General features: G+C 35.7%; 4 protein-coding genes across 5 annotated transcripts; all 4 read right to left on the reverse strand.

Moving 5' to 3' along the window:
- Window positions 1-4,223: 4,223 nt before the first annotated feature.
- Window positions 4,224-5,721, reverse strand: LOC306866407 (ras association domain-containing protein 10-like). The gene has a single exon (XM_079411607.1). It carries the CDS (start codon window positions 5,662-5,664, stop codon window positions 4,342-4,344), a length of 1,323 nt encoding a protein of 440 aa, XP_079267733.1. The 5' UTR covers window positions 5,665-5,721; the 3' UTR covers window positions 4,224-4,341.
- A 2,060-nt stretch (window positions 5,722-7,781) lies between these two features.
- Window positions 7,782-47,924, reverse strand: LOC306866863 (transcriptional enhancer factor TEF-1-like). Its single transcript, XM_079412262.1, has 13 exons — window positions 47,775-47,924; window positions 47,387-47,488; window positions 33,878-34,132; window positions 18,075-18,139; window positions 17,594-17,656; window positions 15,611-15,745; window positions 15,475-15,515; window positions 15,307-15,362; window positions 14,797-14,921; window positions 13,326-13,499; window positions 10,270-10,410; window positions 9,360-9,512; window positions 7,782-9,234 (listed from the first exon to the last, which is right to left on the reverse strand). The coding sequence occupies exons 3-13, from the start codon at window positions 34,077-34,079 to the stop codon at window positions 9,121-9,123; spliced, it is 1,269 nt and encodes a 422-aa protein (XP_079268388.1). The 5' UTR covers window positions 34,080-34,132; window positions 47,387-47,488; window positions 47,775-47,924; the 3' UTR covers window positions 7,782-9,120.
- A 4,172-nt stretch (window positions 47,925-52,096) lies between these two features.
- Window positions 52,097-65,004, reverse strand: parvaa (parvin, alpha a). Its single transcript, XM_079412443.1, has 13 exons — window positions 64,751-65,004; window positions 62,054-62,143; window positions 61,884-61,954; window positions 61,715-61,817; window positions 61,437-61,577; window positions 60,832-60,947; window positions 59,719-59,777; window positions 58,763-58,782; window positions 58,133-58,194; window positions 57,988-58,056; window positions 55,236-55,337; window positions 54,787-54,859; window positions 52,097-53,115 (listed from the first exon to the last, which is right to left on the reverse strand). Exons 1-13 carry the CDS (start codon window positions 64,884-64,886, stop codon window positions 53,039-53,041), a joined length of 1,119 nt encoding a protein of 372 aa, XP_079268569.1. The 5' UTR covers window positions 64,887-65,004; the 3' UTR covers window positions 52,097-53,038.
- A 530-nt stretch (window positions 65,005-65,534) lies between these two features.
- On the reverse strand, window positions 65,535-120,657 carry LOC306866980 (F-actin-monooxygenase mical2b-like). 2 transcript variants are annotated; one of them, XM_079412444.1, is made up of 36 exons: window positions 120,465-120,657; window positions 112,417-112,762; window positions 106,926-107,133; window positions 105,805-105,921; window positions 104,744-104,845; window positions 103,623-103,778; window positions 103,218-103,318; window positions 102,106-102,363; window positions 101,523-101,638; window positions 101,309-101,435; window positions 101,136-101,226; window positions 99,123-99,270; window positions 98,312-98,511; window positions 97,128-97,234; window positions 96,978-97,043; window positions 96,758-96,889; window positions 92,937-93,044; window positions 91,439-91,750; window positions 91,215-91,319; window positions 89,795-89,917; window positions 89,542-89,634; window positions 89,245-89,349; window positions 88,174-88,360; window positions 87,999-88,063; window positions 86,900-86,978; window positions 83,157-83,274; window positions 82,109-82,185; window positions 81,443-81,511; window positions 79,989-80,098; window positions 78,958-79,774; window positions 77,679-77,749; window positions 77,455-77,544; window positions 77,071-77,164; window positions 69,626-69,725; window positions 69,479-69,552; window positions 65,535-66,323 (listed from the first exon to the last, which is right to left on the reverse strand). In XM_079412444.1, the coding sequence occupies exons 2-36, from the start codon at window positions 112,678-112,680 to the stop codon at window positions 66,139-66,141; spliced, it is 5,175 nt and encodes a 1,724-aa protein (XP_079268570.1). In that variant the 5' UTR covers window positions 112,681-112,762; window positions 120,465-120,657; the 3' UTR covers window positions 65,535-66,138. The 2 variants fall into 2 exon arrangements, with proteins under 2 accessions (XP_079268570.1, XP_079268571.1); XM_079412445.1 differs by lacking the exon at window positions 112,417-112,762 and having other exon boundaries at window positions 65,550-66,323; window positions 120,465-120,641.
- Window positions 120,658-121,538: the final 881 nt, after the last annotated feature.

The following is a 121,538-nucleotide window of genomic DNA, read 5'->3' on the forward strand; positions in this document are numbered from 1 at the left end:
GCCAAAACTTGTTTCCTCATCGACTGGCTTTGTCTTTGGCTGTCACTGGGGTCGAGGCAACGGGCCAGATGAGTTTACCTTTTGTAAATGAGTAATCCTTATTACAATCTCACATTCCTTTACTGTAAATCACTGCGGTTAAATGCAGAGAAATAAACACATTATTGTGAACAACCTCTTTATAGTACAAATCCCTCCCCCACCATCTCTTCCCACATTCAAAACTCAATTAAAACAAACATCAGTTTATCCCTTATTTTTTCTGATTTTATTTCTATTTCTATTATATTATTTTCTTCTAGTAATAGTAATTTTTATTATTGTTTACAAAAGTGTTCCAAGCATAATCTGAGCAAAAATCCTGTCAGTCCTGATACAATGCTAAGTAATGTAAAAAAAAAAGTCACATGGCAGAACAGGTGGAAATAAATTCATCTCTGTGAGTAAGATAGCCAGATTCTCTGCTAGCTTTAATATTTTCACCATGCCGTCTGTGTTCTCTGTCTTTGGAATTGAAGTAGACTTCGCTACCGGCTGATCTTAATCTTCTCTTGAGGCATTGCCTGAGGAAACTATTATTTATAATCTTCTTGTGCAAGTCACATGAGGGCATTTAATGTCTCAGAGAGATTTCAGCACTCAATCTGCATCTGCACGTGCATTTGTGTCATAGCAAATGCAGAGCTTTTCACTCTGTGTATTTTGAAACATCCATCCTTCCAAATGTTCATTCTGACTATGAAATATATATTTTTGATAATATAGTTCAGTGCTTGTGTGCTCTCTCAAAACCTTTCTATATTGCATATATATATATATATATATATATAGCTTCTTGGCTCATTTCCCTAACATGCTCAGTCATGACACCTTTCGTTCCTTTTCCATACAAACATGTTTATATCTGTATTTTTATTTTGCTGAGATTGTCCCAGGCAGGTGTCTGTGCATCTGGGTGCTGTAATTTGCTCAACAGCTCTGTACTAATTGAACAGTGCTTCATTCCCAGCTGCTGAATATATAACAAGTTGATCAGCTGACATTTTGACTGAACGTACTGAAACCTGTTAGTGCTGCTTCACTACTGACTGAATATCATGGAAAAGCAGGAATTCACCTTAGCAGATGTGGGAAGGGCAGGAAAACACCTCTAGTGTTTAATAGTTTTGCTGAATGACGTCATCAAAGACATGTTGCTCACAGTTAATATATAACATTTAATATATATAGACTACTGTTGAAAAGTTTGGGGTTGGGGTTTATTTTGTTTTTGAAAGAAGTCTCGTATGTTTAGCAAGGAAGCATTTATTTGATAAAAACTGTATTTTAGGTGAATATTACTAAATGTTTTCTATTTTAATATATTTTAAAATGTAATTTGTTTCTGCGATGTAAATTCTCATCAGTCGTTACTCCAGTTTTCAATGTCATTTGATCGTTCAGAAATCATTTTAATAGGATACTTATTTGCTGCCCATGAAACGTATTATTATCAATGTTGAAAACAGCAGAACTGATTATTTTTTGTGGAAAGCATATTTATTTATATTTTCAGGATTCTTCCAGAACTTTATGTAAAAGTTTGTGTTTGCGTCCTTGGTGTTTAAAAGTCTCTCTCTATCTCTATCTCTATCTCTATCTCTCTATATCTCTATATCTCTATATATATCTATATCAGAAATGGGTGTCTGAAAAAAAGTTACAGACAAAATAAGGAAGTGTTTTGTTTTGGTTGTTTGTAATGGTTGCCAAATTATCACTCCTTAGTAATGACATTAGTAACTCATTCCACGCATTAACTTTGATGCTAAGTCCAAAATTGGCACACCTTTTTGCCTTTGAGGTATTTTTTTCATGTGTCAATCATTCACGCATCACTTCCTGTAATGAATGACAGCGGTTATTGAATTTTCTTGTATTACTATCTCGTTGTGAGATGTAATTTAAAGTGCTTAAAGGACTTTTTGAATGACACGTCTTTGATCCTGCATGGGGATCTCAATAACGCTCGTGTAATGAGCCTGCGTCGGCTCTGAACTCATAAACACACTGGGTTATCTTCACAAACCACCGCTTTTATTTTACACAGATAAACATGACAATAAATAATGGCAAACATCAGATCTACATTTGTACAATACAGCAGTTCTTGCGATTCTAGGAATAATCCTGAAGGTTTTGTTGAATGTCATTCTCAGCGTGTCGCCTGATTCAACACGATCGCTGTTTGTCCCACATTGGCACGCTTCCCTGCTCGTCCAGCTGTTCTTGAATCTCTTCCAAACCCGTCAGAGCGGTTGTGTATTTGAAATGGTTCAATCCAATCCGGATTAATGGTGCTTTTTCATCTGTCCCCCTCCTCCTCCTCTTCTTCGACTTTAATCACAGAACTCACTGCTGCCAGACCCAGAATTGTCCCCTTTTATAGGACTTCTGATGGATTTGCTTCATTTTAAATGCCTAATTATTTATCAACAAATAAACTGCTCTATTTTAGAGCATAAATCATAGAGCATAAACAGAGGACTTCTATTCAACTTTAATTTGATGCTTATATGATTTAAAGTTTGTAGAGGTCGAACATAAAACACTTTGTTTTTATTTATTTATTTATTTATTTTTTAGACAATTGCCTCTTTTATCTGGGAGCTGACATATTAGGGCTTTTCCAAATGGCATAATTCATCTCTTAATACTCAATTGAGAATGAAGTGGGAGGGCGGTTCTTTCCCTTTTCTTCCTCCTTTTAAACATCACATTTAAGGCTTAACTCTTAAATCCTCTTCATACAGCACAGAATCCCTGAACTCGGTGACTGCTGCATTGCATTGGATGATGCCTTGCCCAAACTTAAGAAACTCTGTGTTGGTTATGATGCTGGGGTCACACTGGAAAAAAAATGTACAGTTTCTGACATGTTTTAAGTGAGTATAGGCCTATGACTGTTTTATAATGCATACTACACTTCATTTTGAAGTTTGATTCTGAAGTTAATTCTAATTCATATAAACTTATAATTAATAAATTACCCACAAATTTAGATGAAATGCTACAACAGCATTCAAAAAAATTCCACTTGATAAATTTGCTATTAGTTGCAATAGAGAAATGTGATGTACTGTTTAACGTTTAAGTCAATGACAAAATGATAATTTGATCCTAAAAGGTCCCTTTTAACTAAAACAAATGAATGTGTATAAAGAAAAAAGCAGAAATGACTTAACAGCAAATTCCAGTATGTCTAGAAGACTGTACATTTGGTTTAATTGGAGCTGTCTCGTTGAAATCGCTTCAGTCTTTCTCTTTACTGAGAGCAAATAGGGATTCACGCATCAGCTCCTCGGAAGTATATAAACAGCGGCACGTCGCACGCACCTTTTGATTCCCACAACTTCATTTCCCACAGCTCAGGATGTTTTCTGGTTGTGCAAATTGATTCCTCGAGTAAAAGCTGTTAGCGAATCATTCTAATTAGTCAGCTGGTGAACATGGAAGAGATTAGCACATAGTTGCTCAATGCAGATATTTGATCTGCCTAAATATTGTACAATAAATAAGTCTCGAGACTCCATTAAATCAAGATTAGAGTTTTGTGGTTTTTAGTCTGTGTGCTTTGATTCTAGGAATTCTATATGCTAAACATTAAAAAAAAAAGTTTTTGAATAATTTTCTTCTGGTAAAACTGACCAAAAATACTGATGACTCATCCTGCACTACAGTTTTTTTGGTCCAATCAGATGCTCTATAGAGTCAGAATGCCACATCCCCAACACCACCTGCAACTAACTAGCAAATCACGGTTCATGTTTGTGCCTTAACTACAGCTGCACTGGGACATGGATGGGGCATATTGAAAGGCTCATGTTTTTATTTTTAAAAAAGCCAATAGACTTCAGATGCATCAGCTACGAATGATGTTTTATTTGCATATTTCTAGAGAACAACTGATTAGATAAAAATCAGTGTAGTGCACGATGAGTCATCAGTATTTTTTTCCCCAGAAGAGAAACAATGTAAATTTTGAATATATAAGATTTGGGAAGCAATAAAACCCACAAAACTCTAATGCTAGAGTTTACACATAAGGCTACAGAAAACACATACTGTTGGTATTGCAACGTTAGTCAGCACACAGTGGACATCTCAGTCTATGCATTGGTTAGTTAGTTATAATTTGGTAAACTGCACCTTACAAGCTATTCTCCATGTGTATAAGTGAGGCAATTAGAGAGTGAGGCGATCATAACACTACACTGGTATAATTTACATGCGTTCCTCTCTTATAAAGAGAGAAAATGTTCCCTGAGTTCGCGCCGTATTGAATGATTCTAAGTCGTCTTGTCACACAAGTGACTCGCAAACAGGTGCGTTATCCGAGTCCTGGCTGTGCATTGAACTCAATCCGGTGTCCGAATCATCATCATTGGTGCATGTTTTGGACAGTCCCCTCGCCTGCTCTACCCAAACATTGTCTACTGAAGGCAGTTGTTCGGTTTCTCCCTCATCTTTGCTGTCTTCCGCCTGTTTCTCTTCCAACCCGTCTAATCTGTGAACCTTCTCGAGTAATTCCCTCAACTCCTTTTCCTTGGCGTCCAAAAGCCCCTGACTCATATCCAAGTCGCTCTTCACCGTTTCCAGATCGGTGTTTAAGCGCAGTCCGATATATAAACTCGTATCCAGTTGTGTTTTGATCCTCTCCTCCTCTAATTGGAGTTCATTGTCTGTCAGGAGGTCCGGCACCACTGGCACCGGCTCCTCAGGGACCGAAGTCACCTTGAGAGCCGTTTCTTCTCCACTGCTCTCCGCGTCTTTGTTGGAAAGCTCCTCCTGTCGCCGTCTCATCCACCTGTGGTTGAGTTCTTCTTGTATTTCACCTGCAAGTATCTCCATCAGAGCCTCCCTCTCGGCCAATTCCTCCTGAAGTTGAATGACTTGGTCGCAGCGTGACGCGTATTCCTCAAACTGCGCAAAGGACTCGTCCGGATGCGCGCTGGAATCGCTCTCCAAACCTTGGTCGAGCAAATAAGTGTCTTGCACGTAGTTTACGCCGTGTATTTTCATTCTGTCAAAGTGAACTTTCGATTCATACCTCTCGATTTCACCATCCAGCTCTTTTATTCGCTGTATCTGCTGTCGGATAGTATGATCCTGCGAAATAATGAGATGGACGAGCGTTTCCATTTTCTCCGCAGATGATTTGTCTTTTGAAACCTCCTCTTTCTTCCGATTAATTTTGTCCAACTTTCTAAAAGCCTTCCGCACCATCCTCCGCTGTTTTTCCTGTGAAATCTGCATGGTGGCTCTGGTAGTGCAAGGGCTCTCTTTGCTGAGCACAACCCGCGCCTCGGCGCTCCTTGGTCCGCTGTTGGGCAGCGACGCGTCGCTCCTGACCAGGACGAAGCGCACGTTCTCCTGCTCTTCGCCCCAGGCGCTCCACAGCCGCAGGATTTTGGTTTTATTTGGCAGAATCCGCTCAAAACCCCTCCATTTCTCCACGATACAGTACGACTGTGGAGGACCGGTGAGCATCGCGCCTTTCTGGAAGTTCTGGTCCTCCAGCAGCACTTTCACGACATCCGCGCAGGTGGTGCGTCTGGACAGTCCGGACACCAGCTTCTCCTCCCGGCATACCCACACCGAGATTTTGCTCTCCTCTTGTTCCATGATAATTCACATCGAGGTACACGAAACCGGTTTCAGTTTGCACTCTCACATTGATAAAATGTTACACGCGGTAAAACTTTATGAGCTAGACAGACGAGTCGTCGCCGCGCGCTGAGAGTTGTGTTTGTCTCTGAACTATAGCAGCAGCGTGTTTCTGAGCTCAGGCACCGCCCACCGAGTCCCAACATCACATGACATTAAACTCCAACTTCATTATATAGATAACAATGCACTCAGATGATCATAAACACATGCTGCGTATATATGGACTAGTTGTCACTTTTCACTCCATTTTTATGCCGTTGTTTTTGAAAGCAGTTCTGTGTAAGCAAAAATGCATCTGAACATTTCCAACACTACTGCGCAGGGAAAAATAGATTTTATTAGTTTACCTGTATGCATTAAGCAGCATCAGAGAATGAAAAAGGCTAATTATATCATAAAAATGTAAAATTAAAACAAATAATTAAAAATGTAAATAAAACTTACTAAAAAGGTTGAAATGTTTTATTAGTTTATCTGCATGTCATTAACAGAATGAAAAGCTAATAATTATATCACAAAAAAATATAACATTTAAAAAATATATTTAAAAATCAAAATAAAACACTTGCTAAAAAATGGCATATTATATTATTTTACCTGCATGTCATTTAACCAACATAAGAGAATGGAAAGCAAATAATTATATCATATAAATTTAAACGTTAAATCAATCAATAAATAAATAAAACACTTACTAAAAAAGTTGACTTACTAAAAAAAGACATTTTCTTAGTTGACCTTAGTTTAACCAATTAGAGAACTGTGAACACTGAGTGTTGTTCAATTATTTAAATATTGACTCAAAATATCATATCAAGTAAATATTCAGGTCAAAGAGGTTTGGCTAAGCAAAACGTTAGGGAATCCCTTGTTATTAAACTGCATAAATGTGTAAGCTTTAAAACAAAATAACTTGCCTAACATGACACAAAATACCCTTGTCCACATGAAACATTATATAACCTATAATCTTTGTTAATATTATTGGTGTTACTAGTTCTTTAAATTGCTAGTACGTCCACTGATGACATAATGTACATTTGATAAAATATGAGATTTAGACCATACTGTAGGCCTAAGCCTGTAAAGTACTTCAGTGGAAGGAGGTTTATTATTGTTAGTCTGAAAAGGTCAGTGACTGTAATGTAAATCACTACACTGGTTTTGACCAGCTGTGCGTAACCGGATGTTCAGATTTCCCATCGGTCAGTGCGTATTTAGGCTGTAATATCCCCAGATGAGAGAGGGCAAAAGACAACTTTCCTGGTGAAATAAGCCGTCAGGAATATACTGAGAGTTCTGTTGTGCTAACGTAGACCTGTCGACATATGCCCACTGCTCCGGGTGTGTGTTCACGGTGTGTGTGTGTGTGTGTGTGTTCACTGCTGTGTGTGTACTTTGAATGGGTTAAATGTAGAACACAAATTCCGAGTATGGGTCACCATACTTGGCCACTTCACTTCACATGTCTACTGAAAATAATAATTATGTTATAATAATTATAATAATAATGATCTCTAAATTCAGTTGTAGCATTTAAATCCATTGATTATTTATTTATTTTTTTTATTTTTTTACTTTTGTAATTCAATTAGACAAAATAATATAGAATATATTATTGGCCATTAATGAGCTATCAACCATATAATTGAATTTATTCTTTAGCTGGTCCAGCGATCAATGTTCAGTGGCAAATAGTAATATACAACAATAACAATATTAATGCTATACTAATAATAATATTTGATTTTTCATAATCATATTTTAATTATTTTTATTACATTTATAATAATAATAAATAATCATTTTAAAATTTGTATATGATATATAATCACGTTAATTGAATTTGTATTCAATTATATTTTGTGAAAATGAATAGTGATTGCGGAAGCGTGTCATTATTTACTATGTACTGCCACCTAGTGGTTGTAAGAAACATTACATAAAAAAATAAAAAGCCACATGTCATTCGTACTGCTAAAATATTTGTTTCTCAAAAACAAGGTGTGTGTAAACAAGTATGCTGCTAATTACTGCAGGAGAGAAAATAGAAACGCTAAGCAAACCAGTTTGCAGTACAAACACAAAGTTTATTTTTTTCATTTTCATCCCCTCGAGGAAAATATACACAACTGAAAACAATTATTTGACAAGTCCACCTAGTTAAAAAAAAGCTACCAAGCTCTCCAGGCAAAAGTGTTCTCTTACTGAAAACAAATACATCAGTGTCCTCTTTTAATGCTCTTTTTACTAACAAATACTCTGCAAAACGTGTAAAACATGGCAGACAAAAAAACAATCCTGTGTGGTAAATAAGACTGAGATCGACAGTTTGATTCAGATCCAGGAGTCATTTTACCCAGAGTAATGTCTGCTTGTCTCTAGTAGGCTAACACTTTTCTATCAATTTTAATTTTTTCTCCCCGCTTTTAAAATGTCAAAGGCATTATGGTGATTGAATCCAAATCTGACTCACTTTGTTTTTTTGGTGTCAACAATTTTCTGAGCTGGAAAAACACGCAAAGGCACTTTCAACACCTGTAGCTTTCACTTGGCATGAACACAGAGGTGATAGAATGTGTTTATTTGGTGTATGAGAGAGAGATAGACTGGATAGACAAAAAAATGTGGGACAAAATACATACTTCATGTGAGATATTGCCCACTTTTACTCCCAAATAAACCACGTCTGCGATGATAAACACTAAGGCACGATATGCTTTGGTGATTTTGCTATGTAAATTCCCTTTCTTGTGTTTGATATGAGAAAAAATAACGCGTTAGTTTCTTAGTGTTTAGTATAAGTAGGTCACACTGTGTGCAGTGTAAGGCAGGTAGCTCCACATAAATAATACAGTACCTTTTTATGTTCTTTTATTACAGTTAAATCCACTAATGGTCAAAAAATACCAGGGGCAAAGTCTTTGAAATATAGTTCAGTGTGAGAATAAAAGGTTGAACAACAGAAAAAAAAAAAAAAAGCTTTCATGTTCTATGACAATACGATTTTATATAAGCAACGTTCTTTCAAAAAACACATTAATGTTGGTTTAAAACATCAACCAAGTTAAACAGACATCTGAACAAAGTAACCGTACCGCTTCACCCACACGACAGGTTAATGAAAAATAAACACCACAAGAGATACACAAATTATAATGTTATTATTCATTCCAGACCTCACCCAAAATGTGACAAAAGCCTTCTGGGTGGGACTGGCAGAGGCACAGCCACTTAAAACGAGTTTGTGATTCATTCAAAGGCTTTTCTTAGTCCTTTAGGTTAGGGTTTGCCGCCCTTGGCAGTCATCAGCTGTGTAGCCTAAAAGCCTCAGTGAATATAAAGTCTCCACTGTTCTCTGTGGGTCACTGACTGTCTGCTTGTAGTGTTACTCGTGTGAGGCGAGGAGCTTTAGTCTTTGACCAGTCTGTAGATGTGATGCTGAGCGCCGTGCTCGCTGTTGGAGACCTCAAACACACAGGCTATGCACAGTAGGGTCTCTTGAGTTTCCCTGTTTGTCACCACCTGTGGGAACAGTGCAGGAATTGAAGCTTTTAGCAAACCACAACACAAGAGCACATGTGATGCCGAATACACAGTCATATTTGCACATGTGCATTTACAAATGACATGGGAATTGTAGGACCTACCAATAGGATGGTAAAGTTTTCTAGTACGCTGTTCATCATGTATTTCTCAGGCAGGTGCTTGAGCTTATGGATAAAGTTGATCATGTATTCACACATGGGAGACCGGTTGATCTTGTATACAAAGCGGCCGTTCTCAAACCGTGCATACTCCGTCTACCAGAAGAGAAAAAAAGGTTTTAATTAAAAATGTTATTTTAAATAATACCGTTTTCATTTTATAATTACATGCATATCTAAAATTAAATACAAAATTTCATATATGAATAAATTACATACTATAATACAGACACACACTATATTTAAATTATAATAGTATAAATACTTAAGTAATGATATTTTAATATTAAATAAAGTAATATAAAATTACTCATTAAAATATAATGTACTAATATTAATTTTATCATATTAAATTATATGAAATACTATTATAAACAATATATTAAGTTAATTTTAAAATTGCATATGCAAATCAAGTTACATAATTGTATATACAAATAAATACATATTAACAATTAAAAAATACAAATATATGATTTTCAATATTACAGTATTACAGATAAAACTAGAAAAATTAAGTTTAAAATATTTGTAATGTTATTAAATAACATTTAAAAAAAATATTAAATTGTATGTGTATATGATTTTAAATAATACAGTATTTACAATAAATTACATATAAAATTAAAGTATATTTTAAATGTTACATTATGATGATATTACAATATCACAAATAAAATATTAAATGAGCTTTACAGAAAAAGTAAATGCAATAAAATAAATAAACAAACCATATTTCTTGTAAATGGAGTTTACATTCAATATAACAATATTTTGATGTGTATGAACATCTTTTTCTACAAAAGCTTTATTTTACTTATTCATCATTTATTATTTATTTATCACTCCTCACCTCAACTTTTTCAACCACTTGTTTCCCGAAGGAGCAGACCTTTGTGGAGCAGGTAATGGTCATGTTCTCTGAGCTCTCGTACTGGCTCGTTACGCCGTAAAATGTCCCAGAATCCTCCAGGATGTTACAGTTGAGGTCGGCCTGCGGACACACCAGATAAAAGCTCAGTGACAATGAATGAACAGAAGGAGAGAAAACACTGACAAAAGCAAATGTGTTGAATTCCACCCCAGGGTTTGCATACAGTTGGATAAATAAAGGAGTAATTTGTCAGACACTTATAAATAATTGTCAGCAGTATGTCAACCGTAAACTCTTTGGGCATTTGAAGCTGTGAATAAAGCCGCCTGTCATATTCATCAAAGCCACAGACACCTGGAATCACTGGCTTTTTTTTCTTCTACAGCTGCATTTAATGAAACTTAAAGTTTATTTTAAAACAATAAGTACATAATCAGACACTGTTGAAAACCTATTTTGCGCAGTCTCAGGGATTTTAAGGCTATAAAATATGATTATTGCATAGAGATAAAAAAAAACGATAAAAACACTGTATCCTGTGTCCTAGAACACCCATTAATAAAAGATAAACAAGGCCACCATCCAAAACTAGTATCTGCTGCAAGAGTGTAATGAGTGTTAACCTCCAGAGAGTGGTGTTTGAATGTACAGGATGTGGTAATCTGCTCGGCTCACGCACTTGCACCTGTCGCTCAGAGCAGCAGGTGTTCAAATAAAGGCTCCCTATCAAATCCAGCATCAGCTGTATTAAAGTTTCACATTCAGACCGCTCTGGATTAAACACGCCACTGCTGGCTTTAATCAGACCAGTTCAGCTGTCGCAGGTGACTAGTGCTGTTTTTCAACAGCCGATGCTCAAATGCTGATATACGGCTGATTCTTAAACTTTGGGCGCTTTTATGTCATAGGAGATTATTTTTCAAATGTATTTTATGTATAGATTGTACTAGGGATGTAACGGTATGAAAATTTCTAATCACGATTATAGTGACCAAAATTATCACGGTTATCAGTATTATCACGGTATTGTTAAAATGTGCTGGAGATGTTCAAAAAGTACCGAAACATAAATCCCTTCACCAAGTTTCATAATTAAAAATCAACAAACAGCAAATAAAATGACTTTTTGTTTGCTTAATCACTAAAACAATAACATTACCAATGAGGTCTGGATTTTAAATGACAATTTGACTGACAACAGTTTAATAGCATGTTCAAATAAATAATGTAAATGTTCAAATAAAGCTTTGAAAAAGTTTAACATAAAGGTAGACCACACATTTCAGCCTTTAAAGAAAAGGGTTAAATTAAAATGATAATTAATAAGTGATTATATGCATTTTATCGGCTCCATAAATAATTCTATATAGCATATCTGAATTGTTTAAATGCACATAAGTTTGTTTTTCATCAACCGGTTAAAATTTACAGCAGGTCATGCAAATTTGGTCAATTTTTTGGCCAGACAGAAACTGCACACAGGCTGAATGTAAATAAGTGTCTGTAAATCCACTCTCTGGCAGCAGGTGGCGCTTTATACGGAAAAGCTGAATTACAGCTGATTCCTGTGAACTCCGCGAACACTTCCTTTAGGTATTACATGGAGCGAAGATGAAAACAAAATGCCATCGAATTGTTTCTGAAGACAGTCAGATCCTTCAGAGGTACATTCATATGATTAATTCATTGATATATTAATTTGTATAATTCCCTTAGCACTCTTTTAAAACCTCCCAGCTTTTCCGCCCTATTTTCACTCAGAACGAAACTACTGTGCTGCTGTGCGCTCGTGAGACTGTTACTGAAAACTCTGCTTTATGCCGGACAGTATTTATTTATCGCGAGTTGTTTAAATCACGGTAATCGAATACGGTTTTAATGATAATTAAAATATGAAACGGTAATACTAACCGCGGGGAATTTTATCATGATTTATCGTCAAACCGGTAATCGTTACATCCCTAGATTGTACCCAGGTTAGATTTTCAGTCTTAGACTATAAAAATCCGTAAAAAAAAAAGATTTATTTAAAGATAAATATTAAAATGCTTAATACATATAAAAATGTAAAGTTTATGATTAACGCTTGTATTTAATAAAAAAAAATATATTCAAAATTGCCCATACTTTACTATAAACAACTATTTATTATTAGTTATGGATATTTAGTTTTATATTTCACAACATTTAAAAAATTGTAATAGTTAATATTATTATATGAATAATTAATAGTAATAGTATCAATATGACATATTAACATTATTATATATTTTTAAATAAACCCAAAATTGCTCACACTTCAAAAACATTATAAATTTTATACTGGCTATGATATCTTTTAATTTAAACCTTTTTTTATGTTTACTAAAGGTTTTATTAACAATTAAAATTGTATTACAATTTACATAAAAAAGCCAAATGTGAAGAAATGTAAGAAATTAATCATGAATTATTACAAGAATTACCTTTATTCCAGACATATAAAAGCCATTATAAAAATTAATTGTTTAAATTAAAGTTCATATTAGAATTAAAATTAAATATTAACATTTTATGTATTTAATTTTTTTGGTTTGCGATTTGTAATGTGTGAATTATTTTTTATTTAGATTTTTTAAGCCAAAGCCAAATGTGCCCGTACTCAAAAAAATATTAATAGAGGTGCCTCTTTTTTACATTTACATATTTTATTGAAAATTCTGTATTTTAATATAAAAAGTATTTATATTAAATATTAATTATTATATTAGAGCCCAAAAGTTAAAACAAACTTTTACAAAACTGATAAATTAATGATCAATAATTATATTTCATGATTTACTCATTTTAAAGCATATCACATATAAATACATTCAGAATATATCTCACCACAATGCAGTAACGCCAATGCAGTGTGAATTACAGAAACCATGAAAAAACTGGGGAGAAGTGCAGGGAAAAGAAGGAAATGTGATTGGAAAATGATCCAAACAAATGTTATTGTTTGCATGAGGTCAATGTGCTAACAGCTACGCTCAAACTCAAATAAGACTCACCCAGAACTTAACCAGGAAGAAGGCGTTCTGAGGTCCTTTTCCAAACAGCTCCTTCAGCCCGCCCTTCTTCTCAGGAAATTTGTCGTAGATTTGACGTATGTCCACTGTCTCCAGGAGTGCGTCGTTGTACGAATGATTTGTCTGGCTGATGTGCACAAACAGATGCTTGTTGTACTGCAAAAAGAGACATAATTACATCAATGCAACATTACTAGTACAGGCTATAGAAAATTTACTAACTCTTATTTTGAGCAAGAATTACTACGTGAGATGTTGCCTGGGCAACAAGCTTTTTCTATATAGTTTATAGTTTTCAACAAGTTCAAATGCCATTCTCAAATGTTGCTTGTGTGAGTAATGAAGCATTTCAGATTGCATTTGTGAGGCATTTCAGGTACATTCTGAACCTCTTCCCCAAAGCTGAATGTTTGTGTGACTGGACGACTGTATTGAGAACACAGCTCCTTCTTCGTATAGCTACAAATGCAAGATTAATAGCCGCTGTCATGCTAGACCAGAGGGACAAGCATTTCATAGAGATGCTGCCAACATGATCCATTACACAGGTCTGCTTTAACACGGACGCAAGGCATTCTGGTAACCTGCAGGTCACAACAACTTCTTCCCGGGTCTGCTGTTTTGTCTTCATTGCCATGACTGGAGTCAGATCAGTGCTTAAAGACACTTAATTTGAAGACACTAAAGGGAGCGAGTCCCACTTCTGGATGAGTACTGGATTGTATGTTCTGAAGCAGCATGTTCTGAAGCTACACTTCTGGGTTCTTGTAGTTTACCAGAAAAGGTCTGTTTTAGCTTAGCACTTCATTTGGTTTTGAACTCCAAATGAGTTTGGTGGAGATTTGAGGTTGTGTAGATTTGCATTATTATCAGTGGATCAGGAAAAAGGCAGGATGTGACCTCGGTCATCATGACCATCTCTAATAAGAGCCCACTGCCCTGCAGCTGGTGTCAGTAGATTTGCATTTCTCTAAAGCATCACATGAGGTCCATGATCCAAGACTAAATGCTAAATCATCAGCAATCTCTCACCAACAATATGCAAATAAAATCATGCAATACTACTAACATTGATCCTTTCATTTAGATTCAAAGTAGTTTATAATCAACATAAGCTGTTAATAAGTCTGATTAGGTACAATTGTGTTTATGCAATAAATTAAATTAATAAATAAAAATTCATATTTTTGTATTATTTACTATATTATTATTTCTTACGTATTATGTGCTGTCAAACGATTAATCGATTAATCGTTTATATATATATATATATACACACACACACATACACACACATATATTTTATATAAATACAACATTGCAGAGCTGCCGTAAGGTGCTTGTCGTGTGTAAAAATGTAGGTCTTCAGCAGTGAAGCTGTGGCACTGCGGCTGCTAAAGCAAGTCAAGGCTGCTCTTCTCTGCAGTGGTTGTGGGTACGTGTGCTGACTCACTGAATCTGGGTCCCGCTGATGCTCCAGGAAGGAGGAGAACTCCACCAGACGCAGTTTAGAGGTACCGATGGAGCGGCCGTGCCACGCCGGCACTGCGGCTGCCAGGGGTGTGGGGGACTCATAAGCTACACACAAACACAGCATTTCAAAACATAAGTAATGTATTGAAGCAATACGACAAGAGCCATTAAGAATAATTTAAATAGAATAAATATACTGAATATAATATATACTATATAATAATATATAAATAATATATTAAGTATCAAGTAATTTTCTTCTTATATTCACTTTACTGTATTATGTTATTTTTCTTATATTATATTATATATATGTGTATGTGCACAACGAAAAAGTAGCTGCTTTTAGGAACAGCTTTGAGTGGCTTATCCAAGCAAATATAAGAACCAGAATTATCCTTTTAAAAATATGCAAAATCTAAGTAGGTTTATGCAAAATTACACCTTCATAAAAGTATCAAAGGCATATGTTAACTATGAATATACACACCTGCGATGGCTGTTGCCGTCTGGATGGGGTAATTCTGCTGTGTGAACGGCTTCACACTGAGGAACAAGAAGTGATTATTACAAGGTGTCATTTTTAATTCACAAGTTGTTTGTATACAGGTTTTAATCTGTCGTGTATATTCAAGTTAGTTAAGTTATATACACTTACTCTTGAGAGGAACCAGGCTGCCCTGTTGACACTTGCCAAATCTACAAAAGGAGTAAAATATATTACAGTGTTATAGTAAAACAATACCAACGCATGGGAGACTAATGGTTTTAAAGCAGTCTGGGGCATCTCTTACCCCTGTCGCCCCAGGTAAGGTGGGTCGAGGGAGTCCCATGAGCCCCAGCCGGCTGTGGATGGCCGTGGCCGAGACGATCTGCGCTGAAGACATGGCTGCCATCCTGTTGATCGCATCATTCTTCACGGTCTGATCCTTCAACGACACACACCACAGAGAAGATTTAGCTCCTGCTCTGTTACTGCTATAAAACCTCATTTATTTTATTAGATGAAATTAAATCTAACCCTGGCTCAAGGGTAAAGGGTCTAATCATTTCTTTAAAATTAATGTGTCTTAAGACCTGACGCTGTGAAAAAGCAGGCAAGGCCGATTTTAAACTGCTCTACCATTCAAGCTAAATGGGAAAATAGTTTTGCCATTGACCTTTGAATCCGAAAATTTAAAGTGTTAAAAATGAATAAACTAAAGAACTTCTGGGTCACCTTAATTTTGACTTTTTATACAAAACTTAAATAGTTTTATGTAAGCGCTGATTACCACATATAGCATACGTGAGGAACTCAAAGCTGTAAAGAAGGAAATTAAATTCAGCTTTATGAGTCACAGATACTACAACATGTGAATTACTTTCAATCTACGAATACTACAGACCAGCAATATCCCTCAAATGTTGCCATAACTAGGTTTGTGAGTTTCTAGAATGCACAGCATGTAAATTATGTTGTTAGTTTTGACTTTATACTTTTTGTTGTGTGGTGATTAATAGGCTCTCTCATTTACTGTTCATGCTTATTGACAAACTTATATGAATAAACAGGCCTTGTGTGAAGAATGTGAGCTCTGTTCTTGTAAGAAATGCTGTATAAATGCAAAGCAGTCAGCTGCGGCGCATGAAAGCAGCAGTCAGTCATACTGTCTGATAAATGTGTTTCACTGTTGTCAAGCAGGCTGACAAGTACTGGAGCACATATGCTTAAAGAAGAGCCTTTTGTATCATCATAGACGCTGCCAAATGAAATGAGTAACCAATCCTATTCACCCTCTTTCTCCCTTGGAAAAAGCACCAAAATAATACGAAAAAAGAGAGAAAAACTAAACAGAGGTTTTGTCAGTGGACTGTCATTTGCTGTTTAACCACCAGATGCCACAGCTGCTCAAAAGCACTATCCTTTGACATCCAGGTCAGCCAATGACAACATCAGCATCTACACACCACAATACATTATGTTGTATATGACCATTTGGAATTATTATTTTAATACAATATTAAAGTGTTGCTTTATAAAATAAATTAACACTTTTATTCAGCAAAGGTGCTTTAATTATTATTTTTTTTAAGTGACAGTGAAGACATTTATAACGATTTTCATTTCAAATTAATGTTGTTCTTCCGATCTGTCTAGAACAGAAGATCCCTGATTAAAATAAATAATGGTTTTCACAAAATATTGATGTATGGTTTGTTAGGATCGCACAATATTTGTCTGAGATACAACTATTTGAAAATCTGGAATCTGAGGGTGCACAAAAATCAAAATATTGAGAAAATCACCTTTAAAGTTGTCCGAATGAAGTTCTTAGCAATGCATATTACAAATCAAAAATAATCAGTAACCTGAACTTATATGTAGACAAAAACAAAATTGCAACTAGACAGGTACTCGCATACTGAATAATGTCTAAAGGTGGCACGTCTGCTTTGACTTTCACACTGCATTTTAAATTGTGTGACTGTCCTTGAACAACTTTACTCAAGTCAACCCGTGTATCACACATTAAATATTTCGGTGTGCATGCGATGCCTTTCCAAAACAAACACACTTTTGTGCAAAACAGGAAGGAAACGGACAAACACGCAGAAGAAAAGAAGTTAGCCAGTTGACTGCATACTAAGCAGGCCAGTCACAAGCAGCAAATCTAGGTTACAGACAACCAAACAGCAGGTCACTCGTACACACACACACAGATCAGTACGGATATGGCCTGAGAAACTACACACAAACACACACAGACTGTGTCAAATGCAAGATTGGCATGTACCTTTAGCTTGGAGTGAAATTCTCTGGATTTCCTCCGGGCAAGAACCTGGATATGACTGGAGACCTGGTCACACACACACACACACACACAAAAGGAGCATTTTGTAACCATGGAGATGAAAGGCCCCCTGCCATTAGCCAGAAAAACATGCACTTTAATTACAAACAGAACATCCAACACAACCTTTCACATTACTTGTTCAGCAACAAGAAAGATATTTAATTAGTTAAAAATTCAGTTTTTAAGTCAAAATTGGTAAAATTGTAAAGCTTTGCACTGAATTGAGAGCACAAAGCAACAGGTGTCCACTCAGTGAAGAGCGCTTTGGTAACTAGGGAAGGCAGTAAGGCAGCCAGACAACGTTTGGATGAAGCCATAAACAAAGTCTGGCTCGTCACAATGTGAGTTTATTGGAAATAGCCTCTATAAGCAGCATTATTTATTTCATGTCACGCTTAGAACTTGAGGCAACTCTGCTAACCTGCTTTCTCGTCCGTGTCTTTCCCGTTCTGAGTTTGATGTATCTGGCGATTAATTCATTACGACCTGTAAAAGAAAATACAGAAATACTTGTTAATAGACAGTAACATTATACAACCTTTATTTACATTGTTTAAACAAATTATTTTAGTGACTTTACATTGATTCATTGTTTTGCTTTAGTTTGCTGCAAAACTTCAGTATTACACCAGTAGTGGCGACTATAAATGTATATTAAATACATACATGAAGAATAATATATACAATATATACATGTAGAAAAATACATACATGAAATATTAGCTTTATTATACAACACAAACTAGATCTGTCAATCGATTCAAGGTTTTAATTATCCAAATTTATATAATAAACACAATTAAATGGTTTGTACCAAATGATAAAGGATGAAGATAATTCAAATACAATGTTACAATATTGTGGCAGACGTGTAAATCACCGAATAGACTAAAAGTGGCTCTGAAGTCAATATATCCTTTGCTATATTTTCATATCATTTAACATTAGCCTCACTGTCCCACAACTTAATTCACTTGTAATTCATATTAAATTAAATAAAATATTTAATTAAAATTATGTTTGTTAAATTTCATTAGCTCATTTTAAAAATGATAAATTGCACAAATAAAATGCAATTTAAATGATATGGCAGAGGCAAAGATTATCAGTGCATAACTTTTTTGTCTATTCCTCATATATTGAAAAAAAAACATATTTAATCATAGTAAATTAACACTGATATGACCAGATCATCAGTGTAACACTAGCCAGTCACTGTCCTACAACTCACAGAAAACTAATCTAATCTAAATTAAATTATTTTTTAGTTAAATGTAATTAGTATAATTACATTTTTTTGATTAAAAATTAATTGGATTATATTAACATTAAAATGCAATTTAAATGAGAGGGCAAAGGTAAAGTTTTCAGTGCATAAATGTATTGTCTATTCCTCATTAATCCTATGATACAGAATTTAAGATGGAAAGATGGCGCTATGAAAATATAGTGTGGATATGAACTACTGGGCTTATAGTGCTTTTAGAAGCTTGACAGTCTCTAGTCACAATGTATTTTCATTATATGGAAAACAGCAGTGTGAATCTTCCTCAAAACATCTTTTGTGTTTCATGGAAAAAAGACATGTTGGAACGTCATGAAGGTGAGTAGATGATTTCATTTTGAACTAGTCCTTTAAGGACAATATCTGACCGTCAGCCAACAAACAGCATCAGGGTATTTTCTCCAGCTAGCCTTTGCCCAACGTGCCTGCAGTGTAATCTCTTCTAACCCAGACCTGGGCCTCCCTATTCTTCCAAACACAAACACACGCGTACACACACTCACTCATTCACTCACCCACTCACACTCACACATATACACACACACACACAAACATGCTCTGTACACTCACAATGCGGGCATTCATGCACACTCCGCTCTCAGATCAAAGACACTCCAAACGGCCAGCTGTAAGCATGCTTACTGCTGCATAATTCATTCTTTTCAGTCACTTGAAAACATGCTCAGCTGGACTTGGCAAACCTGCAAAACAACCTCCAGAGAGAAAGGGGACTTACAGGGACAGAGAAAGAGAGAGTGAGAGAGCCTGTCGACGAGTGCTGAGTTTTGAGAGTCTCCCCTGTGGAGTTTGGTAGACAAACCAAAGCATAAACTGATCAAAGAGCTAACTCTCAACAAGAGATCAAATAAACAACACCATCACCACAGAAATCCTGAATCACAGCTGATTATTACTCAACACCCCCTGGTGATAGTATGAGATAATATAAAATAATAATGAAAGAAAGAAAAAAAAATATATTATATATATATATATATATATATATATATATATTTGTGTATACTGTGTATATTCATTATGTATATATAACTACAAATACATGCATGTATATATTTAAGAATTGTTTTTATTTTTATTATTTAATTATAATATATTTATATATAATATAAAATAAGAATATAAATGTATATACACATTTAAATATTTTAAATATATATACTGTATGTGTGTGTATTTATATATACATAATAAATATACACAGTACACTTATTTTCGATGCGATTAATCACGAATAATCGTCTGCAGTATATATATATATAATATATATATATATATATATATATATATATATTATTATTATTTGTACACAATTTTTACATTATATAATACATATAATTTATTAATACATTAATATTACACTAATTATATATATTTAAAGTATATTTAGCATTTTTTATTATACATGGTAATGTTTTATTATGTGCTATATTAATTATATGTAACTATAAACTAATTTATAAATTATAATTAATTTATAAATTATAACATACAAGTGTATGTATATATATATATATATATATATTTTATTATATATATTACATATTTTACTATTAAAATCATGCTTATATATAATATATATATATATATATATATATATATATATATATATATATATATATATATATATATATATATATATATATATATATATATATATATATATATATATATATATATATATATATGTAGTACTCTCTTAACAATGAATGAGAGAGACAGAGACAAGTGGTTGCCCAAGCGGTCCTCTTTTGTTGTCAGAGGATGCGCTGCAGTTGTCACGGTAACTCTACTCTCTCAACCGGAATTCGGAAAATGCAGCTGGACTGTCCAGTGCAAACTCATTAGAACACATTAAAGTATATACAAAATATATACAAACAATTTAATATTTTTATGACAAACTCTACGCAGCAGGGTGGTCACACACACACGCACGCACATACATACATATATATAAAACATATATAATTAACATTATGAATTATTATGGACTATATATAATTAAATAATGAATAATATAATATATATATATATATATATATATATATATATATATATATATATATGGCTGACAATCCACCAATAACAGGTCATCTGAATCGAATCTTCTGATGACTCAGCAATGTTGTTCTCAGAAATTTGTTCAGGTTTGTTGATGACTCACTCAACAACAGCGAATCATTAAAAATGAGAGATGACAAAAATTTTAAAAGCAAACACAAGTTTGAGAAACATTTAGAGTAGAGTCTCTGACCAAGAACAGTAGGCTACAAAATGTGGTTTACCAGATGCACTGGAATTAGCAGTAAAAAAAACACAAAAAAAAACAGCGAGGGGGTCGATGGCATTCCTTTATAGTGGCGTTACTAAAGAGTTGATGCTATGCTGGTGGAGGGCAGGCCACAAAAGCCACCGAGGATGTGGTGGGTTAAAGGTCATCAAATTACAATTTCAGCTTGATCAGCATAAAGTAAAGCAGCTCTGAGGAACACCCACTGGTTGCAATTAAAAGCGAGCTGATAAATGGACCTCACACTGACGCAGGGTTAACCTCAGCGTGTCTTCAGAGGGGAAAGATGCTGCCAAATATGGGGTTCGTCAATCATTGTGCGCTGACAGCTTTCTCTGTCGTCAGTCTCTTCCAGCAAACTAAATGAAAGCATATGATTTATGCTGTGATATCCAAACCTGGATTTTTCAATGTCTAAAATGATTTCTGTCAGCATTTACTCACTCTCATGTCATTGCAAACCTGTCTTACATTTTGCTATGCTTCTTACACAAATCTATCATATGGCTTCAGAAAACATGGAATACAGTGCATGTTTTATACAGTGAGATTAGTGTAGATGCTTCATGTTTTTGTGCCCTTTTTGAAGCTTTAAAACATTGATGGCAGTCTACAAAATATTTATTTTGTGTCCTGTAGGAAAAGAAAAGTTGGTTTGAAATGACACAAGGGTGAGTAAGTGATGACAGAAGTTTCATTTTTGGGTGAACTGTCCCTTTAAGGCATGATAATACAGTAAAATTGATTTAACTCATGGCCAACCCTATTTGTTCTTTGTTTTGATTTCAGATAACACTAACTCCAGTCTGCATTCTCTGTGCTGAGTCTGTCTGAGACACGTGGCTCACTCACTCAAATTCATCATCTTGTCAAATAAAACCTCTCTCAGAAAAGTGATGAAATCAGATTTAACCATTTGTCTCTGAAAAGATTTGAGCATTTGAAAATGACCCACAAATATCGGGGTGTTGGTCTCAGGGCAGGACAGAAACCCCGAATCTCTGGGACAATGTCTCTGCTGCTCTGCCAGGCCTGATGGATGACTCCGAGGTCTCGGGCTGCTATTAGAATCACAATGGCCTAAACTAACAGTACAAAGACTTTCTGCAGGAGGTCCATGACTAAGGAATGACGAGTCCAAACTGAGACTGCAATACTCATATAGCTGATTTCCATGGGCATCATAGAGATCGATAATTTATCAGTAGGTTTAAATGATATTTTAAGCAACAGAACACAACAATAAGAACAGAACAGAATAGAATGATGATAGATATAATTTTCAATAATATTAAAATCACAAAAACAGGCTTGAAACAGGCAAATTTAAAAGCATCTCTAATTTATATTGTTATATAAGAATTATATATTTCTGTATTTTTGTCAGTGTTTATTTTTTACTTGTATTTATTTTTGTGACAGTAAATAACAATAAAAATATATTTATTGTTATTATTATTATTATTATTATAGAAAGTTTATGTAGTTATGTAGTGACATTAAATAACAACAACAAAAACAACAATGATTGTAATAATAATAAAAATATAGTTAATTGTTATTAACATCTAAAAAACTAAATTTAATTTAATATTAATAAAATTAATTATTATATAAATTATTATATTGTAAAATTTAATTAATAATTATATTTTACAAACATAAAATGTGTTATAATAACTATTTAATATTTATTGATTATGACAAAACATCAACAACAACAATAATTGTAATAAAAAATACTGTTAATTCTTATTATTATTATATACAAAAACAAAAATTAATAATAATAATAAAAAAATAAACAAAATTAAATAAAAATATTATAAAAAAATATTTTATAATAACTATTTAATAATTATGGTATAATTTATATTTATTAAATTACGATTAGATTTTTATGTGTAACTGAAAACAGACATATGTGACAGATCAGTTAACAACTATGCATCATAATATTTTATCACCTTAGCCATCTAAATTCAGAGAACTTCTTTCAACCGCACTTTACTCAACTGCTAAAGACTCCACCTTTCTGAACAACTTTTATCTAAATACACAGCTACACACACAGAGGTCTGATTTTGACAAATCAAAGTATTCTGACTTCACTGTCCAGTCGCTAACAGACTCATCATCTACCTGCTCATTTAGTGCACGTGCATGGACAGTGAAGAACGGTATAATGCCATATGGTTATAAGAAAAGGTCAGCCTCCAAAAGCAGATGGTGGTCTGTACAATCCCCTCTCTGGGAGTCAGTCAGCTTAGACTGATACGATCTGCAGGCTCAATGCAGGTGTTTCCCTGAGAGCAGGACCGAGGGGTGCGGCCAGATAAAGCCATTCACACACACACACAAACACACACAAGCCTGCTACCATCTGATTAGAGTTAGCCAGCTGTCCTCTGTGACGGGTAGAGCCCGTAACACGATGACACCCCTCTGTCCGCAAACCATTTTCAGAGGGAGGGTCTGAGAGGAAAATCAAGGCCAGATGGCAAGAGACCGTGACGGACAGTCTTTTCTTTTCCAGTGGACACCCCCCACACCCCTCATCCCGCCAAAACCGCTACGATTATTTATTGAAATCAGTTCTGAGAGGAAAGTCACGGACATGATCAGATGGACCAAAATTATACTTGATAAACTTGAAAACAATTAGGTAAAAATCAAATATTTTCTGTAAGCCTGGTCACCACAGGTCAAACTTTATTCCTAAAGCACATTTAAAAAACAACAGAAGTTGAACCAACAGCTATAAAATTTAAGAAAAAAGTTTAACCTTTAAAAAATAATTATATATATATATATATATATATATATATATATATATATATATATATATATATATATATATATATATATATATATATATATATATATATATATATATATATATATATATATATATATATATATATATATATAAAATAATAATAGTTATTATTATTACTATAATAACGGTCACAAAATTCTGCATGAACATTCTTTAGAATCAAATTTGAAGTGAAAATGAAATAAAAAAAAATAATTAAATGTTTCTGGTCTTTTTGTGTGCAGTTTATCAAGAAAATGCTTGGCTTGGCTTTTATAAAAATAAAAATAAAATTAAATAAAATAATGGCAGGGGAAACACTGAAAATGGATTCTGAATGTGTTTCACTGTCAAACAGAAGAAAGCACTGGAACTAGGACAGGGCTTGATGTTAAAAGCTGTGAAAGTGCGTATACGTATTAAAGTCTGATACTGAAACAGTAGAATGCTGAAAGCTCCTTTTCCTGCGATAGAAAAGAAACTGGAAACAGAGTGGAAAGCCTCAGTTTGGAGCCGTTTTCTTTAATGGGAGCAATTAAGCATACTTCCTGTGTGTGCGTAGGGAGAGAGAAAGAGAGAGAGTGAGTGTGTGTGTGTGTGTGTGTGTGTGGACATGCAAGTGAGTGCAAGTGTGCTTGTCTGACTGTGTCCTAACATGGTGCGCTGGCTGGAAACATCACACCAGCCTGCTGGAAATCACACATGGAAAATCCAAACAACCCCAAATGACCTCTCGCTCACTGCCTCTCAAACTCTATCTCGCTTTCTCCCTCATTTAGTTTTGCTTGATAAAGTTACCGTGTGCAAACTTCATGAAAGGTGAGCTAAAAATGGAGTTTGTATATCTGCCAAGGTAAACTTGACAACCAAATGACTTTTAGATTGAAGAGAGAAACTTGTATAACAAAGGCACACTAACTGAGCTAATGTGTCTATTTTTAATGAGCCCTTTTACATTTGTAGCAACAGCACAACATGTTTTGGAGTTGAAGACTTGTTCACAAGCAACTTTTTCCACCATCGCTGTATATACAGTTTTACAGTAACTGCTACTAAAAAAAAAAAAAAAAAAAAAAAAAAAAACCTAGAGAAACATGGTTAATCAAAACTGAAATCGTGATGTGGCTTTATTGTCATATCGTCGATATTCAGACTGTCAAATCGCAAAAGCTGCAATATAATTAAATACATTTATTATTATTAATAATAATGTTATTATTATTTATTACTAATTATTATTATTATATAAATAATATATAACATTTATTATTATTAATAAACAAATGTTTCAGAGTGAAGCGTAGCACTGTGTTCATTTACACACAAGATGCTCATGATAATATCACAGTAAATGCTGCTAAAATAAAATTATTATTATTAATAGTAGTTAATAGTAGTAGTAGTATTTTATTACTAATACCATTATTATTATTATTATAAATAAACTAAAATAAAATATGCATCTATAAAACAACTTTCCTCTTTGGATGACATCACAGAGGCTGTTCAAGTTTTAAAATAATAATAATAATAATAATAATAATAATAATAATAAATACTACTAATAAAAAAAAATTATAATAATAAACTATCTAGTCAAAAGACATCACCCCTGAATCCCACTCATTACTAAAATAGAATAAAAAATTTATTAAATATGCCGCTCTAAAAAAAAACATTCCTCTTTGGATGACATCACAGAGACTGTTCAAGTTTCAAAATAATAATAATAATAGTAATAATAATAATAATAATCTTTTTAAAATTGTATTTTAAAATCATTTAAATAAAATTCTAGTCAAAAGACATCACCCCCAAATCTTACTCATTTTATCATCCATCAAATAAAACTCATACATACTATTGCTTATATAATAATAATGTTACATTTATATAGCGCTTTTCTGGGTACTCAAAACATTTTACATGAAAGAGGGGGAATCTCCTCAACCACCACCAATGTGCAGCATCCACCTGGATGATGTGACTGCAGCCATAGTGTGCCAGAACGCCCAACACGCACCAGCTTACTGGTGGAGGGGAGACAAAGTGATGAAGCCAATCAGTGTATGGGGATGATTAGGAGGCCATGATGGTCAGAGGCCAATGGGAAAATTTGGCCAGGATGCCGGGGTTACACCCCTACTCTTTTCGAAGGACATCCTGGGATGTTAATGACCAGAGAGAGTCAGGACCTCAGTCTCATCCGAAGGACTTAGAAAAGCAATAGCATACTTCTCCTCAGCAAGCTGCACGATCTTAACTGACAACAAATAAAGGCTGGAATACACTACACGACTTTTAAAATCTGAATTTATTTTTAAAACATTAGGCATCATACACCAAATAGTGACAAAGGAAAACTGGGCATCATACACTAATATGGGATTAATAAAGTTGTTAACTGGGATTAATAAAGTTGTTAACTTAACTTAACTTAACTATACACTACGCGACTGAAGATCATACACTACCAGACTTTAAAGTTGTTCCGATCACAACGAACTCACGCAGAAACGTGCGCCCTCTAGCTAGGAGACCCATGACAAATGAAAACATATGTGTTCTAAAATCGGCTGAAAATATCAAACATGTTTGATATCCTCCGACCGGATAGAATCAAAGTCTGAAGCTAAAAAATCGGAGTCTGTGACCATCATACACTACGCGATTTTCTGTGTAATCTGTCAGCTGTAATCTGCAGACTGGCTCTGACTTTCAACTTTCAACTAGCGACAACTTTTTCAGACTGTAAAATCGGGGCAAAAATCGTGTAGTGTATTCCAGGCTTAAGTCAAAATATTTCAAAAGACCTCAAAAATCATTCATGCTTAACATACAAAAACACGACCAGTTAAAAAGAAAAAAGATTTTCAGTGCAGAAAAGAATAAAATACACTAATGAGGAACAAAACATTTTTTTTTTTTTTTTTTTACAGCTCCCACCGAGCAACAATAATGTGTATTATGCGGCTCAAGGACTCTCTGTAACATGATATCAGTGTCTGTTTCAATCACTCATCCCTCTCAAACAGTTAAGAGGTGTGAGGATGAAGCATGCTGTGTCCTGTCTCCTAACTGGCTCTCGGTGAGGTAACATCCAGGCCTCTCACACCTATCAAAGCCAAATGAGAACATTAAAGCGCTTCAGACAAGACTCATTTCTTGTGTCCATACGGTCTTCCGGGAGTCCATAGCTCCTTGCACTAAGCCCTTTTTTCAAATTCACACGCTGTCCCTTGAGAAACAAGATTAAACTCTGTACCTCTGGGAAAGAAAATGGGCAAAATTGCTCCTCGGCCCCATTTTATGCAACACAAAAGAAGCAAAGCGCAGGTTTAAAGGGGGAATATACATAGTTCTTTCGTACACCTTGAAAAATGGTCTAGGGACCTCCTCTGGAGCACAATACAGCCCTAAACACAAAAGCAATGTCCTGTGTGATTCTGCAAACACTTTCTTTCAGATAACACCTGTTTCCCACCTGAATCCCTCCTTTTCCATCAAACCACATCTCACACTGACAAGCTTCCTGCTCTTTTATCATTATGTAAGAAAGTCTTCTGTGTGACTCTAAACATACCCATAGGTGGAGGTGTGGCGCTTTGTCATTCAGAACTGGAATTTTGTACGGGTTTAAAACATAAACAGATGTTTAAGCAGTGAGTAAGCACTTATGGGTGTATTACAGCTATCATTTTCTCACTTATCTCACTTATTTTAAAACTATTTTAATAATGAAATTATTTAATCTATTTAATCACAAGAGATTAAATAGCAGGACAATAACATTTTCTGATGACGAAAGTGTATTGTTGAATCCAAAATCATCATAATTTTTTTGAGCTGTGGTGCCGACGTGGGCAATATGAGTTTGAATCTGGCTCGCAAGATGTATTGTTCCTCAACTTTTCTCCTTAACTTTACGATTTGCAAAATGGCCAGAACGACTAGTTTTAGTTGACCTATCTATTTTACGCAAATCCTAAATAATTAGGTTTGTTTTTAGGTAGTTTTATTCACAACAGTTGGACATTTTATTAGGGGGTGTTTACATTAAACATGCTATTTGTTCCATAACTAAATAATAATCATTAAAAAACTAAACAAACATAAACAGTACCATTATATAATTGATTATAAATAATAATATTAATATAATGATCATACAATATATAATTGATCAATTAATGGTAAGTAAATAAATAAATAAATATATTATTTATTTATTTTTATTCTAAAACTACTGGACTTTACTAACCCCAATATATTCATTAAAATTGGTAGTTTGTATAAATAAAAAGAGAGGCAAAAAGGCTAAAAATATAATCAGATTTTTAATTGATTTAAATTAACATGTACACTCACCTGAAGGATTATTAGGAACACCATACTAATACTGTGTTTGACCCCCTTTCGCCTTCAGAACTGCCTTAATTCTACGTGGCATTGATTCAACAAGGTGCTGAAAGCATTCTTTAGAAATGTTGGCCCATATTGATAGGATAGCATCTTGCAGTTGATGGAGATTTGTGGGATGCACATCCAGGGCACGAAGCTCCCGTTCCACCACATCCCAAAGATGCTCTATTGGGTTGAGATCTGGTGACTGTGGGGGCCATTTTAGTACAGTGAACTCATTGTCATGTTCAAGAAACCAGTTTGAAATGATTCGAGCTTTGTGACATGGTGCATTATCCTGCTGGAAGTAGCCATCAGAGGATGGGTACATGGTGGTCATAAAGTGAAGTGAAGTGACATTCAGCCAAGTATGGTGACCCATACTCGGAATTCGTGCTCTGCATTTAACCCGTCCAACGTGCACACACACAGCAGTGAACACACACCCGGAGCAGTGGGCAGCCATTTATGCTGCGGCGCCCGGGGAGCAGTTGGGGGTTCGGTGCCTTGCTCAAGGGCACCTCAGTCGTGGTATCGAGGGTGGAGAGAGCGCTGTACATTCACTCCCCCCACCTACAATCCCTGCCGGCCCGAGACTCGAACCCACAACCTTTGGATCACGAGTCCAACTCTCTAACCATTAAGCCACGACTTCCCCATAAAGGGATGGACATGGTAAGAAACAATGCTCAGGTAGGCCGTGGCATTTAAACGATGCCCAATTGGCACTAAGGGGCCTAAAGTGTGCCAAGAAAACATCCCCCACACCATTACACCACCACCACCAGCCTGCACAGTGGTAACAAGGCATGATGGATCCATGTTCTCATTCTGTTTACGCCAAATTCTGACTCTACCATCTGAATGTCTCAACAGAAATCGAGACTCATCAGACCAGGCAACATTTTTCCAGTCTTCAACAGTCCAATTTTGGTGAGCTCGTGCAAATTGTAGCCTCTTTTTCCTATTTGTAGTGGAGATGAGTGGTACCCGGTGGGGTCTTCTGCTGTTGTAGCCCATCCGCCTCAAGGTTGTGCGTGTTGTGGCTTCACAAATGCTTTGCTGCATACCTCGGTTGTAACGAGTGGTTATTTCAGTCAAAGTTGCTCTTCTATCAGCTTGAATCAGTCGGCCCATTCTCCTCTGACCTCTAGCATCAACAAGGCATTTTCGCCCACAGGACTGCCGCATACTGGATGTTTTTCCCTTTTCACACCATTCTTTGTAAACCCTAGAAATGGTTGTGCGTGAAAATCCCAGTAACTGAGCAGATTGTGAAATACTCAGACCGGCCCGTCTGGCACCAACAACCATGCCACGCTCAAAATTGCTTAAATCACCTTTCTTTCCCATTCTGACATTCAGTTTGGAGTTCAGGAGATTGTCTTGACCAGGACCACACCCCTAAATGCATTGAAGCAACTGCCATGTGATTGGTTGATTAGATAATTGCATTAATGAGAAATTGAACAGGTGTTCCTAATAATCCTTTAGGTGAGTGTATGTCCATTGCTTGTCTTTCATCTTTGAAAATAAACAAAAAATACCTAATAGAGTGGGGGCTTGTTTTGCGATTTTGGATAGCCTTTTCATGTTGATGGCAGAGACTCGACGGCATACTAGTTAGCCAGAACAGAATGACGATAACTCCTATAACCACGAGTTTCCCCTGCGGAACGTGAAATAGCCCAAACTGGCACTAGAGTCTCAGAGCGGGTCTGTTATCCCATTGTTAAAAACACAGCTTAAAATCACAGTATTTCCAGTCCTCCGAGGCACACATTATGTTCACAAAGCCCATCACTGCCTGAGCACACCAGTCTATTCATAATTTTACACTCACAATTTGCCATTATGAAATGCAGAAAGACATGGTGCTGTAAGGTAAAATTAGGAACAAATCAGGCTCTATTCGCATGACTAGAGCTGCACACAAAATGTCCTTTAAATTAAATTAAATAAAAGGTATTTTGCACTTTAACACACCCAGCAAGCACAAATACGGCACTGAAATGCCCCTCAAAGAGTGCAGCAACTGAATAGCATTCATTTTAGGTTTTGTATTTATTTACAAACATATGCTAAACATCTTAAAGCAGATTTACATAGATTTCAAATTATTAATTAAAAAAAACATGCTAAATGTGCTTGTTTGAACATCTGACAGTAAATACTTAAAAAATGAAATTTTCAGAATGAAAATAGGTCCACACATAACAAATCAATGGCAATACACAGTGTGGCTACTTATAAAATAATAAAATAAAATATTAAACTTATTTTAATATCTTATTTAAACTGCGGTTAAATAAGAATAAGAAAGCAATAGGACAAAAAAAATACAGTAGAACAATTAAAAATGAAATGCTACATACAATGTATAAAGTCATTAAATTAATAAAAATACTGCATATTCTTCACTGTGTAAATTAAATATATTTTTCTACTTATTAAAGTTACAAAAGTAACATGAATGACAGAGAGCAGGAATATTAGACTGCTGTCACTTTAAGAGCTACCCGGATCCATTATACTGTAACACAGGCGCTTTCTTTCTCAGCTGTTTCTTTCTCAGCTGTTTCTGTTCTCAGCTCCATTCACTTGCAAAGAAGGGCATTTTACTAAAATATATACGACCACAGAATGGCCAAGTATGTTAGTTGTGCTTGCAAAGGATACAATACATTTCTTAAGTGCAGGTGGATATGGATTCCGGAATATGAAACACTTGAGAAATATTAATTGGCTAAGATTATGTTAAGTCTTCACAGTATATCCCCTCAGACGTGAAACCAGTGTGATTAGATCTTTCTTTCATCGAACCCAGCGGGGGACTGTCAAATCTACTTATGGCATGCTTTCTCTGCCTAAAATAAGTACTAGCAAAGCAGAGCCAAATGGTTTATGATATCAGAGTCGACAGAGAGGGCACTGATCTCACAAAGGAGAAAAAAAAAGAGAGATATCATGCAACAAAAAAAAAATAGAAGAAAGAAAGGATTTGTGGGAAAAACAAGTGTTTTGTTCACCTGTGAAACCACATGGCAGCTGCCACAGCGCATTGTACCATCTATAGCAAAAACTTGAACTCTTTGGCTCGAGTCCAGTTTTTGTGCCTCTCTGAGGCTAAAGAGCCCCCTCAGGTAAACAGTGAGATAAGCTGAGCCACGACACAAGGAAAAAAAACTACATATTGTTTTGAAACGAAAGGTGGTTGCCATAGGGACGGCTGCTAATTAACCACATGGCGCTGGCAGACCTGGAGAGAGGCAGGACTGGGGACCAGGATCTTGACTTGTATGGGTCTGTGATTGGTACGTGCAGATAAATTAAATCTCAAACAGTTGCTATGGACGATGAAATAACGAAGGTGACGGCAAGCGCGAGGCTAAGGAATGCTACATGGACAGCAACGTTGGAGGTGACAGGTTTGCCTCAGCGACCCAAGAAACCCCCCACGAACACCAGCCAATTTATATAGAAGGAAATGCCTGAAGGAAAAAATGACTGTAGTCATGGGAACAAACAGGTGTCTGTTGGGAAACAGGTGCCTTTTTTGGCATTCAACTTTTTTAATAAGGTTCAATATGTTAATATTAGCTAAAACACTAACAATGAGCAACTATTTATTAATGTAGCCTAACTTTCATGTTCATTTATAATAAAATCTTTATGCATTGACAGGTAGAAAATTAGTATATGTAGAAATAATAAAATGTGACATATTTTCCCTAAAATACAGTAATCTAGCTTAATGTTTATTACATTTAGAAATAGCATAAAATACTAGTAAATAAAACAATGTTTACAAACACTGTAAAACATCCTTTAAATTTAACAGTATTCAGAACAGGAATGAAAAATACAAGATATAAGAAAAATAAATTACATAAAAAAACGTTTAAAATAATTTATTTAAAGAAAATCTGAAACATCCTGTTTGAGAAAAAAAGCGTTTATAGGCTTATGAAAGTATCTCGTGCTACACGAATAAAAATTTTTAAAAAATAAAAAAAAAAAAGTTAATGCTGTAAAGATATTTAATTTTTTTAAGGTAATGCATTAGGTTATGTTAACAAATTCAACCTTATTGTAAAGGGTTTTTTTTAAACTTATTTTGAATTTTTTTTTTTTGTGTAGAGGAGACAGGAAGTGAGAGAGAGAGAGAGAGAGAGAGAGAGAGAGGAGAGAGAGAGAGAGAGGAGAGAGAGAGAGAGAGAGACGAGAGAGAGAGGAGAGAGAGGAGAGAGAGAGAGAGAGAGAGAGAGAGAGAGAGAGGAGAGAGAGGAGAGAGGAGAGATGAGAGAGAGAGAGGAGAGAGAGAGAGAGAGATCAAGTCAGGATTCAAACTTGGGACGCCCATAACGCAATTGCTCAATACGTCGGCACACTGCCCACAAGGCTTTTGGTGCAGACTCTTATTGTAAAATTTCACCAAGATTTCAAAAGGAAAGGTTTCAAAGGAACAGTAGATTGCAACATCAAGGTTGTGGGTTCGATTCTCAGTGAATGCATGACTTAAACACCTTGAATGCAATGTGAGTCTCTTTGGATAAAAGTGTGTGCCAATTGCATTAACATAAATGTTTTAAAAGAGAAGGAAATTGGAAAAAGGCAAAGGAATGGCAAGTTGGATTCGAACCTGCATCCATGAAAAAAAACTTTAGAAATAGCAGCACTTTTATGATTTATAAGCTTGTCCACTTTTTCCATCATGCATCTGGATTTAACAACTGTGTGGTTTCCGAGTTGTACCTAATAAAGACAGCTGGATACAAGTCCAAGCAGTGTGAGGAGGCTTCATTGTGGACAAGGCCAAGAGCATGTTCAATATCCTAAGAGAAAAGAAAATCAGTATTCCCTCTTTCCATGACATCAGCCCAGCCGGGAGTTTGAGGGAGGCGTGGAGGGGAGGGGGGGAAGCTTTGGGGAATGAGGTGGGGGGAATTGGGAGCGCAGCTGGTGTCAGCCGCACAACCATCTGCTCCTAACTAATGGTTCACGCTGACTTTACAACAGAACCCAGGACAGCCAGCCTGCTCCACCGCCTGGCCGCTGGAGTCCCGTTTTTCCAGTTTCAGAGGCCCGACGGACCTCATCATCTCACCCTGAGGACAAACAACTAACAACTTCCCTGAGAACTTTCTGATGAGCCTGTTCCCCGCCAAACTCAACAAACAACTCACGGATTACGAGCAGTCAAAACAAGCTGCAACGGCAGTCATAACGTTACATAGCTAGTCAAAATACGTAGGTCTGTTTGTAAAACCTCTATTTTTAAAGTCAATTTGATTTCAAAGTTGAGCTCATTTGGTTGGTTCAATTCAAACTTGAAAAGCTGGTCTGGTTTGTGTGAACTCAAGTTCAAACCAAGCAATCAAACCAATGGTTGCAGTTTTCTCAACTCACCATACATTTTCCCCTCATCAGACAGAATGATTTTCCGTCGTCCGCAGGGTGGGTAGATGGCCAGGGCCTCCTGGAAGCTCTGCTCAATGTCAGGGCTCCACACGCCCTCAGCGTCGTTGTCCATGGGCTTATCGGCCGAGTCGCTCATCCTCTCGATATCCTCGCCGGCACTTTCACTGCCGCTCCAGCTGCTGGGATCCATGGCAACAGCTGGGATCTCGGAGCCCGAGTCTGGAGAACTCTAGGCACACTGACCTGGGAAGAGCAACCAATAAAAAAAACTAGCAAAATGACTGGTCTTGTTTAACTTTCTGCAAAGAGCTAAGATAAGTCTTTGTAAACACAACAATTCAAGCAGGGTGAACGGGCAGAAAAATTAAATGATAGAATTACCATATTAGTTTATTATGGTATTTATAATGTTTTTTCAAGATACTTCAAAGAATACCATAGTATTACCATAATGCGATCATTATGCAGTACAAAATCATAGTCACTGAGTATATTATTTATAAAAATTCAATTTACTTTGGACTTTAAATAAAGCACAAAAAACTTGGAATAAAATAAATGTGAACTGAAATAAAAATAAAATAGGCCTTTTATTTGAATATTTCAGCCATTTGGCAAGTTATAATATTTTTATAACTAAAACTAAAGACGAAAATAGCAAAATTACTAATACTTTACAGAAAATATAAAAACAAAACTGTAACAGTGTCTCATTGATCCTAAAAACAAAACAACAACAAAAAAACAGATCAAATAGAATGATGACTCATAACTTCCTGTTTAAAGAGGAAATACATGCAAGGAAGAAAACTGGGCCTGTTAAACAATGCGATTGAATGCTCAAAAATGGCCTGTTTACAACTTCACACAGTGAATCTATTTGCGGTTTGGAAATGAAAAATAATAATTAACGCTGAGCACATTAAATACAATTAAAACATTCTCTCATCACTCATAAAAAACATCAAACCAAAAGCTAAAGATCGACACATGATTGAAAGACCATGAAGGAAATTAAAAAACACGTAAGCCACGCTAATTTAGGAGTGGCACTTAGGCTAAACCAAAACAGCTGCTGTCTTAGAAGGGAACACTTACAGGCTGGCAATGATGACAGACCAGCTTTTAAATTTGTGGTAGAAGATTGCTGAATGACAAATGTTGATCCTGTAGCTTAAGAGAGAGAGAGTGATTAACCCAAATCACTCCTACGAGTCACTGTCTTTTGCATTAGCGCCACACAGTACATTTCATGTTAAAGGAAAATTGCTTGCGCAAAAACACTGCGGCTAATCGCAATCTCATTAGAACATTACGCTACAAATCAAGGAAACACTGCAACAATCTGGCAGAAAATCACATCCAATTGCAGCAAACTTCTCAAATAAACAGCCAAGAGCGCTATGACATCAAACGTGTGTGTGCGTATGACTTTGAGGTAAACCATGAAGTGTTAAAACCATACAAATCTCATCTAAATGGTAACACAGAGTGATTGCTCACTACAAAACTTGAGTTTTCAATTCACGTCTGGCCTAGCGGCTACGCTTATTAGGGAGATGCCCAGTCAAAACAGTGCTGCCTATTGTAGAAATACTAGCATGTGTTTCCTGTCAAATTTGAGCAAGCTACACTTCACAATGTGTTAATGTGTGTCTACAAAGTGTTGGAAACTTGTGAAAAAGACGTATACTTCAGATACTTTTGAACAGAGTATATATTATAGTTTAAATTTATATTAAAAGGCAATCAGTTCAATATTAGAGTGTTTTTGACAATTAAGTAGAGATTATGGGATCTTAATTTCATAATTTCTTCAATTGTCTTTGATAAGTGGTTAAAGTTTATTACCGAATATACTGACAAGCATTTATCGCAAATCTTTTAAACTAAATCTGTATTTTAATATAATTTCTATTACAACTTGCATGTCATGTGATTCAATTATTTGTAATTGCACATTTGTAATGATGAAATTCTAATTTAATATAATAATTTAATTTAATATAATGTCGAATAACACACTACAGTTCAAATTATAAGCAAGTATGTTACTGAACACTTAAAAATAAGTGTACTTTTTTACAGAAGGACAAAAGATTTAAACAAAAGGATTTATAATGTGCTTTACATTGTTGTAGCCTACTTTACTTTTTATTTAAATAACATTGTATATTGTCGGCAAGTATAGTATACTTTTAAATGTCACATTCAATACAGTTAGTGCACTTTCTTTTTGTCTCCAGCTATTCGAATTGTGAAAGCTTACAATATAATTAGCTGTATATAAAAATATCATCATCAATTGCAAGTCTCCATTTGGGTAGCTAAATGTTTGTGAAAAAGTGTGTGACTGGGTGTCTCACTAACACTTCACAGTTGTGAATGTTTCTTTTTTTTGCCGTACTAAATGCTGACGTTGGGAAAAAAAAAAAAAAAAAAAAAACCTCACTCGTACTGCTGAGAGAGAGTGATAAAATTTGTGCATGCTGCAAACTGCTAAATGCTTGGGCTCTTAAACATCATCTCCCTGACTTGGAGATGAACTCAACTGTAATCACTTCCAGCACAGTCATGTGTGCACTTTTGGCTTTGTCCACAATTACACTGCAATCTGTAGTTTTCCACTTCTGGCAAATCATGGAAACTCTTACCGAATACAGTATTTGTACATTCAGTGAACTTTTGTTGAGCTCTATATGTGTCTATTTCATGCGAAGGTTTTCTTCTTTCATGCAAACAATGCCTGATCTTGCGCATTACCAGCAGACCAAACCAGAAGTACATGCTATAATTACTTGTATGGTAATATCTCGGATATCTGAGAGATTCTACATGAGTTTTGAATTAACATCAACAAAAGCAGGCTGGTGGTTTGGACTGCGGAAGATTAAAGAGAGCCTGAGTGTGATGGTTTAATCGGAGAGAGAGAGAGGCGGCTCTCGACACACCACACATCCTCCCTGTAATTTACAAGACTTCACACTTCAAAAGAGAAAGAAACTCAATAAGAAAGAAGCCATATGAAAGGCAAAAGAAAGAAATTAAAGAAATAAATAACCTACTTGTCTAGCAGGGAAGGCTTACTAATCGATTAGTGGAGTTGACTAGCTTCTCTTGATTTTTCCTGTATTTTTAGTATTTATATTTTTAGCAGTTAAAGCAGTTAACTATAATGATAACTGTAAAGCTTTAATAATCATTTTAGTTTTATGAGAATAGTCCACAACTCAACTATAATGATAACGACACAGAGTATTGTTGGAATCACTTTTAGAATTTTTTTTTTTTTTCAGTTGATAAATGATTAAAAACACTGACAGCCAAAAAGAATCCAGTCAACTTTAAAAAGAGATTGATTTAAAGCGGCAGATGACAAAACTGCAGCACGCTCTTTAACAGAACTTATTGTCAATTGGTGTGTACGTTAATATGGTTATCATTATAGATACCTTTATACTTATTGTTCTTGGTGTGAATGGCCTTAATCTTTTTTTTTTTTTAAATCATTCTAATTCTAAAAGAACAGTGAAGTCTATAACTCAACTACAAAGTTAAATTACAGAAGAAAGATACAGTTGGAATCACTTTCAGAATGATTTTTTTAAGTTGATGAACAATAAAAACATTGACAGCCAATCAGAATCCACTCGAATTTAACGAGCTCTATTTAAAGTGACAGATGACAAAACTGCAGCACGTGCTTATAATAAACAGAACATTATCGTCCGTTGGTGTGGACGCTAATCTAGTTATTGCTATCGTTTTTGGTATGAATGGGCCTTTAGAGTAAGGTTTTAAATGGCATGGCTTTAATTAGCATAGCTATTAGCTTGCTATGTTGTAGCTGTTGCATAGTAAAAAAAAAAGTTGTAATTTATCCACTTTAAATTGGTTTTACATATTCAGAGAGAAGTTTTTGGGGAATTGCATTGCAAACTGTTGTAAGCATCCCACCACCGGCGTAACATTTTTAAGATGGAGTGTCGAGTTAAAAACAGTACAACTATGCATCTTAAAAGGAACAGTACGCTAAAAAAAATCTCTTACCATTTACTCACCCTTGCATCGATTCAAACCTGAGAACCAAAAATGAAAATTTTTTCAAAATATCTTCTATTGTGTTTCGTAAAAGAAAGGATTGGAACAACATGAGGGTGAGTAAGCACAGAGAACCATCCATTTAAACTAAACACATCATGCACCACAATCAAGTTCTCTCAAAAAAAGACATTTGCACACGTCGTCAGCTTTGGACGTCAGGACAAATCTCTGTGTTTCGTAATGTTTGCACATGTATCGTCCCATAATTCCCAGCTGTGAGGCGGGCAGTGGGTCCACCCGGGCACTTCTGCTGTAGTAGAGTGCCAGTCAAAGCCAAGATGTTGTGACTGCTGCAATATGGCAGTGCTTGATGCTGGAGAGCGCAGTGCTTGTGCTGGGGCCTCAGTGGCAGATGGAAGGCCGAGATTAGTCATGCAACAATGTACTGTGGTCACACTTACAATACACTTCACCCTCCAGGCAGCCTCAGCCGGCCAAACGAAAGGCATGGGTGCGATCCCGCACAAACCGGGAGGCACACATCCACCACGGGCAGCTGTCTCGCTCCCTCTGGTCTACTCGTGCTGCCAACAGAAGAGGGTATCTCACAGTATGCGTGTGTACGCTTCTGTGTGTCCATGTCCACGGGCGAGAACACCACTAAAGCGCCAGCTTGTTGTAATTAAATGTAATGATATGTATACGAGTACAGACAGTGTTTGCGTGGGGTCTGATTTGTGTTACAATGCTAGCGAACTCTCCTGCATGTGTCTAAATCACAAAATCTGCTTTATTTGATTCCAAACCATCACGCTGAGCTCTTTAAAGCATTCACGGGAGCCTCTCACTCTCACTTCATTACCAAATGAAGCTGTAATCGAACCGCCCGGCACTCGTCGTCTGCACATTAGCGGCTCCCTATTGATGAAGTTGGCAGCCGGGTCGACAGAAAACCACTACATTTCCGCCCGCCTCCACTTTGCGGCTTCGGTTAGTTTAAATGTATTAAAGAAACAGTTTACCGGGAATTACAGTCGTACCTTGTGTTAGATGTTTGTAATTGCACTGTGATTAGTTAAAGGTAAGTAACAACTGGACTGTTTCTGTAAACATACTGTTTCTCTATAGGCCCCAGTTTTTAGAGAGAAAAAAAAAAAGATGAAGTTGAGAGGGAAAAAAAGAATTACAAAATATATTCTAACAGAAAATATATAAAAATATTATAATTACTCTGCATTTATATTTGTTTCTACACAACATTAGAATTAAAAACTTAATTAAAACAATTTCCATTTTATTAAAATGAATTTGCATATCACTTATAACACTTACACACACACACACATACATACATATATATATATATGTGTATGTATATATGTATGATTCATAGTCATTTATATCAAGATTTTTGTTTTGAGATATTTTCAGTGTTATGTGAAGAGAGAAAAAAAATAAGAAAGTTTAAATTAGATAAATGTGTTGAAAAATTAAAAATCTAAAACTGAACAAACAACCAAACAAATAAATATAAATAATGTTTTTCATATTTTGGCTTTAATGCAACAATGAAGCTAAAGAATAACAATAAAAATGTCTATAATATTTGACATTATAAATAATCCAATATACTTTCAAATATATAACTGCCTTCATATTTTCAAAAGGAACCTAACATTTCGGGGTCCTTGCCACTGAAAAGTTGAAAAACTCCTGATATATTCACATGTAATAAAAGGTACAACATAAAATATTTGTTAATTTTGTCAATGAATGTTCATCTCAGCAACCTGAAGAAACAATAGTGAACAAAAACGATCTGATTTCAGTGTAAAATAACTGTAAAAAGAGCATAGTTGTAACCACTACATGCTCCATTCAATTAATCGATACGAATGGCTGCATTAACCCTCGTAAGCCTATTCCACTTTCATAACATCAGCTACATAGGACATAACGGAGAAGGCTTATTAAGTTATTAAGTGAAGACATAATGAAGGGTTTTCATATATCCAGTGTCTGTAAGTGATCGCAAAGAGCCTTCCTCCAGTGCATTTCTAGCGGTGACACGAGATGCACGCACAATGCTATTAGTCTCTATATTACTCTGTCATCAGCCAGGAAATTCAATTAAGAATGACCTAAAAATCCCTTCTTTCAGTCTTTCTCTGAGAGAGAGAGGCTTTTGCATTTCAATGGCATGTGTTGTATAGCGGCCAGCACATCTTGTACTGTGATTGTCAGTGTAGTATTTGCTTAGATGAAACCGTGTCCTTTTATTTCTGCGGAGGAACCACGCCAGAGAATCCTTCCTCAAAGAAACATTATCGGAGGAAGACGTCTTGAAGATGCAAGAAATGTGAAGGGTTCTTAAGAAAAGGGCTGTGGATCCTATTCAGAAAGATATGCAAAGATGCATCTTTAATCAGATAAAATTTCAACCTTGTAATACATTTTTATCTCTATAACCTGGCATGTGCTTCAAATTAATTATTCGTCATGCTGACGATTAAAGCGGGGGTCTTACAAAACATGCAAGTCTTTGAGAAACCATCCTTGAGATGACATTTTACCAATCTAAAGATGTACTATCCATGGCTTCATTCAACTGAACAGAAACTGCACAGCTTGGCTCACTTGCTCCCCAGGTTATGACTTTATTCAATGCAATTTTGGAGGTCATACAAACCCGCTAATATCCAAGCGAAAATATGTCTGTGAATTGCACCACATGAACTCCTAAGGGGCGGTGGGCATGTAAGCACCGTTGTTATTGCTTTCCCCGTGGCTATGTAATCCTCTCAACCAAGTGCTAATGACCCAAAAGTGACGGCTGGACTTCTGGAAAATTATTGTCGAGTGGGCAGAGAAAGCTGGCTTGACCAAACAATAATGCTAGAAAGGTTTTGCGCTCCCTTTTATTCAAATTTAGCAACATGGAATCAGATGCCGCGAGTGTAAAAGAAACCAATCTGATTTACACGAGTAAGATGTGTTCCAGGATCAACATCTTTTCTTGGTTCTGGAACAATATTCCTATCTTAACCTGCCCATAAAAATCAATGAGTGTTTGAGAACAATGACTAGTATTACATTTCTGGCTGATACAGATAAGCTGATTATTATTTTCATTTTCAGGCAGATATTAAAATATATATATATATATATATATGTTACATGTGAATTTAAGCGTCACAAAGTTATAATGTATGTTATGAAAAATCAAACGTTTTGAGATTTTTTAAAGATTAAAATGATCAGTAATTTAAATATAAAATTTAGGAAATTAGCATGCACAATTATATAACCGATATCTACTGAAATTGATAAATTACAATGAAAAAAAACTTTTATATTGACAGATACAGTAACTGGTCGATTTTAAAATTTCATATTATTTTGTCTATAAATAGATAAATACAATTGTTTTCAAAGCTACAAGTGAACTCCAAGCATCGCAATATTATAATGTACAGTATGAAAATTTGTTATTAATTTTAAGATTAGCTAAAGATTACATTTGTGTAATACATGATTAGTGTTAAAAAATTTAATTAAGTGAGCATTAGATGATGGCAAAGGTAATTTAAATATAAAAATAGAGGAAATGAGCTTGAACAATAAATATCTACATTGTAATATATATATATATATATATATATATATATATATATATATATATATATATATATATATATATATATATATATATATATATATATATATATATATATATATATATATATATATATATATATATATATATATATATATATATATATATATATATATATATATAGTCATGGCCAAAAATTGAGCTGTTAAACTGGCAAATGGAGGTTTCAAAAAGTATTGATCAAAAGGGTGCCGTTAATTGTGGCCAACGTGTATTTGAGAAAAACATTTATTTCATAATGATATTTTCCCCCATTTTAAATTCTTATTATCCAATGAAAGGTTAGATTTTTGTAATTTTTTTAATAAAAGATCAAAAGGATTAACAATGCAGATTAATTTTCACAGCCTTCTTTGATCATATTTACCAAGGGTGCCGATATTTTTGGCCATTTGTAGATTAGATTAGATTAGATTAGATTAATAGATTGATAGATAGAAATCTGTTTTAGTAATCACCCGATAACAGATAAATGGCCGATATTAAAACTGTATATGATATTCTAAATAAATTTAAAACAAAACACTAAAAATCAATCATTTAAATGCTACAATGAAGGCATCATAATAATAATAATCAGTAATAAAACAGATATTTATTTTGAGATTAGCTGAAGATGATATTTAACAGTGTCATGAAATGATTAGTGTCATCAAAAAATAAACTTTAATGGCAAAGGTAATTTTAATATAAAAATAGAGGAAATGAGCTTGAACAATGAATACAACGTAAATCGGTAAAATTATTAGTTTTTTTAAATCAGTTTTAATATCGGCCAATAACCGATAAACGGATTATATTAAAACTGTATATTATGGTCTCTAAATAAATTTAAAATAAACACTAAAATCAATCCATTTAAATTCTACAATAAATGTAAGCATCACAACACTGTAATGTACAGTATTAAAACAGATATTTATTTTGTGTTTAGCTAAAGATTTTATTTAAAAGTATTAAATGATTAGTGTTTTTAAAGAATAACTTTAAATGAGTTTAGATGACGGCAAAGGCCATTTAAAAATAATAATAAAGGAACTGATCATGCATAGTTAAATATATATTAAAAAAAACCTCTAAGAAATCCCTAAAAATCCCTTCAAAAAAGTCACACAAAATGATGCCGATAACCGATATGGTACGATATATTGTGCATCCCTAATTAAAACAAATGTTACATCACCTAATTAACATTCATGAGAAAGACTGCCACAGATATTATCAGTCACCTCCACATTCCTAAAATTGGTTGCTATAAGAACACTGATTTTTAACACTGTCTTACTTAAATGACCAAATTCAGTTGCTACTGTGCAAAATCCACTTCCTTGAAGAAAGTCCAGGAGTGGACTGGCTTCCTCCCCGGTATTGTGGGGCAGACGTGTTCTGTGATCACTCCACAGGCTCTATTCTTTTAAAGCAGGCTATTTTTCGCTGAGTCAGACCCCGCTATTATCCGATGTCTTCCTGGGGTGCCACTCTCCCCACGCCATCGCACAATGCCTCCTCCAGGAAATGGAAGAGACGACGTGTTCAAATAAGTGTGAGCTCCCGAGAAGCATGAGCAGTGTTTGCTCATAACCTTTCCTGACCGTCCAGCAGGGGACAAATACATTTACTCCAAAGGGTGCCGTGAACCGCACTCGCTTCCTGATTTACAACAGATAAGGTTTCGCGCAGAGAACACAGACGCTTCTTATAAATGCTGAAGAAAGTCTTTTCAAAACTCTCAGTACATCTGATCAAATTGTATCAAAACAGAATTGCTCGCCCTTTCTTGGCATCTCCTGAAATCCATCTAGGACACAGCGGTGTCTTTTTTTAATCTACTGTCAGGAAAAAGAAAGCTTTTGTGCCTTGTTTTTTGTTAGTTCGGTTCAGGAGCAGGTCTCTTTTCACTATTCTATTGTAACAAAGGATGTATTTTATGATCAAGGTACTAACTCTACACTGAAATGCTATTTAAACAGCTGCATAAATCGTAAACTTGATGAAATAAAAGAAAGACAAACTGTAAGACCACCTCTGATTAATACTGTACGGGAGGTGTTTAACTGGAACTCTTGAGGTTTGCGTTTGTGTCAGGAACTGACTCATTTAGTGACTGATTTCACTCTGACTCTCCCTAAGCTGCTGTTCTGGCGTTTCCACTGAGCTGAGGAAACATTAAAGGAAAAACTGATGTTATGATAATAAAATAACCTGCACAAAGAAAAGCTCTTCTGTTCTCAAAGCCATGATCTATACATACAATAAAAACATTATTATGTGTATTCCCAGAACATGTCAAATGTTTTTAGTTTGCTTTTCTTCCTTCTCTTTTACTGGCCTTTTCAGGATCAATCGATCTATCTTTTTTTGATGCAGACATGATAAAACTTTTTCTTTCACATACTTAAGTACTATTTAAGCAACTGTACTTTTAGTATACTAACTGTTAAACTTAAAGTCTGCTAAATTGGAACAGCTAATTTTGTACTTAATGCACTTTAACTGTATGGAAGTACTGAAGTCCAACTAAAGATACTGAAGTATATTTGATTGTGCTAAAGTGGAACTATTGCAAGTATACTTCAGGTACACTTTAAATATCAATTTAATTATTCAAAGATCACACAATCCTCATCAATAGTGACATTGAAACACATTTTAGGCTTAATAGAAATGTATATTGTGCACAAGTAGTACTCCAAATTAAGTTAAATTATCATTTTTAAATCAGTAAGTCTTGAGTGTGATATGTCAGTAAATATGTTAATAGATTTGAACTATATATACTTAGTATGAAATAAATGTTTTTTAAATATATTACTTTTTACTATTGGTTTATCATTTTTCATACAGGCATGATAAAACTTTTCCATATTCTATATATATATTTTTCTTTCCACTTTAGTTCACTCAAAAAAATCCATCTGTCTGTTTCTCTATACGTTTCTCTCAGTTTTATTTTTAATTCAATCAAATATCTGACTGTCTATATTTCTGTATATATATATATATATATATATATATATATATGTCTATTAATCAGTCATCTTGTTCTTCCAAGGACAATAAAACCTTTCCATAATCCATTTATTGTTTCTTTCCCACTAATTCAATCAAGTAATCAGTTTGTCTATCTATAGCTATAGTATCTATTTGTTTCTTTCACACATTTAAATGAAGTTCATTCAAAAACCTTTTCTTTTTTTTCTTCTTTCGTAAACAACTTGTCTATAATCTGTGTATTTCACTCAAGTCTCTCTCGTTTGGTTTCTGAATTGACTCAACTTTTCCACAAGCTAAATCCAGCAACATTTACAAGCTAGCTAGAAGGGCGTCCAGCGATCATCCCGGGGCAGACGTGCTGACGTCAGTGGCAGAGTTCCAGTAAGGGTCTCTATCTGGCTGTCCTTGGTCTCGTGGAGCGGTGGGCTGTGTGGAGAGAGGTCCTTTTGTGACAACAGAGTTTACCTCAGGGCACGGCGTGGGCCTCCTGCTGCCCCGGGCCACAGAGGACACCCTATTGTTCCTGTGTTCCCTGAACAAAGCCGGCCACCCGTGCCCCTGCTATACACAGTCCCACTGAGCCATTGTTCCGCTGACAAACTCTCAACCCAAATTTCATTACATATGAATTTTCCTTTGTCGCCCCTTCAGGCCCCCCTCTCGCGTTTTGCTCCGACAAATCTTTTCGGGTTTCGTATTCCACCCCCTCCCCAAACCAGTTATCATACAAGACTTGTTATTATGCATGCCAAAAGAAAAGGATGAAACGGTAATGAACACGTGTAGCTCGCAAGACAAATGTTACATTATTCTGAAATCTGGTCAAATTTAGCGCCAGTCTACGCCGAAAGCTTTTTTTTAACTAAATTACAAGCCCACATTTTCTCCCTTTGATAAGCCAAATTTATATTTCCTCATACAATACAGTTCATAAGCACCTGTTGCTTAAATCCTTGGCATCTTCACCTCAGATATCTGAACTTATTTCTAAAAATACAGCAAAGCTCAACAAAACTAGGGCTTATTTTTTACCTTTCATTAAGAAAAATCAAAATATCTCACAACGTTGATGACAAATGTCTGACTGAAAGTATATTGAAATATACTTTAATGAAAATCTTAATCTTAGCATTTCCCTCACAAAACAAAAATCTAGTAAATGCATTGGATCAAGTCAAAAATGGTCATTTATTTCCTGCTAAAATTGTATGGAAATCAAAGGTGCATTAATCATAAGTGCCTAACTATTGTACTTTGGCTATGTAAACACAGTCTCTCCCTCCCTAAACTTACTCAGTCACCCTCTTTGCATAAAAAGACATAATGCAACATAATGGTGTTGATAAGCTAAATTACCAGATAGCATCGAGGCACACACAAGCCATATGGTGCTTCCACCACTATCGCCTGTTGCTGGCATAACAATGGAGTTGGCTAGACAGTGAGTGGCAGCAACAGACAAACAAATGGCCGTTCCTCTGAATTAGCCCAGCGCCAGAATGAATACACACAGTTTAGCATCTTTCAGCCTACAGGTGCACTTAAGTGGCAAACCAGATGTCAGCATGGGAGCGGGACTGTTTGTGGAGTAATTCAGCCGCTCCACGAGCCCCTGCTTCAATAACAGCAGGAACAATGAAGGGCCCCTTCCCCCATTTTCCCACAATCCCGTGCTCCCAGAGGAAGCCCTGTCTACTGAATCTGGCAAAAAAAAAATTCCTCTTCTGACAAAGTTTCAGAAAGAGAAAAGAGATAAATTAACTAACTGCGTCCATTGGTTCTCTCCTTCTGAAAGGTTATATTAAAATGTTATACATCAAGTTCATTTTTAAAACCCATATTTTAGTTACACACAAACATTTAGGTCACATAGATGCTTATAAATGTCAGTTTCGGTTTCAAAATGAACACTTTTTAGACCCTATATTATTCACTTCAAGATGCTTATTAGGTTTTGATTCAATTATATGAATGAAGACTGTCACAGATACTGGTTTTTATTAGCAATATGCATTGTTTTGGATTGTGAGAATTGGTGTTTCAGTTTTAAAAGGGTCTCTACTTTGTTTACATAAGTTAAATAGACTGGCAAAACAGCAACACAATAGTGAAGGGGGTCGATCTCATCTGAGACAACAAACCACTGTCAGACAGCAGAGGGAGAGGGGGAACAACAAACAACTAAAAACTAATAATTCATCTTCCTCTAAAGTACTATACGGCAGTATAAGGCTTTTAAATGAAAGTGTACACATTTATTAAACTTTTCACAAAGCTGAAAAAACACGTTGCACAAAATTAAGCACTCCAAGTCCAGTCAGTTAGTTTAACGCTTAACATTTTGTTGATGTCAGATACTTTAAATTGAACAAAACACAGTCTTTATTGGAAAACAGCAATTAATGCATATTTCACCCTCTTTATGTAGTTAAACATGACAAAATGTGTCCCAAAATATGACAAATGATGCCCCAAAATGCAGTTTAGGTAGGCAGCACACTGACAGTCTCAGACCAGGCACTAATTTTAGTCTGAGGGCTTTCAAACATCCAGATTAATTATTAACAGGGGCTGGACCATGGACTTTCTCCCTAATCCTTTATTTATGTCCACAAACCAGGCGTTTTTCAGGAAAGCAAACGGGAGCCCGACCAAATAAGCGACTAAACATCCACAAGTCACTGAGGTCAAGCTAATAAGCAGAAATCAATGACACTGATTCAGTCACACCAGAAACATGAATCCCAGCGTGAGGTTTACTATACAAGCAAATATGAACTTACTGTTACAGCGAGACCGTGGTAAACTGGCTAACACGGATCCAAGGAGAAAGTGTTCTCTGAACCTCCACAAGTGATGAAAATCTCTGCGGATGTTTGCTAAATCTACAAAAAAAAAAAAAAAAAAAAAAAAAGGAAAACATGAAGCATTTTATTCATTTTGCTTATTTCTGCCGTGTCATTTTTAAAAACTGGGAATAAAACTACAACCACTGTTCTCTTAATATTTACGTATTAATCTATAATGCATAACAGTAAACACAAAGTGTTAGCAAAACTAGCAGTAAAAATAAAACGTTTTACACTTCAAAACAATTTTACAGTGAACCTAAATAGAGTCTATAACTTCGCATAGCTTCTGACAACTTATTACAATAAAGCGCAAACGTACCTCAATCTTTTAAATGTGTCTGATGCTGAGCAATCGGCTCGAGCGCACGCTCTGGTTTATTTCCAGCTGATCACTTTTTTTTCTTCTCGTCGGAGCGCGAGAGCGCGACTATTCCGCGTATCTTACAGCGATGCGAAGTATGCGCGGAATGAGGGCAAGAATGAAATGAACGCGAAGAACGGAGTTTGCGTTGGGGGCGGGGCCAGAGTGACGTGACTCGCAGAACTCCTAGGCGGAGAGAGGGGCCGCGTGTGACTGGAGCGGTCTTCAGTGACTCGACTCTTTTGAATCACTTCACTAAACTAAACGATTCGAGCTGTGGCCTTTCTGAAGTCACATCGTGACTGAATCGATTATTCAATCAATTCATAATCCACGAAATGACTTTTACAAGAGCATTTCTTCGTTTTAGATTTTCCCAACATGTTTTTTCAACTGTTGGCATAACTGTCATCGAGCTCTACAAAAAAAAAAAAAACAATACCCAAGAGTTTCGTTGTTACATTTTAGTCATATGTGTCAATATTTGCCTACACATTTTCCCAACCATTATGTCACCTTCAGAATGGAAACAGCAGGTTACTAATAAAACAATAGCTACCGCAGAGCACTCAAATGTCATTTTTTTCTTGCAGTCAGCATTAAAACGATTCGTTCACTTGATTATTTAAAGATATAACACTAAAGTAAAAGAATTGGGGAGAAGTTCACGTATTAATAATGTCGACAATGTAATGTGAAGAAGCAGACTTATGTTTCTTGACATCTTTTGTCAATAAATCGCTACATTTCCGCCTAAAGAGGAACTCTTTCTCTCTCTCAAACACACACACACAATGTCAAAAATTTCAGGTTTTACTATCCTTGTGGGGATATTTGGTCCTTACAACGTAGCACAAACAAGCACACACATACTCACATGTAATAATGCCCGAAAGAAAGTCACTCAGTCTTCTTTTTACATTGGGATTAATTTCAATAATGTTGTATTTGGCCTACATTACATTAGTCTACATTGTGTAAAGATATATTACACAAAATTTCCACTAGAAAAGCTTCCACACAAGGGTTGTTAATGCTGGTAATAGAATCATTATATGTACCATTGCCATCTTGTGGTAAAAACAGAACAAAGCTGCTGTCAAGAAAATGCTTTGACTGTTTCTACATAACATGGAAACAGAAATCCCACTTTTCAGAGATTTAATAGTTTATATCCCTTACTAAAATTAAACATGGTTTTACTACCAAAAAATTGTTAATTTAGTTAATCCATGGCAACTACCAAATAAACTATGTTATTGCTACACTAACCTTTAGTATGCGTAGTAAAACTGTTCTTATACAAATGGTAATCAATCTGCCAAAAAATAAAATCAATTAAAAAAAAAAAAACTGGTTATTTGTGATGTATTTCACATTCCCTACATTAAGGATAGTAATATAGTAAATTTGGTCCTTGTGGGGACATTTTCTTTGGTCCCTATGAGGAAAACAGACCATAAATTATACAGATTTATTATATAGCAGAAAGTTTTGTGAGGGGTAGGGTTAGGATAAGGGGCATACAAAATACAGTCTGTACAGTATAAAGAACATTTCGTCTATGGAATGGCCCCATAGAAAATGGAAACCAGTGTGCGTCTTTTCACAATTTTACAGATTTTTATAAATTAATTGATAATTTAACAAGTGTAAATAAAACTGAAATAAAAATGAGGCTTGATTTTGAAGGTTAGGGGTAAAAAAAAAAATTTCTCATCAAAAACAGCACTTGTCAATTGAATACAAATTTAAATATGATAAATACATCCGGCGAACATTTCACAGTAATGGCAAACGTGAAAATCCTTGAAAATCAATATGTGCTTTTACAGAAGGAGAGAGCAGGAGCGAGATGACGGGGTGTAATTAAATGGTCATATAATTGGATCTGAAGAACAAGCAATGAAGCAGCTTGTTAACTTGTTACTGTTACCCCGTGAGAGCAAGCCAGCGTGCCTGAGCCTGCCATTAGCAGAATGTTGTTCTCACATTCTATAGGGATGCAATCAAAAAACGGCATGAAAAGGAAACAGTGAGGAACACCTTAAGCGTTTCTCTTCCCGAGAATGATATTCACAGAGAAAGGTGCACATGGGTCAAAGAGTTCTTAGTTACGATGTTCAGATTTGATTAAAATGTGTATATGAATCAACTACAGTCAAAACGAGTATAAATGCTCTTGAGCAGATTGGAGGTCATGTCTTTCCTGTGAATGTTTTATAAATGGAGCCCTCAGAGACATGTTTGATGTTCAGGATGAATGCTCTTCTACCTTTGATGTTCAGTGGAATTTCAAGCCATAGTAACTTTGAAAATCCAGACACTAAGGGTCCGACCCATCAAGTGACACTGACAAAGATGGATGGGGCTCCGAAATCTAAATTCAGAAGGATCACCGAACCTATAATTCACTTTTGAGGTCTCTGTTCCTCTTCCATCACCTTTGTCATTCTTAACCTTTAGAAATACAAGCACTCTTAAAGCATGCTAGTAAGAGTGATGATTAGTGAAACAAAAAAGTGAGAAAGATGAAGAGAGAAAGAACAAATGTTACAAAAAAATGACAAAATAATTGCAATCTAATGGTGGCAACACTGCAATTCAGGACATTACGCACAGGTCAGTCAGTTACCCAGGTGTCCTTTCTGTAATTTCCCCCTCGGATTACACAAATCACCTGCTTTTGTGATAACAGGAAGTCATAATATGTGAAAATTGCATCATATGCTATATAATATTCAGTTTGTAATGTTCTCTTCCAATATTTTAAACAAACAGAGCTACATATAGTGAAACATATTATTAGTGTGTGTGTAACAACTTTCTTTTTGAGCTACAGACGTAAGTGATATCCCAAAAATCACATGGTTTAATGAGAAGTGTAATATTAAGGTTGTTTTGAAGACAAAATCTAGTCATTTCAATAAGAATCAACACAATCTGGAATGTCACATGGCACATTGCCCTTCAGGATTTCCATGTGAATTTGCCATGTTGACCAACAGAAAGCCGCTTGGTTCAAAAGCAACTGTGTGAGCGATGCTTTATACAACATTATGCTATTAACAGTGGAAAATGGACCAAATTTTGCTAACGTGACCACAAATGTACTTTTCTAAGTGTTTGGACTTACCATTTTTTAATAAACTGGTGATAAGACCCTATAGACCTGCATTTAAAAAAGACTAGCATATAAGTCGTAAGTAAGTAAGTCGTGACGTATTGTCAAGTATGGTGACCCATACTCGAAATTGGTGCTCTGCGTTTAACCCATCCAAGTGCACACACACAGCAGTGAGTAGTGAACAAATGCACACACACACACACACACACACACACACCGTGAACACACACCCGGAGCAGTGGGCAGCCATGCTGCAGCGCCCGGGGAGCAATTGGGGGTTCGGTGCCTTGCTCAAGGGCACCTCAGTCGTGGTATTGAGGGTGGAGAGAGCGCTGGACATTCACTCCCCCCACCTACAATCCCTGCCAGGGGACTCGAACCCACAACCTTTCGATTACGAGTCCGACTCTCTAACCATTAGGCCACGACTTCCCCCATATCAGAATATCACAGAACTGTTGTGGTGAGTTGTGCTGGGCACATTTATTATCTTTACAAAATGCTAAATCGTACCATTATACATAAAGATATGACATCTTCTATGGCAAACCAGGTACAAGAATTTCTGCGCTTCAGGTGGAAAAGTAATTTTCTGGAAAATGGAATGAAACTAGTTCTTTCTAAGAACTTTAAAAAAAAAATCTATACAAGTTTAGAGTATTTCTCTTCCGTTTAAACCAACAGTATTTGTTCTGAGTGACTCAATTCAAGATGTTCCATATCAGAATGTTTTTGGTATTTATTGGCGGTTATAAAGAACAAAACCATCTAAGCTCAAGCACTGTAGTGTATGGAGCCAAACTGTTTAAGAGATCTAAATTAGACAATCATTTTGTTTTGCTGCCATTTTGAAAGAATCCAATAAGAATGTTAAAGCGATTTTTCAAGTACCGGTTCCCCATGTGGATGCGGATGGGTTTGAATGGAGCTAAATTACCCCCAAACAGCCTTCCACTTAAGTAAGGACAAAGAGAGCCCACGTCTGCTGGTCATCCCTGCGGTATTTTGAACGCTGTAAGCATCTGTTCCAGTGAGTGAAGTGAACGGAGTCTATCAGTGACAAGACGACTTAAAGTACAGCACTCAAGAACGCAGCCTATGGCTCGGCAGAGAGGGAGGAAATAGAATGGAAAGATAAAATCTGACAATCACAGTGAGCTAGATGATCATCCACGTTTAATGGAGATTTTGTAACATTTTTCAGGTGGAGATAAAACATGGACATTGAATTTTACAAACGACTCTACTGCAATGAAATTGCATCAAAAAGGTATAAAAATAATAAAAAAAGTAGTATTTTTTATAGTTTCCTCAAACATAAAAGTTGCACTACTGCTAATTAAATTCATCTTTCAGTTTAAATACTATTTTTTTTCCCCAATAGTGATCCAAGTCACCGTGATTTATGATGTAAGAAAATAAATTAATTTCTATTGGGTTTCAGAGTTCTTCAAAACAACAAACTGCACCAGATTTGTGTGACAACAGCATGCGAGTAAAAACATTTTTGGTTGATTCCGATAAGCTATGCAAGTGCAGACATTATAAAAACATTAGAACAGAAATCAATACTAAGCCTTCAGATATGCAGTGAAACAGCAACATTACAACTAAACTAATTATTTGGTCAAACAGCCACTTGGAAACACAGCTGCCTTAAATCTAACGCAGCTGCTGGGCTTGACTTTGTAAAAGAGCTGATACTGTGAAGCAAGATAATATAGTGTTTTATGTGATATAATGTGTTGTGCAAGGCTGCAAACTGGGTATTTTCTCTCATACGTCTGTTTAGGTACTTCAGGATTAATATGTTTCAAACGGATTATACTGCTAATTGCATTTCCACAGGTAAAAGGCGAAGATATGCCTTCATCTGAGGAATGGAATGCTCTTATCAAAAACATTTATATGCATAGTGTTATTTCCTTTAGTGTTTTTACATCCATCTAGATGACAAGAAAAAAATACTTAAGACACTATTATTAGTCATATAAGGGTATTGTACAATACTCAAAAAAAAATTAACAGCATGTTTTGTCTGTCAGCCTCATTAAAACTCGAAATAGCGGTCCACATAGACATTTCCCGTTTTTGCTCATTCCACATGTCTGTACCTGGTGAAAAGGTTGTAAAGAACTCGGAGTGTCGATTTTAGGTCACAATTCACAATATCTGGAACAAAACAGAAGACAAAAAGAATTATTCATTTTGCAATAGCTTTCATAGTTACAACGGCTTTGGCCTGATGAACTCTTGAGCAGTTGAAACACAGACACAGTGCACAGTTTCTTCAGTTGCGGTACTTGTTTAGATTGATTTAAAGCATGACGTGGATTCATGCAATGCTAAAATAATGTACCTGACTCTTCAAGGACTCTGAATGACAATGCAAACAACACACACAAATACACACACAAAAAAACCCTAGACGCACTTTTAACCTAAAAATCATTCAATGCAACACAACCAAATGCACACACAGTATACTTTGAAACACTATAGATATATAGTAGTGTATACAGAGCTGTATTTGTGTAGTATTTATTCACATTTATGCATTTGACAGACTCTTCTATCCAAAGGAACTTATACTGCATTCAAGGTACACATTTTATCATTTCTGGCTTTTCCTGTAAATTAAACCCTTAGCGGTTCTAGCATCGTGCTATTCTGTTTCAGCTACAGGAAGACTGTTTTTGCATGTGTATATTGTGGATGCTGTATACACTGTATATTGTGAACTGCTGATTTGTTGAAATAGCTCTCAAGAGAAGGTATTTATTAATTACATATTACTTCGATTATAATACTTTATATTATATTACATATTATTTAATTATACTAATTAAATATTATTCAAAAAGGAGGGAAAATAGCTAACGAACTATTGTTAAGTAAGGACAATAGAACAATGTATTGAATTAAAAATAAATAAGTAACTATATATTCTTAAGCAAAGAAAAAGTTCTAACTAACTACTCAAGGAAAGAAAAAAAGTGTTTAATAAAAATGTAATTTTAATATAAAAAGACCATTTAAGAACAGACAATTATGTACAAGATACACTTTCTTTTATACTGCTGCTCAAAAGTTTGGGATCAGTAAGATTTGTAATGTTTTTTAACGGAGTGTCTTATGCTCATCAAGGCTGTATTTATTTGATCAAAAATACAGAAAAAAACTAATATTGTGAAATATTATTGTAATTACTAATATGGATTTCCTATTTTAATTTACTAAATATAATTTATTTCTGTGACGCAACACTGAATTTTCATCAGCCATTACTCCAGTCCTCAGTGTCACATGATCCTTCAGAAATCATTCTAATATGCAGATTTTTTATCAGTGTTGAAACTCTTGTGCTGTTTGATATTTTTGGAACCTGTGATGACCCTGGAGACTGGAGTAATGATGCTGAAAATTCAGCTTTGCTTCACAGGAATAAATTATATTTTTAAGTATATTAAAATAGAAAACTGTTATTTTAAATGGCAACAATATTTCACAAGATTACAGTTTTTTCTTTATTTTTGATTAAATAGATACAGCCTTGATGAGCATAAGAAGCTTCTTTAAAACAAAAAACCTTACTAATCCCAAACTTTTGAACAGCAGTGTACTCAATATATAACTTACATTTACAACAAGCCAACCCAAAAAGGCTTTAATTTTTTTAAATTTTTCAATTATCTCTGAAATTTTTGTATGTGACATTTAAGAACTGTACTTTCAAGCTGAAAGTATCCCAAGTACAGTCCTGACAAGACAAATCTTTTTAAAATGGTCTGTCAAGCACACAATTACAATGACAGGATTTGGAGCAAACAAAGCCATAATTACCCTCAGGCCTGGGTTTAGGCTTCTCCAAGCCACCGTCTTGCATCAGCTCAAAGGAGAAAGACACGTTATGGACCTGCAAGTAAAAAAGAATATTGTGACACCTTGAAGTACAAAGAAAGGCATGCGTTTAATAAAAAAAGTGATTTCCCCAAACTGGACTGTAGATGGACCTAAAGCAGTTATCTCTGAAATCCACACACAAGCACTGGACATTAGAAGGAAGCTACACATCACCCCACTTATCCGTTTCCTGCGCAGAGGCAGATTACAGATGCATCCTGGTGCGATATGCCCATTTGGCAGAGGCCGGGCCTGCTGGATGTGACCCAGGTGAGCAGCCTGTACTCTGGGCTGACTGTCAACACCACCCCCTCTCAATGACACTCAACAGCACACCAGGGTGGCTTTCATACTGAAGCATGCTAACCGCAGACGCACTGCTAATTTACCTTTTGGTCAAAATTCTCAGGCGTCAGGAAGAAGTTGTAGAGGGGGACAAAGTATCCTTCCAGAAGTCCCATCAGCAGGACCAGATACACACCGTCTGCAAACTACAAACACACTTCAGTCAGAACAACACAGTCCTGTCGTAGATGCCAAACCGAGAGATACAAATTTACATAACACAATTCTGACACACTAAAACTACTTTTATTCAGCAATAATAAACTATTTTATTAAATTTATCCAAAACAAATAATTGAAGACATAAAGTGACAAGATTTCTATTTCAAATAAAAAAGTATCAAGTTTTCACAAAAATATTAGGCAAAAATTGTTTTTTGAACACTTCTTAAGCAGCAAATCAGCATATTAGAATGATTTCTGAAGGGTCAGGTGACACTGAAGACTGACGTATCAGCTGCTGAAAATTCAGCTTTGCATCACAGGAATAAATTACAGTTTAAAATACATTAAAATAGAAAATATTGATTTTAAAGTGTAACTATTTTACAAAATGACTATTACTGTATTTGTGATCAAATTTATTTGTATTTACTGTATTACTGTATTTGTGCAGCCTTGGTAAGCATAAGATACTTATAAATTAGAATTTATATTTTATTTACTTATATTGTGTATGTTTACATTATAATAGAGTTTTATATTAACAGGAAATCATTTAGGATCTTCTTATTTGATTATTATATCCAGGGCTGCGTTTTCCTAATGGGCAGCATGGGCTGCAGCCCAGGGCCCCGAACACTAGGGGGTCCCCCTGAGTCAATTCTCTTTTGCATTTTATATGGGGTTGCCAACCGTTCCGTTCAATACGGAATCGTCCCGTATTTAAGGCATCAGTTGTCCCGTATGTGCAGGCATACGCAGTATGATCACCTAGACCATACAAATAACAAATAAATTATTATTTTTCTTGATTATTTCGTGATGTGATTATTGATCATAAGCACAACATCCAGCTAGAAACATACCATCTAACTTTTACTATTTGCAATAGTTGGACCGAGGTTACGGAATAACCTTCCTTAATCTGTGAAAGCTTCAAATTCTGTCTACAAGTTTAAAACTAAATTGAAATCTTATTTTCTTACCTTGGCTTTTTAAACTTTAACTATATAAAATGATCTTTTGAGTTTACTGATGTTATTCTTTATACTGGTTTTTATTTTATTTGTACAGCACTATGGTCAACTGCTATTGTGTTTGTCGGTGCTTAATAAATACAAATACCTGAGGGAAGATGTCTTTCACTATTGTAAGTTCATGTTGTTAAATAGAGAAACAAAATTATACATTTTTAAAATAGATAACTTTTAGCGCATTAGCCTGTAAGAAGAGCAGGAAGCTTTTAGTGGTGAGTGATATTTAGGTTATTATGTACATACATTTTTTGCCTCCTATGGGATAATGACGTGCGCATTGTGTTTGTTTTTATTTCACGAGTGCACAGGGTAATTTGATCCCATTTTTATTTTTGTGATTGGCGTGTAACGGAAGGGGGGTGGGGGGTTTACGGGGCTGCATTAGACCCAGGGCCCCGCAAAGGCTTAACGCGGCACTGAAAATGTATTAATATGGAATATTTGGCATTCGTAAACAGTCGACATATAAGGCGAAGAATATCGACTTTAAATGTGACCAGTCATAAGGGTCAATTTTTATAAACTGAGATTTATACATCGTCTGAAAGCTGAATAAATAAGCTTTATATTTATGAATTATTTGTTAGGATAGGACACTATTTGGCTGAGATACAACTATTTGAAAATCTGGAATCTGAGGGTGCAAAAAAAAAATCTAAATATTGAGAAAAATCGCCACGCATATTACTAAAAAGCAACGCATATTACTAATCAAAAATTAAGTTTTTATACATTTTTATACAAAATATCATCATGGAACATGATCTTTACTTAATATCTTAATGATTTTTGGCATAAAAGAAAAATCGATAATTTTGACCCATACAATGTATTGGCTATTGCTACAAATAAACCCGTGCTACTTATGACCGGTTTTGAAGTGAAGTGAAATACTGCCAAGTATGGTGACCCGTACTCGGAATTCGTGCTCTGCATTTAACCCATCCATCGTGCACACACACAACAGTGAACACACACACACACCGTGAACACACACCCGGAGCAGCGGGCAGCCATGCTGCGGCACCCGGGGAGCAGTTGGGGGTTCGGTGCCTTGCTCAAGGGGACCTCAGTCATGGTATTGAGGGTGGAGAGAGCGCTGGACATTCACTCCCCCCACCTACAATCCCTGCCGGCCCGAGACTCGAACCCGCAACCTTTGGATTACGAGTCCAACTCTCTAACCATTAGGCCACGACTTCCCTTTTTTTGTGGACCAGGGTCACATATTTGCAAACAAAGCTATCGTATGGGTTCAGAAAACTTGAAATGTAGAGAACACGCTGAAAGAGCTACTTTAAATTCTATTTTCATGGTGTCTTTGTGTTAATTTTGAAGATTAAAAGCTTCAGTTCCCATTGTAAGTACATGTAAAAGTGTGCACAGTCAGAGTCAAACAAGTCTGTATTATGATTAAAATAACAATCATAATTTCTTGGTCTTCTTTCACATTGCTGCTGCTACCATTTTATTAATGGTTTACCACAATTTTACCACAATTCTTTACCACAAACAAATTTACCACAATTCTCCTGTGATTGTGGTAAACTTTTCGTTTACCACAATCACAATATTATTGTGCTGACCCATGTGTTACCTGTGTGTCCAGTTCAGCTACTTCCAAGTTCAGTTTATTCAGGTGTTTGTTGACGAAGGTGATTAGAGTCTGCAGAAAAGAGATGCATATGTTGTCAGGCTGGTTTAAAAACGACAATTCGGATAATATTTTGGCTCTTTCATACCTTCTTCACCACATTCAGCTTGTCAGGAGCATGATCAAACAAGGTGTCAAACGCATCACGCTCTGAATATAAGAATACATCCATTCATGAGAATCACAATTATAAAAAAAAGTAAACACTGGCATTCAAAATTTTGGGGTTAGTAAGATTTTTAAATGTTTTTGAAAAAAAAAGTCTGTTATACTCACCAAGCCTGCATTTACTTTGTCAAAGACAGTCAAAACTCATTATCTAAAATAACTGTTTTCTAACTTTAATATAAAGTGTCATTTGTTTTTTATTTCTTTTATTCAAAGCTCTATTTTTAGGAGCCATCAGTGTCACATGATTCTTCAGAACTCATTCTAATATGATGCTCAAGTAATATTTCTTATTATTAAAGTAAAAACAGTTTAATACTTGCTGTTTATTGGGGAAAAGTTGACATTTTCTTTGATAAATAGAAAGTTCAAAATAAAAGCTTTAATTGGAAATAGAAATCTTATGTAAAATTATAAATGTCTTACTCTCACTTTTGATTTAATGCAACATTGTTGAATAAAATATTTTTTTCAAAAACCTACTAACCCCAAACAGTAGTGTGCTGGAATATTGGAATGGAAAAGGAAATAATAATTTAATAACACTTACCATGCCTGCCAGATAATGCCCTGTGAACATAAAAAAACATCAAATAATGATTGAAACATTGAATTATGCCTGAACCTAGTACTATCTCTCTCTCACACACACACGCGCTATAAGCATATGGCCAGAAGATCATGACATAACATCAATATAACAGTTGTCATCTAATATTTAATTGTCTCCCATCATGTAAGGCTAAATTAATCTATAAAAACACTAAATTTAATAACCGTGAAATTAAATATTTAGCAAATCTAACAAATGAATAGCCTGTATCCTGAATAGGAATATACTGTACATAATAATGTTGTAATGCTTAAATAATTAAAAAAAAATTTTGTTTGTTTGTTTTATTGTGTTGAATTTTAATAATCAGTCATTTATCAGCAATAATTTCATTAATGCAAGCTAGGCATTTCATTTATCGCCTGTACAACATGGGGGGTAATTTATCTCTCTTAATTCTACGGTCACCGAAAGCCAGGCAGAAAAGGCAGTGGCCATTTGGGTGTGTGGAAGGGTGATCAAATTGATCGGGCAAGTCTGGGACAGCCCTGGACAGGGCTTCCTTCCCATGAGGCCCCCTCCTCCTCACCCTCTAATCACTCCTGTCAGCCATCAGCCTGGGCAGCAGCAGCTACTGTGTGTGTGATAACAGCCTCAGGAAGTATTCCACAAACACACACTTATCTCCCCAGCTGCCAGGTGCCTGCTGGACCACTATACAGTCAGCTGTGCACATATGTGTGTGTGTGTGTGTGTGTCCACACAAAGGGTGACAAAGCTGCACCAAAGCTAATCCAAACGCCATCTTGTAATCAGCGATCTTCCGCATAATGATTGAAACATATGAAAGGAATCATTACAAAAGGCGCAAAAGATTATTAAACCCTGATATTGACACATTTATTAACATATGGAGGTAACATTTGGAAATAAGGGTTGCAGCGTTGACATACTCTGTGTTGCCAGTGATCTTCTCCATAACCTGACGGGATTGAAGAATGCCCTCTCGTTTCTAAGGGAAAGAAAAAAGGAACAGATTAAATATGAACAGAAGCCAGAAATCTCCAGAAGACAAATAACTGCTATTGTTGGTCCTATCAAAATATCTGTTGTGGGAAAACAGTTCCTCTAGTCAGGCACAACAGGAGAAATACAAGATGACGAAGTCTGAGACAACGTTCAAATCCATTCTCCTACATGAATGTTTAATAATAGATATATAAATGTATAATTAAAAAATTGTAACTAATTAAAATGTAATACAAAATGTGTAACTAAGTTTGAATATTTTACCCGGGATGAAAATTAAAATGACCTAATATTTTCAATTTTTCCTTGACTATATCAACTCTGAGGACTATAAATATCTGTATTTCATTCAACATTGTTTTGCTTTCTATACTGTCTTTCTTTCAATGAGAACATAAAAATTAAACATCACCATCAGTTACTTGAGCTAATTAGCTTTATAAATAGAAGCTAACTAACTATAAGCATCCATATTTGATTCAATATCAAAAGAAAGCTAGTAAATGTTGGCTATAATCATGAGTATTTGATTCAATATTGAAAGAAAGCAGGGAAATACTGAAAGCAAGAAAAATGAGAAAATCGGCTTCATTGAGCTAGCATCAGTTACTGAAGCTAACTGAGGACCTTCCACATTTGGTTCAAAATCAATACAAAACAAGAAAATATTAATAATTACCATTATTATTGATTCAATAGCAAAGTTAAGCAGAAATACAGCAAACGAAATTAAAACAAAAGACAAAATACAGATGCCATCAATCGGTTAGCTAGCATCAGTTACCAAAGCGTATTAGCTTTCATCTGCATTTCCTATTCAGACTTGTTTTCTTTTCTTCAAAGACATACTTTGACAAAAAAATAACAATTGAACCTTTCTGTGTGATTTTGTGGAGATTTATGAGAGAATTTTTCGGACAAGTTTATCAGAGAGTTTTAAATGCAAACATAACTTGCCTGATGTTATCGACTTCAAGCAGCATAACAACAAAGATTTTAATTTACAGAACATCTCAGTCTAAAACAGCGGTACGTACCTGGACCACAACCACCTGAATGGACACATGGTCAGGGAGGCGAATGGGGGCTCTGAAGTGCTGTGACAGCGCCACCAACAGGTGAAGGATGGCCACAATGCTCTTAGCATGAACCGCTAGTAAAAGGTTTTAAATAAAAAAAATTTAAAAAAAGAAGAAAAATTGAATGAATTACATGAATTAAAACCAGTAATGGCACGAGACAAGCTGAGATGTAGCTTCAGCTCAGTGAATTGTTACTTAAGGACACAGGATTGATGTTCGCCTCCATTTAATACGAAAATCAATAGCGCATAAATCTCTCTGCCCCATAAAACACAATAAAAAGACCTGCAATATCTTTAGTGTTTCTTCCACATAAGTGGAGCGATTGAAATCCACTAAAAGACACTGTTACATCACCTTGAGTGTTTTACAAGCCTTTGAAGATCTAAGCTATGAGAAACACCCATCAATAGCGTTTTAAACAGATATTACTTTGCCATTTTGTTCACCATAGCATGTCTAAGTAGACACTTTAAGACTCACTGCCCAATACAGGTCCATGTTTAACAGTCTTATTTAGGAGCTTTTGAATGACTCATGCTGGAGCTCTAGGGACCTACAGTCGATGTTCCACTTGATGCTCCTGGTGGAGACCTTCAGAGCGTCATTGATCCTCTCCAGAACCGTCTGCAGCTTTTGTTTCTGGGCAATCTCAGACTGAGTCACCTCTGCAACATTCAGCTTCTCACCTTCAAGCTTTTCTACGGGATGGAAACACAAGGCCAAATTAGAATAGAGAAGATGGAGATCGGAGAAGATCTTGAGGAGTTTCTGGATATTTAGTCAAATATAACCAATACAAAGTGGTATTATTGTAAAATAAACAGAGATGCTTTACCAAAGAGCTTCTGGAGAACCTGCCCATCATAGAGATCTTCAGCCAGGTCCTTCACGATGATCCTTTCTCCAACCAGAACATCGTTGATCCAGTCGATGAGCACCTAATTTGGGCATAATCATGGTGAATATATAACGACAGAATTTACATTTTTGTTTTAAACACAAACCTTCATGAGTTCCTGGAGTTTTTGGTCATTTTTTGAGTTGGGGTCCACCATGGTGCGGACTTCATTTTCCTCTGTGAGGAAGAGAAAGAGACAGGAAGAAGGAAGGTGTAAGGGCATATTATTAACCTGAGCGAGCATCAATTGAATAATGAGGCTACGGGTTCACCTACCTAGCATGATGTCCTCAGGATGAAGCTCAAAAGGTGTGGGACTCAGGGGGAGATTAATGGCATTCATCCCCTCCTCCTGCAGCTCAGATACTATGGGATACAGGACACATTGGGTGAGAGATGACAAATTATTTCTGAATAAAAATAAAAAAAAGAAACAAGAGAAATTGAGTAAAGTCTTTCACTTCATATTGCGGTTATACAAGTGGTTGGCAATATGTTCATTTGCCTTGTTAGATTATAATGAGTGCTGTGGAGAAGCATCTCTTTTACTATGGATAGTTAAGGATCATTTAACTTCCCAAACTTAAAAGTCCATATGAAAAACCATTTACAAGCCATTTTACTTCTGTAACCTGACATCATTTAGAGTAAAAGTGGATATTACTGTACACTAAAAACACATTAAAATATATAACATTTTATTTAGAAATGTTGAATATTAAATGAAATATTAAGTAATTAAATAGTATTGTTTGTGCTATGAACAATATTTAGCCACCAGAGTATCAGAGACATCAGGATGGCTTTAATTTTTTTTTTTTCCCCGCTTGGCTTGGTAAGCAACCACCACAAAAACACCTTAGCAACCACATAGCAACACCCTGGCAAACCACCCACAACAACCAAGCATCACAGTTCAAATTGTAAAAATGCATACATTTATTAGACTTGAGGAGAACTTGGAAGGCATCAACATTCTCAACATCCTCAGAGAAACAGCCCAGCATGCATCGCCGTCTACAGCGCTGATTATGTGGATGCGAACATCCTGTGCTGGATTCCAGAGGCCTCCCATGGAGGACAATATCCTATTAATCAACACCCTCTCGACCTCACGCACAGCTGCTCTCCCACTGCTTCTTCTCACTGACGTGGGGGCGCATACAATCCAACGGCACGACAAAGACCTCATGCATCTTGTACTAGGGTGAGCGGTAAGGTTAACATGACTGGGTGGATGTTTAATTTAAGTTACCTAAATCTCCACCAGAAGATTCTGCTTGGAAAGAGCTACATAAATAAAAAGCTACATTATTATTTTTGTTTTTTTAATTCACTGGGAAAAAAATACACTAAATAGGTTTGGAATGACATGAAGGTTGATTAAATAATAATGTTAATAAAGTTGCGGTAGTCTTCCTGCACCCTTTTAATTCATATTTCCAATTGTGGAACGAAAGTAATAAACATAAAATGCACTGCTTCCTGGGTACAAGCCACAAAATATTCCTCATCAAATTAAATCATACATCAATTACCCATCCAGACCACAGTTTTTGTCCTGTGTGGGTGAATAGGAGACGGAGAAATAGACAGTCAGAGTATCAGAAGGCTCAGCAGCTTTTTCCTCTAATTCAGCCTTGCGAGTGCTGATGGATGCCACGCAATCATTGCAGAAGTGCACTCTGGGAATCGTGCAAACCCAGAAGAAACACTCCAATGTAATGGGCAGAGGCACAATACCTAATTTACTTACCCTGGATAAGACAACAACAACAAGACTAATATATTTTTATTTGTTAAGGATGCGGATCACTAGAACTTGTCGGGATTATTGGGTATTGTAGCCTGGAGCCGCAGCTGTTCTTGATTTAAGGCTGAGAAGACTCTCATTCCTGTACAATCTTTAACCTCATCCAGAAAGAATACCTTACATGGTTAGAAGAACACTGCCAAAGCTGGGTGTTAGCTGAAGAACACTTTATAATGTGCCAACGTGTGATTTTAGGTCTATAAACGGCTGATTAGTGTTTCTCAAGACTGTAGTCTAGAGGTTTTTGTCAGCATGATTTGATGACTCAGACATTTTTAGGTGTGGCTGAATACTTTGAAAGATTTGTATAATCATGACTGCGGGGTGCATACTTTGAAGTGCTACTTGTCAAAATGGAGCACACAAAAAAATCTCTTAACTAATGGTAAAATCTTAACTGAATGGTTGTGAACTTGTGACACGTTTTGGACGTCAATGCATCATTGAGTAAGTTACAGTCGAGTTAAGCAGAGCCAGTCAATGGCTACCATCAACTGGTTAGTGGTTACAAACTTTCTTCAAAGTATCTTTTGTGCTCAACAGAAGAAACTCAGGATTGGAACAACTTCAGGGTGAGTAAATAATGACAGAATTTTAATTTAGGGTCAACCATCCCTTTAATGAGGAAAATCCCATGTATTTTTTTTTTTTTTTTACTGTACATTTATTTACAATATTTCTTATTTTATTTTCGTCTCAAATAAGCACTACGAGCTGGACATGTTCAAAAGAGACTGTTCTCGATTCAGTGAGTCGATTCAACTGAGTTGGAGAAACGCAATAATCGATTCAGTTTGATTCGTGAACGAATCGCTCAGACCACTTTTATAAAGTGATTTATTAAAAAGATCCGACTCCAAAGAACGATTCGTCAGCGAGAAAGCGTTACAAACTTTGGAATGTAAATATCACATTTTTCGCTACTTTAAAAACACCTGATATCTTTTCTTTTTCGGGTTTTAAAGTGTATGCGAGGAATAGAGATGCTGACAAGTGTTAATAAACGTATTCCTGCGCCCATACAGTTGGAGGAGGGAATTATTCATACTTCTGAAGTTGTGTATTAACTCGAGGACTTCAGATCAAAACTGTCATGACTAACGTTACTTTGTTTCATATTTAGAACGTGCAAAATAAAGCGTTTTAAACTCAATCGCTACCTTCTTTCGCCTTTTTTCTCCTGGCCAGAGTCCCACCAAGTTTCCCCAGAAATGAGTCATCTTTCTTTCTGGAGGACGGAGACTTTGGAGTTGGAGACTTTGGAGAGGACGGAGATTTCTGCGGGGAAGACGCCATCGGTTCAAACAAACAATCAAGGTCAGAAAAGTGTAAATAATATACGATTTCCCCAGCTGAGGAAGTGATTAAAATCCCAGGAACAGGAACGGAAACGGAATTCCAGCTATTTGCCCAGCCTTCTAAAACGAGCTTCCCTTATCCTTTGATCCCACCCTCTTTTCCAAAGGGAAACTGTTCAGAAAGTTATTCGTAGTGAGCTGTAAATATCATACAATAAAGCCAATTTTATTAATACTGCGGTGAGATATGTAAAACAATGCGTACAATCAAATGAAATAAAAATGACGGACTTCGACCGATTTGCTTAAAATAGCTTTTTATAATATTTTACATAATAAAATTGTAATATTCTTATATTTTTTTCAAATGTTAATATTTTATATCTTAATGCATAGAAACTATTTAATTTTTTTTCCTCGTATTATGTATACTTAGACATAATAAAAAAATATTTTACAATTATACGTAAATAAAAAATCAATTTCATATTTTTATAATATACTGTATTTTTATTCATATTATTTTATAATATACAGAAGCTTATCAAATACTAAACCGTTTATAACAATATTCTGAAAAGATTTTCATTGTTAGTAATATGTACATTTATAGAAATTAAACATTCATATTTGATCTTAAATTTTTCTGGAGATAGAGTCCACTCGTTTTTACATTTATTAAATAAATTACAAGGCAACAGACAGACAAAAATAAAACCAGAGCTCCTTGTAAACAATGGTATTTGGTTTTACTTTAGAAATAGTGGAAATTTAAGGTCACGTAAGATATGTTCATTGCTAGATTAAGAGACAAGCAAATACTCAACAGACACACTTTATCACTGCCATTAAACTTTGGCTGCTATTTAAATATTTACTGAAGAATGGAACAAACATTCAATAAGAGTTAACAAAACAGGAAGATAAATCAAACAAGTCCAAGAAAAATAGCTTTAAGTATAGAAATACCATTGCACCAGTGTGAATAACATTTGCAGTCAGTCCTCTCACCTCTGTGGCTGTGCAACGTGTTTTGAAACCTAGCATTCATAATTTTCAGGTAATAAAGAGGCACGTGTTTGGTTTTTGGTTTATTTCTTTTCAAGAACACACAAGGCAGCATTCAGTTGGGTTTGATTAAACAAGCGTTTGTTCAAGATCTAGAAGCTGATCTTCAAATAAGGCTCTCTCAGTCTAAAGTAGTTCTTCTTGCAGGTCACTACAGCAGCTCTTCGTCCAGTGTGAGAAGTTCAGGTCCAGTGGAACTGATAGCCTCTGGAGAGGATCATGCTCTCCAGATCTCTGTCCTCGGCTTTCTCCTTCAGCCGTTGCTCCTCCAGCAGACTCACCAGTGTGTCTCTTTTCTCCACCACCTTCATGATCTCCACCAGCAGGCTCTGCTCCTCCACCAGCTCACTCGCACTCTTCTCGCAGTCTGGAAACGGAAGGAAAACAAAGAGAGGCCTATGGTCAATAATAAGGTAAAATATTGCCCACATAACATTTTCACCATGTAACAAGGTTTAATCACTTTGTATAACATCAAATATGTCCTATGACAACTATAACACTATATAAATCAAGCATTGTTCTGCAGCAATCTCAGGGTTAACACCGCATGCGTCTCACTGGTAAACAGTGAGCTTCACCACCATCGAGAACTAAAATAAACTCGTGTTTGCCGGAGGCTGAGGGACCAACCATTGACTTGCAAATGAAGACACTATCACCTTCCTCAGCAGCTATCAATTCCTGTTCACAAGTAAATGCGCCACCACTTACAATATTTTATCACCGTAACAACCAATTATCCAATCCAATATCAGATTCGACATCTGAAAAGTTGGTCCACAGACCTACATGTTTTTACATTTAATGTTGAATACATCCAAGATGATGATCTAGATCAGGTCTGTAACCAGGGGCGGACTGGCCATCTGGCAGACCGGGCATTTTCCCGCTGGGACGTACTTTTTGGGCCGGGCCTATACATCTTCTCATACCATGTTTGTCTGATCGGCCCATAAAACTCTTAGCAGCCTATAGTTTTTTCTGCCTAAATAGTTGACGGCGCTGTGGTCTTTGCGGCTGTTTAATGTATTTGTCAAAAAAAGTCGGTTTAGGATTTTTCTCTCCCCAGACAGACCGGCCCATGAGACATTTAATCAGCAGCCCATTGGTTATTTTCTTAATTGACATTGGGCTGACCCAATCACATCTTTAAACAACTCCCCAGTCGAGTCTGGAGTGTGCGATATACAGTAACGTTATATCTTCTGCAATAATAGGGTAAGTGTTGTTGTAATGATGTACGATCTGACATTATCAAGTATAGGCTATATCATCAAATCACACACAGAGTGCACGCACGTTGATTTATTAATGTATTAAAACTCAAAATTCCAGGCATTCTAAATTATAGACTGCAAAAATGCTTCTGTATGCTTTTTATATTTATATAATATAGTTAACTTCTTATATCTATATCACACAAAGAGTACCGTTTTTCTGCAGATATCAGCATGAACACATTTAATAATAATTTTATACAAGTTCAGTAAAGCAATAAGCGACTTACATTTTAGACTTATTGCTTGTTTTTGCTAAATTTTGCCTAAGAAAATAGTTCCAAACAAAGATCACAGCACTGTTTTGCATCTCTGAGCAATGGACGGTGTACTTATTGAATGAGTCCGCTTTCTGAACGAATCGGTTGAATAAATGATTCAGTGATTCACTCATTAACAGTCAAATGCTCTGTTCCTGAATGAATCAGTCGTTTGAATGAATCGGTTGAATCTCAGTGACTCACCCATTAATGGTCACTTTCTGTCACCAAAGTCTTTGCTGTCACCTACTAGCTGTCACTACAATTTTTTTCATGTTTTTAAATTATTTCAAATATCAGTATTCAACATTTTATGTTAAAAACACAACATTAGGCCTATTTATGCATCTGTAACTGCAGTTTAAATGCATCCATGTCCCCTCTGAGATACATTAAACTGTATAAATAAATACATCTAAATGCTATTTTAGATGCAGATTCCAGAAATGTTTTCCAGAAATGTTGGAATGAAAGACACTAAGTACCGGATGAAGTACTTCTTATTCTTACCCAAAAATACAAAATGGAAGAAAGAGTTAAAACTGAACACAATCTTGCTTCTAAAGCTGTATGAATATATATATACACACATACATATACATATATATATATATTTATTTATTGGCTTCTTTTCCATTTTGCATTTACTTGTACTTTTACTTTCAATACTTAAGTACGTTTAAGATGAAAAAAAACCTTTTTGTACTTAAGTACAGTAAATATCATATAATATTCTAAACGAAGACTTCAACTTCTACCAAAGTAATTTTTTGGTAAGATGCCTGTACTTTTACTTGAGTATGGCTTTCAGGTAATTTATACACCACTGCACGCACACGCACACACACACACACACACACACACACACAGGATGCCTTCTTATGGTTTTAAAGGTTCATCCAAGGAGTTAACAAATTTGACTAAGTAAGTTTACAGTTTATTTAATGCTATATTATGGGAAACAGTGATCATCTGATCAACAATTTATCATGTCTCTTCCCTTTCTCCCTCAAACACACAGGCACACACAAGATGGATGTCATAACTATATAGGCCTATAGTTTTAGGATTCATCAGTGTGGATTATAGTTTTATTATATTAATAAATGACACTTTTTAGAAGTTTTTAATGCGTCAACTCTCACTCTTTCCTACCTATTATTATATGGCTTTAGTGCTTTTATGGAATAGGAGCTGGTATACATATTCAAGAGCGGGCAAAGATGGGTAGTATTTTGATCGTATGTAGTGGGCCGGTCTGGGCCAAAATGCCAGGGCCGATTTTTTGTCCCAGTCCAGCCCTGTCTGTAACCACCCTTTTTATGTTGCTCTATATCTGTCTGAAGTTTGAAAGAGTACCAATTTTTATTGTTTTTGAAAAATGTCTATTCTGCTCACCAAGGCTGTATGTATTTGATCAAAAATCCAGTAAAAACAGTAATATTGTTAGATATTATTACAATGTAAAATAACTTTTTTCATTTTAATATATGTTGAAATGTAATCTATTCCTGTGATGTAAAGCTGAATTTTCAGCATCATTACTCAAGTCTTCAATGTCATGTGATCCTTAAGAAATCATTCTCATCTGCTGAATTGCTGCTAAAGAAAAAAATATTTTATTATTAAAGTGTTGAATTTTTTTTGCTGCTTAATATTTTTGTGGAAACTATGATACACTACCATTCAAAAGTTTGGGTTAAGTAAACGATAAATAATAATAATAATAATAATAATAAATTAATACTTTGTTTTCAGCAAGGACACATTAAATGCATCAAAAGCGGCAATAAAGACAAAAAAAAAAGTCCTGGACAAAACTGCAGCAGAGACAGTAGCAAAAACTGTTTTCAACATTGCTAATAAAAATAACTTATTAATAATGGATCATCAATAATAATTTATAATAACAACATTTAAATAAGAAATTAAAATATATTAAATTAGAAAACAGTTGTGTATACGTATCATAACAAACCCACCTTCAGTGGCCATTCGTCGTCTCAGGTCTTGCTGTAGCCGACTCTGAGTGTCCTCCAACTCCAGTTCTTGAGCACTAGAGACAGGAGCATGTGTAAGACGCATATAAAAACCCTGATTAAAAAACTTTCAAGAATCACAGTACTTACAAGATCATGAGCTCAGACTCATATCGCGACAGCTTGTTCTTCTCCAGGACCAGTTTCAACCAGGTCTGCAGTAGCGTGGTCTCATCTGTGGAGTCGTCGTCTGTGAAAACAACATAACGGACTAAATTTACTGAACACTGAAATCTATAACACAACTAATATGACCCAGTCATATGATGGTGTCAGAGATTAATATACTTCGCTGCTAAACATTTCATCTACAGTGCACAATGTGAGTCCCAAGCTTCTGAAACTGCAACTGAAAAACACCCATTATTAGCAAAAAAAATTAATAAATTGAAAATTTAAACTTTTAAAAATAAATGTAAATATTAATAACTAAAATATATAAACTAAATACTAAAATGAAAAAATAAATCAAATGAAAAATATAATAAAAATAGTAAAAAAAAAAAAAAAAAAAAAAATATATATATATATATATACACACACACACACACACACACACACATTGAAAGCTATTTGAATGTATATTCATATTAGAATTTCCCTTAACTTCATGATTTACATGAATTTACTAGGCCCGTTTTTAAAATCCCTGATATTTCGAGATTTTCCGTGACTGGAAACCTCTTGCATGCTCATTAATTGATCAAATCTATAAAATAACCATTTTAGGACTATAATAATTAAATACTTTTGAGTCAGACAAAAGCCAAATACTATTATAATTGAACTAATAGTCTCCTATAGAGCCACAAATATGGAGTCTCCCACATTGACAGTTTCAGAGCATTGTCTACTACATACTCCAACTCTCTATCCATTTGGAGGCCGCAAATGTCAGTTAACAAAGAACCTATTCAACAAAAAAGCGCACCCCACAGCCCCTCATCTTAATACAATTATCCACACAAAGACATGTAAACATGCCAAACAATAGATTCTGGCAGGTCAAAGTGCACCGTCACAAAAGATTCTCCCCCATGTATTTAATAATAGCCTTCTGCTGCCCTCAATGAAGTCTGCTGATAGAAGACACACTGTACAGGTGCATCTCAGAAAATTAGAATATGGTGAGAAAGTTCATTTTTTCTTGTAACTTATTTAAAAAAGTGAAACTTTCATATATTTTAGATTCATTACATGTAAAGTAAAACACTTCAAAAGTTTTTTTGTTTTAATTTTGATGATTAGAGTTTACAGCTCATGAAAGTCAAAAATCAGTATCTCAAAATATTAGAATATTTCCTAAGATCAATCAAAAAAAGGATTTGCAAAACAGAAAAGTTGAAATTCTTTAAAGTGTTAATTTATGCACTCAATACTTGGTCGGGGCTCCTTTAGCAAAAATTCCAGCATCAGTGAGGAATGGCATGGAAGCGATCAGCCTGTGGCACTATTGAGCCTTCAGCTCGTCTGTATTGTTGGATTGACTGTTTCTCATCTTACTCTTGAAAATATCCCATAGATTCTCTATGGGGTTCAGGTCAGGCATGTTGGCTGGCCAATCAAGCACAGTAATATCATGGTCAGCAAAGCACTTGGAAGTGGTTGTCGTCACTGTGGGCAAGTGCTAAAGTCCTGCTGGAAAAGGAAATCATCATCTCCATAAAGCTTGTCAGCAGATGGAAGCATAAAGTGCTCCAAAACCTCCTGGTAGACGGCTGCATTGACTTTGGACTTAATAAAACACAATGGACCAACACCAGCAGACGTCACGGCACCCCAAATCATCACTGACTTTGGAAATTTCACACTGGACTTCAAGCAGCTTGGGTTCTGTGCCTCTCCAGTCTTCCTCCAGACTCCAGACCTTGATTTCCAAATGCAAAGTAAAATGTACTTTTATCTGAAAAGAGGACTTTGGACCACTGAGCAACAGTCCAGTTATTTTTCTTCTTAGCCCAGGTAAGATGTTTCTGACGTTATTTCTGTTTCAGAAGTGGCTTGGTAGCCCTTTTCCTGAAGAGGTCTGAGCGTGGTGACTCTTGATGCACTGACTCCAGCTTCAGTTCACTCCTTGTGCAGCTCTCACAAGTGTTTGAATCAGCTTTGCTTGACAGTATTCTCAAGCTTGCAGTCATCCCTGTTGCTTGTGCACATTTTCCTACCCAGTTTCTTCCTTCCAGTCAACTTTGCATTTACTATGCTTTGATACAGCACTCTGTAAACAGCCACACCATTCAGTAATGACCCTCTGTGACTTACCCTCTTTGTGGAGGGTGTCAACGTTCGTCTTCTGGACCATTGCCAAGTCAGCAGTCTTCCCCATTATTGTTGTTTTCAAAGAGATACCTGGAATTTATACTGTATGGATGGTCATTTATTGAAACTCAAATGTAAATATTCTAATATTTTGAGATACTGATTTTTGACTTTCATGAACTGTAAGCTCTAATTATCAAAATTAAAACAAAAAAACTTTTGAAGTGTTTTACTTTACATGTAATGAATCTAAAATATATGAAAGTTTCACTTTTTGAAATAAATTACAAGAAAAAATGAACTTTTTCACCATATTCAAATTTTCTGAGATGCACCTGTATCCTTGCTGTCCACTTCACAAAAAGGACGTCTTCTATACCGCCTGCATCCTTGCAGCATTGTGAAAGAGAGAGAGGTATTTTGACGAAACAAGGCCAGGAATAAGATGTCACATGACACACTTAAAGCAATGCATTTTCTTGCTTTATGCAGTAATACTATGGCAGCCTTCAACTATAAATTTAGGAGCAAAGTTCCATCTTTGAATTTCCTAGTAGTTTCATTTGGTTTCTTAATGCCTAACAATGCCTGTCTAGGTTATTGGATGTCAAAAGTGGAATTTCTGAGGAAGCAGGAGAAGTGAATTTCTAGATGATGTTAAAATTCAATATACAGTCCTTATAATTAGAGCTTAGAGCTTTCAAAATATGATTATAAACTCATTATGCAGTATGTTAAAAGGCTGCTGCGATTTTGCGTTTTTTCATTCGGAAATACTTGTTGCCTTTAATAATCCCCACGTAGATCAACATTCACCAAAATAATGAAACATCGCATTTTCAGCTCATTTCGGAGGCACTTTTCCCTTTCTCTGTCTATTTACAGAAGCCATTACCTCTGCAGTCATTTCAACATAATTTTGACTTTAAATGGCCATTTAGTTCGAATGCAAATCACTATTATTTGAATCTCTAATTTCCCCCTCTAAAAAAAGTCAAACAATAAGACTGCAGCTTATTTGCAGGTTGTCTTTGTGTACATGCCATATGGATCCAGGGGTTAGTCCTGATGTAGTATTCAAGTCCTGAAGTGGCTCAAAATCTTTCTATGGACAATCACAATACATTGACAATACATATTCCATACAATAAAACATACTAAATTAATAAATTAATTAATTAATTACTTTAAAAACTATTATAAAAAAATATTAATATAAAGAAAATATTAAAACACAAAATTAAATACAATAAAAAATAAAATTAAGTATTACAATTAAAAGCGTGCACACACCCACAATTTAAATATGTAAATGTGTATTTACATTTTACTTTGTATTTTTATATTTTTACAAATATCATCAAAGTACATTGACAAAGACAATAAAAAAATTAAAATAGAACATATTAAAATACAAAAATACTACATAATTAAAAATAAATAATTGAAATATATTTTAATTACACACACACACACATATACATACCTATATATATACATATACATACATACATACATACATACATACATACATATATATATATATATATACATATATATACATATATATATATAAATACATTTATACACACACGTATATGTGTGTGTGTATATATGTATATGTACACGTACATACATACATGCAGGTGCATCTCAAATTAGAATGTTGTGGAAAAGTTCATTTATTTCAGTAATTCAACTCAAATTGTGAAACTCGTGTATTAAATAAATTCAATGCACACAGACTAAAGTAATTTAAGTCTTTGGTTCTTTTAATTGTGATGATTTAGGCTCACATTTAACAAAAACCCACCAATCTCAACAAATTAGAATACTTCATAAGACCAGTAAAAAAAAAAAAAAAAAAACTTTTTAGTGAATTGTTGGCCTTCTGGAAAGTATGTTCATTTACTGTATATGTACTCAATACTTGGTAGGGGCTCCTTTTGCTTTACTGCATCAGTGCGGCGTGGTATGGAGGTGATCAGTTTGTGGCACTGCTCAGGTGTAATGGAAGCCCAGGTTGCTTTGATAACGGCCTTTAGGTCATCTGCATTGTTGGGTCTGGTGTCTTTCATCTTCCCCTTGACAATACCCCATAGATTCTCTATGGGGTTCAGGTCAGGCGAGTTTGTTGGCCAATCAAGCACAGTAACACCATGGTCATTGAACCAGCTTTTGGTAGCTTTGGCAGTGTGGGCAGGTGCCAAGTCCTGCTGGAAAAGGAAATCAGCATCTCCATAAAGCTTGTCAGCAGAAGGAAGCATGAAGTGCTCTAAAATTTCCTGGTAGATGGCTGCGTTGACTTCAGAAAACACAATGGACCAACTCATCACTGCCCAAATCATCACTGACTGTGGAAACTTCACACTGGACTTCAAGCAACATTGATTCAGTGCCTCTCCACTCTTCCTCCAGACTCTGGGACCTTGATTTCCAAATTAAATGCAAAATTTACTTTCATCTGAAAAGAGGACTTTGGACCACTGAGCAACAGTCCAGTTCTTTTCTCCACAGCCCAGGTAAGACGCTTCTAACATTGGTTCAGAAGTGGCTTGGTAGCCCTTTACCTGAAGACGTCTGAGCGTGGTGACTCTTGATGCACTGACTCCAGCTTCAATCCACTCCTTGTGAAGCTCTCCCAAGTGTTTGAATCAGCTTTGCTTGACAGTATTCTCAAGCTTGCGGTCATCCCTGTTGCTTGTGCACCTTTTCCTACCAGTCAACTTTGCATTTAATATGCTTTGATACAGCACTCTGTAAACAGCCACACCATTCAGTAATGACCCTATGTGACTTACCCTCTTTGTGGAGGGCGTCAATGTTCATCTTCTGGATCATTGCCAAGTCAGCAGTCTTCATTATTGTGATTTCAAAGAACAAGAGATACCCGGAATTTATACTGTATGGATGGTCATTAATTGAAACTCAAATGTAAATATTATAATATTTTGAGATACCGATTTTTGACTTTCATGAGCTGTAAGCTCTAATCATCAAAATTAAAACAAAAAACTTTTGAAATATTTTACTTTACATGTAATGAATCTAAAATATATGAAAGTTTCACTTGAGAAATCCACAACATTCTAATTTATTGAGATGCACCTATACACAGACACACACACACACACACACACAAATACATACATACAGTGCACAGCATAAATGAGTACACCACCTCTGAATAAAATAAAAAGATGTATTTTCTTAATGATTACTAATATAATTAATGGAAAGATGACAAAATTGAATTGTATTAAACATACTTAATAAAAAAGACAAAATATATGCTAATATTTTCTGTAAGATAAGTCAATTAGCCAATTTTGTTTAAATGAAGGATTGCAGAAATGAGTACACCCTAGATTTAATTCAGCAAATATATAATATTCTAGTACTTTCCAGAAATTTAAGTATACTGCTCTGACCCTTCTTGGCACTGAGTGTACAAATTCATGACAAATTTTCACATCTGTCCTGTTTAACTCCTGGAGGACGACCTCCTTGAACGCTCTGGTCTTTAATGGGGAGTTTTGCTCAGCTCGTCTCTACAGAATCCCCCACAGCTGCTCAAGAGCGTTAAGATTGAGTGAAATACATGTCCACTGAAGGATTTTCACCTTGCTGAAAAAATGCCCAATAATGCAGGGAATGAGGAGAGGGTAGCATCTTCTGTTTCAAGTTTTTGTATTACATCACACAATAGTGTGTGAATTCATGACAGCATTGATAATGCACAACACATTCAGCACTCATTCATCCCTATATAAAAGCTTTACTACCACTGAACGTCACTGTGGGTACCAAGCACTTCTCACTGTATCCCTCCTCTAGCAACACCAGAACATTTTGGATGCTTTTGGAACCAAAATGATTGACTTGGTCTCTTGAGACCAGAGTTTCCCAGAAATCTCTATTTTGTAAATATGGGCCTTGAAAGAGTTTATTTTGCTTTGGCTACAGTAGGTAATTCTAGTGGTAACAAAAACCATGCATGTCACTTCTGCAGGCTGCGTCATACTCTGTGAGATAAAGTGTCACTCTTTTCATAGCTTTTGCTGGCTCTGAGACACTTGCATGTTATTTCTCCTGCTCTTTTTCTAGCAAAAATTCACTTATGACTAAATGAAAACTTAAAGTGAAGATCTGGTTATTTCAGGAGCCTTGTCACAAGTCCATTGTTTTTGAATGTCGGTGCTACTTCTGCTATATTTTCACTCTTAAAACAATAATTTGGTATTCCTCTTGTATCATTGTCTTCTTTTATGCTAAGAAATAAGTTACCTGGCAGTTCTCTCCCAAGTGGTTCCACTGCTGCCAGCATTAAGTCTGAGTATGATTCAGTGGGCTATATAACACTTTTAATTGTCAGGAAATTACTTGTCTTTAAAAGTTTTGGTTCAATATACATACCTGTTGATCAAAAATAGCCTTAAACCTATACAATTTTTATATTTTTTTTTATTTAGTAACTTTCAGGAGGGTGTACTCATTTTGCAACATTTTATCACTTTGATAAGAAAATCTTATTTTGCTGAATAATTTTGACATTCTTCTTTGGTAATTGATCAAGCATGCTTGTTGGAACAGTATATCTCCAAAGAACCCTAACATGTCATAAGTAGAGAGTACTTGCTGAATTTGTTAAGTTTTAGAGGGGGTGCACTCATTTATGCTGTGCACTGTATATATAAATAAAAGAAAGACAGAAAGAAATATCTTATTGCTTGTAAGGCTGATGATATATGGGGCAATGTTGCCGTCAACCAGGTGAGACACAGGGCCCACAACTGATTTAAAGTATCCAGGTAGAAATTTGTTACCCATTCTCAATGGGAAAGTGTCCAAGTAACATTGCTCAAAAAAAGTTGCCCCGTCTTAGTTTTTCATTATCTAATCAATCTAAGAAGAATAACAGAAAGTCCACATAGAGATGCCCTGTCTGTGTGACATGAAATAAACAGGGTAAAAAAACAAACAAATTATATAATGATATAATAATAAATTCAAGAACAAGTTTGAAATCAGGTCGGCGAAATATTTCTCAAGTTTGCACACTTGATGACGGCATTGTGCGCTTCATTCGCATAGCCGTCAGCAACTGACATAAAAGTCATAAGTGTCATAACACCCCTTTAAATAATCATATCACCATCACAGAGCAAGTGGGTGGAGACGGGGGACATGTAAGGACAATGGGACTGATAATGAGGCACTTTAAATAATATATTTCCAGATGTAATAACGTGCGACTGTGTTAGAATGTGCCGTACCAGTTTCTCCTCTGAGGATCTTCTCCAGAGCCACACCTTTCTCCTCCAGAGCTCTCTGCTTCTCCTCAACTTCCTCCAGCTGTCTTTGGATTACCTGCCAATTACAATATACCTTGAGTAACTGGAATATATCCAATTCATATGTATGTTTCTAAAGTAGATACACTTTGTGGTTACATTTACAGGAAATGTCCCCAGAAAGTGGCTAAATCTGAAAAAATCTCCCTCTGAAAACATCCTCAAAGAGGAAAGTATAGTTCATAAATAAATGTGATTTTCCCCACTAATTCTAATAAATGCTTTTAATGATATTACTGACATTTATTTAAAAACTATAGAAATCTATGGGTCATTTATATTTATAAAAGTGTCTGTATGTCATACCTGAGCCCGGTGAAGTCTTTTCAGAAGATCTCTCTTGGTTTGTTGGACGGCTGTTTTCTCTTTTTTCTTCTGTGAGGTGCCACTGCGAGTCTTTATAGCAAATAATAAACAAAACAAAGTGACGGTTTAAATTCAGGCTTTTTGTTTGAATATGTAGAAGATTTGAACAAATTGTTGGAATAGCATTAGTTGTGTGTCTTTAAGAGAAGTAGAGGAGCTTTGACCCTTTGTGAGTCTGGTTCCTGTTCCTCTTCACTAGATGAGTTGGACTCCTGTTGCTGTTGCTGAGCAGGCGCTGTGGATACAAACCCACAACAATAATGTATCATTTAAATAAGCTAAATGTTTATCATTAAAGGATTTATCAGTAAATACTAAAAACAAACACATAAAAGCCCGATATTGGCTGACAATAATAATAAACAACAATAATAATGTCAATTTTTATTTTAGCTTAAGGCATCTTTAATTATTTAGGGATTTACTGCATGAGTTAGTATCAAAATAAGCATGTAAGTGAATAAATAAATAGATGATAGATCGATAGATAAATACATCTGATTAGAATTAAAATAATACATTACTATTAATAATATGTAAATTTTTATTTTAGCTCAAGGCATCTTTAATTATTTAGGGATTTACTGTATGAGTTAGTATCAAAATATGTAAGTAAATAAAGACATCTGATAAGAATTAAAATAATTAAAATAATAAATTAACAATAATAATTATTATTATTATTATTTTAACAACAAAATGTTAATTATTAGTTAACTGTAGGTCAAGGCACATTTACAAAAACAGGAAATTATCAGTAAGCAAGTAAATAAACATTGGCTAATAATTAAAGAAGAAAAAGAAGAATGCATTATTATATTAGGTGAAGGCACATTACAAAAAAATCTGATTTATATAAATAATATAAAATACAGTTTATTTAAACAAAAAAACCCAATATCAGTTGATAAAGATAAAAAAATAATAAAATATAAAAAATAAAAAAAACTGATATGATCACTTATATTGGCCTAAAAATACATTAACAGTGCCACGAAAAGAGGTTTATTGTAAATAATAAAAAAAACTTATGCTGATTATGAACAAATGTACATGAACCAGCTCATCAGAACAGATCCATTATTTGAAATGACATTTATTAAACTGTATCACTATGCAATCAAAACATTGTACTGCAAGCAATGTGATATGTATATGATGCTTTTCTCCCTACTTTGGCTTCTAGAAATGTTTTGATGCATCACAAGATTAAAGCGGCGTGTTCCACAGTTACCTGAATATTGCATGCAGGGAATATAATGACAGCCACTGGGAGATTATATTATATTATATAAGAGATAACAGTGCTGCATATAATAACCAGAAGAAAGAATGTGTTGCTGCACCTGTTAAATACTCTGTGCTTTTATTTTTCTTTAGCATTTTAATTTAGTGATTTTAAACTGCAGATGAGTGTCAAAGGTCACTTTAACCTGCAATTACCTTTGCTTCTGAACCTGGAAAGAATGGTCAAGATGTCCTTCTGGTTGTCTCCCTTCCTCTGATCTGCTCCTTCGTTCCTCTTAATGCGCAGAGAGGAGAAGAAATTGAGTTTTCTGGGCGGTAAGGAGGCCATGTCATCTTTTGTGCCCTTGTGGCTCTTGGAGCTGAGAGCCACCTGCTCCAGTAATGTGGTGAGCTCACTTCCTGTCCTCACTCTGGATTGACTGTCATCGGTAGATGTGTTGCTGCGTTCCTCATCCTGGTTGCTCTGAATGCTGCTGCTAAACAAGCCACTGAGGTTGAAGGAGCCCTCAGACAATGGCCTGGCTTTCAGAGGTCTGTTTTTCCTGAGGACCACAGGGTTGTTTCCTTTGCTGGTGGAGAAGGACTTCCGGAGACTGTTGGCCCACTGTTGGAAGCCAAGGAGCGGAGGAGTGGGTTCAGGTTGAGGACGGCTTGGTTTTGGTGGAGCCTCTTGTTCTGGTTGATCGTTCGGAGGATTCGTTGAGGTTCTGTCCCGTTGTTCTTCTCCAGATGTCGAGGGCTTTCCAGAAGCAGCCAAGTCCCAGTTGAGCAGCTTCTCCTTTTCAGATAAAGACAGCGTGAGCTTCTTCTTGGGGCTGAGGGAGTTCGCCTCTGAAGGATCGGCTGTGATGACAGGCTCTGGAGAGGAAGTGCTGGGTTTTGGGGATTCAGGAATAAAATGTGCGCGATATAGAGGGATTTTTGGGATCTCTTCGATGGGTGTTGACTTCTTGTCCTCCATTAGGGGGCAGTCAGACTCTGTAGTCGATGTTGCAGTCTTTGTTGGGGAGAGCTATATGAGAAAAGACAAGATCTTTAACAGCTCATGGATATAGCAATGGAAGAATTGCTAACAGGATAAACAAATTAAATACTATTTTGATCATTTGGACAAAGAAACCTCCTAAGCAGCATTTGTAGAACAGCTGGAGTCAATAACTGATCATTTAGGGTTAGACATGTCACCCAGAATGATAGACAATAAAAGTGAATGTAAATCAGTTTACAGATTGATGGATCTCCTCAAAGTCTGAGTCTCCCTCTTCCTCTGCGAGGGCTTCAGTTTTATCGTCTGGTTTTCCATGGTGAAATTTCTTAATCAGGACAAAGGGCAGAGCTGTGTGAGGAAATGATGCCACAAAGGGCTTTAATAAGTGATCACAGATCTTATGAGCTAATAATAATAAAAACTAATAATAGGAATAAACACATGAATAATAATTATATGAAAAAAAATTAAAAATAAATCACATTGTCCATGTTGAGAAATGGCTACCTAGCCTAAAAATATCTGTATAAATCAGCAGCACAATATTTTTTCCATTGCTAAATTTATTTATTCATGCATTGTGGTGGTGTTAAATCACAACATAACAATAATAATAAATAATATCACATTCTCCATGTTGAGAAATAGCTACCTAGCTTAAAAATATCTGTATATCATCAGCACAATATATATTTTTCTATTGCTACATTTATTTATTCATACATTGTGGTGGTGTTAAATCATATCGTAATAATATCATCACATTCTCCATGTTGAGAAATGGCTACCTGAGAAAATACCAGTATATCACAAACACAATATTTTTTTTCCATTGCTAAAATCTATTCATGCATTGTGGTGGTGGTTAAATCACATAATAATAATAATAAAAAAAAAAAAATCTATAATTTTTTTTTAAATTCAGAAACTAAATAAATAGTGAAATTAAGTATTCACTCTGGTAAATTTCACTTGGAATTCTAATATCATATTGGCCAAGTTATACTTGGAATCTGACATGATAAATGATGGCTAAATTGTGCTAACAACTACAATAAAGATCTGGAATTAACTGTAGGCAAAACAATTCAAATGTGCTGAAAAGAGTGCAATTTTTGCTTGTACTAATTGCTTTTGTATGATCTCAACAATAACTGTGAAACAGACTAGCAGCGCCCTCTGGTGAGAGAGGATATGACCAGCATCCAACAAAAGACACAGTAGTCTGCCTCTGAATTTTAATGTATATAACGTATAGCCTTTGGAAAAGTTGCTTTAGAGTTTTGCTTTCACTGCAAAATACCAGGAAACCGAGCTCTAATAATAAAGCACATGTGCTCAGGCGACCAAAAGCTGCATTAGCTTTTATAAATAGATCATGTATGATGCTTGAAATTAATCCAGTCAGGATTAGCAAATTAATTCAGATTAGTTACGTGTGGCAACTGACATGACAGGCACTACAATAAGCAAGGCTGAATCATTCAGCATGTTCAGTCGAGACACAGAGCCATTATTTTGAACTGTTTATCAACCTTGAGCAGATAAATAACTCATGCATAGAAACTCAGTTTAGAATTTAAGATCGTTGCTGGCAACACAAGCTCAATGGGAAGGAAAAACATTTCTGCCGTGTCTTTGAAGGTTTCCATATTGTTGGTTTTTATTCGCGGGAGAGTGAACAATACTTACTGGATCGGATTTTCTTCCTCCAGAGGTTGTTTTTATTGGTAATTTCACCTTTGGCCGTGGATCGTTTCACTGTTGAAAAGAGGAAATCAGAATGAGCGCTTAAAGTGACATTGATCATTTAAGCGCATTTTATTTCAATGTACATAACGCAAAGTTTCAATGTACATTTATTGTTTCACCTTGGAATGTGTTTTCAGCCAATTGCCAATAAAGACAAGCTAAACAAACAAATCCAACAGCTGTTGTCTAACAAGCTACATGTGTGACCGAACAAAATGTTCAGCCCACTGCAAGACACGTCCATGGGCCAAAAATAATATACAGTCAATGGGAAAGTCTGGCTTTGACTGCCACTCCTTAACTTCATTCAAAAAACAGACAAAATCCAAGCAGGAAACTCAGATCAACTACAAATCAATACACTAATTAATAGTGCAAGAGTGTCATTTTTGGACGTTTAAGCCATCCTTGTATTAAAGGGACGTGTCCTTCGATATGTGTCCAAATAAAAAAATAAAAAAAATAAAGTGAAAGTGACGTGACATACGGCCAAGAATGGTGACCCATACTCAGAATTCATGCTCTGCATTTAACCCATCCATCCACTTTGGGGATGGATGGAACATAGTTGTTAAACTATGAGGAAAACATAAGTTTTTGACTGACCTTTCTGCAGTGGAGAATCAGGACACGCAGGTGCGGGATCTGCAGGATCTGGCTTTTTAGATGAATCTTTGACTTCACTACTCCAAAATACGCAAAAGAAAATATTAGACAGGATCTTTGTAGCTTTCACACTTAATTATTATTAGTTATTTAATAATATTTATTAAAACAGTACAGTAATAATAATACTACAATTATTAATTATTAAATGTTAAAGAAGCGTTCACTCTAGATAATGTAGAAATAATGAACAAACAATAGGCTATCTCTCTCATTTGGCCCAATAACACTTGTGGAGTCTAAAATGTCGACACAGGTAGACATTTTGTAGCTCCTTGTCATGGTAAATGAAGCGTTTCATCGTTCGAGCGTACGCTTACAGACGATATTGTTTGCTGGTGTGGATGCTAATATTGTTATCTTTATAATTATCTTTAAAGTTATCATTCTTGGTGTGAACGGGGCTAAGTGCACACGTGCCTGCCGCTTTACTTGTTACAGCAGGATGGATTCTGATTGGGTGACAATGTTTTTACCGTTCATCAGCTGGAAAAAAATCGTTCTGAATGTGATTCCAACGATATCGTTTCTCTGTGCCTTTATCGTTATAGCTGTGGTGTGGACTCTGTTATTCTTTACTGAGAATGATTTTTAGAACTATTTCTTTATAGTTAACATGTGTGAACGGGGCTTACCAAGAACGATAACTATGAAGATAACTAAAGATAACGATATTAGCGTACACACCAGCGAATCATTATCGTCTGTTTATTCTCAGCGCACGCGCATTTGCCGTTTTAAATTCTCGAGCTCCTTATAGCAGGATGGATTCTGACTGGGTGTCAATGTTTTTACCGTTCATCAGCTGGAAAAAAACATTCTGACAGTGATTTCAACGATATTGTTTCTCTGTGCTTTTATTGTTATAATTGTGGTGCGGACTCTGCTGTTCTTTAATATTGAGAACGATTTTTAGAACTATATCGTTATCTTTATAGTTATCGTGCTTGGTGTGAACGGGCCTTTAAAGCGAATATTGTGGACCAACCTCATGTTTATGACCTCTGTTAAGTCTGAGACGGCCTGCACCTCTGCAGTCTCAGCCGGAGCGCTGGGCTTCAACAAACCCTTCGGGTCATTCTGAGATCTGGAGTATGATTCGGCTCCTGCGGGGTCCACGCACACACATGACAGACTGAATTTATAAACCAGACCCTGCTATCATGCCCTCCATCTTCAGAAATGATTACATACATAATATATATATATATATATATATATATATATATATATATATATATATATATATATATATATATATATATATATCTGAAGAATTAATGCAACACGACACAGCTGATCACTTAGAAAGACCTGTGAGGCAACTCACATCAGATCATCAGGGGGATGAAACTCTAAAAGTGCTGAACTTCTTAGCTGCTAAAACATCTGTGTTGAATCACCCAATAATAAAATGTGACATTCTGTAGTTTGGTCTCATATTCATCTTTTAATCATATTTGTAAATGTTTTGACTCCACAATACTTTTGGAGGGCACTGTATACACACACACACACACACACACACACACACACACACACACACACACACACACACACACACAGTATACGGAGGATAAATCAGGGTTTCCGCTATGTACATTAGCCTAAGTAGTGGCTGCCAGGCCACATGCACTAAGCCATTTTTGAAAAACGCTTTTGACCGCAGTGTCTGACCGAGTCCCAAAACACGTGCAGCCAATCAGCAGTAAGGGGGCGTGTCTTGTACTGATAGAGAGAAGAGAGCGCTCTATTTGAGTGCACAGGAGTCAGGACGTATATTAGCAGATCGACTATAGATAGAGAGAGATGGCAGATAAAAAAAAAAAAAAAAAAAAGGAATATATCATAGAAACAAAACATTAAAAAGAAGGGTTACGATCAGGCAAGAGGTAGGACCCGTGTAAATTATTATGTATATAAATACACACACATACAGTATATATTTTGAAAATATTTACATGTATATACATTTATATAATATATTAAAATATTTAATAAACAAATTTTCGTAAATGTATACATGTGTTTGCATTTATATACATAATATACATACACAGTTCACATATATTATGTAAACAAAAACTTTTATTTTGGATGCGATTAATCATTTGACAGTGTAACTGGTTTCACTCCACCCACTCCGAGCGGGATTCGAACCGCAGTCTCCGGCCTACGTCGGTTACAACAGCACTAATAATAAAGAATATATAATTGAAATGATTATGCTGTATCATTTGAGTTCGAAGTAGGAGGCAGTGCAATCACCTACAAAAAGCAGATAAAAGAACAGGATAGAAAAGACCCAAAAAGAACCAAGTTAAGTTTGACTATAAAGGAATTCAGGCATAATTTAAAATGGGTCTGATGTATGTTCTAAAAATATTCATTAAAAATGGTTTGTTGCAGTTCCAATGCTTTTAGAAAATGGGATGTGAAGTTAAAAAGTGTCGAAAGTGAAAAAACAAAAAAGGGGGAGGGTTGTGAATCATGGGTGTGTTATATTTGGTACAGGGTTATTTTTTAAACCTATACTTAATTGTGATAGTTGGGTTACATTTCTTATTAGCTTGGCAATTGCATTAATGAATACAAATACATCTTTGCTGAGGGTTACACAGGAAGCTCACTGAATCGGCAGACAAAAAGGCAGAAACAAACATTTAGAGATAAAAATGAATTTATTTTATGCGTACAGGCTTTAAATATATTATAAATTAGGAGAAACAGTCTTTTATTGTGAAATACACAAAGAAATAGTCAGCTAAAATTGACTCAAAACAATCCTTAAAGGACTTGAAAAATTGTGCAAAACTAAGTCTTCTTATAGGACAACCTCAGTTTGTTTTAGGAAAAGGAACAAGAGAGTGCTCTTACATGGGATTGGGATAGTAAAGCAGCCTCTGCAACAGAGAGGACAAACGGAGAGAAACAAGAAGGGAGATTACTTTACGGGACGCTGTGTACTAGAAAAACAGGTGCATTTAAAAAGCATGCTGGGATAGTCAAGCGTACAAGTGCACTTCGGTTAGTATGTTAGCTCTGGTACAAACAAACGCAAAGCCGACTTTCGGTGAAGGACAGCGATGTTTGAGATATCTAATAAGAAATGTTCATACATTAGACCCATGCTGCATTCAAAATAGTGGGGTTAATATTATAGTTAAGGGTACCAGTGCAAAGCGAAACAACCTGATCACCTGACCCATGCAGGCCAATCGCGTTCCTGCTCTCATGGTTCAGCCAATCAGAGGTTGGAGCATTGGAAACTTGAAACAGACTATGTATGATGTAGAAAAGGATGAAAAGAATGAAATATGAAGAGTAAGGAGGAAACTGAGAGCACTAAAATCAAGGGTGAATTTTCCAGAACTATAATTATGCATGTTCAGTACACTTAAACACTGATCAAACAATGCAAGAAAAACAAAAAAGACACTTATAAAGCTTTACACCACACATTTAGTGGAATGTTTGAATACTGATTGATTAAACAATTGGAGGTACCCTATTCACGGTGATACATTTGATGATGCATTTGACCAACAAAGACTATTTGCATTACATCACAAAGAACCCCCCCCCCCCCCAATTTAGGTTATAAGCTACTTCTAGATTCCCCAATAGGCCGTAAACTAAGACAAAGTTAACATTTTAACAACAATAACAAAAAAGATAAAGCGCATCATATTTCCTCATTAACAAAGTCGTCAAAATGCATTTTAATACTGTTTGGCATTTCCATTGCACATTGAACAAGGGGAGATGCAAACCGTAACGTCGCAGTCACGTTAAGCGGCAGTTTCAGGCAGTTAGGATAAAGCGGCACAACCCTTCTCAGCAAAGTCCTCTTAGTTTATCAGCTTTGGATCTTACATTTTCAATCAAAGGAATATTTACGATCACTGAATGTTTCTTAAACTCTATAGGGCCATAGTTGCTTCTTAAAGGGACAGTTCAACCAAAATGACAATTCTTTCATCAGTTACTCCCTCTCATGTGGTTACAAACCTGTATGACTTAGTTTCATTTGCAGAACACAAAATAACATACTTTGAATGTTGATGTTTTTGTCGATACAATGAAAGTCAATGGGGTCCAAAAAAATAACATTGGACCCCATTGACTTTCACTGTATGTACACACTTTTCATTAATTAAAAATCTTCTGTGTTTCATTGAAGAAAATCAGTCATTCAGGTTTGGAATGACATGAGGGTGAGTAAAAAAAAGATTTAAAAAAAAGTGTACTGTCTCTTTAAGAAGATTAAAATTAAGCTTCTCACCAACTCAAAATCACATAACTCTGTCAAAGGTACAGAGAAATAACTAATATTATAAGCAATAAACTAAGTATTTCAGTGTAAGGGACTGGCCCCGGTCTACAGAGTTTAAGAAGCCTCTTCCCTCGTCAGTCCAGTAGTACAGAGGACCCTTTAAGGCAGCTGGAGCCGGTACGGCTCGACTGACTCCATCATGCTCACTGGGGAGGGAGCGATGGCCTCTCGGCTCATCTGGCCCGTCATCTCATGCAGCACGTATATGAAGGGCACACCAAGACTCAGTAGCTCATAAAGGAATACATAGTCCTCCTGGCGCTCTCTGAGGTGTAGCCCTACGGCCCGGGCCGCCTTATACATCCAGCGGGCAAGCTGGCGGGGCGTACCGAACAGTGTGCGGCCCACGTGCAGTGGCCAGTGCAGACGTTTCCTAATAAGGGAAGTCAGGGTACCTGAGGATGGGCTGCGGAGGCCGTCGGTGGCCGTGTAATCAGAATTAGCGCTGGACGAGGGTCTGCCAACTCCGTTGATCTGTAATGATGTAAATAAAACAGAAGAGGATGGTAACATTTACACTACACTAAAATTACAATTACATTACAAATGTGCATATGATACTGCAAGTAGACGGCACCAGACAGACATAATGTATATATTGATAATATAATAATAACAAATATTACTAATAACTAATAAGTAAATAAAAAGAAAACATTAATAATAATGATGATGATAATAAACAGATCTAGATTATTACTATTATTAATGTTATTACTATTATTAGTTATAGGTATTAACAATATTAATAATACATGACAGAAAAATAAAAATGATTCTGAAAAGTTAAACAAAATCTACATTATATTGATTTATATTTATATAATAATAATTTAAACAACGTCACCACCTATAACTAATAATTATATTTCTAATAACAATTATATACTATTATAAATAACAAAACATGCTTTTATAATTAAGTGTATAATAATAATGATTACTACTATTATTAGTTATAGGTATTAATAACAACAACAAATATTACTAATAACTAACAATTATCAATAAATGAAAACATGACTAAAAATAAGAATAATGAACAGATCTAGTTTATCTATATTATTACTATTATTATTATTATTGTTATAAATATAATTAGTCTTATTCTGAATTTATAACTTATTCTGAAAAGTTATAATTAGTATTATTAAAATCTAGATTATCTTGATTATTAATAATAACTATAATAATTAAAAAAACAACACCTATAACTAATAATTGTCACACCATGTCACTGTTTAGACTTTGTTTTCAGTTTTCTCTGTTTTGCCCCATCTACAATTTGTATGTGATATTAAATTACAAATAACTTTAAAATAAATTGTGCAGCAGATGTAAATAAAAATTATTTAAATAACTGATTTAAATCAATTATTATTGGTCTATCGCAGCATTCTGCTGTCAAATATTTTCGTATAACTAATTCTAAACTGTATAACTGACTAATTTATTGGTTGACCACATCTGTTTAATAAAATGTTTTAACATTACCTCTCCTCTTCGATGCCTACTGCTGATTTTTCTCTGAGAAAAGTGCAGCTTGCAGTAAAAAGTGCCTGCAAGAAAACAATTCAAGTAATCACTTACTCCATTCACGACTACATACTGCATGTAACAGTCTAATGAATAAAAATGGCATTATAATGCAAATCTCATGAAAACAAACCTTGGATGGAGTCGAAGGCATGACCACCGAGCCGCAGCGTACAGCTGCAGATGTTACAGCGGAAACACTCTCTGTGGAAGAAGTATCCCTCCGCACTGAGTCGCTCCATTATGTACACACGCTTCTTACAGAAGTGACAGGTGTCGCTGCCGCCCAGACCCGGAGGAAACTCCTTTCGCACGCTGGTCTGAAACACAACATCATCCATTCAATAGTAGGAAAGGGATAAAAGGGATCAAACTAAATTTTGCTGTTACAACCTTGTTCTAATACACTGCAATGAGATCAGACACAGGTTATTCATGGATAAATAACTTCAAATAAAAACATTAAAATAAATTAAATTAAATAATTTGATAATATAAAAACAAAACAAAAATAAAATAAAATATATTTTGAAGGTTACATGGCATGCAGATGTATTTTGCTATATTACTAGCACACTGATCAGCTGTTTTAGGGAGTAAATTAGGGCAAAACCAGTTAGGAACCACAGTGAAATATCAAAAGTTTAAATTAGCAGTTTCACACTGTGAAATCACACAATATGAAAAGGGCATAATATTTAGTTAATCGGTCAATAAATCAATAAACCTGTGAATCAATGCTTAAGCCAAAGCTTGAAACATTGTCCTGAAAAATAAGGCAAAAAGCTTGTTCTTTGATTAGCCAGATACAAGAATATAATATTACCGCCCCAGATTCTGCACATTTTCTGCCCTCTGTCTGTGGATAAAGACTCTCTTAACTACAGAAAATGTCACAAAGTTGTGGCCGTCAGCAAAAGAACATGCCGTTTTTGCACTTCTTTCCACTTTCTACAGATCACAAGATTTGAAGACACCAGTTTACAATAGAAAACAACTGAGAAATAAAAGAAAACCTCATGACATTGGCCTACATCCTGAGGCTGTAACTTTGCAATACAGACTAAATCTTTGTTGGGAAAATAAAAAGACTTCTGATTCACATAAACAAGAACATCTGGGCTCCTCAGAGGATTCTGTAGCTCCAAGAAACAACCTTATCTCCTAACCATCATCTTCTTGTCCCAGGACAGAAGCTGCTTACCAGCGAGAGGGTGAAGGGGTTATTAGGTCGGTGATCGGTCTCATATAAGATGGCCAGTGTAGCTGCTTTAACACCAATAGCAGAAGAAACCTTTCCCACTGTTCTCTGACAATCAGCAGTGAAGAAATGAAGGGGGAAAAGGAGAATAGAAAGAAAAAGAAATGTGGTAGATATTCAAACCATAGTGGAGAGTGATACAGATATGAAAGTGAAAAAGCAAATACTTTTTAAATCAAATGTAAACAAATTCACAAGGCCAGTGTATTATTTTGTTCAGTGTATTATCAGCTTGAATACCTGTTTGGAGGGGTCAAGGCACTCTACACGTCTGATTTCAGAGTGATCTGTGTGTTTATCGTGCTTCAGCTGTGCTTCTGAATCTTCACTGCACTACAACCAATGGGAAAATGCCTTTCAACATGAATTACTCACAGATTCTGATATATTCTGAAATGTGACTCAAACCACAGTTTCTGCAGATATAGTTAAGAGTGTTTAAAACAAGAGAGCTCCTCTAATTACTATTATCAGTATAATCACAATGTTTTACCTGCTGGTGTTGGACTGAAGGAACAGGAGACAGACGACAGGAAAGAGTAGAGGATCCTGGGATAGCGTGAAATGAGAAGGCTTTAGAAGGAGAGGAGGAAACAGCAGAAGAGCCTTCATCTGCCTGTGTTAGGAGAGCAGGAAGATGTAGAAAAAAAGAAACTTGTAAAAGTTTTAAAATCACAACCTAAAGATTATACAGAAACCTAATACTGCAAGATGACAAGTGGAGGACATACATAAAATAATGATAAAAAAATAATAAATTACCACTACTGCTAGTAACAAATTAATTATTATTATTATTATTATTATTATTATTATTATTATTATAGGTAATAGTAATAAACAGCATTAATTTACCGGTAAATATTTACTGTTATAATTAATAAATAAAATACTACTACTAATTATAATAAATTGTATCGAGTAATATTTAGTGCAGATTATACCAAAACATTAATATGTATTATTAAATAACATTTTATTAATAACATAATATAATAAATAAAATGAAATATTTAGTAACAATAAACAAACAAAACAGTACACTGCTACAACAATATAAAATAAATATGAATCAATTATTATAAATATTATAATGCAAATACAATTATAATAACATTAGTGTTTTAATATTTAATTTTGAATTTATTAAGATTTTTTTATATTAAAAATAAAAAGAATAAAAATTTAAATGGTACATTTTTTATTTATTGTTTTTTTTAAATAAAAAAATATATAACATTTGAATGAATCAGTTATTATTGTGAGTGGGAGCTGATAGTGAAATATTAATACAGTTTATATTAAATATTTTTAATAAAGAAATTCAAATGGTACTACTACTAAACATAATAATTATAATAATATTAGTGTTTTAATAATATTTAATAACATTTTAACTGAACTATTTTTAAAAACCAGTTATACAATAATCATATTGGTCAAAAACCGCAAAGATCTCAGTCTCTCTCTATAGGAGAGAACGAAAAAACGAAAGAAAGACAGAAAGAGACAACAGAGGACTGCATTTAGCAAAGTGGCCATCCGCAATGTGACTATTTTATGCATTCCTGATTAGTTCTGCTGAAATGAAAGCGTGCTGACCAAACAAACTGCTCTGCGTTTCTTCTGCCTCAGTTGTTGTGTTCAATAATTATATAATTATATAAGTCAGGATGAAAAAGAAAAGGTCACTACAAATAAAGCATGGAGAAAGAGAGAGACCACCGGATGCTGGCACATTTAAGTCCTTTCAAGGGAAAATCCCTCATGAGGTCAAGTAAGGATAAAAACCAAAACGCAACACACAGCACTAGTTAAAACACACTGAAGTTTTGTGAGCACACAGTAAGCAGGGCTGTACCATCGTGCTTTAGTATCACTAAAGCAATCCAACTGTAAGTTTTGCTTTTCACCTGAGGTTGAGGTGGTTTGCCAGTAAACAGGCAGCTCAGTTGCTGAGCTCGCTCTTTAATGCTCTTTTTGTTGAACTGTCTAGTAATTTCAGCCTGCACTTTTCTCTGCAAAGTATTCAAAGGCAAAAGAGACAGAAAGCATCACAAGAGAGGAAGCAAGTAAAAAAGCAATAATAGATATTCATAAATGTAATGGGTTTGGATTGATGCATCACACCATTCACCTGACTGACTTCCTCTTCCAGCTTCTGCAACTGCAACATGCCGCCCAGGGCTGGTGTGAATGACGGGAGTGAATCTGAGGGGTCTGCCGGCTGGAGCACTTTGAAGGGAATGTGAGGAGATCTGGGACAAGACTCACTGACTTGATAACTTGAGAGAATTCCAGTGAGCTGGAGAGTGCGGTGAACACTAGTGGTTTTATAGTTGGACTGGATTTCTGTGTGACCGTGACTGGACTGGATTTCTATACAGTGGTCAGAATGGTGGGTCTCATTCTGCGGGTGAGATTCCAGCAGTCTCAGATAAGGAGAAGGCTGAAAGGTGACAATTAGTCAAAGCTAAAGCCAGACTCACTCAAGAGATGCATGATATATTGGTGCCATATTGGTCATCAGCAGATTTTTTTTTTTTAATTCATCGTATTGGTAGATACTGGATATTTTAATAGTTCATACTAATTTTCTCTATTTTTACATTTAGATCATATAGTGCTAACTAACCTGCAGTGAATCTTTAAAAAAAAACAACAACAAAAATTACAACCAAAATTGCAAACAACAAAATTACAAACAACTAATTTTAACAATGTTAAATTGAATCTTTAGCACAATTTTAAAATAAATATCCATCCATACTTTTCATTACTGTGGTGTCTACATTCACTTGTAACATCAATTTACTTCAAGTGTTTTATTTTGAATTTTTATTAAAACATTTATTTTATATTTGATTTATTTTATTACATTTCATTGAGTTTTAATTAAAGAAAGAGTTTTGAATTTCTTAAGAAATAATCAAATTATAAAAAAAAAACATTTTAATTAATAAATAATAAATATAATAACATTTGAATATCAGCCATATAATGAAAATAATTATCGGCACAGGTGCATGTCAATGCTTCCCTAAAATGTATGAGTTTAAAGTAAAAAATTCAAGAACTGTTTAGATTAAAAATAATTTAATAACACTTAAATATGATCTTTAGCAAATAGCAAAAAAAAAAAAAGTCAGTGTTCACATTTTAATGTTGTGATGCCTAAATTCACTTGTAGCATTGAATTATTTTAGTTTTAAGTGTTTTATTTTAAACTTAAATTTATTTAATAAATAATCTTCACAGTCGATAAAGTAGTCTTAAATAGTCTTTTAAAAAAAGTCTAAATTCAAACTTTAAATGACTGTTCTAAAAATAACATACCACAAACATGACATTCAATATGATTAACACAAGTTGTGTTGTGTTCCTGGATCAGCATTCACTGTTGTTTCTGGAACATCAATGAATGACTGAATGTGGAAAACACACACGAATGATTGATTGATAGGCATGTTATTCTAGGAAATGTCGATCTAGTGACATGGCCTACTCGTGTAAATCATGTTGCTTCATGGATGTGCGTCACGTTAGCAGTGGACACATACAATGGAAACAATACACTGCTGCATGGGATTGTGGGTGATGTGGAATGACGGATCTTTCCCGCTGGCGGAGCATACCTGCCATTTTGGTTTGGGTGGAGGGGGTGCGGGCTGACTCTTAGGTTTGGCAAAGCGTGGGTTTTCTGTCATGTCCAGAGATACGGGTTTGTCAGTCTCAGATTCAGACTAGTTTCAGTAACATTGCACCCGGGGAGATAGAAAGAGATAGAAGATGCAGAAAGAAACAGGACGGGAAGGAAGAGAAAATCAGAGGGAAGCTAGAAAAGCCACAGAAAAAGGAAAGTAAATGTGAGAGCAGAACAACTGAATGAAACAGCATTAAATGCTTAAGACAACAGATTGGCTTATGATCAACAACTCAACTGCACTGCACAGAAAGTTCATAGTCAGTTATGAAGCATTAACACATCATGAGTGACCTGACCTACATCCTTTAAGCCTATAATTGAGCAGCCAGACCATTTGATGACCGCTGCTAATCTCAAAAAAGGAAAGCCGGCTGCAGAAAAACAGCAGGACGACTGTGAAAATCACAATTACACTGCATTAACGGATTACAACTAGAGATAAAACAATCATTCTTCTGAATTCAACTTTTTTTTGTAAATAATATACGCATATTTTTTGAAAATCTGTATCAAATCTATCAAATTTAATATAGAAAGTAGAAATGTTATTTGTTTTTGTTGGCTGGTTTTTGTAGTTAGTTTTAGGATAATCTTAGTATTCAAAAATTGACTAGCAAAACATTTGTCATTTTAAGTTTTTAATTTTCTTTGTTTTTAAATTTAGATCATATAGTGCTAACTTAGTGAATCTTAAACAAAACCCCACTAATTTAATAACACCGTTAAATAGAATCTTTAGCAAAATCTTAAAATAAATATCCATCCATTCTTTTCATTATAATTGTGGTATCTACATTCACATGTAGCACCAATTTACTTAAATTCAGAATAAAACACTTAAACTAAGGAATAATCAAATTATAAAAAAATTTAAAAATGTTTTAATTTTAAATAATTTATTAAATTTTATTGAATTAATTAAAATAAGAATTTTGAATTTATTAAGAACATCTAATTACAGTGGCATGCGAAAGTTTGAGAACCCCTTGCAGAATCCGCAAAAATGTGAATAATTTTAACAAAATAACAGAGATCATACAAAATGCATGCTATTTTTTATTTAGTACTGTCCCGAGTGAGATTTTACATAAAAGATGTTTACTAATAGCCCACAAGACAAAAAAATAGCTGAAATTATTAAAATAACACCCTTCGATAAAACTTCAAAAAATTCAAAAACATTTTGAATTTGAAGATCAAGGTAAATTGTACTTAATTTGTCTTCCGGGAAACATGCAAGTATCTTCTGTTGCTTCCGAAGGGCAGTACTAAATGGAAAAAATGATATTTCAACAAAATAAGAAAAATTTGGGCATCTTCATCCTGTTCAAAAGTTTTCATCCCCATTTTTCTGAAGAACAAACAAGGGACTCATGAACAACAATCACAAAACAAAAACAGTCGTAGATCATCCAGGTAACCACACACAGTATTAAGAACCATGGGTTCCCAAACTTTTGAATGTGGTTATTTTATTAATTTCAGCAATTCTTTTGTCTTGTGGGCTATTAGTAAACATCTTTTATGTAAAATATCTTACTCAGGACAGTACTAAATAAAAAATAACATGCATTTTGTATGATCTCTCTTATTTTGTTAAAATTATTCACATTTTCACAGATTCTGCAAGGGGTTCCCAAACTTTTGCATGCCACTATTTAAAAAAGTATTAAAAATATTTTTAGGGCTGTCAGTTTAATGCGTTAATTAATTAGTTATGAAACAATAACACAATTAAAATATTTGAATGCAGTTACGTTAGTTTAATGCAAATACGATACAGGGCAACAACTCCATAAATGCAGTTATGCCCTAAAATTCAAGATATTGATGCAAAAAATGCCCCTGTATGAGTTTGTATGAGAGTTTAGAGTTAGGGTTAGGTGCTTTTGCTCAATTTTGCAGAGAACATATTATCTTTAAAGCCACAGCAGAATTGTTGTGCGTCTCCGAGCTACACAGAGGTGTTTAGTTTCTGAATGAATCTGCTTTTTGAACGAATCGAATGAATGAATGACTCAGGCATTTACCGCCACTTGCTGGCAGATTTAGTTTATTATTTAGAGAATCATTTCATTAAAAAAATAAATAAAATATAAACCTTAAGAGCATAGTTCACCCAAAAAAATTTAAATTCTGTCACCATTTACTTTCCCTAATGTCGTTTCAAAGCTTTCTTTTGTGGAACATAAAAGATGGAAGTTATTTTGAAGACTGTTGGTAACAAAGCGGTTTTGGTTACTAATGACTTTAATTGTATTAACAAACATTACTGAGCTGTTTCTTAAATTATCTTCTTTTATGTTCCATAGTTTAGGTTCCAAATGTTTTATGTGGAAGAAATTTTATGTTGAATCAAATAAAATATTTCTATCTAAAGCTACAATTTGTAATGTCTACTCGATACTTTCTCATTTAACACAAGCATAGCTTTAAATAATCTTTTGTGGGTATTTTTGCAATCAAATTTATTTTGCGATTAATTAGATTAATTAATCGACATCATGTAATTATTTAGATTACAAATTTTAAATCGACTGACTGCCCTAATTAAAATAATTAGTTGACTGGTTCTTTTGGTTAGTTTTAGGCTGATCTTAGTTTTCTCAAATTGACTAGCAATACATTTGTCATTTTAAGTGTTACAAATTAGTCACTGGTAACACTTTACTATAAAGTTTTACTCAACGTTATTTAACACACTACATTTAAATATACTGTTATATTTATTTAATCTATAAATATATAGGTGTTATTCGTGTAAGAAGCAAGCTCATAATAAATTAATATATGGTAATTTATACCTGAATTCTATAATTTTAGGATTTAAAAATATATACATAGAAATAACATTAGATTATATAATGCTGTAAAAGTAAAAGAAATTTGTACTTAATGCATTATACTTGCGTTAAAATCAACCTTATTGTAAAGTGTTACAGACGCAATATAGCAGAAATTTATCAAAGTAATGTCATAGAATCCACATCTTTTTCTACAAACAGCCCAGTAAGTAGGCAGTCGTGGCCTAATGGATAGAGAGTTGGACTTGTAACCCGAAGGCCGTGGGTTCGAGTCGCAGGTCTGGCAGGGATTGTAGGTGGGGGGAGTGAATATCCAACACTCTCTCCACCCTCAATACCACGACTGAGGTGAGACCCTTGAGCAAGGCACCGAACCCCCAACGAGCAGTTGGCTGCCCACTGCTCCGGGTGTATGTTCACTACTGTGTGTACACTTGGATGGGTTAAATGCAGAGCACAAATTCAGAGTATGGGTCACCATACTTGGCCACACACCCCTTCCCTTTCCTTTCCCCTTAAAAAAAAATCCCAAATTCACAGCATTAATCTTACACTTTCTTCCGAGACAAACAAAAGTCACGTTTTGAAATGCACCGTCCAAATCGAAATATTCTGCATCTGATGAAGCAGAGGATTTACTTTTGCTGCACAAAGACAGGTATTCATACGGGATTACAGGCACGGTTCAGGAGCCGTATTAGATCAGAGATCCCTGCAGCTCATTCTACTGACTCCAGAGTATCAGTGCCACATGAGCAGTTTACAGTCTATGTTTCTGAGATACTAAAACAACCAACTACAGGACAAATGATGAGTCCACAAAGAGGCTCAATATACTTCCTGTTATAATTTTAGCAGCTAAGGAGATCTTAAGGATCATAGATGAAGTAATGTCTCCTGATGGACCCTGGCTGCTTTAAAGAAGAAAAGAGAAGCGGAGCCGTACCTGTCTGCGCACACCACAGCTTGGCGCATTCTCCTCAAACCTGGCCAGCAGCTGAGTTGCCATGGAGCGCACCTTATTTTCCTTCTGCTCTTCTCGCTCTCCTACAGGGGGCGCACTCTGATTGGACATTAGCTGGGGGGAAGAAACGGACCAATTAGCAGAAGCAAAGCAATAAAGTGTGGGTGTTTAGAAAGAAGGCATATAGGACAAGCTAACATACCTCCTCCAGATGACTGCTGGCCTTCTTCCTCTTTTTGTTGTCACTGTCTTCCAACTTTTTATCAACCTTGGGATACAGAAGTGGTAGTGTTTTACACTTTATTAGGTTTAGATGTTTGCTCAGTTGAAGTGAACAAGACAAAAATGCTACCTTTGGGATTCTCTTTTGAGGCAGAGCGCGATTTAGTGAGTTGTAAAGAGAGTTTGTGGTCTTTGATGAATATTCTTCATTATTTGCATCAGTCTCTTTGGGTACACCTGCAAACACAACACAAAACTCTGATTTAATGTCATACTCTGGTGTATGTTAATGCAAATGAAACAAATGCTACTGGACAATGCTAAAATGTACCTGTAATATTACCTGTTATAAATGAGTGAATAAAAACGTATATGTATATATAGACTAAATAATTATAAATACACATTTGCACACACAAAATTCCTTATATTATAAACTGAACATTAATAATATAATGTTATAATTGTTATTATAATATAGATAGTTATAATGTAATATAATATTGTACAATAATTTAATACCAATTAACAGTATAATAGTGGTAGAAATAATTGTAATAAAATATATAATATTTTAAATATATAAAATATAAATTAATATTCATAACTGTTACAAAATGTTTTTAGTTCTAAAAATCTTAGCAGTATCAAGATTGCATGCACTAAATATTAAATACTAAATATTTATAAGTGCATCATGCACTAATAAATATTTAGTATTTAATATTTAGTTCTACGTATTAAATTATCTTAAACACCTTGAACCATTATAAAATGATGCTGCAGCTTAAGTGCTTTTTAAAGGTAAATGTAACAATTTTTATTTTTTAATTTCTTGTAAGTTGGAGAACGCTCAACGTGAGAAAAGGTGCACAGCAGATGAACAAATGCACACTATCAGCAATGACACACAGCCTCCCAATCTGTAAACTACATCTGCATGCCAACATTTTTAAAATGCCTTACTCTTGAGTCATGCAGCTCTATCCAGACCATTATATGAAAAACTCTTCCTCAACATGACAGCTGCCAAATTCAGCATTTAATCTTTATAAGTCTTATGACAAATGTTGCATTTTTGGATGTCCAGGGATGGACAAGCTGCTCAAATGATTAAAAAAAATATTTTTCTTTGAATGGTGGCACTGGAGATCTTCCCACACTCAATTTGGAATAAAATACATTTAATAAGAGTTTTTTTATTTTTATTTATTTATTTAGGCTTCATTTGAAGGCACATAAGTACATTTATGGCATATTTCAGAATTCAGAATTTTTCTAGACTTTTTTTGGGGGAGGGTTTTATTGCGGTACCTGTGACGGATTGAGGTGAATTGCGGAACATCTCGCAAAATTTAGAGAGGTAGAGCACCATAATGAGCTTGTCTGGCCCTCGTTCAGCATTCATTTCCTTTCCTGTGGTGACCGGCTGGATGCCAAACTCCCGCTCTGCCACGTCAAACGCCAACTGGTTGTTTTTAGCGCAATCTGCCTCGTTCAGGGAGTCAAAATCACTGGAGAGATCAAGAGGAAACCACAGAAGTGAGATACATAAGCAGATCAAATGAGAGAAAACAGGGAAAAAACCTTATCAGGTCTGAATGCCATTCCATTGCACTGAGAACCGGTGTTCGCACAATCTGTATCCTTGGTGATGCATAATATTTGTAGAAAACCCTCTCACAGAACGGTGTGATGATTAGACAAGCTGATTTATGATGCATCACAACTCGCTGACACATTTTCTTTCAAATCTAGAAGGAATGGCAAGATTTATGACAGAAAGTGTGAAAATTATGATGTAATTGCCGATGTAAATCATGATGCAATCCTCTTTCTTTTGGTCAATTAAATGCTTCACTTCCCTATTGGTCCCTTTTAATATATTCACCTTATTGAAGTGAACTGAACTACTTTCACTAAGCTGCAGGGGAAGCGAAGTTGAAATATCAAAGCTATTGTTCTTTAGTACAAGCAAACAACTTGTTTTGATGGCTTAGGGAAGGAGGTACCGCCACGTGTGTGAGATCAAAGAGCCACCAAATAATGGAGCATTTGTCAAATCGTATGAGGGTGTGACCATGGGACTGAATGATGGCCAGTTTGTGTGTTATGTCTCGCTCACATGAGGTCCGGCCGCTGGCGGTGAATGAGGGCACACAGAGCCAGGCCGCTCCTCCAGGAGGTCGTAAGGTCGGTCACATCCACTCCCCTGTAACCCTGGGTCTGCTTCTGACACCACAGCAGCAGCCGGCTGGGACGCACCTCTGACTCTGGAATCAATACACACCATCATTAGGAGCTTACAGTGAATCATTTTTAAATGATGAAAATTGTAATCCAATATACATGTATTCATTCAAAATTTTGAATGTTGACAAATTAGACAGCTCTTTATAATACCTGCCAGTGATATACACTACTGTTCAAAAGTTTGAGTCATTAAAATGTATTACCTTAATTCAGCAAAGACACATTAACTTGATTTTTTTTAAGTGACGGTAAACATTTATCATTTAGGACTGCACAAATAATCAAATTTCTAAATCGCGATTAAAATTACAGATGCCACAATTACATAATTGTTCAAAGTGGCAATTAATCGTTAAGTTCACTCATGTTATTCTGCGTGCTTATGGTGTGATTTTGTTTTTTTCCCTACAGGTTCTCAAAGGTTTTTCCATTGTTTTCATTTTAGTTTAACTTTGTAATACCATGCATATTTTTACTTTATTTAAAGAAACCAATCCAATGTATAGTTGACATTTTAGGCTTAATACTATAGAAAAGCAATAAAAGAGTTTCATTTAGATTGTTTTCAGCTTGTTTATTTTCATCTAAAAATATGGCATGTGTTCACTTCAAACAATGGTATAAACATCATTCAATGTAAATTGTGATAATTGTAACACGCACCTCGCAATTTCAAGGGAATAATCGACAATTATGATTTTTGTCAATCATGCAGTCCTATTTATAATGTTACAAAACATTTCTATTTCAAATAAATATTGTTCTTTTAAACTTTCTATTCAAAGAATCCAAAAGAAAGTAGGACAGTTTCCACAAAAATATGAGGCAGCACAACTGTTTTGAAAATATAGATCAATTACAATATTACACCACAACAGAATTTTATTTGAAATTGTAATATTTCACAATATTATTTTTAATCTATCAAATACATGAAGCCTTGGTGAACAGAAGAGACTTCTACCAAAAACTTAAAAAAAGAATTACTGAACACAAACTTTTGAACAACACTGGTTATGCATTATTTAATATGGCTTCTATCTATCCATCCATCCATCCATCCATCCATCTATCTATCTATCTATCTATCTATCTATCTATCGTGCATTTTTTTGAAGTGCACTCTGTAATTTAGAAAATATAAAAGTTTTTATATCTTATTATGGCCAATAAATAAATAAAGCGGACTTGTATTACCCTAAATGGGTGTGTCTGTGTATTATATAGTTGTTTTATAAACCTGGGATTATATAATATATTGGCTCTGTGACAAATTGCTTTTGTAAGTTGCTTTAGTGTCTGCTAAACACACACACACACACACACACACACATATATGAATATAGTGTGAGTGATAAGATTCACTACAAGTCCACACATGCTTTTGTTGACCCTTTCCGTCATGTAACATGACCCTTTTGATTGAGTAGAGGGTGTGGGAATTATTGTTCCTATGAGGCCACATCCAGGTGAGCCAGTATAAAACATATATGGATCTTGTGGTATCACTACATCCTATTTTTCAATTATTGTAAAATTAATCCAAATTAGATTTTAAGAGTTGGGTTGAGTGGAAATATGACACTAATCCTATATTGTAATTATGAAACAAGTTCAATTTTCAATATGAAGTTTTATAAAGAGCTTTTGTGTCAACAGTAGCACAATCAAGGGGAATCATTACCTGATATTGCTCTCTTTTTCCATCAATATTTAGCGAAAATGCAGAAATAAGAAAATTGCAAGCTGTTGCAAACCAAAAGCAGGGATTACTTGAATTTGCATCAATTCTTGTGATTGCAGTCCCTGAAAGGACTGTTTCAACAAAAGAAAATCAGGCAGTCAAATTTGCTGCCATCTCATAAGACACACAATCTGAATCTACCTCGTCTGGAGATGTTTACAGATCTGCGTGTGGGTCCACTGCGCTCCAGAGAACTCAAATCCTGCTCGCCGTTAATGTACAGATGCCGCACCTGAGACAGGAAGTTTAGCATTTAGAGGAGGAAGACGGATGCATATAGATCTATAAATAGTGATAATGTGCATGAGTCTCACCTGATGTGGTCGTACGCAGGTGGAGTTGAGGTTGGGGTAACGTGTGGCTGGGTCTATGGTGTACTGCTCAAAGTTTTTTGAGATGTTTTCTGCAGTCGTCTGAGGCAGCAGCCTGTAGAGGCTTTCCCTATGATAAACAAACAAAGAGGACATTGGGTCAAGACAAACAAATTATTAAAACACGTGTTCATTGGTTGATGGAGTATGTTCGCACCTCTCTGACAGAAGATCAAGGGGCCCTTTGCCCTGAGCCCAACCCTTTATCATCCACACTGTGTCAAAGGCAGCCAGAAACCCTCGAGCACATCCTGTCCCCATGGGCCAGAAAGGCTGGAGACCAATGAGACAGAGAAAACATTTAATGTTTACAGTCTACTCTAAACAAAACACTGTATGGCCAAGTGGCATGTTGAATTAATCAGGAATATTTAAACTTAAAAGTAAACTCTATCTTTTCCTGTGTTTAATTTCAGACATACTGTGGGGTCAAAGTGTCCAAAAAAAACACCAAAAAACCCCCCACAAAATAAATGGATATTTTGGAATGTTCAAACTTGGGAAAAAAAAAGGTTAACATTTAAAATAAACAATTATTTACGTTTTATGCATCTTAAGAGTTACTGTTACTAAGGCAAAAGGAGCATAAAGATATCCTAACAATGTTAATGTTTTACTCTAATTATTATGATAACATACAACACATAATTCAGATACATGTTAATACAATTCGTTTTTTTAATTCTAATTAAATTAGAAAAACTGATCAAATTAAAAATTTAACTATATATGACATCTACCTCCAGCAGACTATCTCCAACCAGCGACACCAGCAGCTGATGGCCGCTCTTTTCCCTCAGCAGCGCGGCGTTCTCTGAGGCGTACATGCAGGTGAAGTCAAACATAGCTACATCTGGCTGGCCGTAGTGGTTGATGGCGTAATCCAAAGAAGGAAGCTGGTAGTTTGTGCCAAAATCTGCAGCCTCACGGGCGTAAGAGAGCAAAGCCTCTTGGTTTACGTTGTCGCTCGCCAACAGCCGTTCAGTCTCAATATAATCCTGGGAAAGGAAAAACCAGAGGAAACAGACTTTTATATGAAAACTATGACCAAAATAAATGAAATATAAAAATATAAAAAAGAAAAAAAATATATATTAATTTAGATTTTAATTTACATTTTTTTGTTTCATTTAATTTTGTTATTTATTATTATTATTTTTTATTTTGGCATTTTTGTTTTATTTTTTATTATTTTATTTATTTATATTTATTTTTTATTTTATAAAAAATTTTATGCAATACATCTAAATACATTTTAAGACCACTGTGATAACTGAGATCAGTTTAAGGTGCACGTGCAGGATGTTAAGCAATCACAAACAATCCTATCAAGACATGTCATAGGGCAAATTTGAATGCAACAAGTATCTTAAAGCTGAGGGGATTGCACAGCAGCATCATTATTATGCTGCAGTGATGAGCCGGGTTTTTACAGTCTCCACTGTGAGTACTGAGGCTGCTGTCCAAGGGCGTGAGAGTTTAAAACTCCAGACAAACTCCAAACACTCAAAGAGCTTCAATCACTCAGCTGCTGTGCTGTAATATCCTGTATCATACTCCATGTCTGATACAGACGCCAGCACAAGGCTTCCTGAAAAAGTTCGCTCTAATGCTTTCAGGGAGTAAAATACTTCGTAATGTCATAGGATGACTAATGTTCACCATAGGACACACAGAAGCTTGTTTTTACCAACTCCAATCCTAACCTTGCTGCTAAAAGAAGTCAAAAATTTAAAATAAAAACTAAAAATTAAATAACACTAAACAGCACGACAACAAATAGGCCTACTAACACGATACATGCTTTACAAATGAATATACAAATCTATAAAATGACTTGATATTTACTCACATTGATGATCACACCCTTGTCCAGCAAGCTCTGTTTCTTTGCAGTCATGACAAAGTAGTGCGTGTTGTCCTTGTAATAAACGATGTTTTCCAAATCAATGCCTGTACAAAAGATAAATGAGGTCCATTAGCATGATTGTGCGAATGTTTTGCTGTTGGTGTTGTGTATGATGAATTAAGCTCTATTATTAACTTTGATGAGGGCATATTCAAAATAGCATCTGCCTCAGAGGATGATTACAATGCAGTTTTGCTCACTTTAAGGAGTGGGACCATTACACACTGATGCTAATAACGTATAAGGATTTGTATTATATGTAATTTGTATTTAAAAAAAATTAAGGAACGTGTCATGGTTTTTAAAGAATGCAGATTTTGTTTCAGTCATGCAGGAGCTTCACCACACCTGTCTCTTCCTTGAGCTCCAAGAAGAACTTCTGATTGAAGATGAAGGCCACACCGCTGATCTCCTCCACTTTGGCTTCAGCTGTTGTGTTGCGATTGACAAAGTTTGCAGTGATGGCGATGGCTAGTTTCCCTCTGAACTCCTTTCTCCTGAAGCCTGGAGTAGAGAGCAACATAATGCTTTGCATTCATAGTTTTCATTTAGTGTTGCTTGCTAACAGAAACATCACTATTATTATTGCTCACGTTAGTTCCAAGTTTAAATTTAAATATTTAAACTTGAAAATTAATTAAAAAAATTTTTTTTACTGATGTGTATAAGATAAGATGCGAGGTGCTTTAAACAGTCAACATTTTTTTTAATCAATAGATAAGGTAATTGCTAAGGCAGCGTATATTTGCAAAAATAAAAGTGCAAGACCTTTCAGGTCACGCTGACCTGTTTTCACAACAACAAATTACACAATACAGTCTTTGCACTTTTCTGTGTGATAAAAGCGACATATCTTCTCTTTTCATGGTAGCACTTATACGCCAAGTGTTTGTTTACTACCACTATCCCACATAAAAACAATGCATGTGTCAAGTCTGGGTGTATTTTACCACAGCATGGCTCAAAGTTTTCTTGTTCTAACTTGAAGAGCTGATTTAAGTCTGATCTAGGATCTGCCTTTCTGCTCGATGTCTGTGAACTCCACTAACTGTGTCAGCAGGAAGCAATGAAAGGAGTCCCACTCCACCCCTGCTGTACTGAGTTAACAAACTTCCTGTCAAACACAAAGAGCTGACCCGTGTTCTCAAGGAATGGGAAACTGAATATAGGACAGAGTTTTTGGAAATTGGAGTCACTGGGGCAATTTTCTTGACTGAGTGAACATGTTAAAATCTTTTAGCAGGTTTATTATGCTTGAGAGAGCCAAATCTTATAAGAGGAAAAGATTCCAGTTCCTTCATTTACGAGAGGATAAGTTAAGATGCACACACAAAACATAATTAATCTCAAATGATTTATGGAAACAGAAAAACGCCTCCATTTCAAACCCAAGCCATTTAGAAACTATGTAGGGTGAAATAGAAAATGTTATATTTAGTTTTATAGAAACTGGGTAAATATTTGCTTACCATCAAGAGTGCTTCTCCTTCCATCTGCTCCAATGATCACATCAAACTCATAGTCTGAGACGGGGTGATCGGCCGGCCGGACCGCCGCCCTCCATCCAGGCCCTGGAATACAGACACCTGGTCAAAAAGGCTCAAAGGAAAACAAAATAACTTGGCCTTTCTTTTGTTTACTGCAGCTTTAAAAGTACAGCCAGCTCAGTGTGTGAAGCCACCAGGGAAAAAAAGCTTACTTGTATCTGGAAACACAACCTTCATGTTCCATCCATGTGTGACGCCTGTATAATTTGACGCAAGGCCAACGATGCTCTTTTGACCAGCAATGCATAGCAGGAGAGGCGCTATAGACCCTAATGACCCCTGACTTTATATATAGTACAGAACCGAGGGTTTATCATTTGCACAATGCAGACTGGTGAGTGCCATTGACGTGGAGGAACGACACAAACCTTCTCGGTATCAGTCGTATGTGCGCGTCAAGGGTACATAGTGGGAAGGTGTCAGTTTTCATGGTCTGGTTTAGCCCTGCTTTTGCTTCAATAAATCCATTAGGATCTTGAAGTAGGAAGTTACAACAATCCCTGGGTAAATTGACATTGAACCAATGTTAGGCCCATTGTAGGTGTTAAAATTACACTTTTAAAAAGAAAATAAGCATTCCCTAACCTGCTTTGTTAAATAGGCTACAAGAAATATAGCCCAGAGCGTAAACAGAGTAGATCAATTTGAAAACCGGTTTACAGCTTCTTTCTGTCTGTGATCTCATTCCTAAACACACTGTCCTGGGTGTGTGTGGGGATATGTGTGTAGGGCGACTGGCAAAAGGGTGTGTAAATCTGCCAAGAAATGACATAAGATGAAAGGTAATGATTACCTTTCCAGGCCACATGTGGTGTAAAGAAAACAGGTTACGGGCTGTCTTGGACATATTTATAGTTATTTTATGGCTGTGTGGGATTATATGATGATGATGCCTGGATGATCCACGTGTCTCAGGTCTGTCAGGGTGTATTGTGGACAGTAAATATAGTCCTCAAAGCTAGATGTCATGATTTGCCAATTACCATCAGTGCCTTGGTCCTCAGGCGGCTCGAGAAGCTTGGCAAACTCCACGTTGACGTGCACCTCAACCCCAAAAATGAGAGAAATCTTTAACAGCATGAGTTGCAGCTGACGAATACCTGAAAATAGGAGAAAGTTACCATCAGCTCCACTAGGAAGGAAACACATTTATACTGTTCATTTGGCAATTACTATTACTGAGGATGTGCTGGTGTTGGAGACAAGGCCATTACAATAATGGTGATATTGTGTTTGTGAGGCTGAATCAAATGTGATGAGATTATAAAACATAGAAAAAATAAAATAAATGAAAAAATAAAAAATAATTAAAATACACTTAAAATAAAAGCACAAAAAACAAACTACAGACTGAAGAAAAAAAAGCACAGAACAAAAAACAAAAGCACAGAGTATAACAAAAAACAAAAAACACAGAACAAAAAAAAAGCATGAATAAATAAAAAAACATCTCTCTGTTGTGCTGACTTAATGGCTAAAAAAAAAAAAAATGCACAAAACAAAAACACAGAATATAATACAGTAAAACAAAACGGAACAAAAAAGCACGAATAAAAGGCACAAAATAAATAAATGCATAAATATTAAATTTCTGTTGTGCTTTCTTAATAGCTGCTTGCAAAATCATACAGCGTGACCAATGCTGATTCATAAACAACTGACTCTCAAAGTCACAAGTTATCAGTTCAAAATTTTAAGCATGTATGCATATACACATTGTGCAGAATGAACTTAAACTCCCAGACAGCATCCAGTATTTTTAAAGGGATAAGCATGGAAAAATACATTTGCATAATCCCAGCTACTCTAAATGTTTTACATCTCTTTTGGTTGGGTTGGACTGGCCATATCTCAGGGACCATAAAGAGGAACATATCAGACTTACAATAGGTTCAGTTGGCAGAGCATGAAAGAAAAAGAACAGTGTGTCTAAAAAATTTTTCTATCAAGCTCATAAGCAAATTCCTGCATGTGATTGTAACATCTGATGAAACCATATCTTGTTTTCCTATTATGGTATCTCTTGATGACTAGAAGGGATATCAGCGAAGAGTATCTAACAACATTTTGGTTTCTGGTTAGAATGAAAACAGATTTGACCTACTGATGTGGTCTATAGATCCAGCACAGAACTTTCCATAGAACTTCTTGGCTCCAAGGTCTCTGAGGTCTTGGATGGTGTAAGGCCAAAGGTGCAGGACATTATTCCTGGAGAAGGTGTCTCTTTTCTCAATCACCACCACCTTGGCACCAAGCAAAGCCAGCTCTATGGCAGTCCGAAAGCCGCAGGGACCGCCACCAATGATGAGACACTGTGGAAACAAACAAGTTTGGCTGCATTATTTAAAGGACTTATTTGAATAACACTGTTGGGCACTTTTTGGAGAGCGTCTACAAGTGGAAGCAAAGACTCACTCCAAACAGGTCAACTTCCTGACTAATCAAAACCAATTTTTGCATGCCCATTCTTCTGGCACAATCAAATGGTATGATTTTACCTCCCCACTTGTCACTTTAAACCCAATCCAAGCAAGTTCAAACAAGCCACAGGACTGGGTAACGTCTCTGTCTCTCTCAACAAAGCAGCGATTATGACTATAGATTCTGAGAAAAACATGGCAAGTGTTACGGTTTACTTGACTTAATATGGTGTACAAACTCACATATCCATAAAAGGCGGTTTCAAAAGGGGTCATAAATTAGCAAAAACACTTTAATCACACTTTTATTACCGGTCATTAGATGGCAAGGGCATGTAACAATAAGGAGAGAAGGAAATATTGAACAAAATAAATTGCTGCACAAACCCGGTCGTGTTTATATGGAAAGACAATTTCAAAGTTTCAGCTTGGGGAAATGTAATAGTTTGACCATTTATGTCCACATACGGCAATCATTTTCACATTAGAGGTGTTTGAACAAGGTGCATTTATAAAATGAACTCTTTAAGTTTAAATATGCAATTCATATATTTAAAGGGATAGTTCACCCAAAAATTCTGTCATTGATTACTCACCCTCATGTTGTTCCAAACCCATAAGACCTTCGTTCATCTTCAGAACACAAATAGAGATATTTTTGATTAAATCTGAGATCTTTCTGACCCTGCATACACAGTAACGCAACTACCACGTTCAAGGCCCAGATCTGACAGACAAAGAAGAGAAGAAATTGTTAAATAAAGTCGTTATATTCGTTTTCTTTTTGCACAAAAAGTATTCTCGTAGCTTCATAACATTAAGGCTGAACCACTGATGTCACATGGACTATTTTAACAATGTCCTTACTACCTTTTTGGGCCTTGAAAGAGGTAGTTGCGTTGGGTCAGGGTCAGGGTCAGACAGCTCTTGCATTTCATGAAAACTTAATTTGTGTTCTGAAGATGAACAAAGGTCTTACGGGTTTGGAAAGACATAAGGGTGAGTAGTAATTAATGACAGAATTTTCATTTGTGGGTGAACCATTCCTTTAAGAGGAATAAAGGCTTTTACAGGAACCGCAATTTCTGCCATTATTCTTTATCTTAGTGTTTGACTGATGATCCCAACTTCCTGTAAGATGAGTCCATGTGTCTACGCTTCCTGTTCCAGACATGATCCCGCTTACTCTCAGCTTCAGAAACCACTGTGGGCTTCTGTCTCTTTTACATTACTACTTTTGAAGAAATCCAAAAAGGCGTTTCTGTGCCAGAGCAATGCAAACAGCAGCTGACCTGCATTCAGAAGCCAAGCTTGAGGATTAATCTTACTGTCTTTCAAGAATGGAAGACAACCGGCATAGAACTATTTGAAAATGGGGCACGTCTGGAAAGCACAGTAATAACTCCGATTATCAACAACAAACTGGATTTAAGTTGCTATTTATTGTAAATCTTGCCCTCCGCATCAATTTAAAACACAAAAAAAACATGCTAATGATGTCTTGATATTGTGACATCAAGACAAGACCAAACATCATTGACAGCTGTGCACAATGTAAATGACACAAGTTATATGAACCTTCTGATGCTTTTTTTTTTTTTTTGTCTATTTGGAATTTGAGAGCCCAAGTTCATTTATTCATTCATTCAGAGTGTCCATTTTTGGGTGAACTATTCCTTTAATACTGTTGTTGTGAAATAAGTCAACAAATATTTTAGAGATAAACCTTAAGCGCACAATGCAAACCTATGCAAACAAACTACGACTTGCTCCACAACAAAAATAACAGCAATAATCGTAGCATAGGCCGAGATAAAACACTCGAAATAAATATCTAAAGCCCCAGAGATTAGGCATTTAATCCTTTTAAACGGACACTTAACTGCAAAACAAATATTCCTTAAAGTTTCCAATTATTTCAACATCTTATCGAGCTCAAATGAGGTCAATAAGTCAAGTGACCTGAGACTGACTCTTCCATTGACTGTTCACAAACACCTACACAATAACACAGTGGTCTAGTTAATGCATAGCAGATTTTGAAGAAGGAGCTTTTATTGCCAAGTATGCTTACGCATACAAGGAATTAGTTTTAGTGTCATAAGCTTCCAGTTCACAGAGACAACAACGACACAGACAAAAATAAGATGAGAAAAAAAAATACATGTAAACAGAAATAAACTAAAAATTTAAAAAGAAAAGAATAATTGAAACAAATGATTGTATATACATTTGTCCAATAGATGACAGAATGGGATAGAATAAAAGGAGATACAGGGATGTACAAGGATGGAAGTGGTAGCAAATAAATATAAGGCATATTGTTATTGCATAATGGGGACGGGGGGCATTTAACTGTTCATAAATTGGATTGCCTGGGGGAAGAAACTGTTCTTGTGCCTGGCTGTCCTGGTAATTGTGGCTCTGTAACGCCGGCCAGATGGCAAAAGTTCAAAAAGGGGATGACTTGGATGTGAGGGATCCAGAGTGATTTTCTGAGCCCTTTTCCTCACTCTGGATGTATACAGTTCTTGGAGGGTGGGCAGGGGGGCACTGATAATCCGTTCAGCAGTCCGAACCGTTCTCTGTAGTCTTCTGATCCCTGATTTTGTAGCTGAGCCAAACCAGACAGATATTGATGTGCACAGGACAGACTCAATGACGGCGGAGTAGAATTGTTTCAGCAGCTCCTGTGCCAGGTTAAACTTCCTGAGCTGGCGAAGGAAGTACAACCTTTGTTGGGCTTTTTTTTTTTTTTTTTACAATGGAGTTGATGTGAGTGTCCCAATTCAAGTCCTGAGAGATGATAGATCCCAGGAACTTGAATGTCTCCACTGCAGTCACAGTGATCCGCTATCATCTCCACTGTTTTTAGAGTGTTGAGCTCAAGGTTGTTTAGACTGCACCAGACAGCCAGCTCTTTAACCTCGAGTCTGCCTACAGACAGGTCACCGTCCTGGATGAGGTCGATGAGTGTGGTTTCGTCTGCAAACTTCAGGAGCTTGACAGAGGTGTCTTTAGAAGTGCAGTCGTTGGTGTACAGAGAGAAGAGCAGTAGGGAGATAACACAGCCCTGCGGGGCACCAGTGTTGGTGGAGCGGCTGTTTGACATGAATTTCCCCAGTCTCACTAGTTGCTGCCTATCTGTCAGAAAGCTGGTGATCCACTGACAGATAGAGCTAGGGACAGAGAGCTGGGTTAGTTCGGTCTGGAGGATTGTAGGGATGATGGTGTTGAAGGCCAAACTAAAGTCCACAAACAGGATCCTCACAAGTCCCTGATATCAGTAACTGATATATGAAGATATATGAAGTCTCTGTGAGCTCGTCCAGATTGGTGACAGCAGCTTCAAAAACACTCCAATCAGATCAGTAAGGTCGAGACAGGCTTGTAAAACCTGCTCTGTCTCGTTGGTCCATCTCTTTACAGTCCTAACTACAGGTTTAGAAGATTTAAGTTTTTGCCTGTAGGTTGGTATAAGATGAACCAGGCAGTGATCAGAGAGCCCCAAAGCTGCCTGTGGAACAGAGTGATATGCATTCTTTATTGCTGTGTAACAGTGATCCAATATATTACTTTCTCTGGTGGGACATGTAACATGCTGTCTGTATTTTGGCAGTTCACGTGAGAGATTTGCTTGGTTAAAGTCCCCAAGAATGATTAAAACAGAGTCTGGGTGTTGTTGTTCTGTGCCTGTGATCAGATCAGCAAGTTTCTATAGAGCTGAGTTCACATGCGCTTGCGGTGGATTGTAAATACTCACGAGGATGAACGAGCAAATCTCCCACTTTGAATAGAAAGGCCTACAGTTGATGAAAAGCATTTCTAGATCTGAACAGCACATCTTCTTTAACACTGTTACATCTGTACACCACCTTTCATTGATGTAAAAGCACGTCCCGCCGCCGCGCGATTTCTGCATCGCAATCTGCTCTGATCAGCTGGAAATTAGGCAGATGTAACGCGCTGTCTGGAATGGTGTCGTTCAGCCATGTTTCTGTGAAACACAGAGCAGCAGTGTTTGAAAAATCCTTATTTTTCGGGAGAGCAGAAGGAGTTCGTCCGTTTTGTTGTTCGTCCAGATGGGTGCTAGGCAACGGCATTCGAAATCCGCACTGTCTGAGCTTCACGAGCACGCCAACTCGCTTCCCCCATCTGAGCGTCCTGTGTTTGATCAGCGCCGCCGCTGCGCCGACCACTATGTCCAGCAAAACATCAGTGCAAACTGGTTTTGTGGTGTGTTCTGCCGAATGGTCAGCAGTTCCTCCCTGTCAAAACTGATCATGTTTGACAAACAAAAAAACAGGAAAAACTAACAAAATCACCAAAACAACTAGATAGCGAAGCACTATGGCTGCCATGAGCGGCGCCATCTTGACTGGGAAAGTCAACCTGAGTGTAACAACTTGAGAGTAACCCTGAGCTTAGAGGTAAACAAAGACGACTTATTTTCCCAAGCTAACACAATAATACACTTGCTAGCATGCAGCCTCCACAAAAAGTAAGCCCAGATTAGCATGGTTTGGCACTCCAACATTGAGATCATGCCATTCTCATGAGTTAAAGCAACATTACAGAATCACTCTGATGAGGAAAATCATTTGTATGGGATTTCAGTGGCGTATTTTCCAGTCAAGCCATTGCTAAAGCTAACATGATTCGGATCTCTTAAACGCAAGCATTTTAGGCCATCTGTAGAGGTAAAATCTATTCTAAATGAGCTCTGTATCTACAAAAACCCTGACTCATGACCTTGTGACCTTTGACCCTTCAGTCCAACGGTCGCCTGCAGTGGAAAAATGGCTAAAACTAAATGATGCTGATCCTCATTTCCTGTTCTGTTTTATAAATAGAAAGAACACAAGATGCAGTGCCAAAACAGCCATCTCAACAGTGAACTCCATTTTTATCAGGAAAAAGTGATTTGACTAACAAATATGGATATGAAAATGAATTGTTGTTGGTGGTATTTAAATTCTCTTTAGTTATGCAGCAAAGTGACATTTTTAGCCAAAGAATCCCAAAAATGTACAACTAACAAGTTTGTCATCTTATGCAACATAAGACCATCAATTAAAATCTTCAAGCGAGCTTTCAAAGCACCTTTATTTAAGGATTTGTTTCCTCTAAGTAGTGTCAGATTTCTAGTACAGGTCTAGAGCTCTATAGACTTACTCTGGTGTCCACACAGGCTTTGCCCTTACTGTACTCCTTGTGGCTTGCTCTCTTGTCCAGTTTCCCCCAGAGGCCTTTGGCCTTCCAGAAGGTGACGGCAGCTTTCAGACTGCTGTAGAAGCCTCTGTGGTCAGAGGGGTTCAGCTCCAGCTGCCTGCAGAGGACGCTGAAGGCCTGCAGGGTGCCTTTACAGGTAGTGGCCTGCACAAAGTTCTCAAACAGCTGGCCGGCCTGAGACGTACGCTCGTCCTCCGTCTCCCCCATCCTTCCTCTTTAACTCACTCTTTCCCTCTGTGGACAGGGGATTCAGTCAGGGGTTGGTTGGTACTGGCATTCCTTTTGAAGACTGGGGAAAGAAAAGGAAGAGAGAGCTTTATTTGTTTCTACACAGGGATCAAAGTGCTATACATTCTATTATCTGCAATAAAAAAAAAAAAAACATCCTATATATATATATATATATATATATATATATATATATATATATATATATATATATATATATATATATATATATATATATATATATATATATATATATATATATATATATATATATGGGTATACAGTGCGGTGAAATGACTAAAAATGGTAGGCAGTTCACATTGCATAAATTCATTTATTGCTTTAGGGCTCTGATTGCAGCCCGTCAATGCTGTTTGTATATAAAGGTCAATTATATCAATAAAACTGCACTGTCCTTATAAGAATTAGGAATACACACATCTACATAATTTCATAAAAAGCAGGGGGCAAATAACTGGGAATAATTTGTGAAAATTGAAATAAAAAAACAAAAACATTACATTCACTAAATAATTTGGTATAATGCATAAAACTAAATATAAAATAGTACTAAATAATAAAATAAAAAGTAAAAAAAAAAAATACATAAAAGTAAACCAAAAAAAAAACAAAAAAAAAAAAAAAAAACTTAAAAGTAAATTTTTTCCTGATAATTTTATTTGCTTTGTCAATGACAATTGCAAGCAATTATTTAATTTGATTGTTGCTTATATATAACAATAAGCAACAATAAAATTAAATAATATATAAGCAACAATAAAATTAAGGGAATATCATATTTTGAATAAAATAAAATAAATATAAATATAAAATTATAAACAAAATATTCTAAAATAATTTAAAAAATATATTTACAAAAAAATAAAATAAAATAAACGTCAACAGCTGGACAAAGTCAACCATCCGTACAAATACCTAATAGCAATGTACATGTCAATGTGGACCAACAGACAATGCCTTGGTAAAACATACTGTCCTGAAGTACTGCTGGTAAATTAAATGAAAATGCTCTAGATTTTTAGTTGAGTGACACAAAAATACTTGGCATGTGCTGTAAAATAGGCCAGAACAGAAGAGTCGAGTGCTTGATAGGATTAATGCATGCAGAGCAAATGGAACAGAACAAAGGAATGTTTAACGAGAATCAGGACACCAAGATTGGCCCAGACAACCTGTGAGCCAGAAAATATTTTCATACACAAAGAGCTGCCAGCACATTCTTTGAAGATTTCTCAGAAGAAGTGTAAATAGGTTTGGAAAAAAAAATCATGCATTTTGTTGAGGAACTCAATTTGTCTTCCAGTTGCGAAAGAAGGGTTGATTTGGGAGTGAAACCAGAGCACAGTGATATGTGAATGAATCGAGTCGGAGGTCATCTGAACCATGTGAGCAGACTTGAAAAGCCCAATAGCAGTCCTGCATCTTTCTCTCCATTAACACTCCTGAGGGTCACTTGAGTCTCAACAGCCTAATCAAATCTGGCAGCTGGCAAGACCTTCTCATTTATCTGCAGGGTGGCATTAGCTGTTCTCTCCTGATTCATTTGTGCAGCCACGTCCACTGTTTGTTACCATTTTCACTGGTCCTCTACCATCAAAAACACACATAAAAATACAGCATGACCCAAATTCCTAGTCCATTCTCCAAGCATCAACAAGAGCAGTGAGTTTTTACATGTCACCAATGGTCATTGCAGCGAGTGCAGTTTGGGAAAGTTCCCACTGCTAAATTTAACCATGCTAAAAAGGCAGTAGGGGATATTTCTTGAAGCACGACGTGCCAGGAAAGTTGTCCTGGCAGAAAATCATAAGAAAAACAACAAGACGGGCCTAATTTAGAAGCTGCAAATCATATTGTGTCCCTAGTAACAGACACTCGACAGATGGCACAACTGCAAGCAAGGGAATTCAAGTTAACACCCTTTGCCATTGCCTTCCAAGATATTTTTCAACAGGATCATGCACAATTGCCCATCCTGTCTAATATCATTAATAGTCATTGAAGACTAGCATATGCTAATGTCACAGTGATCGCCAAGCAAATTGACTCTGTCAGCTCAGACCTGCAGTCTTTCAGCATAAGGACTTTTTGCAGGAGCTTCAGGTTGAGAAACCATCAAAGGGTTCAAACCCAATCCCAGTGGATTCAGCAGAATTCCTAAGAGTCAACATTCTTACAACACTAATATTATTCCTATGATCTACAGGAGCACACAAACGGGAACTGACCTTCTCTATTACAGTATGTCCACCAAGGCTGCATTTATTTGATAAAACACAATAAAAACACCATTGTAAAATATTACTACAATTCAAAATAACTTTTCTATTTGACTATTTTGAAACGTAAATTTATTTCTGTGATGCAAAGCTAAATTCAGCATAATTACTCCAGTCTTCAGTGTCACATGATCCTTCAGAAATCATTCTAATATGCTGATTTGCTGTTCAAGAAACATTTCTTATTTTATTCAGTGTTGAAAACAAGTAGTTTACTGCCTGGAGTAAGAGACTATTACAGTACAGGCAAACAAAAGTAACCAGAGAGCAATGCTGCTGCCTTGGAGAGTTTGGTTACACTGGTTGAGGTAATGTTAGTAATTGTTAGCCAGCTGACCTACAAGAAACAAACATAATGTGTAGCTGATGCCATCAACTGTAGTGAAGCAATATAGGACCAGGGAAAGTTTTTTTTGGACACATACAATAGATTTGGTTTGGTGGTAATGGCAAAACACAACAGTTGAAATTAGGGCTTCATAATATATTGGTAACAGGAGCAATTATCTGCTAATAATACAGATTATATTTATTGGCATTTATTTATTGGTATTTTTAAAAACAGTAATGGTGCTTCTCTACTTGAAAAAGACGTTTGACAATTTAAAGTGTCACTGGTATTCCTGCACAAGAGGTATGAAAGAAAAACCCTGTGTGAAAATAATTTTTGGCATGCTTGCATACTTCAAGAACACCTGTAAAATAAAGCAAATCAAAAAGGAGTCTGAAATGGTATTTCCTTACAGGGAAACTCCCAATGACATTTTCCAACACAGTCAAAAGTGCATAAAAAGTATTATTTTCCTATTTGTCAGAAATAAAGCTTCATAAAAAAATTGCTGTGTGATTTTTTGCACAGTAGTTCCAGAGGCAGGATATCTGATATTGTATGAGGTCCAAGTACTTCCTGTTTGTGAACTCTTTACTGCTTTGTGGTGGACAAAGAATTCAAAGCAACACCTCTGGATCATATAAATGCTAAAATGTTAACATTTTTTAGGATTTCAAAATATAGCTCTTAACTAAAATATAGCTCTTAAGAAGTAATTATCATAGCAAACAATCTAGAAAGAAAAAATATGCAAAGAGACAAAATCAGCTATTTTGGGATCATGGTTCCTGAGAATTATATTTTTTCCAACAAATTCTGCAAGCTGCAAAACGGCACAATTTATACGTTAGGGCATAATGAAGGAGAAGGTGTAAGTCAAACCCATAATGAGTTCTCTAGAGTAATGCGTTTAGTAGAGATTTGCTCGAGTGACAGCGAACAGGGCAACGCCCATGTGTAACCAGGAATCCCTAAAGTCATCAAAATCAACGGCAGGCCGAATATTCCCACTAGATATATAACTGCTATACACTGTGTGTTGTTGTGCAAAACAAAGATGCATTGTAAGGCGTTTACATTGAGATTTTCAAAGGAAAACTGATGTATGAATAAAGTCTGAATACTCTGTAGGGTAGGAAATATGCTATAATGACACAATAGGCCATGATGCATTTTGAAATTTGAGAGAAAATGATCCATCAACTAAAAGCAGCTTGTTGCACTTTACTAAATCTGGCTGTACAGCAGTATTAAATGAAAGCCCAATTCTGCCTGAAAAAAAAATTAAAAGGTAATTGACTCATCACTATTTTAGATCTCACAATTACTGTACGACTTTCTCACAATTCGTACAATTGCGATTCAGTTTGCGTTATTGCCATTTCTCATGACTGCAACTTTCACACAATTGATCACAACTGATTGCGCAACATTACATCACACAATTCCAACTGCGTTTCTCACAACTGTTTCTTGTAATTGCGAATCTATTTCTCATAATTGCGACTTCGTTAGCGGCTTTTCTTGTAATTGCGACTTTCAATTGCTACTTTTACATTGTATTTTTGACTTGGGTGATAATCCCTCAATGTGACTTTTTATATGGCTTTATATTTCTTTTAAAATTTTCTACAATTAATGCCCGTTCACACCAAGAATGATCTATAAAAGATAACTATAAAGTTGTATCATTCTAATTCTCATGGAATAGGAAAGTCCACACCTCAACTATAATGAAAACAACAGAGGAATTGTTTGAATTGTTAGAATCACTTTCAAAATTATTTTTTCCATCTGATGAATGATAAAAACACTGACAGTCAATCAGAATCCTGCTTTAAACATGACAAAACTGCAGCGCAATGTGCTTAGAATAAACAAAATGGTTATCGTTCTTGATGTGAACAGGCTTTTACCCATTTTATTTTTCACTCTGAGGCAGACATGGGCACCCATATAACATGGAGGAACATTCTGGTGGTTCCTGCTCAGAATAGACAGCTCTCAAGTTTCAAGTTTTACCATGGTGTGATTCTATAGTCCTACAGCAATGTACAGAAGGTTCAAAGCCTCAGCAGTAGGCTAATGAAGTCCTGGGGTAAAGAAGTTGAGTTTGCTTAAACTTCTAAAACAGAATCATCTTTCCATTCTTCTGAGATTCTGTCAGATACGGTACCCTGCAGACATCAAGATTTGGGGCAGCATCTTTAACTGATCCTGTTGTGTGGATGATGTGATCCTTACGATAACAAACTTTCCACTTCCTCTAACGTTCTCTAACCTACTGGGAACAGAAGGAAGGATTATAAAGGAAACATGAAAGAGGAAGTTAAAGACTTTAAATGTGATGCCGCTCCAGACAAGCAGGTCAAATATCAACACACCCAAATGGTTTCAACTCAAAAAGGTTTGTTTATTACTCTGGATTAAAGTGTTTCCGTTACACTACAACAGGACGGCCAACTGTAAACCATGTATTCGCTAGAATGAAGAGATTTAGGTCAACTCTTTGGTCTCATACACTGCCATTGTACAAATGGAAAACTCTTAGCAAGCTTTACAACCACATGCAAAACTACATATCTGTGGTTAATTAAAATAACGGAGCCAGTCAACTGGGTATTAATATAAACCGTTCAACACTTTTAGTATCAATCCTCTCAAGATATCAAATGACACCATGAAGCAACTCTATAAATAAAGCTGTCCAGATGCTTTTCCCAGATGGGTCGTGAAAAACTACAAACCCCTATGAGAAACATTATTGCTTCCACATGAACCAGCTGGAGTCTGATCAACCAGCCGGTAGGGTTGCTTTAGCGTGAACAGCCCTTCCTTCACCTTAAGCGAATCAGTGTTGCAAATTGGAGGGAATGTGAAACAGAATCCAACAAAACAATGCATGCAATTCCATAAAAAAGCTTGTATTTTTCTGAGCGTGTCATATCGTGATATACTACCCACAAGAAACGTATGAGAGGATCACGGCAGTACAAAAGGAATGGACTGGTTGTGTTATTTTGAGAGATGGACTCCGCAGTGCAGCAGATAAACTTTCAGCATTCACATCTGTGGATAATTGGAGTCAAGCCATTTTTAACTGAACTTCCACTGAGAGTCATATTTTAAAAATCACAAAATACTGGGAATAACCTAAAAGGCTCAGAAAAGCCCCGACAGCATTGTGTTGGCCCTTTTGTTTGTCATTTCCTTGGTCCACCTCATGAACTTCTGTGCAGCTTCATATTTCACTGTTGCTACTTTATATCTCACAATAGTGACTTTATTAATGATATCTGTAACTTTCTCACAATTGCGACTTCACTTCTGACAACTGCAACTTTATTTTTCACAGTTGTGACTTTATAGCTCACAATTCTATTTCTCACATTTTTTTTATTTCTCAGATTTGCTTTATCTTTCAAAATTTACAACTTTCTCACAATTGCAATTTACTTTTCGTAAAATTGCGACTTTATTCCTAATTACCGTAACTATTGTCATCATTTGTAAGTCGCTTTGGATAAAAGCATCTGCTAAATGACTAAATGTAAATGTACATCTCTTAATTGCAACTTTTTCTCAAAATTGTGACTTGATCATAACAATAACTTTATCTCGCAAGTGCAACTCTCTCACAACTGCAAATTTATTTCTGACAATTGTGACTTAATTTCTCATATTTGCTTCATTTCTCACGATTGCGACTCAGTTTGCAACTTTTTTCACAATTGTGACTATTTCTCAAAATTGGGTTTATTGCTCAATGCACATATTCCCCCCCCCCCCCCCCCCCCACATTCTTTTATTACTTTCTATTTTTTAAACTTTCAAATTTGATTCATTTCTCAATTTCTCATATTTATTTTCTCATTTCCCACATTTGCATCTTCATTTCTCACAATTGCACTGCACATCTTTCCTCAGCCTTTGGTGAAGCTGTGGTCAATTCATCAGAAAAAACATTTTAAAGAGCAACGCCATAGTTCTAGTGTATTTCTGTCTTTCTCTGCGCTCAGAATGGCCCTTATAAGTCAATGGCATATTCCAGGAAGAGCAGATTGTGTAACACTATCATTTTGACCTATAGACAACATATTCAAACGCTCTCATAAATAACCACATAATCTTCAACAGAGACTACACAGATCAAAAAACGCAAACACCTTATGGTGCATTTCACACATTACATTAGGAAAGCCCATATAAAAACAAGAGGGTGTTCAACTTCAGTAGCACTGCTGGAAATTTAGGATATAGACACACGTATTACAAAATAAGAACAAATACTTATCTGTGCAAGTCACTACACGTTTATTACAAAATAAAATGAGAAGAAACACCTGCAAGAAAATGATTAATCAACTGAGACGCATTGGATTCCAGTCTCAGCCTGATGATCTCCATGTCTGAGAAATTCACATTAACAATGAGTAATCCAGGACAACAGGGATTATTATATCACTCCAGTCTGACCACAACTATTCATGTTACATAACACAGAAGTCAGGACTTTCATAAGAAACACCATCACCATTGGAAAATGCTTAATGTTCAAAACATCTTACTCAGCATCGTCACACCGGTCAACTTTTTACCTGAGAACAGCCTTAATAAGGGACCAAAACTGGTCTCTTAGAGACTTTCCAGGAAAATCTATTCAGTAACTGTGTTTTGGAGCAGGTTGTTACATAGTAGACCATGTTGGACCAGCAACACAGCTTTAAGGCTATCCTTCAGATAGATTTTCCCAAAACTGAATGTTGTCAGTTTAGCCAATGACTATATCAGATATAGTCAAACATCATGCTTTAGTGCTGTATTGCCATTATCTAAGAGATAAACTACAAACCAAACCCAAACAGCTGACGAGCACTCCAAAGGCTGCAGTAAATTATTTACACCACTTTTGAAACTAACCTGACTAAGATGTAATCAAACACCCGATTGGAAATCCAATACAAACTTGCCATAATTTAATGCATTACCGTAACATAAATATCGATGTTTTCATATTTATGGCAACAGTGTATTCTGTCAACGCAGCGCGTGCCCAATATAGCGCGTCACTTTAAGTTTCACAGCAGCTCGTGCACTGACACGCGCTCAAATGAAGTGATCAGCAAACTTACTTTTTCCGCTGGAATGTGACTTTTGGCTTCAGCGACAGCTGCAGAATCTGTTTGACAGCGGTCGATATTATCCTTATAGCGTGTCTGAGCTCTAACTTATATCACACACAGAGAAATGTTTGTATTTTATGACTCCATCAACTCAGCTGTTGATATCAGTCGCGCTCGCGATTCTCTGGCTCTTTATGCGCTTAATAATTAGAGGCGGCGCTTCCCGTGACGCCCAATGGGAAGTTCAGATATACCGGTACTTGGAAGGCGAATCCCACTGTCTTCTGTATTTTAAATTTTTTTTAAATTTCAAGCAAAAAATTTGAAAAATTGTTTCAAAAAACAATTTTGTGTTGTGAAATATGTTATGGGGGTGCATATGTCCATCCAAACGAATTATATCTGCAAAACGGTGTTTCATCAGTAGTTTCGGACAAGTCTAGGCTAAATATTCAACGTGCATTTATATTACAAACTGATTTTATGTCCATTGCACAACACAAAACTCTGCATGCATGATTGGAATATTGCCCAGAAATGCATGAATTGGGCCCCTACGGTCATTGTTTCTCTCTCTCTCTCTCTCTCTCTCTCACTCTCTCTCTCACACACACACACACACATAAACATATTACATCTAATGTTTTATTTCCCTATACCAGTTGTCCTAGACGCCTCGTGTTCCCAGAACCTGGTCTCTCTCCTTTATCATTCATTCCTGTTTTACCAAATTCCCAGAAAATAGACCATCACATGTGTGTCTTCTTTACGCCAAATCTATTTTTCATTGTTTTTGATATTATGCTATTGTACTATATAAAAAGTTGAGTCTTGATAAATACGATGAGCGTGCATTTTGTCTTACCTACACAAAAGGAATAGCTATGCTGGCGCGAGCAGCAGGTTTAATCACACACACACACACACACACACACACACACACACACACACTGGCAGGTGTTTCATTAGAACAGGCAGTGAGAGTGAATGAGTGGTGAACGAGATGTTGTACTCTGTCGCCATCTGCTGGATTATTAAAGAATGTGCACACTTTATGCACATTGAAAAGGCAGAGTGCAATGA

The sequence above is a fragment of the Barbus barbus genome, assembly GCF_936440315.1.
Source record: "Barbus barbus genome assembly, chromosome: 48".
Classification (NCBI taxonomy): domain Eukaryota; kingdom Metazoa; phylum Chordata; class Actinopteri; order Cypriniformes; family Cyprinidae; genus Barbus; species Barbus barbus.

What these genes read in the sequence shown, in the direction of transcription:
- LOC306866980 (XM_079412444.1), bottom strand. Translation starts at nt 112,680, where the DNA reads ATGGGGGAGACGGAGGACGAGCGTACGTCTCAGGCCGGCCAGCTGTTT. An exon ending in AAGGAGAAGCACTCTTGATG is followed by an intron (nt 103,779 to 104,743) that starts GTAAGCAAATAT and finishes TCTCTACTCCAG; the next exon opens with GCTTCAGGAGAAAGGAGTTC. An exon ending in TTGAGGAGATCCATCAATCT is followed by an intron (nt 79,775 to 79,988) that starts GTAAACTGATTT and finishes TTTCTCATATAG; the next exon opens with CTCTCCCCAACAAAGACTGC.
- LOC306866407 (XM_079411607.1), bottom strand. Translation starts at nt 5,664, where the DNA reads ATGGAACAAGAGGAGAGCAAAATCTCGGTGTGGGTATGCCGGGAGGAG.
- parvaa (XM_079412443.1), bottom strand. Translation starts at nt 64,886, where the DNA reads ATGGCGTCTTCCCCGCAGAAATCTCCGTCCTCTCCAAAGTCTCCAACT. An exon ending in AAGATCACTGGCAACACAGA is followed by an intron (nt 58,783 to 59,718) that starts GTATGTCAACGC and finishes TTATGTTCACAG; the next exon opens with GGCATTATCTGGCAGGCATG. An exon ending in GGCATTATCTGGCAGGCATG is followed by an intron (nt 58,195 to 58,762) that starts GTAAGTGTTATT and finishes TCTTATATTCAG; the next exon opens with AGCGTGATGCGTTTGACACC.
- LOC306866863 (XM_079412262.1), bottom strand. Translation starts at nt 34,079, where the DNA reads ATGGATCCCAGCAGCTGGAGCGGCAGTGAAAGTGCCGGCGAGGATATC. An exon ending in ATCAGCGGGACCCAGATTCA is followed by an intron (nt 13,500 to 14,796) that starts GTGAGTCAGCAC and finishes CTCTTTTTGCAG; the next exon opens with TACAACAAGCATCTGTTTGT. An exon ending in AAAACTTTACCATCCTATTG is followed by an intron (nt 9,235 to 9,359) that starts GTAGGTCCTACA and finishes CTGTTCCCACAG; the next exon opens with GTGGTGACAAACAGGGAAAC.